General features: G+C 38.1%; 9 protein-coding genes and 1 non-coding gene across 12 annotated transcripts; 5 read left to right on the plus strand and 5 right to left on the minus strand.

Moving 5' to 3' along the window:
* Positions 1 to 1,380: 1,380 nt before the first annotated feature.
* LOC147853778 (putative 1-deoxy-D-xylulose-5-phosphate synthase, chloroplastic) lies at positions 1,381 to 6,825 on the minus strand. The gene is made up of 10 exons (XM_087331982.1): positions 6,587 to 6,825; positions 5,914 to 6,027; positions 5,596 to 5,760; positions 4,835 to 4,985; positions 4,100 to 4,371; positions 3,728 to 4,001; positions 3,337 to 3,644; positions 2,418 to 2,699; positions 2,021 to 2,305; positions 1,381 to 1,624 (listed from the first exon to the last, which is right to left on the minus strand). Exons 1-10 carry the CDS (start codon positions 6,752 to 6,754, stop codon positions 1,475 to 1,477), a joined length of 2,169 nt encoding a protein of 722 aa, XP_087188108.1. The 5' UTR covers positions 6,755 to 6,825; the 3' UTR covers positions 1,381 to 1,474.
* Positions 6,826 to 18,553: 11,728 nt separating this feature from the next.
* On the minus strand, positions 18,554 to 18,626 carry TRNAK-CUU (transfer RNA lysine (anticodon CUU)). Its single transcript has one exon. It is a non-coding gene; the product is annotated as a tRNA-Lys (tRNA).
* A 2,513-nt stretch (positions 18,627 to 21,139) lies between these two features.
* LOC147853780 (uncharacterized) lies at positions 21,140 to 24,584 on the plus strand. The gene is made up of 6 exons (XM_087332470.1): positions 21,140 to 21,245; positions 21,440 to 22,024; positions 22,149 to 22,373; positions 22,679 to 23,451; positions 23,663 to 23,996; positions 24,067 to 24,584. Exons 3-6 carry the CDS (start codon positions 22,270 to 22,272, stop codon positions 24,242 to 24,244), a joined length of 1,389 nt encoding a protein of 462 aa, XP_087188596.1. The 5' UTR covers positions 21,140 to 21,245; positions 21,440 to 22,024; positions 22,149 to 22,269; the 3' UTR covers positions 24,245 to 24,584.
* An 11,544-nt stretch (positions 24,585 to 36,128) lies between these two features.
* On the minus strand, positions 36,129 to 43,279 carry LOC147853781 (FH protein interacting protein FIP2-like). Its single transcript, XM_087332597.1, has 12 exons — positions 43,069 to 43,279; positions 41,046 to 41,152; positions 40,597 to 40,731; positions 40,337 to 40,489; positions 39,268 to 39,351; positions 39,126 to 39,172; positions 38,764 to 38,837; positions 38,002 to 38,060; positions 37,846 to 37,905; positions 37,450 to 37,530; positions 36,629 to 36,717; positions 36,129 to 36,536 (listed from the first exon to the last, which is right to left on the minus strand). Exons 1-11 carry the CDS (start codon positions 43,115 to 43,117, stop codon positions 36,664 to 36,666), a joined length of 903 nt encoding a protein of 300 aa, XP_087188723.1. The 5' UTR covers positions 43,118 to 43,279; the 3' UTR covers positions 36,129 to 36,536; positions 36,629 to 36,663.
* Positions 43,280 to 47,180: 3,901 nt separating this feature from the next.
* On the plus strand, positions 47,181 to 50,746 carry LOC147853782 (pentatricopeptide repeat-containing protein At2g39620-like). The gene has a single exon (XM_087332583.1). It carries the CDS (start codon positions 47,197 to 47,199, stop codon positions 49,720 to 49,722), a length of 2,526 nt encoding a protein of 841 aa, XP_087188709.1. The 5' UTR covers positions 47,181 to 47,196; the 3' UTR covers positions 49,723 to 50,746.
* Positions 50,747 to 52,532: 1,786 nt separating this feature from the next.
* LOC147853783 (uncharacterized) lies at positions 52,533 to 57,942 on the plus strand. 2 transcript variants are annotated; one of them, XM_087332603.1, is made up of 4 exons: positions 52,533 to 52,818; positions 55,511 to 56,052; positions 56,135 to 56,310; positions 57,299 to 57,438. In XM_087332603.1, exons 1-4 carry the CDS (start codon positions 52,605 to 52,607, stop codon positions 57,300 to 57,302), a joined length of 936 nt encoding a protein of 311 aa, XP_087188729.1. In that variant the 5' UTR covers positions 52,533 to 52,604; the 3' UTR covers positions 57,303 to 57,438. The 2 variants fall into 2 exon arrangements, with proteins under 2 accessions (XP_087188729.1, XP_087188728.1); XM_087332602.1 differs by having other exon boundaries at positions 52,535 to 52,818; positions 57,315 to 57,942.
* A 1,812-nt stretch (positions 57,943 to 59,754) lies between these two features.
* On the minus strand, positions 59,755 to 72,322 carry LOC147853784 (uncharacterized). The gene is made up of 22 exons (XM_087332473.1): positions 71,722 to 72,322; positions 70,705 to 71,058; positions 70,171 to 70,303; positions 69,910 to 70,085; positions 68,909 to 68,982; positions 68,786 to 68,821; positions 68,618 to 68,708; positions 65,806 to 65,865; positions 65,261 to 65,504; positions 64,119 to 64,309; positions 63,913 to 64,014; positions 63,687 to 63,797; positions 62,725 to 62,790; positions 62,538 to 62,636; positions 61,857 to 62,147; positions 61,464 to 61,778; positions 61,177 to 61,361; positions 60,801 to 60,903; positions 60,551 to 60,696; positions 60,378 to 60,457; positions 60,107 to 60,285; positions 59,755 to 60,018 (listed from the first exon to the last, which is right to left on the minus strand). The coding sequence occupies exons 1-22, from the start codon at positions 72,241 to 72,243 to the stop codon at positions 59,872 to 59,874; spliced, it is 3,705 nt and encodes a 1,234-aa protein (XP_087188599.1). The 5' UTR covers positions 72,244 to 72,322; the 3' UTR covers positions 59,755 to 59,871.
* Positions 72,323 to 76,535: 4,213 nt separating this feature from the next.
* Positions 76,536 to 81,777, plus strand: LOC147853785 (pentatricopeptide repeat-containing protein At1g74600, chloroplastic-like). Its single transcript, XM_087332067.1, has one exon. It carries the CDS (start codon positions 77,403 to 77,405, stop codon positions 81,747 to 81,749), a length of 4,347 nt encoding a protein of 1,448 aa, XP_087188193.1. The 5' UTR covers positions 76,536 to 77,402; the 3' UTR covers positions 81,750 to 81,777.
* A 2,085-nt stretch (positions 81,778 to 83,862) lies between these two features.
* Positions 83,863 to 85,797, minus strand: LOC147853786 (uncharacterized). 2 transcript variants are annotated; one of them, XM_087331879.1, is made up of 2 exons: positions 85,409 to 85,797; positions 83,863 to 85,024 (listed from the first exon to the last, which is right to left on the minus strand). In XM_087331879.1, exon 2 carries the CDS (start codon positions 84,917 to 84,919, stop codon positions 84,044 to 84,046), a length of 876 nt encoding a protein of 291 aa, XP_087188005.1. In that variant the 5' UTR covers positions 84,920 to 85,024; positions 85,409 to 85,797; the 3' UTR covers positions 83,863 to 84,043. The 2 variants fall into 2 exon arrangements, with proteins under 2 accessions (XP_087188005.1, XP_087188004.1); XM_087331878.1 differs by having other exon boundaries at positions 83,863 to 85,036.
* Positions 85,798 to 96,222: 10,425 nt separating this feature from the next.
* Positions 96,223 to 98,952, plus strand: LOC147853787 (uncharacterized; the record flags this gene model as incomplete). Its single annotated transcript, XM_087332435.1, has 2 exons — positions 96,223 to 96,498; positions 96,697 to 98,952. Coding segments are annotated over exons 1-2 (2,532 nt in total), but the record flags the coding sequence as incomplete, so codon positions are not given.
* Between the last annotated feature and the right edge of the window lie 28,270 nt (positions 98,953 to 127,222).

The raw sequence follows: 127,222 nt of genomic DNA on the forward strand, positions 1-127,222 counted from the left end.
AGATATATTCTAATGTAAAACAGGAAAATAAGGAAATTGATAAGAAAAGAAAGAGACTGAGAGAGAATTGTCGATCTACCTGACCACCCTCAAGCCCTAAATGGGGCCCCATACCACCTTTATGGTCTTCGAATCGTACCTAGTACTAGCATGTGCTCGCTGCAAGAGTCTGTTCACCATGAGATCACGATTTTGACATAGTTGAATGATCCCCCAATGAGGTTGGTTAGGCCTCATATTTATGCCAAACGTAGGGCCCCCAAGCAAGTTCACACTTGGCCTTCAAGGGTTGTCTCAATCCCTAGGATTAAAAGTAATCCTCCCTCTTTACATTCTCAAATAACCCTCGCACTCTTATCCTCATGTGTAGAAAACTACGATACAAACTTCCATATGTGAATGTCATTATTGGTAAATAGTATGTGTATCACCTAGGTTTCCTACTAACGTTGGCCTAGCCATTTCACACTTGTAAAACAACCAATGGACGTCACATTGACGAGTTTTCTATTTTAGATGCTTTAAATAATCATGTGAGGAATGTCATTATATTTGTATATGTGAATGTCATAAACAATGCAACAATATGTGCTTAAGCACAATATTAACACATTGCCTTCATACAATACGGTTTAACTTGGACACTAAAATTGCCATATTTTCCATAGAACAATGAGTGAAAACAAAACCGCATTACAACCCGTGACACTATGTTTGTTGTCACAAAAAACAACAATATATTGGTTTGGGTGAAATTGTTTTCGGATCTAGGAATTGTTCTATGGAAGCTTGAAACTTTAGCTATCCATTGAATCAACATTAATAGCGCCAACACTACTCCGTGTTTCCGAATATTGGGCCTGTTTTTAACACTCAAACCTTGGTTCATACACAACTTAAACAACTCAACATATTGATGAACACCATATTCAAATGGATTTAATGAGGTTAAATAAGGATTCAATATGACTGCATGAAAAAAAGCGAAGTAGTATTGTAAGAAAAGAGGATACAAAATGTGTCTTTGCTTAGAGATGCAGTGAGTCCTGTTAAGAGGCTACATGTGTGGAAATAAAGTAGAGCACTTGTCTTTATTAAGCAAGACCTCTAATAAGTACCATTTTCAACAAAACATTGCCTTGTATTGCAAAGTAGTTGTTGATCTTAATCTCTAAACCTACTCCATTCATTCTAACCATCATGGTGATTGAATATGTTGAACACCACAAAAACCCCTCGTGTCCACAGTTCAATTCCATGCACTCATTGTCAACTAACATCGGTGGTGTATATGGTATACCTCCATTTGATGCCACTTGTGCACATATGTATAGATGAACTGGGAAAATAAGTGCTCGCTCACATTCACGTGCCAACACATTGTGCCAAAACGTTTTATTTCATGGATATCGGTGGCAATAATAAGCTAATAAGCTATGGTACATTTGATACACGACTTGGCAAGACATCATCCTCATGACATGATCTCCAATGCTTCCCTTGATCTCCCAAGGATCTTCAAAACTGATGCGGCAATATGCGCAGATGTAAGACCGGCTTGTGCTAGTTGATCGGCCGGAGCTCCATGCTCAATATATGCATCCGGGAGAACAATTGGTCTCCACTGTCAAAAGATAGACCAAACATGAATTGTTAAAAAGACCCATCAATAATACATATGTGCGTATGTGCATGTATATAGGCATGAATACATACATACATGTGTATATATGTACGTCTACATATGTGCATATGTGTCTACACGTATGTGCATGCATGTCATGCATATCTACGCGCATATGTATGTATGTATGTATGTAAGTAGGTATACATACAGTATGTGGTATGTATGTACATGTATATTTGTATATATGCATGTATGTATGTGTCTGTATATATGTATGTATGCATGGTATGTATATATGGATGGATGGATGTGTGTGTGTGTGTGTATGTATGCATGTATGTAAGACTGTACGTATGTACAAGGCAGAGATGATGGGCGACGGAAGAGCTGTACCTTGACATTCCCGTCCAAGAGTCCATCCAAAGACATGAACTGAGCCACATGTGATCCAAAACCTCCCACTGATCCTTCCTCTGCAGTGAAGATGATCTCGTGATGCCGGGCTAGTTCCCGGATAAGCTCCCGATCGAGCGGCTTGCAGAACCGAGCATCGGCCACCGTCACGGAAAGCCCGTGATTCTCCAACTGACTCCGAGCCATGAGAAGGTTCTGGACGATGGTCCCATAGCCAAGGAGGGCAACTCTTGTTCCTTCAGCTAATATCCTTCCCTTGCCAATCTGGTTGGGAGCAACAACATCGCCACATATGGAATAAGGTCCATGAATCATCGATGACAAAACTGAGGTTTTTCTATCTCACAGTAGCTTTGCATTTATGGCATTTGCTTACCTCTAAAGGAATCCCCTTGTTTCCGAGAGGGAGTTCCGTGCCTATGCCATTGCCTCGAGGATATCGGAAGCAACTCGGGCGGTCATCGATGGCGGCTGCAGTGGCCACCATGTGGAAAAGCTCAGTTTCATCGGATGGTGCCATTACAATCATGTTCGGAAGGCACGCCATGTATGCGACATCAAAGGCTCCACAATGTGTCGGGCCATCCGCACCCACGAGCCCTGCCCTATCCATGGCAAACCGAACTGGCAACTTTTGAAGATCTACATCATGAACCACCTGAAGAAACCCAACAAAAGTACCCATTTTCAGCCCTCTACTTGAGCAATCATGGGCAACATAGATGGCAGTTTACTACATCATATGCATATAAAGTGTTTGTGAGAAAGTTTAGGATACGTGATCGAATCCTTTGCACGAGCAGCCAAGGGCTTGGGGAACTAGGGATTAAGTTAGGATTTAGATTTTGGGTTTTAGAATAAGTTAGAATGAGAGATGAATCCTTGACTAGACGACTTGAAATATGTATCTACATCTTGGACCAAGCACCAAAGTTAAGAATCCTTTGGCATACAAGTTAAGGCTTAGGATTCAGGGACAAGTAGACTAGGGTAGGAAGAGAGATGAAACCTTTGCAGGCACCTTAAATATATGTGACCAAATCATGGACCAGCTAGAGAAACAAACTAAGATACTTATTCAATCTTCTGGTTGAAAAATCATGTGCAATGCAACTATATGAGATTAATGTATCACAACCATGGAAAATGTGCTTCCAGGAAGCACCCCCTCCTGTTAAGCTCGATACAAGAATATTACGATCGAGAGGTGAATATTTTGCATATGAACTAAATGTGTTGCCCAAGACAGTAATCCAGAGAAAATCCTAAAGTGGAGAGCGGCCGAAAATTTAAACCTGATCATATGCTCTTTGGAGAAAGGAAGAATAGATAGCACAGAAAGGTTTCAATCCTTCACAAGCTAAACCAGCTGCGAAAGTGACACCGTGTTGCTCTGCAATGCCTACATCAAAGCATCGTTCAGGAAACCGTTTCTGAAACATGTTGAGGCCAGTGCCACCCCCCATTGCAGCATGAATAGCAATTACTTTAGAATCAGCTTCGGCTTCAGCAATCAATGCCTCAGCAAAGTAAGTCGTATATGGCTGGGTTAGGCTTTTTCCCTTGAATTGCTTCCCGGTAGGAGGATCAAATTTAACCACTCCTGCATCCAGAAAGGTAAAAAAAAACATCCATATGATTTATGTGTTCATGTTGACAGAAAGGAATTATTCAGGCAATACTAACCATGATACTTGTCGGAAGCTCTTTCAGCATACGGATATCCACGCCCTTTCTCGGTAACAACATGGATCAAGACTGGGCCAGATGTGTGTGTATCTTTCACTTCATTCAAAATCGTCACGAGGTCATCAATATTATGGCCATCGACCGGACCAATGTAATAGAGTCCAAGCTCTTCAAACAAAGTGGATCCAGAGCCACTTATCATTCCTCGAGCATATTCATCAACTTTGGCTGCTAGCGAGTGCATTGGGCCTCCAATTTGCTTGGTAACACCCTAACAAACATTCACATACATTGGTTAAACCTATCATTTTTTTTCTACCCTGAAAATGTAAGGGTTGGATCATGTGAAATAAAATCTGAAAACCCAACCTTTGCCACTTCTCGAAGTTCTCTTAGTGGTTTGCTTGATTGCAATCTACTCAGAGCACTGCTTAAAGCACCCACTGGCGGTGCTGGGCCATCCAATGTTGCCGTAGGCAAAGAAACTTGTTTGTTGTCATTCAATATGACAATCATATTTGAATCGAGATACCCAGCATTGTTCATTGCTTCATATGCTTGCCCAGCAGTCATTGCTCCATCGCCAATAATTGCGACAACATGGTTTCTCTTCCCTTTGAGATCTCTCCCAACAGCCATTCCTACAAAACCATGAAACCTCTTTCACTTTCCTATATAATGCATTTGAACCAAGAGAATACCACATGAAGAATCAATGATGGTTGTGGTCCAAGAAAGCATGGTTGAGTGATAGCACAAGAGTTTTATTTGGCACAAGACTATTGGGGCGGGGTTGGAATAGCTGTTTGAAGGTGTTGAAAAGATGCTATTGAACAAATTAAACTGTGAAATAGCTGTTTGACGGTATTGAAAAGATGAGATAAGAATTATATAATTTTTTGACTACCCCCAATTTTATTCTGCTTTGAAACTTGAGATTTGCAACATGTTGTTATTAGATGAGCTCAGTGAACAATTATTGAATAATCCAAATTAGTGTATCACCCAACCATGCTTCCACATATTAGAAGTTTTGGGTTTTGGGTTCCATCTATTACATATACAAATAGACATCATTGAAGATATGGTGTTGGAAGGACTTACCTAAGCCAGCAGATATACTGGTTGAACTATGGCCAGCACCAAAGGCATCATGATCACTTTCTGCCCGCTTTGTAAACCCTGATAGGCCATTCGTCTGTCGAAGTGTATTCATTCTTGATCTCCGCCCAGTCAAAATCTTGTGCGGATAGGCCTATGTGGAGGAAAAAGGCATTAATCACTAGATGCCGTGCCCTAGTGAGGAAAGGAACTCTATATGCAAAATAGTAAGAAAGAATGCACCATAGGTTGCAAGCCTTATAGGTGTATGTTTCCAGACCGTAGTTGCCAAATCATAGCCATCCGAATCATGGCCCTATCTACACAAAATAACCCACATATTTATCCAGACCACAGCTATCAGTACTGTGGCACTACCTATTTGTACCAAGGTCCTCTGTCCAGACCATATCTATCCAAACCATAGCCATCTGAAATGTGGTTATCCACAAGCTAAGGGTCATATCACTGGCCTCACTGACTCCTTAGTAGATGATTATGAGCATGCTTGTAACCTCAATTGAAAAATGGCCATCTTACTCTCATCCATATCCTCAAAATGCATCCCATGTGATAATGATATAGTGCATGTAAGTACAGGATCAAGAGTGTATATGGATGGATGTATGGACACAGTGTATGAACACACATGTTTGTATTAATTATGTACATATAAAAATGCATCTATGTATGTATATATATGTATGTATGTATATATATATATATGTGTGTGGATGGATAGATGCATGCATGCATGAATTTACCTGGTGTCCTACATCCCATAGGAATTTGTCTTCGGGGGTGTTGAACACATAATGGAGAGCTACAGTGAGCTCGACAACTCCCAAGCTTGAGCCAAGATGACCACCTGTTTTCGACACGGAGAAGATAATATCCGATCGCAACTCGTCGGAAAGCTGTTTCAATTCCTACACTCAAAATAAACCCACAAATCGAGCTAAAGAACATATGAATGATCCACTTCAATACTTGAAAATATCTCTTTCTCACAAGGACTTATACATAGTCCATTTTATTGTTGAAAGAGCCAAAAAATAAAAGTGCACTCTTCCATAACACACCTTAAGCTTCAAGTTCTTCATGTGTAAAGGATAATTTATTGTATCCAGAAGAGGTGTATCAGGCTTCTCTGCGTAATACTCTCCTTTCTCTGTCAAGGCTCCAACAATCAAGCCCTGATTTCATAAACAACAAAACAAATCCTCATTCCACATATACTGCACGGATAGATTAGGATTTCGAAAATATGGCGTTATTAAGGTTAAGGTTTAACTGAACAACATTAGATTTTTCTAATATTCATAGGGCTTCCACAATGAGGGTTTGAGAGGTTACATTTTGCATGATTAGAGTTTATAAATTAGGGCTTTTCTAATAGCAGGGTTTGTATGATTTATAGGGTTTCAAAAGTTAAAAGGTTTGCATGATTAGAAATTACAACATTAGGGTTTCTAAGGCTAGGATTTGTAACATTATGGCTCGCAACATTAGGGTTTTCAAGGTTAACCTAAAACTTGCAGATTCTAAACTTAGAAACCCTAACATTAATCTTGCAAATCCTGAAATTAAATCCCTAATTCTTAATCTTGCAAATTCTGACATTGTAAACCCCTAGAATTAATCGTGCAAACCCTAACAGTATAGATCCTAATCTTTGAATTTGCAGGACCTAATGGTGGAAGCCCGTAGCTTTTTTTCAAAAGACAAAAGGATTAGGGGGGTATATCCACAGACCTCCATATTCGACCGTCTGAAAGCCTTGGTGGGCGGTTGTTTCTTGAGCTGCAATGGCGATCCAAAGAGATGAGAGGAAGCCAGGGATACAGAAGAGGAGGCGCCCACAAGAGGATGAAGGCAGGGCTGGGGAGAGAGAGGAATGGCGGGGCAATGAGAGGCAGCCATGGAAGAGACAGAGACAGAGACAGAGAGACTCTAAAAGAAATCAAGGAATGGCTATGGAGTTACAAGTTAGGACAGTGAGAGAGGAGGAGGAGGAGGAGGCAAAGTAAGTGATCGATGGATTGAGCTCCAAAGGAGATAGATTAGATTAGATATATATATACATACATACATACATATATATATCTATCTATATGCAGAGTCTTTTCCCCTTTCAATTCTCCTCCAATCAGAGATCTCTGCTCTCTGTCAGGGAAGGATTGCCCCCCTTTACTTAGCCTTATCTATCTCTCTTGGTGAAAACCACACAATTATATTAATAACTGTGTGTTAAAAACACTGCATTCATACATACTTAAGAGTTAGAATGGGTATCATCGGACCAAAGTATGGTCCTACATCTATAACCCCAAAGGCATATTCCCCCCCCGATCGATCGAAACTCTCCGAATGAAGACCTCCTTCGTTCGCTACACGTGACAATTTAGAATGCGAAACTACATTTTTTAAAGATATAACGTCCTGCCACCATCCATGATCACATCTGTGTATTCTCTCCCATTCTTCATCGGCCTTAGATGATAGCCATCCCAACGACTCGATGGAGCAAATAATACAGAAGATTAGAGTAAGCACATGTAATAATAATAAGAAGAAGAATAAATGGTGCTTGACCCCGTAAACACCGATCAAACCCTAAACCTCCCTTTGTTTGTACATGTAAAGGACCTTGCATTGATGCAATATTTTGATGTTGTTGCCAGATAAACCCATAAATAAGTGGGATTCTGATATTGTTGCTAGATAAACCCATAAATAGGCGGGATGCGTAATAATTGTCGCGCTTCGACAAGCTCCAAAATTCTTTGAGATGAAGCCTCAACTATATCTCCCACCTCTTTGACCCCCAAACAAAACAAACAATTAAACTTAGAGCGCAATCTCTCCTTTCCTGGCCAACATAATAACCGAAAGACACGGGTAATTCTTTTTGCAAAGAATTACATTGCTCTCTACTAGGTGATGGTTTCCATACACATAACAAGAGGGCTTCTTGCCATGAGATAACCAAGTGTTGAACATATGAAGAGCCCGAAATCTTAAGTGAAATACATCCATTCAATAATTGCCACCATAAAGCCTTAATCGTTGTCCTCCCATGTGTTAAACCCTTGTTCTCAATTAAATATTGAACAATAGATATCCATGGTTGTGAGTTCGAACACATGTTTTGCAATAATGAAAATCTACGAGCCATCATATGCATAGATAAGTCCAATATTCTAGCCCCCCCCCCCGCAGGGTTTCTAGATGATTCCACACAACCCATGTGATTCCCACCTTATCCCTCTTCTTCCACAACAAATATCGAAGAGGTTACAAACCAGAATGCAAAGTCGTCTTTGTCTATAGCAACAATGGCAAGTAATATAATATCATAGGTTCCATAATACATTGTACAACATTCAAGCGTACATGAAATGGCCAAGATTGTGACTTCCAATACATGAATTTGCCCCTTAACCTACTAGACATTCATTCAATCAATTGACCATTTGTAACATTCATTCCTAATGGATTGCCGAAGTATCGAAAAATAGAGCCTTTCTTCACCATGGATCCTTGTCATCCTAAACATTCCAAATCCCTTTGAGTGCATGATATGAGACTAGACTTCCTCCAATTAATATGTAATCCAGTAGCCAATGCGAATTGGTTCCATACAAGCATCCCCTTCTTGAGATTCTCTCGTGAGGCTTGTAGAAACATGAAAGAATCATCTGCCAAAGCTTGTGCTACTAATTGCCCTCCAAACGGAAGGTGTAGACCCACAATGTCACCATTTGTTGCAAGCCTTGCTAGCATCACTAACAAGGGATGGGTAATAATAGCAAACAACAATGGGTTAAGAGGGCATCCTTGACGAATGGATATTGTGAGGGCAATATCTGATGTAACTCCCCCATTAAGCATTACTCGAGACACCACACCTTGTCCTAATAAAAATATGAGTCGAGACATACGGTCCAAAGCCCATTGTATGCATTAACCCAGAAACAAAGGACCAATTAACATGATCATAATGCTTTCTCCAAATCCAATTGCACCATAATCAATTCTTGATGAGTGTTTCTCGCATAATCCATGGTCATTTGAACATTCAACACATTATGCAATATATTCCTACTTGCAATAAAACCATATTAGGCAGGATGTATCAACTTTGGTGAATACTTTTGTAATCTATTTGGCAAGACCTTTGTAAATACCTTATACAACCCCCCTATCAAAGAAATAGGTCCCCATTGATGAAATGACTCCGAAGATGCTACCTTTGGAACTAATTTAATTAGACCAACTTTCCAAGCTTGAGGCATGCAACCAAAATCCCAACAATGTTGAAACATCAAAGTTAAGGGCCCCTTTGAAATGTTTGAATATCGCTTAAAAACTTCATTTGTCAAGCCATCCCAGTCAGGGCTCTTACCACTAGGAACATGCCTTAAATTCGTATCCACCTCATCCTTAGTGAAATCCGCATCCAATTCATGACTAATGAGGTCATGCACAATACATACATCCAACCACATCATAAAACTCATGACATGCCCTACTCACCTCGTTTTGTCATTAACAATTGTGGGCCAATCAACTCCTTAAAGTAATGAACACAATGTTAATTATTCTAGTTACAAGATCCACTATCAATTCATCCTCTTGCTTCACATGTATCACATTCGATCGAGCATAAGTAGGATGTAACGCTTGGAAAAACAAATGAGATTGACATTGATTATCTATTCGCATAACGATAACTTTGGCATTGCAACTAAGAAATAATAACCTGCAATTGACTTTGGATATCCAAAAATTCCTCATCTAATGGTACATGTATCAATAATGCATTAAACCTGGAAAGAACTTGTGAGAATTGTCAAAGAAGACCTCTTCTTCGTTGAGCATTAGTTGCTCCATATATACGATGAATGATCTTAATGTTTCGTAACGTGATATCCCATGCTTTAATTCCTTTAAGATTCACTTCTTGTGAAAAATTTACCAAAATTTGCTCCATGAGAGAATCAAAGTGAGGTTGAAGCAAAAGAGAAGAGTTAAAGCGTAATGGAGACTTTCCAAGTAAGGATTTATACATGTCAATTGCATGACAACAAACCTCCAAACAAATAGGAAAGTGATATGAAGTTCCTACATCTTATAGAACTGTCATATGAAGTGATATCGGTAAAAAAGAATCACAGTGCACCACATACATTCTATCTAGCTGACTCCATGTTTGTCTATGTTGAGCAGATTGGAAAGTAAAACCTAGATCATTCCCATGCAACCATGTCCAAACATCCAACTTCAAAATCTCCATAGCCAATGAATCCCAAGCAAGGTGCTTAGGATCATCCATGATTGAATGTTCCGTCGTAGATTGAGATGCATCAACACACATGTTTAGATCACCCATAAGTAATATTGGATGACCCACACATATGGTATGGAGTGAGCCCCATAATGCAATACGTTGAGTGGCTTGGTTAGGGGCATAAATCCCAATCCCCCACACAACCTCGCCCAAAAACGTGATTTTTAGAACCAAAAACCAACCATAAGGATCATTATGCACCACTTGAGGATAATATTTATCCCGCACGATTAATACCACGCCTTAATAATGATTATTAAGATGTCATGCATAGAATGATGAATATCCACGCAAATGAACTGTGGATCCTACTAGCTCATGACACTTATGTTCAACTGCACATAATACATCCCATACTTTACTTAACAAAGTTTCCCATAATATATACTTCTTATGAGGAGAACATGCCCCTCTCACATTCCATGTTACCACTTTCATTCAATCAACAGTGTTATGGGTGCACTTGCTCCTTTAAAGCAACCGATGTCATGAAACTAGTCAAAGCATGTTCCAATGTTGCATATGGATTCTCATGCACCACATCCTTAGGGGTGTCTATCGAAATCTTTTGTTTACCTCCCTCCACTTGACGAAAACCTCAAGAATTCAATGAATTTACAACCCGTCTCAATTAATCAAATTGAAGGTCAAGGGGTACCACTATTTTACCTTGCACAAAGGAATCATGTGAAGAACCAACCTCCAGCAGTACCTTATGTATATATATATACTTAAAGAAATTAAATATTTCTCATGTTGTCTTTGAATGATCATCCAAACACTACAATGGCACATTCATTAACTTGTACTCATATTGTTGATGAGAGTGAACGTGAAGACAAGTGGAGGAATTAACATTCATATGACCTCCTATAATGCCTTATACACTATATTTTTTAGGAATGGATGTGTGCTTGTGTTACCTTTGGTTTGTTGTTGGTTGGTATTGATATCAACTCATGATGCCACAACATTGAAAAAAATCGTTAACATGCATCGTCATTGCCAATGAGGTTGAAGGATGGTTTATTTCAATTAGTTCATGATACCACGTAGTTGGTAGTGACGAGAAACACAAACTTGTATTAATATTGCAAATGAAAAAAACCACAGTATCCATCGTGGAATCAAATGTCCCAATCAAATCGTAGAATGATAAATCGTCATTATTTGGAAAAGACACTACCACATGAACAGAATCACCCTAGCATATTTCTATGAAAATAGATGATTGTGACTTTCCCAATAGCTAAACATGTGGTGTTTTATTTGCAACTCATTATTACGTTGTTTCCATGAATAATAAATTTAGTTGATGATTGACATCTGGCAATGATGTCACAAACTTGGATAATTATTGTTACTGAGGTTGGATTAAAGGATCTATTGCGTGATCATATCTCTATTCTATGCATTTTCATGATCAATCAAGATCGACATCTAGCAATGATGTCACAAACTTGGATAATTATTGTTACTGAGGTTGGATTAAAGGATCAATTGCGTGATCATATCTCTATTCTATGCATTTTCGTGATCAATCAAGATCGATACATATACCACCGATTAAATAAAAAATGGTTAACTTAAATTAGTCTTTATAGATTAGGGTGAGCCAATACATAGACTATTAGAGGAAATAAAACTCCATTTTGTACAATATCACACTCACTAATCAATAGATGAAATAAATTATGGGCTTATATTGAATTTGTAGGCAAGGGTATAGACTATAGCCAAGAGAGTGATGAGAAATTACAACTTCATTATGTACCTTCAATAATTGATTACATTACCACATGTTATTACCAAGAGACCACACGAGGAGTGAAAGCAATGGATACTGTAGATATTTACCACATGCAGATACTACGTAAATCTCAATAGTGTTTCAAAGAAATATATTCCTATTTTGCAATTTCTTGCCCTCAAAATTTTAAAGTATGATTTCCCTCATGTCGATGACACACAAATGTAGGGATATTTTCAAAAATATCTCTCACAGTGGGTCGTGTACAAAAGGTACCCTAATGGGCATGTTGACAATCATCATCAATACTGAGGTGGCTTTTGTTCCTATCCAATCATTGGATTTGAATGTTTTGTCACAAACATGTTGCTTACTAATGGAGATTTGAGTTTTATGTATCAAAGAACATTGGTTGGTTCCGTCTTTTTTAAGATGGAAGAGTTAGAGGCTTACTTTTTACCAAATTCCCGTGTGAGTCATGGATGATGATCATGCTTTACAATCTCTCTCTCTCTCTCTCTCTCTCTCTCTCTCTCTCTCTCTCTCTCTCTCTCTCTCTCTCTCTCTCTCTCTATTGAGATGTTAGAAGAGTGTCAACATGTGAACCTTACAATCTCTTGCTCTCTCTCTCTCATGTGATAAGCTTGCACACATGCACAAATTTCCCATAACCATGTTATTAACCCAACAACAAAGCCATTCATGTGTTGTGACCGTATTGAAATTTGGAAACTAAATCATTCAAACTTCAACGCATTAAAATATTATTGACAATTATGTTTGAGGTCTTTAATACTTTAAATATTATAATCTAGATTGTAGGGCGTGCCGCGTAACAGACACATGTATACATATACTTTGTTCTATACGGAAATCAATGTTCAAATATTGGTGCAAATAAGAGTAAACACAATATTACATGTTGAAATTGATATGATACAAAATAATGTGTTCGAGAGATATTCATATAAACACAAAGGTTGAACTAGTCGATTATCTATTCTACCATTATTTCATCCATTGGGGATTAATACGTCAACACTAAACAATTGTTTAGTGTTATCACTGATATGAGTTCAAATGGACTTTAGGCATGGTCCATTGTTCAATAAATTGAAATGCTTAGTGAGCTTTGCATGTGTTCATTGAATATTATAAATCCACATCAACCTAGTGGATTCACAAACATGACAATATCTCTATGAATTCATTCATAAATAATCTAATCCCCGTTTTCCACCACCGACAGTATTCACTCAACTCCCATCAATGCCAAAGCTCAAGTTGTGATGGACTTGGTTAGCCCAATAACACACAAACTCTCTAGAAACAATGTTATAGGTGGGTCTTCTCCAATCAAACTGTGCACAAGCGTCGTTATTGCAGGAGATATGGAGTGAAGCTATAGCCATGTTAAAGAGCCAATATGATGGCATCATGAGCGGATTCGATGGAGCCGAAAGACAATGATTAGCCTTCATCCAACAATGGTCGCCCTCTCCCTTTCTTGAATTAGTGGGCCTCCACATAAAATGAAACTATCAAGTTCCTTCTAGGATTCGTATATAACATTCTCAATTCTAATATTTTATAACTAACGGAATAAGTTTTTGGGAAAAAAATCCTAATCCTTGAAGTATGCTCATTCCAAACTTACAATCAATAAATGGCCATTCTTAACATCATTTTGGCCTTTATTAATGGTACCATCATAGTATTTTAGTTTGATAAACTCCCGTATTGTCACATGTTGAAAGACCAAAGCATTATTTGTAATGTCCTTATCGGACTATGGGAACACGTTGTTGAGATTAATAATAATTCAAATAATGACTTGACTGGTTTCCTTTTCAAGAAAGTTTAACAAGCAAAGTCTCAGCTACAAGATTGTGTTTGTCCCCAAGAACAAGGCCTTGTATTGCACAATGAAACAATGCCTTCTTGACTTTTCTCAATGTATTTTAGCAAAAAAAAATCAGAAATATCCCCCAACGTTTCCTTATTGTTTCCTTGATGCCCTTGAAGTCTTATTATTTCTCCATACACCCTTTAGTCAGCCCTTGCCAGAGAATGCTATTTGAGATATTACATGGTCAATTCATCCCCACCTCCTAATTACATTGTTATTTGAGCAAATATTTGGTCACTTTATCCCAAATTTCTCTTTTTCTTCTTCTAGGGTATCATAGGAAACTTGTTTTATTTATACATAAATTTTAACAAATGCAATCAACTTAAATGCTTTGAAAGATGTATGCCCGAACTAAATGAGTTTACATTCGTGTTGACCCACAATAATAGAGAGAGAAATTTTTTATAGACATTAACTTTATGTGTGTTCATGAGGTCTTTCTTCTTCATATCATCTAGATTTGTTACAAACAAACCCCAAATTTATTGTTTGTTTTAGTAAAATTATGCATGCGAGGTTGGGATACTTGTGATCGATACTGTAACATGGACACGAAGGTGATTATACTTTTATAAAGACATAATATAATGTTTTAATTGTATGAGATTGCTTTAATAATCGCAAACATATTGATCTAACATCCACCTTGATAATGACCATATGTGGCATCTCTTAATATCACAAAATGGCAATGTGTTGTAAAAGGGAGCTACATGACATCAAATCATGTTACTGATGAGCACACAATTCCAACTCACAGTGACGTTTGTTACTCATCTTTTAATTTGCGTTACAATGAGTCAATGTCGTCCTGCCATTGAAATATCAATCATTGGATGCAAACGATTCAATGGGGACAGTGAAGTATCATCCTTGCAATGACACCATTTTATGATGAATTGAAACCATGTGACTTGAGCAATGTGTCCCAACATTATGTGCTAAATAAAAGAATGAATACAAACCACAAAAACATTACTTTTAGTACATGGAATAATTAGATTTCGAGTCTAGATTATGATCGATTGTGTTGTTGTCGACCTCCCTTCCATGCATTAATATTTATTTAGTGCAACAAATTTATATGGACCCAGTTTTAAAATAATAGTTTGGAAGATTTCAATAGTGTCGGAGGCTTTAGATCAAAATCAATTTTCCTATGGGTGCTTTATGGTACGACCACAACTTATAAAAATGTCCAACTTCCTTTTAACATGTTCTGATCATATAATTTACCCTAAATTTCATTAAATTAGCTCTATGACAAGTTTATCAAGTTCTTGGTGCATAAAAAACCTCTAAGTATGCTTAATTTAACCTTAAATAGAGATTTGAGGCATGACAACATTACACTTACCCTCATGTTTCCATCAATGAGGCATTTTCCCTACCATTGCCTTTTGCGAGAAAAATGTCATCTACTCACTTGAGAATAAAATTGTCCAAGGGCACAAGGCAACACCTAAGACAAAAACATGCCCTTCTACTTATTTAAAAATGATGAGTAGTCTAAAGGTTAAGTTGTTCAAGAGTAGATATGTATCGAGAGAGAGAGAGAGTACAATGGTAAGGCTATGGAATTGTTAACATGGAGGTACAAGGTTTGAATCTTGCCTTGTGCATGTTGCATGTAACATACATTTAATGCTTTTGTATCCAATGGTAGACATGGAGTGAAACATATGTACGAAAGTTGAAGGGAGTACTAATGTGGCAATTTTCTTTATTAGAGCAAGTGGAAATTCAACATGTTCCACTACCCATGTAGTGTAGTTAGTGGGTAACCATTAAGTCATGAATACATAAACATCATGGCTTCACCTGGGCTTGAACCCAAGACCTTGTAATACATGAACAAGAACCTAACCATTTAGATAGCCTACGATCATACGAGATGATAAAGTGAAACACGGGCAATTCACGACATTTGGTGTGAAGGCTAGAGGCACTACCAAAGCTACAAAGTGATAATAATAAAAATTGGCTTTTGGTGGACAAAAGTTGGATCCGAAGCTAAAAACTAAATAAATTCCTAAGTTATCCATTACATTTTTTTTAATGTTAGCGTGAATCAATGAAGTCATCAATCATGTTGCTGACTTGTAAAAAAAGAAAAAAGTGGCTCCCTTGGAGAGTGCGGTACAATGAAAGTTGTAGGCCGTGTTCGGAGGGGAGTCATTGTCTATCGTTGGCCTCCGTGGTAGAATAATTCGGGTAGGTCTAAGAGACAGTAGCTTACCCTGTGGTGGATGCCAACGGTTCAAGTCCTCTTATCTCCAGCTTGTGATTTGAGTCAATGGAGTCACACACACTACTTCTTGTAATACGCTGATTATTGTAAATACTCTAGAACATTCTAGAACATTCTAGAACATCTTAGAATATTCTAGGTCTAGAACATTCTAGAACAATATAGAATTCTCTTGGCTATTCTATATAATCTATAAATATAGACATACAATTCTTCTCAAACCAATTCGAATCAACACCAGTCTTAAGCTCTTATCGCCTATCTTGTATCCATTCTCATTCTATCTTAATACATTCATTCCTCTCTTATCACTTCATTCCTCTCTTCTTGTGATCTCGTTACATCTTTCTTCCACCACTCTATCTTTTCTCTTGGTTCTGACACCATACTCCATTGTCAGACCCATGAGAGAGAGAGAGAGAGAGAGAGAGAGAGAGAGAGAGAGAGAGAGAGATCGTATTGCCTATTGGTAATTCAACATGTTCCACTACCCATGTAGTGTAGCTACTGGGTGACCATACTCCATTGTGATACCCATTGTAAGTAGTATTTTTCATAACAATCGGCAATGGTTCGGTTTGAACCGAACCAAATTGCGGAACCGCAACTTAACAGTTTAAAGGTTCAGGTTTGGTTCGGTTTCAATCGTTAGAAACCGTGGTTTAAACGATTTAATGGTATTTTATTTTATTTTAAAATTTAAAAAAACAATTTTTAAACAACCTTTTCATTTTTAGACCGTATTCTCACATTTTAGGAACATCTTTAAAATTTTAAAAATTTTAAAAAATGATATATTTTAAATTTTAAAATTTCACTTAAGTTGAAAACCGAAACCAAAGTTTTAACGGCTTGAATTTTTTTTAACAGTTTCGTGGTGCAGTTCGGTTCAAGTTTCAAAAATTTTTAACGGTTCGGTTTTGACCCTCTCAAACCAAACCAAACCAAACCGTTGCTGATTGTTAGTTTTTCACACACTTTTATTAATATAATTGTGTGTTTTCACCAAGAGAGAAAGAGAATTAGAATTTTTATCATCCATAAAAAGACCAATTTTGACCTATGGGACCAATTTCATCGTCCATAGAGACAGAGAGAGGCCATATATTTACTCAAAGGAATATGAAATTGCGAAAAAGGTGATGAAATGACAATATAATATGTCAATATGATGTAGTGGGAGATTGGCTAAGGGGATGTCGGAAAATAACAAAATTTGTCGATGCATGCCTTAGTTCTTTATTTCCCCAAAATTCCTTACAAGTTTTGTTATTCCCAAATCTTGGCAGGTTTTACTATGTCATTACAACTTAATCAGAGAGTTAATTAGAGCCTAGAATAATCACCACTCATGATAATCAATAATGTCACGTTAATCTAGTTAAAAACTTGTGATATGATAGTTTTGGGGGGAAAAAAAACTTGTGATATTTTCATAAACTCTTAGCCACCTACTAGTACGGATTAAAGAAGGTAGAGATGCATCATTGTCACTTGTTATAAAGGTAGGGATGATTAAAGGTATGGTCCTTTACGATAAATGTTGAAGTATTTTGGTACTTTTAATTTATTTTTCCTTTGTTATCTAACCAAAGCACACATCCCACAAAGTTATTAGTAATCAAGTTGATAAAAAAGGGTTATGATGCCCAACCTTGTATCATTTGTCAACTTTCCAACTGTTCAGACGATAATCAAAATTGACTATCACCAGTCTAAATGTAAAATGTCCCTATGTTTTCCACTAAAAAAAACATCAAAATCACATGCTCTAAAGAAACCACGCGAAAGGTAACCATAAGGGTTGAGTGAAATTACAACACCACAAACAAGGTGGAAGAAAAAAAACTCCTAACACATAAAATACCTCAAAATAGTCAAACTCGATATAGGTGGCAGGAGATTAGGCAATATGAGAAATGGTCGCATGTCCTTGTATTATTGGCAAAATGAAAATAGTAGCTTTGTGTGGCCATTTGTGATGGTTGATCATTCACTTTCCGTGTTTCTAGGGTTGTACTTAGGACTACCTAGAGGGTAGAGCACATTCATAATCCATTCTCCATGAAAATGCACAAACATATCGAATGTGCGAGATGTTCGCCCCCTTCACTAACATGTCAATATTGTAGCCTATATGGATATTATTTATTAACCAAGGATGATTCGGCATGCAATAGCCTCTCTAGTTTCGTTATTAGGAATGCAATTACTTGTTTCTTTCTTATTTCATTTGTTCGATACTAAAAGGTGGGACAACAAGTAAAACAAAAGAAATTACATAGTAAAAGGTGTCGGGACTCGGGGTTAAAAACGTGGGCACTTTCTACGTATTAATGAAGAACTTACCTAGAAATGATAAAGAAGTGGGGTTTCATGATTTCGAAACGATTATGTATAATATACTCCTCGAAACATGTGTATGTGTAGGAATAATATGTGACACAAAAAACTTTCGCCGGCCATGGGGCTCGAACCCATGACCACAAGGTTAAGAGCCTTGCGCTCTACCAACTGAGCTAGGCCGGCTTATTTCTTTTTAAGAATAAATAAAAGAAATTTGAATGAAAATGTAGTTAGAATCACGCGTTTTAGGGCTTATATGTAGTGAGATGCACATAAGAGATATGTATATGAATATTAGACTTTTCCTAGTGGTTTGGCATAGATCACTGCACAATTTAGAGCCTCTTTAAATTGGTTAGCATCACCTTTGTGTGTGGAAAGTTGTAAGGTGTAATTAGTGTATTATCTCTCCTTCGTTGGTGTATGAACATGGTAAGAATTTGGAATTCGGCATGAACATCCTTGAGTTTGCGATAGCAACCATGGGAACTAGAGTATCATGTTTAGTATACCACTAGGTTTCGTAGACAAATTTCATTATAGAGGTGGCATGCCCCCACACGAAAATCGCATGAACAATGTGTGTGCATGAATAAGTTTGGTTGTATCACAAATCCATCTTCTTTGACACCTCTGAATAATAAAATGTAATTGAGTTGTGAAAATAACGAAGTTTCTTCGAGCCACATATATAAGCGTATAAGCTTGACTCTTTGAATTGTATGTGACTCACAAGCTCATAAATTATATTATTGAAATTACACAAGAGAGGAGGAGAGTCAAGGACAGACAAATGAATGATTCAAAATAGCTTGTAAAGGAAGTAAAGATCCATATTTCTAACTACAGGCTACACCATCTAGTGGCATGAGTGTTCACAATCCTAAATTGTGAGCAACCTTCGTTTCGTATGAAATGTGGAACTAGGAAACGATATTAATTTCTCCTGTAGAAGTCAACGATTCAATAAACCCCCACATATTGTGGAGAAATCATAACTCTAGTTAGACATCAAAATTTACGAATACTTCGTGCACATATGTGGAATGTCAAAAGCATTACATTTTATGCCATGTTATAAACTTTAAATCAAACATATCTCCTCTAGAACAAAAACATCCCCCACATGGTGTGCTTATAAGTAACTAGAATACACCGAGTAGGTCAAAATGGAAGAAATAAATTATTATTTTTTGTACTAAGTAGAATATACTCAATATGTAAATAAAGCATCATGAATCTAATATGCTAGATAATTGTGATATCGAGTAGTCGTGAACTTAACTAATTTAATCTAATAAATTTCACAATCTTATCTTTCTTAATTCATGTGCTCCTAAATGAGGCAAGGCAGAGACAAAGACAACTAATTAGTGAGTGAAATGAGAGTTGAACCTATAATACACACTAATATTCACTTTCTTTCAATAGTTGGCTAGTATTGATGCTCGACCCATTTACATATTCAATGTACCACCCTTGGCCACTTGTTCATGCCAACAATCCATGTTAAAATCCATGGCAATGTTGAGGAACCAAAATAACTTTCACATTTTGATGCCTTTGATAGTCTTGTTATCTCGTCCTATATGGAAGGGTGTTAAATGAAATGATCATTTCATCCCCAATGTTAGTGATCTAGAATCCCATGGAGAGGCAAAAAGACATGTTCTCTTTTAGTAATTCGACAACTTATTGTCACATTTAATTTGGAAGGCTCTCTGACTTTGTGTTTGCGTATAGATATACAAATTTAGATAATTAATTATGGAATTCATAGGCAAGTATGTACTCGTATAATGTCAAGTAGATGGAGGTGAGAGAGAGTGTTACGGTAGAGGCAAGGAATAACATTATTGCTATCAATATTGGCTCAAAGTTCTAGAATTGCTTGAGTATAGTTTTGAACCTTGCGAATGACCATTTCCATTGTTACCATGGGGAGTGTGACATCCCCCCTCCCACCTTTTTCTTTGAGTGTGTTGTTAATCCATGGTTTTGTGTTATATGTCACATTGAGTTCAATTACCAACCTTTCCTTGTTGTTTTACGAAACACTATTTAGGGTTGCTCAATCAAAACTATAAAGAAAGTTGAGGGACCCACAAACACATGTGCCTAGGGGGGATAAGCTCGAATCTTGTCTTCCACCCTTACACCCCTTGCGAGCCTCGAGCTTAGTTACAAGCACTCTCGAGACCATGTGGCATTAGGTGATTGAAATGACCTAGCTCCTCTCGAACAAGCGACATCAATCTCCAGAGTCCAAACAGAATGATATGAGAGAACCAAGCAATTGAAATGGATTGGCTCCTCTTGGACAAGTGGCATCAATGCCTGAACAAAACGATGAAGCCAAATCAAACTAGATGATTGAAATGACCCGACTCTTCCTGGACGAGAGACAAATTGAATGCCTGTGTGGCATCAGGCGATTGAAACGGATAAGCGACATTAATCTCTGGACAGAATGATGAACCCAAGTGAGACCCAAACAATTGTTGGACAAGCGGCATCAATGACCGGACGAAAATGACGAAGCCAAATCAAACGAGACGATTGAAATGGGCTGGCTCTTCCTGGACAAGAGACATTAATAATGTCCGGACAAAATGATGAAGCCAAGCAACACCCCCATAAATGAAAAACAGAAAACAAGATTGAGCCAAGTATTTACCGGCGGTAGCCGGTCACCCAAAGTGAGGCTACTGTAAAATATTTCCTTCTTATTCTTCCGTCTTCTTCTTCACGAGTTTTGATCGTCTCCTTCGAACGATTACGAGCTAACAATATTCGCAGCAGGTATCATCTGTTTCCTCTGTTTCTTAGGGTTAGGGTTGATGCTAGGGTCAGGTTTGCGTTTAGGTTTAGGTTTAGGTTTAGGGTTATGTGTCGGTTTTTCTAGTTCCCGTGTTTGATTCCGCTGTCGTGTTAGGGTTTCGATTTTAGCACTTCCGTGTTAAGTTGTTTCTTTTACCTCTGTTTCTTTCCGACAGCTCGAGAACTCGAGTTACGGCACAGAAGGATACACGCACGATCATCTTTCTTTTGTTTGTAACCACCTCAGAGAAGCTCGCAGAAGAGCATTGCAAGAACAGGTGTTGCGCGTGTCTATATTTATGCAAATACATGTCACGGTTTAATGCAATCAGATGATGTATGTGATGGCTATCACGAAATGGACGAAGATCCTTGTTGGATCAGAGAAAAGATAACTATGAGAGGCATCGATGCATGTTTGCAGGAAGATCTAAATCATCGTCATACATTAACAGAAAAGCAAGGAAAAGCAACTTTTGGCAAGAGTGCAAGAGTGGGAAAAGCTGAGAAAGTGGGGAAACTGACTTTTGTGAATGGCTGGGTTTATAAATGTGACAATGATGGAGATCAGGCTGGGGAATTTGTGCCTTCGGATTTTGAACAAAAAGTAGATATTGGTCAGAATTGGAGGAGGAGAAAGAGAAAGCAAGAAAGTGTGGAGATAAACAGAGTAAACCCTGGTGTGGGTTTTGACGAGGTTTATGCTCAAGTCAGGGAGATCAGCAAAGATTCAAGAGAAACACATGATAATACAGTGCAAGGTAAAGATATCATGACTCGAAATCGAATGTGGAAGAAAGAATCAGATCTAATGAATGGAGCTGGGCCTAATATGCATCAGAGAACGAATGTAAATAGTCTAGATATTTCTTCTGGTCTTTCCAGCAAGCATAAAAGATTTGGTATTCCTATAAACAAGAAGTCTAGACAAAATGGAGCAGAGAAAAACGACCTTTTGCATCGATCCAAGGTACTTGAAGAAGAAACATTAAATGTATCTGAGGAAATGTACATACAACTGAAAGCAGAGAATGAAAAGTTAAGAATGGAGGTCAATGATTTGCAAAACCATATGGAAGTTGTACATTCTCTGGCAAGACAAGGAAGCAGGTGAGTTTGTGTTATTTACTTGAGCTCACATCTTTACTGACTTGTCTCTAGTTGCACACTGTGGTCACATGATGTGATTTTTAGGCAGTTATTCAATCTTGATTTGATTTGCAGCTATGTTAAAGATAACATAGTTCTGGTAGGATTGTGAGTGTTTGCATCTAATGGTAAATATGACTTGGTTTGTTTGAAACCTTGTTAGTGAATCTGCTATTTTCTATCTGTATGGCAACATGAGTGCATATTGGCATACACCTTTGATTTGCAGCTGCAACATCAAATCTATGTTATTGATGTTATTTCAGGAATTGTCAGCACTGTAAGCTAATTAAGGAAAAGATGAAGGAAATGACCAGTGAAGATGATTCATATAAAACTCAGGCTGCTGAAAATATTCCTGTCTCACCAACTGTCCAACCTTTACTAGTTGATGATGCCCGACTGTTTGAATCACCAATGGACAGTTGCACAAGCGCGAAGAAGATTTTATGTAATGACAGACTGGAAAAGAGAATTGTATCTCATGAAGTGGAAGAAAAACTAAACCAGAATGAGTTGATTTCAGCTTTGATAAGTTTAACTAAGCCCGTGGAGGCAGATACTTTTGTTAGGAAGGATTCTGATGGATGTCATGAGGAAGCAAGTGATGCAGAGTGCCACTTGTGTATTGAATTGGCATCACAGACGGATGATCGATTGGAAGATGATGAAAAGGTTGCAGGGTTTCAAAGTGAAGAATGTGTATCAAAACAACATCTGGAGCTAGATCATTACCTGGAAAGTTTACATAAAACCTCGAGGGATAAAAAAGGAGGGAAAAGTATGTTTGAACGTGGTGGCCAAAATTCAATAAATCACATTGATGTTCATGGTTTTGAAGAAAGGATTGGAGATGTTGCTCAGAACAGCTGTGAAACCTTTGATGGTGGTACTGGCAAACAGGGTGAAGATGATGGCTACATTGATTTGAAGTGTGGATGTACAAGTCAGAAGTTCGGCGATACATGTGGGATTCTTCGTCTATATCAAAGTGGGATGCTTGAAATATATTGTCAGTGTTGCTCAGAATGTATCGAAGGTACGAAAACCTTTCTCCTTTTTACAATTCTGCTCATTTGGCTTTTTTTCACATAATCTACACTGATCTAACTCTCTTTACATAATGTATGATAGCGGAGTTTATCCGTTGTTTTATGTGATGTATAATGAATGCTGTGCCTGTGTGGCATTGCGTATTCTATAATGCAATGTGTTATTATATCATGCCCAGTGTATAATACATTTTTCAGGAAAACCAATGACACCTGCTAATTTTGAGAAGCATGGCGGTCGAGGTGCTTCGAAAAAATGGAAGGATACTATTTGGATAGTTCTGGGTGATCAGAAAGTTATGTTTTCAAAGGTAAAGGGTCTCGATGCATTTGTAAAGAGATATAAGGAATCTCGATCTCGGTCTAGACAAGTACATGTGGTGAAATCAGTATATCATCGAGATGAGTTTATGCAATGCAAAAAGTGCTCGAAGAAACGCCGTATGCGGTGTAAAACCCAAGAAGAATGCCGTCTATACCACAATGCATCGATGAACCCTGATTGGGAGTGTGCAAACTACCCATTTGATAGGTAGGTTGGATAAGTGCAGTAATTATGTATTTTTCCATTTCTTTTCTAATTGATGATTCTGCTATTCTAGGTTTATGTCATGTCAAGAGGAAGAAGAGAGAGAGGCACGGCAAGTCAATCGAGGATGTATGCGATCACGAACATGCCAGGGATGTGCTGTATGCATATGCACGGGATGCTCCATATGTAGATTTGAAGATTGCTCTTGTGAAACATGTGATGCCTTCAAGGCAATCAACAATCAATGAGAGCAAGCTTGATCATCATGTCTTTTCCTCTTCATGGGGGCATGCTTGTTAGATCATGTGAATATGGTAGAACATACTTCATTGAGCCAAAACCCATACTTGGTTATGGATTGACCTTTACATACGTGAAAATAGTGAAGAGGGACATATGTTATGCATTGATACTGGCTCTCCTCGTCGTGTTAATTAAGCACTGGACAAGGCAGAATGAGCCATTATATTGTCCTATTCTTTTTCTTTATATATAACAGAAAGAAACATCAGCCATGATGGAATTCCCATGCTGCGAGTTGTTGTATTTAAAAATTTGGCAAAGGAAGCAAAATCAGTGTTAACTTTTCTTTGTTTTGCAAAGATTCTGTTGTAAAAATCCATGATAATAATAATATTAACAATAATAATATATGTCCTTTTCTTCTCTTATAAACATTGCTCAAAAGTTGCACCTTTCTTCTCAAGTAAGTTTTTCTCAGAATGAACCCCCTATTCGCGTCCTTTGATTTCTTACAGCTAATGATGTATTGGGCCTTGGAATCCCATTGGTCTTGGAAGTGTTGTAATTTAAATGAGAATTAGCTATGTTTTCTATTTTATGTTTAGTGAATTCTTCCTTAAAATTAAGAGTATATTCCCTGCTTGAACCTCCTTTGATGAACCAATATGTGTTCTGTTTTGCTCTCTTAAGTGATCACTTCAGCCCTTCGATGAACTTATGTAGACATGCCTCTAATTAGTCTCTCAAACATCCAAATTTGGACATATCGATAACTCACATGATGCACAAAGAGTTGATGTAAGAGAAAGTACCACTCGTACGATGAATCCTTGATGAATAATTAGAAATGGATTCTAATATCAACTCAATTTTGCATTGACTACTTTCAACCCTTCCATTGGTGGTTTGAAAAATAGGCAAAAAATATCAGTAGAGCTTATGTTGGTCCTACCTTTATATTTCCCAGTTACAATATTGTATGCAGTTTTGACCACGGGCAAAAGGAAATATTTTCAGAAATACAAAACACAGTAGTTTATATTTTTCTAGTACAAAACTTAGAGCTAACAACTCTTTGATGTTGTATGTTTGGTAAGATGTAAAAGTTTTAAACATTAGTACTCAACTTTTATGTTGATAAATCCAACAATACAATAGTAGTAAGCAATGGTTCAATTCAGTTTAGGAGTCTCAAACTCAAATTGTTAATGTCTTTTGAAACTTACCCTGAATCAAACCATGAAACCTTTAAACTGAATATGTTGAAACCAAAGTTTTTGAAGGGTTTCTGTCTTGGAAGGACCCCAATTTGGTTTCAACATATTGTTTGCTATCGACCTCAGGAGTTGTTGCTCTCCTTATTTGTATAGGCACTAATAGAGAGCATTGTAATTATGCAAAAGAGTATTTACATATTCTTTGTTATTATGTTGGCCTAGAAATCTTAGTTTAATTGTTTCTTTTGTTTGGGGGTCAAAGAGGTGGGAAATGTAATTGAGACTCAAATCTCAAAGAATTTTGGAGTTTGTTGAAGCATAAAAGTTATTACACATCCTACGAAATTATGGGTTTATTTCACAACAACAACAAAATATAACATTGGTTAAGGTTCTTTACCTCTTCAAATTGAAGAGCAACCATGGGTTGATTGGTGTTTATGGAGTGATGTGTTTACAAGTGATTACTAATCCCTTGTACCATTGCTCCATAGAGTCTCTTTGATGGCTATCATCTAAGGTTGAACGAGAATGAAAGGTACAAAGATTTGGTTATGGATGGCCATAGATCGTGAAACATAGTTGGCATTTTAAGTTGCTAATTGTAGCAAATGTCTTCACTTGGAAAGTATTGATTGGGAGGTTTTCAAATTAGCCCTAAAGTGATGTGAACTTGAAATAAGCAATTGTGTCTTTTCCATTATTCAAGTGAAAGATAATACTCATTGTTTCATACAATGTCTAATTGCTTGTCAGATTTAGTATTCTATTCCTCAAATTTGGCATGTTTGTAGCATTGTTATTTGACACAAAGACAACTTGTTTGTATAATTCACACAGGTTGAGTTGAAAACAGAGATAGATATAGTTTTCCTATTTTTGCGATATTGGGGATTGCATCTTAATTGGATATGTGCAACACTTTTGTATTTGATGATAAGCATGGAGTCAAAGAATGTCTATCAAAGGTAAAGGGAGTACTAATATGACAATTTTCTTTATTGGAACAAGTGGAAATTTTGTCCTCAATGGAATGTTTGTTTTGCCAATTTGTTTCAACATATCCCAAACCCTTGCAATGATAATCAAACTCAATTGTGGTATGATTTTAGTGTTTTTTTACAGATTTGTTGTGGGTTTGAGAGAACACCCAAATGGATGTAGCTCAATTGGTAAGGCCACCTAATGGAGACGAAAAGGTTCAACCCCTAAATTCCACAAGGGCATCTAGTAATAGAGAGGTGAGAAATTTGAGTTTGAACCCAAGCCATAGTTAGCAGTGTAACAATTTATCGCTAGGGTAAGTTGTGTGTGTGTGTGTGTGTGTCAGAGAGAGAGAGAGAGAGAGAGAGAGAGAGAGAGAGAGAGAGAAAGACATATTAATGTCTTTTAAGTAAATATAAAAATAAATAATATTAAGTAATATTAAGTGTTAGACTTTGAGAATAACAAATCAAAATAAAATAAAAATTATTTAGTAAATATAAAAATAAAGAAGATAAAAAAGAGATGAAAGAATCTAGTTTCTGGCACATGTGAGATTCTCAAGTTAAGATATATTATAACTTTTGTCTTCGAAAGATCTCTAGCATAGGTCAATCCAAAATGGAGAGGTCTCCAAAGCGAGAGAAGCACCTAGGATGAGAGAGAGAGAGAGAGAGAGAGAGAGAGAGAGAGAGAGAGAGAGAGAGAGAGAGAGAGAGAGAGAGAGAGAGAGAGAGAGATTATATTATCGTCTTCGGAGGTCAATATGACCTATGAGACCAAAAACATTACATTTCACGTGATATGTGTGAAAATGAGTAGTGACTCTCGATGTTCAAGAACTTTACCAACGAATGTTGCAATCGAAAGTGCACATTGTGGTTGTGAGAGAAATTTGTGCAAGGATTGGGCTCGATTGAAGAGATGTGTAAAGCATGGTCGAATATGATCAAAAGCAGAGCATTATATCAAAGTCAGACTCACGAACTTGTTTAGGGCAAACTGTGCATAGCCGATCACTCTCATCACTTGTGCCCCAACGCCCTATCTCACATCGCAATGCATGTGAACTAAGTCGCATGGAAGCAATGGTTCAAATGGCAGATAACGGGATGGGCTCTAACATGTATCAATGTGTACAGTTTCCCCGTTTCGCAAAGAATATGTCAAGATTAGTACTAAGACAGATAAGGAATTAGTACTAAGAGAGGTATAGAACTCTTGAGATAAGGAAAGAGTGAGTGAGTGAGTGAGAGAGAGAGAGAGAGAGAGAGAGAGAGAGAGAGAGAGAGAGAGAGAGAGAGAGAGAGAGAGAGGGTGAGAGAGAGAGAGAGAGAGAAAGGGTGAGAGAATGATGATAAAAGATATATATTATGTGAAGAGAGCATACAATAGTAGTTAGGAGGCTTAAGACTAGCGTTGAACCGATTTGGTTCGAAATAATGCCTTGTGCCTCCTTTTATAGTGTTCTCAGGAGTACTCCTGAAGTTTCTAGAATGTTCCAGAGAAATCTGGAATATACATCAATTTTCTATAATAAAACATAAATGAAAATAATACTCTATGTATTACAATGTATGGTCTAATGGTCAAGAGCTCGATCCATGTAGCATAAGGTCATGGGTTTGAGTCTTGCCATATCATGACACTATCCCCCCTTTAAAATGATGAGTGTCACGAGTCGTTTTGGATTGAGGACCCGGTTTGTCTGGATATTGACGATGGAAGTCTTCAAGAAGAGCACGAGCATTTGTCACATTCTCTATCGGTTCCCAAGTACGCTCGTTGGGACTATATCCTAGCCAATTGACTAGATAGTAGAGCTTGTTGCGAACAATCTTAGAATCAAGGATGGCGGCAACCTCGTACTCAGGTCCATCTTCAAGCTTGATTGGGGGTGGAGGCTGTATAATACGTCCTGGGATGGTGCTCTCTTGATAGGGTTCGAGAAGAGAACTATGAAACACCGGATGTATCCGAAGTTGCAGAGGTAGATCGAGACGAAAAGCAACATCATTAATCTTTCCTATAATACGGAAATGACCTAATCGCCGATAATCCAACTTCTCGCATGGGTGAGTAGTCTTGATGTGTTGTCATAGTAGCCATACCCGATCTCCAATGTTAAAACTGGATGGAAGTCGATGACGATCCGCGTAAACCTTGTGTGTTTGTTGAGCTTGTTGGAGATGAGTAGATAAATCGGCTTGTATCTTGCGTAACCGCTCTAAACGATCCTTTGCGCAAGGATTTGTGGACAACTCTGGGGTTTCAAATACACACCACCGGGGGTGAGAACCCGTATAAGCATAAATGGCGTAACTTTAGTCGATGCGTGGACTGAATTATTGTAGGCAAATTCGGCGAAGTGGAGAATATTTACCCAGTCATCCTGATGATAGCTTAGAAAGCACCGAAGATATTGCTCCAGTGTTTGATTTGTTCGTTCTGCTTGGCCATTTGTTTGTGGGTGGTAGGGGGAGGAGAGGTTACAAGTGACCTTGAGCATTTTAAAAAGGTGCTTCCAGAATTTCGATACGAACTGGGGTCCACGGTCGCTAATGATACTATAGGGAAGGCCATGATGCCGACATACTTCACACATGATAATTTCAACGGTTTCTTCACTGGATATTTCCTTAGTACATGGCAAGAAATGAGCCATCTTCGTATATTGATCTACGACTATTAGAATTGCATTGACTTAGAGACTGGAAGATTTGTGATGAAGTCTAGAGCAATGGATTGCCACGACTTGCTTGGAATTGGTAATGGTTCTAATAAACCATATGGATGATGCCTTGGCATTTTCGCTCTGCAACATGTATCACAAGTCCGAACAAAATCTTCGACAAATTGTCGAATATAGGGCCACCAAAATGATCGTTGTACTAAATCTAATGTTTTGTACTACCAAAATGCCCAACTGTATATGTGTCATGATAGTTTTGGACTACTCGAAGGCGGCAAGAACCATTAGGAACATACAAGAGTTCATTAAAGAATAGTAATCTATCATGGTATTTGAATTGTCGATAGTCTGTACCTGGTGGTTGCGACTGTGAACAAGATGCACGAGAGGGATCAATTTGTGCTAGAATGGCTTGGGCGAAAGCATCGGTCTTCAAGTCCTCACCTATAGTATCGATAATGTGGGAATCCATGGGCATGCCAAAGACTTGTGTTGCTTGCAATTGTGTCGATCCCAAGATTACTTGCTTTTGGTTATCAAAAGCTGGCTCACCGGGACGCGGTGCTAGGTACGAACGTTGTGATAATGCATCTGCCTTCCCTTGGTGCTTCCCCGGACGATATGTAATTTTGAAGTCGAAACGCGTGAGGAAGTGGGCCCACCGAGCTTGACGTCGATTTAACACACGAGCGTCCTAAAAGTAGGCAAGGTTTTTGTGGTCACTAAATACGGTGACTTGATGAGAGGATCCCTCTAGAAAATGCCTCCATTGCGTAAAAGAGTCCACTATTGCCAATAGCTCCTTATCATGAATTTCGTAGTTGATTTTGGCGGCGTCAAACTTGCGTGAGTGAAAAGCCACAGGATGTAGCTTCTCATCATTACCCCGTTGTGACAGAATGCTCCCCAATGCGAAATCCGATGCGTCTGCTTCCATAATGAATGGTTGTTCCGGATCGACATGAGCTAGAATTGGAGCCAATATAAATGCCTTTTTAAGACTCTCGAAAGCCATGTCCGTTTCTTTAGACCAAACGAATGATTGTCCCTTCTTGGTAAGTTGTGTGAGAGGCAGAATGAGCTTTGAGTAATCTTGTATGAACTTTCGGTAAAAATTGGCAAAGCCTAAAAGCATTGCACATCTCGCATCGAATGCGGAGTTTGCCACTCTACCACAGTTTTGACCTTAGCTGGGTCCATGGAGATGCCTTCCGAGGAAATGACATAGCCCAAAAATTCCACTTGGTTGCACCCAAAACTACATTTTTCCAGCTTTGCATAAAGATCATGTTCTCGAAGTCGTTTTAGTACTGATAGTACATGAGACTCACGCTCTTCTTGGGTCTTCGAATAAACCAATAGATCATCCAAATAGATGATCAAATAAACATCCAAGATATCTCGGAATATATCATTTGCCATGTGCTGGAAGACTGATGGTGCATTAGTGAGGCTGAACGGCATGACTGTATACTCGAAGTGCCCATATCTGGTGCGAAACGCGGTCTTCCATTCATCTCCTGGTTGGATCCGTACGAGGTTATAGGTTCCCCATAAGTTGATCTTCGTGAAGAACCTGGCACCATTGATCCGTTCTAAAAGACTTGAGATAAGGGGAAGTGCATACCTATTTCTGATTGTAACCTTATTCAAGCCATGGTAATCTACAACGAGACGAAGTGATCCATCCTTTTTCTTGACGAAGAAAATGGGTGCGCTGGTTGGAGATTTCGAATGCCGAATGAAACCATTTTCCAAATTCTCCTCTATATAGGCTCGTAGGACTTCTAGCTTGGTTGGTGACAAATTGTAGATTGGTCCCCATGGTGGCTCTTTCCCTGGTTGTAAATCGATGGGGCAGTCATACGGTCAATGGTGAGGAAGCGTATTGGCTTGTACTTTATCGAACACATCAACATAATGATGATACTTCTTTAGAAGTTGAACGGTGGACTCCTCTTTAATGGTGTTTGAGGGCATTACTGATATTGCGAAGAGAAACATTTCTTCCTTGCGTCCTTCCCGCAACTGATGTAGCGAAATGGTTGCAATCTCATGAGTAGACCCTCAGGCTTTTCGATACTGGATTTCTCTTGTTCTCCAATCTATGTTTGGGTTATGTAATTCGAACCATGGTAATCCTAAAACAATGGGGTGTTCTGGGATGCTAATTATATTAAATGATACTACACATGTTAGATTATTTAGGACAATATTAGCGGGCTTTGACTCTTCTATGATATTTCCGGAAGCAATGGGACGACCATCAATGACTACTACAGAGGCTGGACGCGGGAGTTTTTTGAGTGATATCTGATGAGCTTGGGAAAATTTCCTATCCATGAAGCAAGAATTAGCTTCGAAATCTAGAAGTGCTAAGACATGTATTGGAGGGGTATTTTTAGTACTAACTGTTACTTGGGCTACGAACACATTGCTAACTTGCTTAGAGGGAATGGAACCACTAATGGGCTGCAAAGATCTAGGGCTGTCCAACCAAACGGCTCCTATTTTGGTTGAACTTAGTCGTTTAACTCTTCTTCTAACTGACTAAGGACATCAAATTTGTTCGCTAGATTTGGGCTATTAGTACTATTAGGACTATCAGATATCCCTACTGAAATAGACTCAGGTTCAGTACAATTAGAATTAGCAACTATTTGGTTTACCTGCCTTCTTGGCCTATAGGGACAGTTTACACTGATATGCCCTGGTCCACCGCAATAAAGACATAGTCGGTTTGCTCGGCGTCGTTGCTTTTCTTCTTCCGATAGCGGTCCGCGATGACGTGTGGTGTCAATTTCCATCGGAGTTGGAGTACTTACTGGAGGTGCATTATATGACTCCCTTGGAAAAGGTTTCACTACCACTGAGGCGTAAGTAGGCTCAAATCTTGCCCTTGGCATCTGGAACTGACGTTCTGAACGTCGTTCGAAGAGGCGATTGTCACATCTCACTGCGTGACTGATTGCTTTTGTTAATGACTTTGGTTCTTCGGGAAAGGTCAAGAGTAAATCTTTGACATCGTTACGTAGACCATAACGAAATTGCTCCATTAACGCTTGATCATCCCAGGGGATATCGGAGGCAAGTAGACGAAAATCTGCAGCGTATGTGGAGGTTGGACGATCGCCTTGACGTAGTCGTCGGATTTTGTTGATTGTTGTCCTTATGCTGTCTGTATCTCTATAACAGGCTTTAAACTCACTTATAAATTCTTCAAAATTGTTTAGTAATGGAGATTCTTTTTCTAACAGCGGAGCGAACCATGACAACGTTGAGCCACTTAACAATGTGCCTACTAAACCCACTTGTGATGCATCGGTGGGATATCGGGAAGGATGCATTTGAATAACTAGTTATACCTGATTAAGGAACCCTCTAAATTGCGATTGCGTTCCATCGAATTTCATGGGAAGGCCGATCTTGGGTTCTTTATGAATCCCTTGTGTTCTGGGTCCTTATTGTTGCATCGCTACGATGGTTGCTTCGAGTTGTTGCACACGTAACATCAGCTCCCCGTGTTGTTGTTGTTTTTCTAGCACTATTTGTTGAAGATCCCCCAACAAACGATGATTTTCTTGTTCTAGTGCTACAAATTTCTCCTTTAAGCACTGGAGCTCCGAGAAAACATATTGGTATTCTTGAGCACTAACAATTTCCATTTTACTAGGGAGGATAAGAGGATTAGTATGAAAGGAAGAAAGGGGTTAGAAGATGAGGGAAACAAAAAAGAAGACCGGAAAAAGGGGATATGTAAGAAGATAAAAGGAAGAGGAGGAAAGGAGGAAATGGAAGGAGGACAGAAGGCAAATAGATTCAAACTGTAAGGATCAGTACTAAGACATATAAGGAATTAGTACTAAAAGATAAGGATTAGTACTAAGAGAGGTGTAGAACGCTCGAGATAAGGAAAGAGTGAGAGCGAGAGAGAGATAGAGAGAGAAAGGGTGAGAGAATGATGATAAAAGATATATATTATGTGAAGAGAGTATACAATAATAGCTAGGAGGCTTAAGACTGGCGTTGAACCGATTTGGTTCGAAATAATGCCTTGTGCCTCCTTTTATAGTGTTCTCAAGAGTACTCCTGAAGTTTCTAGAATGTTCTAGACAAATATGGAATATACATCAATTTTCTATAATAAAATATAAATGAAAATAATATTTTATGTATTACAATGTATGGTCTAATGGTCAAGAGCTCGACCCATGTAGTATAAGGTCATGGGTTCAAGGCTTGCCATATCATATGACATAATATAGTTTTGTAGTTAGGTGCAACATGTGTAGTATAATGTGTGAAGCATGAGCCTCCACATTTGTCCCTGTCATGATTACATTGGCATTGCAAAAAGGCCTCATTTATAGAGGAATCTACTAATGCATCATGTAGCAAGTGTCTCGCATCCCATCTACCAAACCATTTTTCTATAGCTTGCATCCAACCAAAACACAAAATTTTGCTTTTATGCGTCTTTTGGATCTTTTTGCTTGCTTTCCATACAATTCTAGGAAGTCGATGTGAGGGACTTTTTTGATCCCTAAGCATGTATTCAACAACCCTTTCCATGGCCATGATCTCAATAGGAAGCGATCCCGTCTCAAGGAGGAGGGTGTAGGGTGTTTGTTTCTTAACTTGCAGAAACTTTGTAAGAAAATGTTTTTGGACATTTTCAAACTCTTTCCACATAGATTTAGGGATGCTACCGCCCCATACTTCCACCCCATAGAGAAGAATCGATGTTACCAAAGTGTCGAAAAGATATTTCTTAAGGACCCAACACTTAATATCTCCAAGATTGCATGTGTTCTCAAATGCATAGTATGCTTGCTTACCCGCCTCTAAGCAGCGTCTAGCACATTCATTCCATCTATGATTTGAAGGAACTTCAAGGCCAAGATATTTGAAGCTTTCCACACATCCAAGTGGCTCATTGTTGTACATAATGCATGGTTTATCTCTTTTTTGGCTCTTCACAAGCATAATCTTTGTTTTACAGCTATTGACACTTAATTTAGTATGCATGCAAATTTTTTCCAATGCCTTCATAAGCTTTTGTGCATCTCCTAAAGTATTTGCAAAAAGCACTACATCATTTGCATATAGCAAAAGCATAATCATTACATTCCCAATAGCAACTTCGTCAACACATGGGTGGGAATGGTAGGGGGTTCTAGATGGCCAAACCACCATCACCCATACGTGTTATAGTTCATCCTCAACCACACTCAATAACATTGTTTTGTTTGATTAAGCTCATGGTCTCTTTAATGTGAGACAAGGAATTCAGGCACAAGCTAAGATAATCATTAATATTAGTTTGCAAACCTTATTTTGGTATTGTTTGTTGTATAATTGCCTTGCTCGACGATGTAAGAATGATGAAATAACAACAATGTATTTGGTTTGATCTTGGTCTGCAATTTTAAGTGAAGTGAACATTTATTGGCTTTTATACTTATCCTCGTTACAAAAGGGTTTCGGGTTCATAAAATGTCTATTAGACCAAGTAACTCCTAAAATATTCATGTACATGGCAAAGCATGACAAAATAAAAATATGTTGCTATAACATTACCATAAAAATGTGGTAATTCACTATTAGTTTTTGGATGTGATCATATAACTTGGAAAAGAAGGCACATTGGTTACAACTTACTCTCATATTGGATACCAAGAAAGAAGTTTGAGCTAAATGTGCAATAAAAGCCGAAGGGCCACCAATAGTGGATCTAAAGAGGCAACTTCTATCTTTTGGTTAGGCTCTTAGACCTTAGAACCCCACCAACAAAAAATGTGTTGAATTCTAAAGCAAATAACCAATTAGTGATATCAATATGAAGCATTGAATGAATCAACAAAAATGACTATATAATGGATTTAATGTCACTTCAATACTTGAAAGCACAAGAAGAGAACACCACTAACACATATTCACTGCTCACAAACATGGAGGCATGAAGAGTTAGATCTACTATACAATGTGGGAAACAAGAAGCTGTGTTTTCATAGGGTTCCTTTGGTGCCACCATATCATTACTAGAGTGTGTAATAGGTAAACCAATAAGAAACATTAGGATGAAATTGTTTTATATAATATAATAGTTTTCTAATGCCCAAGACTTTATAACATGGTAAAATGGATGTGATACATCAAACCACGTCTTCTCCAATAAATGTCAACGCAAAGCATGGTAATTATGTTGACAATCTACCCTTGCCATTGTTCAATAGCTTACGCATTGAAGACTAGCATACTTGCATCATTGCCACACTTAAAAACAACCATGTTGGCAATTCCTCATTGTGCTTTCAAACTAATATTTTCATCTTCTTTGCAACTCATAATAGGAGCAAATATTGGAGGTGTCAGTCTATATATGTGGAGGGATGTAAATATAATAAAATAAAATAGAAAATTTATCATTCACAATGAGACCAATTTCAACATATCTTGTATATGACTTTTTTCCTTAAAATATGGGTTACTACTATGTAGTAAAAACTCTAGAAACTCTCAATATGAAAATAATGCATGCATATATGTGCGCACACGTCTCGGTGATAATTTGAGTATGACACTCACGTTATCATGCCCACTTAACAAATCATGTTTTTCACAAATTATGTTATAGGTTGAGCATTCAATAAGTGAGTTTCATACTCCACTAGGTTTTCATTACATACCTTGAATATTTTCATGTCTAAATGGTGATGATGCCTCAATACCTAACTTGTGTGAGTGAGTTTGAAGAAGAGTTAATGCTCTCTGAGAGCCAAGGCTCACGGGAGTAGTGAGATGCAATTGGATACATTTTGAAATTTGTTTTCCTTGCATTGGGGCCAATATTCTGGGTTAATATTTGCCCCGATACCTAATTGAAGAGTGACGCCCCACAACTAACAATCAATAGGTAACAAGAATATATAATTGATATTACATAAGTATTTGGATGCAGGTAGATCTCTTAATTCTTTTATAAACACCAAAACGCCTTGCAGAAATCAAACTATCTGAGTCCAAGGATATGATATACAAGCAAAGCAATAATTAAACACAAAATGTGCCACCGAGTTGAGCATCTCACGCTCCTACCTTGTGAGAATCACTACTATACAACACGCGAATTTGCTTTTGTTCTCTTCATGGACAACCTTCCGTTTATTTCCTCTTCAAGCTTTCGTTTATGCTTTATATATATATTGTTCAATCTATATGATATAAGCACATTTTACACCAGCCACTCTTGGGTGAGAACATAAAATATTTTGCAATGAATTGACAAACTGTACAGTGGAGCCAAAAATGGTTTCATTGAGAAAAAATCATCTTTTGTTTTGATGTGAACCCAAATTATCTGAAAGAATGCTTTATGAGTATCTGTTAATCCCTTGGAAGCACCTGACGAACTCCAACAGAGCCAATATCCACAACTTATTGAGAATCTTGATATATAGTATATATCTATATAAATGTGACAGATAAGGGGCTACCTATCATGACTTATTTTCAGTCTTCCTCTTGTCTTTCACCTGCTTGCATTCACTAGATTGGCACCTTCAAGATTTGCACCTTCCAGAATCTGCCATGAAACATCTTAGAACAAAACAATCAGAAAACAGATGAAAGATTTCATATGAGAAATGAAAGTACACAAATGTTGGAGTGCATGCCCCTCAGTGTTAGTAAGAGACAAAGCCATATTCATTAAAATTGAGATGGTTGAGTCCTATGTTTGGAGACCGTGAGGTTGTGAGGTTGTCAGTTCGATACACAGATGTAGCATGTAGTTTAGGAGAAGTGACCTAAAAATGTGTGGAAGGATTTGAGGTCATGAATTTGTTTGATATCCTAATAACTCACTAAGGAGAAAAAAAGGGAATGAGAAACGTTAAAAAGAATCATAAAATTTCAAAATCGGTTTATATAAAGAGAGATTTTTGAGAGATGATAAAAAGTTGGTAGATGTTAACTTAAATTTGTGCCAGAGCATTAAAGGTTCCTTCATTTATAAAATGACAGGAATGTTGATTTTAATATCATAAATGATAGGAAGTTGAACGAAATAAAGAAAAAAATGCCAGAGTTTAAAAGGTTCAGTCATTTATAAAATGACAGGAGTGTTGATTTAATTGGTTGTGTGTAATGGGACAAAGGAAGAGATTGCATTTTTAATCAAACAGTTAGATCATCATGGCACATAAACATGATAAAAATGCAATATAGAAGAAGAGCGAGCATACTGAATCAAAACAGTTACATATTTATGATATAAATATGAGAAAAATGTGGGATTGAGGAAGATAAAACATACCGAATCCCGTAGATTAGCATCTCGTAGATACACACGTTGAAGATTCGCTTCTCGGAGGTTTGTACCAATTAATATCGCTCCCTAATAATAGATTATTCACGTCAAATTTCAAATAAAATAAAAAAGTTACACCTAGAAAATATATTGACAATGACCATTACGTTTATAACCTCCAAAATATATTAACAATAAACATCACGATAACCTCCAAAATATATTGACAATGAACATTATGTTTATAACCTCCATCAGTGTTATACTAAAAGTTGTGTTTCAAAATCTCATCCATCACATATAAATCCAGGATGCATAAAAAACATAAAAGATAAATCGGTAAAATTTGAGAAATAGACATATAATATCATGTTCATTTCAATTAAGCAAAAAGAAAGACACCTTCAAATTAGCTCCTTCTAAATTTGCACGATAAAGGTTGGCATTTGTAAGGTCAGCTCCCTGTCAAAATAGAAAACGGTAAGTAGTATCCCATCGCTGTGGAAATACAAAATATATTTATGCAGAATAGATTTGAAAGAGAAATGGTTATATTACCTGAAGATGAGCTGACCTAAGATTAGCCTCACAAAAACTACATTCAACTAAGCAAGCATCTGAATTAGGTATAGAAAAATAGATTAGAAAATGCCTTCATAAAACACTGGTGATTATATTTATTTCATGAAGACCACTGAGGAGATGATGCACTCCTTGATATCATTGAAACTAAGGATCTGTCGCTCTTAGTGCAACCAAATATTAGCACAAGTCTATAATAGATAAACATATCTCACTTTGAATATTAACAACAGGAAAGACTATATACACACAATAATATCTCCCGAAAGGAATATATATATATATATATTTACACACATACATACTATAATATCTCCAGAAGGGATGTGTTCGGAAAGCACAGAGAAACCCTTCAAGATTATTTTCGTGAGTCAACTATGACGTACAGAATAAATCCTGACTTAGCTGATGAGAATTACATTCTTAAAAGCTGTATCTATTGATCGTTTCACGGCTCTACAGCCATATATTCAGCCCACTTTGTTTCTCTCAGTGTATATGATGTAAGCTTTTTCACATAATGGTTTTTTGTACATAATCAGCCACTTGTTCCTTTAGAGGAAAAAACAAATCCCAAGCTTCACAAACACATGTACAATGGGGTATATGAAAATGACTGTATTGACACCCTCTCTAAATGGTTGCGACTCAAAACCATGGTATGGTAGTACACTATCAGTAGTGAAGCCTAGAGCTTTCTGTAGTTCTTTAAAGAAGATGAAGGCATAAATAACAGACCTTGTAGGTTTGCACTCTGCAGGTTTGCACCTGCTAATAGCGCTCCACGAAGACTGGTTTTGTAAAATATACATCTGCAAAAACATTTAACCTCTTCATAATCTTAGACAACAAAAAGAAAATGTTTTTTGAGACATTAAACTATGACTCTTAAATCTATATCCAACTACGAAAATAGATCAGAGATAAATGCGTATCTAAATCCTGGATCTCAAATAATTTGGCATGTAAAGACTTTGTACCAGCCAAAAAGAAAGTATATATTATATATTTATGAATCAAGCTAAAATGAATGCACTTGATTAAAACAAACAATCTAGTTCCTATCAGTACATAGTTCAGCACAGATTATGATTTTTTACTCGCGAAGAGTTGCATTATGGAAGTTTGAGCCATCTGCCTCTGCTTCCTGCCATCATTACAAACAACTGAATGTAAACCTGCTGCTTTAGACAGTTTGCATCCATAAACTTTTCAATAGTGAAGATATTTTGCATGGCTTACTGTAAATTTAGCAGATTGAAGATTGGCTCTCGAAAAAAAAGTATTGACCAGTCGAGCAAAACTGAAATCTGCTTGAGATAAATCCTGCAAACAGTGGTATAATCAGGTTTTCTTCTAAGAGGCCTCACTGGCATGAAAAACAAAAACACTCAGCAACACTCTAAAAAACTTCTTTCATGAACCACCATGATCTCTTACCAAATATCCTTGAGAAAAATTTCCCACCATTTGTAGATCATTATTCTATTGATTACAAGTGTTTCAATTCATATAGTTGGACAATGCATAATTTTTTTATACAGATAATAATATTAAATCAATATAAATATTTCACATGGACACACATACATAAGTTACAATTGTACCCTTTACTTTTGTAATCCCAGCTCCAAAAACAATATATTTTAAAAGATAATGTATTCTAACTGCAGTAAAAATGGAATTTTCTTCTTTATGAGAGGTCCCTTGATTCCATTAAAGGAAACGCTTGGCATACTCCACAAGAAAGAATACTGCATTATTTTGATAGGTTTGGGATCCCAAACCACTAAAAGGAAATGTATGGATAAGAATCTTTCAATATCTCACTCAAATATATATGCATATGTCAATATTCAAACGGTTTCATGTATATCCAACATTTTTATTCGCAACTTCCATCACAAAAAAGTATAAGCATTTGCTGCTCTTACCTAGAACCTACACCGAAAGCCTCACTCATCAAGGGAAATAACTCAATTGGTGTCTCTTGTACCTGTTTTCTTGCTACCACCCTCAAAAAGAGGATGTCCAGACAATATCTGCTCTTTATCCAATCTTCAGTTTCACAGGCAGGTCACTTTAGCTCTTTGAAGTAAGTAGAGATTGACTCAATTTGGGAAATTTGATCACGTTAATTGCAAAATATGCCATGAAAATTATAATAACTTCTGGATAGTGAGTCGCTGCACAATGTTGGTGTGAATTCTTAAAATTTCATGCATACCCTTTTTCCAAACAATGAAGGTGAAGAACAAAGGATTACAGTATGTTGTTAAAACAGATATAGAAAGCCATACTTCCTACTTACCAATTTTGAAAGATCTTGGCCAGACAAGTTGACTCCACGAAATCGTGCATGCTCTGACTGTATGAACTTTAGTACTTCTTTCCTTGTTAGTTCAGGCTTATCTTCATCATCTTCTTTTTTTGTTACGGCAACATTGATACTTTCAATCAGACCCTGCTCAAAACAGGGATGAAAAACATGTGCAAGGCAACACGACAATATTTGAGAAATGTATATAATCAATTATATGCTTTCAGCAAACTAAACATTTTTAAACGTACTGCCAATTGATAGTATTCCGCTTCTAGTTGTAGTTCCTGGTAGGAAGGAAAATCTAACATGGGCAAAACACCATCCCGCAACCAGTTTAACACATGGCGAAAATGCTTCCCATCTCTATCAATAAAGACAATTCCCTGATGCAAAGAAACAAGCTTAAATATATCAGCTATTCAGGCAGTTCTTGAACCTCAAACTCCCAATTTCAAGACATATGTTCAAAACATGCAAATCACCATGTCGTACTATGATCATTATATAAAGTGAATTGAAGTAGTCAAAAACACTATAAATTATAACTATATTACAAATTTATCCCTCTGTATGGATTTCACAAGGAAAATGCAATCCACTTCTGCACTCAATCAGATGAATGCAATTATTGTAGTTACTTCAACGCTCTCTCAAAAATCAAGCATAGAACTTTCTAAGTTGCGAGAAAAATGAAAACCTTGGAATCCCTGTGAAGCCGATGACGACCACTAAACATGGCAGCAAGCATAGAGTCTGAATCTCGTTGAGTTAATGTATCAATTGTTGTTGCAAAAAGCTTTCCCCCTATAGATCACAAAGCATTCTATATTACTAAAAAATGGAGAGAAAAAGCCTTCATTTAGGCAGGAAATAGAGAACAGAAGTAATGGAGATGGAAAAGCCTTCCTTTAGGAAAGGATTGGAAGAACACAAGCACACAATGGATTCTTACAAGTTGCACAGAGTTTTTATTACTATATATTTATATGTGTGTATGTATGTATATATAATATATATTGATAGATAGATAGATAGATAGATATATCCATCCTTTTTCGCAAGATAAATATGGATGAGACTCCCTAACATGAGGTTTCAAGACTCTACATTAAAAAGCACAAGAAACATAATACTTTAATTTCACATAAAGTTGAATGCTCAGAGTACTGAATCAGAATCAGAGACTCACTTTAAACTAGAAACTTGATAGACCTATGTATATCCCATATGTCCAAGTACAAAACTGGAACTCCGGGCTGATATACATATTTAAAAATAAATGAAAGTAGAAAAAATAGTACACCATATGAACAACGGACACTACAATCTATTGCTCCAATTAAGAATCCATTAAATCTAACGATGAGCTCTTTGTTGGAGACAAGTACAATGTCATGGTGTCAGGGGATGCTAGATCACTTTTATAATTGGTCAATGTGGGGTGGACCCTAATCAGTTGAAACATTTGTCGGTGGATATAAATGTGAATGGGGATAATACAAAGTCATATTCTTAGAAGATTAAACATGAAAACTGTGGGAAGATAGTTGTGGCAAAAACACGTGGGTTCACCACACTTTCTGGAAACCATAGACAAGGAATAAAGGAAGGATTGTTCACACTAAGTAACACAAATAGACTTTCATGATTCATCGTAAATTACAGTTTCATGAGAATTCATTAGAGTGCTCTTATGAATCTAATCTCAAATTGAAATTTTTGTTGTGTATACAAATTCTGGTTAGCCTTATAACTTTGCGGCTTCAATGGAGTTTTCTAATTCATCATAAATTACGGTTTCATGATAATTCAATTGGGGTACTGTTGTGAGTCAGCTCTCATTTGTGATTCGTGTTGTGTGACAGATTAAAATCCTTCTTACAAAGTTTTCGCTGATGATAACAGAGAGAAAAAATGTAAAGACACAAAGCTTGTGGCACTGATCGTGTGATGTGTCTCCTTGTATCATATAAATTGTGCGGATGAAAACTGAGTTGATGTCCAACCTATATTCTAGTGTTTGATTTCTCCTTTCTGCTTTACAAAGGTTAATTTTATCAAACCATTACAAACTGTTGAAGTGGATGAACCTCTCAATATCAAAATGTCCAATCCTTACCTTACAGGGTAAAACAACATTCCCTATTACTCAACTCAGCTTTTTGGTTTGTGGGTAGAGTTTAAATATTCTGCATTGACTGATGATCATTGATTATGATGATGAGGCATTGGCCCTTTATGATGTGGTCTTCAAATTGTGTTCACACCACAAAATCTCATGACTGACAATTATCTGGTAGAGCTATCCCTAGTCATTGGACGTGAAATACCATTGTAGTAACTTTACACGACGCAAATCATCCCATCAGATCTTCTTTTCATGGATGCCTTATTTGAATAACAAGGTGCAATAGTGTCAACATAAGAATGTCATTCAGCAGTGGCTCTTAGAATTCAAGTATTAACAAAGGAATCGGGAATCAAGTAATTCTACAACTAAAATGAAGTTCGATTTACGACAAGAAAAACAGTTTTTTTGGAAGTGTACAGAGTTTCCTGTGTTGTCTCGGATCGAGATACACCCAAGAAATACCAGTGACACCTCCTGTTCACTTTCGTCCTCTTGATTTCGCACCATACTCTTATCGAAAATCCAAAAAGTAAAACCATAAAGACGGATCAACCTCAGAAGATGGAGACAAGAGAGACCAAAAACTCACCAACATTCAACTCAAGCACGGAGGGGAAACCATTCTGCTCGCTGTCCATGGAGCTCGGCCAATTCCTCTCTGCTGTGAAGGTCTCTCGTGGTGGTGTTTACGCCACAGAAGGTTTCTCCCACAGAGGGAGATCGGCCATTACAAACAGGGGAAAGCTTTGAAGCACTATATATATTTACATGCTTCTTCTTCTTTCTTTCTTTCTTTCTTCTTCTTCTTCTTCTTCTTCTTTCTTCTTTTTCTTCTTCTTCTTCCTTCTTCTTCTTCTTTCTTCTTTTTCTTCTTCTTACTTCTTTCTTTCTTTCTTTCTTCTTTCTTTCTTCTTCACATCAACCATTTTGAAGTACTTTTGAAAAATATGTGTCTGTAGGGAGCTCCTTGGGGGGTAGACTTATTTATTTATATCTGGGCTCGGGCCATGGATGGCTTGGCTCTTCGCTGTGTGATCAGGACCCTCGTCTTGACTAGAGAGTCGTGGAGCTCTTGGCATCGGTTCATTGGCGTGTCGCTTCTAGTCAATGGAATAACGGTTCACCTTGATTGTAAAGACTGACACAGTTAGTTTCTATCAAATGATTGTTGCGTGGCGCAATAGAAATAATTAGAAGATATATGTATGCACACACGAGAGATAGATAGATTATATTATCATCTTCGGAGGTCAAATATGACCTATGAGACCAAGAGAGAGAGAGAGAGAGATCCTATTATTGTCTTCAAAGGGTCAAATATGACCTATGAGACCAAAAATATTACATTTCATGTGATACATTATGTGAAAGTGAATAGCAACTCTCAATGTTCAAGAACTTTACCAATGAATTGTTGCAATCGAGAATGCACATTGTGGTTGTGAGAGAAATCCGAAGATATATGTATGTGCGCACAAGAGAGAGAGAGAGAGAAAGAGAGAGAGATTCTATTATTGTCTTCGGAAGGTCAAATATGACCTATGAGACCAAAAATATTACATTTCACATGATACATGATGTGAAAGTGAGTAGCGACTCTCGATGTTCAAGAACTTTACCAATGAAGGTTGCAATCGAGAGTGCACATTGTGGTTGTGAGAGAAATCCGTGTAAGGATTGGGTTTGGTCAAAGATGTGTGGAAAGCGTGGTCGATTATGATCAAAGGCATAACATTGTATCAAAGTGTGATACTCATACTATCGAACTTATGTAAGGCAAATTGGGGGATCCGATCCATCGGATTCGAACCAACGACCTAAGGATTTCTATTAACGCTACAGTCCTCCGCTCTACCAACTGAGCTAAGGTCAAATGAATGCTTTAAATTAAATTAGATTCGTCATCATCTAGGCCGATTTTAGCTTCCAGGAAGAACCATATCAACATATCATCTCGCATTTGACTCCTTCCTAAGAAGGGGTGTTATTGCCCTGTAGCAATAAAACTCTCGATGTGGAAGTAATGCACGCACACATGTGCTCGCCATTCTTGATGGAGAGTTTGAGTAAGACGCTTTTAAATAGTCTTGCTTGTCTAACAAGTTGTTGAACTTATCGCGGCTTACCTTATAGGTTGAGCATGTGAGAAGTACGTTGTGTTCATCCTCCACTGTGTTTTCATTGCATGCCTTTGCTTATCCTCGTACATGGGTGATGATGCTACCTCAACACTTGCGAGCGAGTTTGAAGAAGTGTTAAGGCTCTTTGATATCCAAGGCACATGGGGGTAGTAAGATGCAGTTGGATATCTTATGCAATGTAATATTCCAATGTTGACATTTTTGCATCTTGCCATTTCATCCTTAGAATTCTCGAATAATCTATAGTTAGAACATTGCATACTTCATAGCATCACCTGAGAGTTCTAGTAGAGCTTTTACTCCCCATACTTTTTACCATTTCATAATGCCAAGCACCCAACAAAGAAGAGATGGTTTTGCTTTTATTGTTTTTTTGTAGCCTGTTCCTATATTTAGAACCTATTTGGGCATAACCTTGACTTTTAATGATATACTCGCATTCTCTTTGCATGTGTAACATTGTTATGGTTTGAGCACGTGTTGAGGATTTAACTCCTACTTATCAATGTAAGAACAAAATTTGGATTAGATGCCCTAAGTGAGATAACACAGCCGCACTCTTTCATTCTATAAAGCAACACATGGACCACCATAGAATTGAATAACATCGATCTTTTTTTCTACCCTCAATTATCACATTGGTTGCATTAATTCTAAAAAACACATCTTAATAATTCTAGCTCGTAAGAAGTTTGGACTTATAACATAATTATTCCACCTATTTGTTGATGGAACATTTATACTGAGATATTTGAAACTTCGCACCACTTGTATAATCAGTTCTCCCTTGTATGTTAAAGTGGGGTAGTGCCTTGGCCCTATTGCATTTATTGCTCAATTGGTTTGTTATACTATCATATGATGTGGTGTAGTGAAGCGATGAAAGTTTCATTATAAGTTGGAATTCGGGTCAAAGTGATCAACGAAGGAAAATGTAGAAGAAGAACATCTACACATCATCAAAACATAGCTTGAATGATAAGAGTCGAGCATTGGAGCAATTGGGTCAAGGTTTCAATATTTTGGCAATCTCTATTAATATTTATCTTTCATTTGTAATTATATTTGAAAGCTTTATTAGTTTTGGTTTTCCTCACCCTCAAATCACCTCTAATTGAGGTCTATTATATAGTTGCCCATAGGTTAGGAAAGCATGTGTGCATGAGACCACTTGGCTTTGTTACGACGCAATTACTACTTGTAAGGAGTTAAAGTCTACCGCGAATTGACTAGTTGTTTATGTTGTTGGTAGTTGTTATATCATTTGACTTACTTGTAAGTTTCTCTAAATAGTGTCAACCGCCACAACCCGACTTTTAGTATTTTCCTAGATGCATACAATACATAATTATTATTGTTGTTGACTAATGAGGCCATAATTACTAATTACTAGAAAACTCGAGAATATTCCCCAAAAGAAAGAATTATGCTTGTCATTTGGGTAACATGCATGTTTCACCACTTGGCTAGTATATATAATACCACAATATTATCAAATGTACAATGTGTTGAAATCAAGGCCATGCACCAAGGCGATCATGGGTTTAATTCGTGTTATACACAACACCTCCTATGAGTACGATAGTGGAAACATTAGCTTCATGACATGGGCAATTATTAATCTCCATGAGTGTACTAAGACACCATTTCTGCGGGGCTGGTTTTATTTTGAAGGGGGTCACATAAATGCCAGAAAGCGTCACCCGATGCGTGTTAAAGATTAATGAGATTTCTATACATAAATCCAACGCCAAAATAGACACCCGTTAAGTCGAGAGGAAGGAGCAATTTGAACTCCCCAATCTCATTCTTGATTTTGTCTAGACTCTACACTCTTCTTCCTTGTCATTATCTTGTCCGCCACTGCCACTATGGTGTATATATATCTTCTAAGACCTCCTTTACAATTCAATACAAAGATATCTTAATCTATAATGTCTTCCTTTATAGTTTAATACAATGCTAAGTCCACTCTTCTTCCTTGTCATTATCTTGTTTGCCACTACCACTATGGTGTATATATATCTTCTAAGACCTCCTTTACAAGTAAATACAAAGATATCTTGATCTATAATGTCTTCCTTTATAGTTCAATACAATGCTAAGTCCGAATATAATGTCCGTTGTCCACCACTCTATTTATTCCTCCACTTAAATCTTATGGTCCAAGTAGGAATCAAACCCTTGACCTCTCACTCTTAGCACAAGCTCTTACCAATTACATATATCGTATATGTATATATGTACATTACATTGTACACATATATATACATGTCTTCTAAGACCTCCTTTACAATTCAATACAAAGATCTCTTAATCTATAATGTCCTCCTTTATTAGTTGAATACAATCATACTAAGACCAAATATAATGTCCATTGTCCATCATTCTATTTATTCCTTCACTTAATCTTATGGTCCAATTAGGATTCGAACCCTTGACCTCTCACTCTTAGCACAAGCTCTTACCAATTAGAAGAGACAGAGAAAAAAAAACAAAAGAAAGAGAAAGAGAGAAAGATGGATGTATAAAGAGATGGAAGAAAAAGACAGACTGAGAGGCTTCCCATCTCCTTGATGCCAAATTATAGCACTTTGGGCGACGAAGCCATAGCTATTCTGGAGAAGAAACATCACAATGGCTTCTCCCTGTGCAAAAACCTGCTTTACAATTCAATACAGAGATCTAATATCAACCTCTCGCAAGCTCAGAGACTTCATTCTCTCTTCATCTCTCATGAATCTTTGACTTCTTCTTCTTCTTCTTCTCTGGCTGATGTTTTTATTGGCTTGTTTGGGTCTTTTAATAGGCTTCTTGAAGCTAACCTTTTGTTCCATCAGGTGAAGAAGAAGACTTTATTCACATGGGAAGCTATGATTTCTTCTCATTCTGTGGAGGCAGAGCATTTGAGAGCTCTTTACCTGTATCAGGAGATGGAACAAAGTGACGATGGGTTTCTTTTCCCAGGTAAGAAAATATTGTCTTGTGTTTTGAAATCATGTAGTAATGGTAGATTTTCAAGTGAAGGGATGCTTATCCATGATAAGGTTATCAGAGAGAATCTTGAAAGTGAAATCTACATTGGAAGTAGCTTGATTGATATGTATGCTAAATGTGGTCATACATATGAAGCTCAGAAAGTGTTTGATAAATTGCCCGATCGGAATGAAGTTACGTGGAATACATTGATTTCAGGTTATGCCCAATTTGGTCATGATTTATCTGCTATGAATCTATTCGTAAAAATGCATCAGAATGGTGTAAAGGCTGGGAAAGTGACATTTCTGTGCCTGCTAAAGTTATGTTGTAGCAAATCACGATCCATTTATTCCGGTAGATTGTTACATAATCTTATTATTGAAGGTGGGTTCGAATCCGAGATTGCCATAGGAAGCGCATTGGTGGATATGTATTCTAAGTGTGGAAATATAGAAGAAGCTCACTCTACATTCGTCAAAATCTCTAACAAGAACAAAGTAACTTGGGGAGCTATGATTTCAGCTTATGCTCAACACGGGTATGGTCATCTCGCTATTGAAAGTTTTAATGAGATGCAACAAATGGGTATTAAGCCAGACGAGGTTCTGTTCTCATGTGTATTGAAAGGTTTGGCTGATATAGGATTGATTGAAAAGGGTATGCAAACACACAATCAAATCATAGTTTATGGGCTTGATGGAGATTTAGTTCTTGGAACTGCCCTCATTGACATGTATATTAATTGTAGAGATCCATCTTCAGCATATAGTGTGTTTAAAGCGTTGCCTTGTCAAAATGTGATTACTTGGAGTGCAATAATTTCAGGATATGTTGAGCATGGCCATATACCTGATGCTCTACAACTTTTTGAGGAAATGCATAAACATGGCATAAAACCAGATATGGTAGCATTTCTTTGTCTCTTGCAAGCGTGTACTACTACCCCCCCTAGGTACTTACCTGATGGTATGATTATACATTTCTATGTTATAGAAATGGGGCTGGAAACTGATTCAAAGCTTGAAAATGGCCTTGTTGACATGTATTCAAAATGTGGGATGCTCAAAGATACCCAGAAAATGTGTGACTTGTTGCCATTTCAAAGAGCCGATGTGTTGAATAAGAAGATTTCAGCATATGCTCAACTAGGACAGGATGATTTGGTTCTTAAACTGTTTGGAAGAATGCAATATGATGACTTGAACCAGGGAATAGATACAGTTTTACTCGTGTTGAAATCATGTGCTACTGAAGAAGACTTATGGATTGGTCGAAAAATCCATAAATGGATAGCAAAGAAAAAATTGGAGTTGGATCTGACTTTGGGTAATACTCTTCTCAATATGTATGTTAAATGTGGTGCTTTGGAAGAAGCCCATGAAGTATTCAATGAGATGAGAATTAAGGATGTAGTTTCATGGGGTATCATAATTGCAGGTTATGCTGAATGCGACCATGGAAACCATGCTCTCCGCCTCTTTAAGAGAATGCAAGACGAAGGCCTAGAACCTGATAATGTCGCGTTTTCATGTGTTTTGAGAGCATGTGGATCGATGGGGTCAATCGAACAAGGAAAGATCGTCCATGACCAGTTCCTTAGAAGTGGGCTTGTGTTAGATTCAGTTGCTGGAAACATCATTGTTGACATGTATGCAAAATGTGGTAGCCTACAAGATGCTTGGAAAATGTTTTATGCTTTACCTGAACGAACCAAGGTCTCTTGGAACTCTATAATCTCTGCTTGCGCTCATCATGGGATGTACCATTTAGTAGAACATTGCCTTGTTGAAATGGAACAAAAAGGTTTAAAACCAAGTGATGCGACATATAACTGTATATTCACTGCATGCAGTCATGCTGGGCAAGTTGAAGAAGGTAGAAAGTTCTTTAATTCTATGGTCGAAGATGATCATGTTACACCCTCAACAGAGCACTTTAATTGTGTATCAGATATTTTTGCCCGAGCAGGGTGTCTTCAAGAGGCTGAAGAGCTTCTTCAAATCCTTCCGGTTCTACCTAGTGCAACTAGTCAGACATCGTTGCTGACAGCATGCAAAATCCATAGTAATTTACGTGTCGGATTTGGATGCTATGGAGACCCCCTTGCGCAGTCAATAAGATGACATGAAAGAAACATGCTTTTTAGATGAATCTTGAAACAAGGACATCTCTGGAGATCTTGCCTAAAATCCGTTGCATTTCATCAAGTAATAATGCTTTTGCATCAAACTATGGATTACATGGTTGGAAAGCACCTGACTAGAAAAGCATAGTCACAATCATGTGCATTGGGTAGCAAAGTATGTGAGAAAATCAAGTCGATGAACTGCAAATCATATAACTCGTGGGCTCTCTTCTCTGACTAGAAGCATAGTCACAACCATGCACATCTAGTGTCAAAAATTTGACAAGATCAAGATCAAGGGAAATGATTCAATTTCGTATTAACGATTTTTGCCAGACATAAATTTAAGAGTCAGAATGACGAGTGGTTTGCTTGTGTCCACAAAAAAGAGCGCATCTCCACAAGTGAGAAAATCAAATTGATGAACTACAAACCATAGAGCTGGTGGGCTCTTTGACTTGAAGCATGGTCACAATCATGTGCATCTGGTAGCAAAACTGTGACAGTATCAAGATCAAGGGAAATAATTAAATTTCGTAACAACGATTTTCGCCAAACGTAAATCTAAGAGTTGAATGACAAGTGGTTTTGCTCAGACCCATAAAGGCCCACAAGGGAAGTGTCTCCACAGGTTCCACAAACACAAACTTGTTTTTGGTTGAGAGACTTATTGAGTTCTTCCATTGTGTAGAGCCCTTATTGGTGATGAGTGCGCTCGGCCTATGCACAAGGAAACAAACATTTCACTTGTGGAGAGCTCTGCCTATGCAAAGGGGCACAAAGGGGTGCCTTCATAGGTTCCATGAGGAAACAAACATTTCTCCTGGAGCTCCTTGCCAACAACACCTTCTTGTTGAGCCAAGTGGAAGATTAAACTCACCGTTGGCTTACTAATTTAACGTATGAGTATATGCTTACAAATAAGCTAAGGTTAAGTTTATTTTCAAGGAGTTTCATAGATTATGAGGAAGGTGGTTATAATTTCGGTAAGTTACAATAGGCTTTTCACAAATTTAACCAAATTATACAATGTATGAGCCACTTTACATAGGGTGAAATGAAATTTAAACTAAGAAATACTTGGGGGGATTTGATTCGAATTATTGATTCTATGATCGATGGCTTTGTTGCCTCGGTCATTGTAGGCCACCCTTGCCTCCCTTGTTGCAAAACCGCCAATCAATAATTAGAGATCAATCAATTAGTGGGTTTCAAACCCTTGACCTCTCCAAGGGCAATTATTAGAGATCACCGTTTGAGCTAAGCCTTTGTTGTTGTCTTAACCTAAACCCTAAACCTTTGTTCTTCTTCTTTCCTTTGGTAACCTATTCGACCAAATCTTGACACTTTCTAAAACTTGCCCTTTTAATGTTTTTCTCCCTTCACACTATTGCATCATGATAATGCATCAAGGAACATTAAGAGATCGTTCGTTTAATAAGTGATACATACATGATCAAACAGAATGTGGAGAATGGAACCCAAATATATGTTATTTATTAAATTCTATACATGTCTTTTAAAATGTAGGCTGCTCTCTTTGGAAGCATCTTATATGTTTTAAAGACAATTGCATCAAGAGCATCCTTAAAAGAGTTTGGTTTAAAACCACACCTTTGGCCTTAAAGAGAATCCTAATACAAGCATATTACATTAACAACTTAAAGCTTAGTGGGTTTTCAAACAAGAGGAAATCTCTTTAATAATCTCAAGATAAGATTAATCCAAACATCAAGACGGCACAATCCTTTATTCTAGAGTATTTTCACCATGGATGGTCATGGCACTACTTTCTTATGACTAAATACACATTATGCACATAATTTTATTGAGGTAATACTCGTTACCATTATCAATATATTAAGCTGATGATAATTAACACACAATGTGCTAATAATAATATGTTATTTATGTAAAACATGTGTTGCATTTATTCATAAACGATTGCTTTACACTCGTGATACATGATATCTTATATAGCTTGGGGCCATTGATTAGATGGATTTCATTGAAGAAAATATACGTGATTGAAATACCAAATTGGAAAGTTGATGAGCATCTAGGTTTAATGGAGAAAGAATTCCCTATTATATTTCTTTAATATTCAAGGGCATGTTTTGATTCAACTTGTTCGAGGAGATCGAAATTGCATGTGTAGTTAAAACACCCCATCGGGTGTTTAAGGCGGAAAGGTTTATATGTGTGTTTGGCGAGGTTTGTGCACCGAAGATCATGAGTGGAGGGACCGATGGCAATGCTATGAAGTCAATGAGTCATAATGAATTGTATGCACCACATCTCCGAGTATTCGCCAAACGTGTGCCAGAGATGCACTTGTCACTTGGGGCACATTAGTTGAGGAGGTAAGAAACGATGCTACAGAGGAAGTGTTTCCCGGTGGACCGGCGCATGTCCCGACCTTCACATGAAGAACAAGAGAATGTGTGGCGACGTTTTTAGTTTGAATGATTCTGAATGCGTGCTTGCATGCGCTCAAAAAGCAAGAAGCAAGAAGCAAAAGCAAAAGCAAGAAGCAAATGCAAAAGCAAGAAGCAAATGCAAAAGCAAGAAGCAAGAACAAGCACCAAGCAGGAAGCAAGAAGCAAAAAATGAAAAAGTAGGGAACCAAGAATATAAAAGAAGAAGAACCAAAAAGCAAAAAGCAAAAGGCAAGAAGAGGAAAGAAGAAAGAAGCAAAAAGCAAAAAGCAAAAAGCAAAAAGCAAAAAGCAAGAATGGAAAACAAGGAAAAAGCAAAGAATGGCAAAAATCAAAATGCGAACACAAAAAAGAGGAGATTTTTCTTGGCTTTTCTTGTGGAGAAGGAGGAAGCGATGGTGATTCACCTTCTTCTCCTCATGTGCCTACATGGCGACAGGGGATGCCTCTGATAGCCACGGAAGCTCGTCGCTTGCATCGCAGAGCTATTACTAAAAGAGCTCAGATGCTCACGCCAAACAGTGGAAGCAATGGTCACGCTCCTCCTGCGCAACAGCCATGGAAGGTTCAGATAGAGCATGCTGATTTTCCCATGTGTAGGTTAGGAGGTTTTTCTTACCCTGCTCCTGTTGCAATGCTTGATCAAACCCAGAAAGGTATTTGAGTTTCTTCTTCTTATTGTTTGTGCTCTTTGTTTCTTAATACTTGAAGCTTAGGGTTACAATGGTTAGTGTCAGGGATAGATTTTTGGTTTGGAATTAGGACCGAATGGTTAGGTTAGGGTTAAGGCCAGTATGATTAGATTTAGAGTGAAGGATAGGCTTATGGTTAATTTTAGAGCATTCAGAATTAGTTCCGGAATGGTTAGGGTTAAGATAGAATGGTTAAGTTTAGGTTTAGGGCTAAAATAACTAGAGATAGGGCTACAATGATCAGGGTTTAGGATGAGATTAAAATGGTTGGAGTTTGAGCTAGAATGACTAGGGTTAGGACTAAGGTCAGAATAGTGAGGGTGAGGGTTAGGGTTGCTAAAGTTATTTCCCTAAAAGTATAACCCTTATGGTTAAAGCACCGAGGCATGCTCCCTTTTGAGAAAGATATACTCTCCTGTTTTCTGCTGGATGTGTGCTTCATCAGTGACAGAATCCAACAATCTCTACTTTCAATTTCAAGATTTGTTTAAGTTAGTTTTAAAATAGTCTGCTTTTTGAACATCGATTGTCCATCTTAACTCTACACTTAAACCAAAACCAACCCTGACCATCTGTACTACCCTAACAGTAACCATTCTATGCCTAGGTCCTAGCCCTAAATGTAACCATTCTACCCCTAACCACAACCATTCTTATCCTATACCATAGTCATTCTAACCCTGACCATAACCACGTCCTAAGTTTGGTTCACACATTACTATCACCATTTATCAACAAATCCCCCACTCATATATAGGAAGTGCCAAGCTATGAGGAATGATATCAATCCTCAAAAAGTAGTACGCCAAAAGCTTTGCGAAAAGCTTTAAACTTCTTCCTAAGCAGAGCCTTTGTGCAAAGGTCTCGAACATTATCTTATGTTGTTTTGTATTTCTTGCTTGATATAATGTAATAATAGTATTGCAAGAATTTTTTGTCCTTTTGCATGAGCGAGTGTAAGGAATAATAGCATGTTTGGTAGTCAGTGCTGTCAATGCAAGTATGTGTACTGTCTGCCAGCAGGGCCCAGAAGTTGTATTTGCAAGTGTTGGAGGATGTATGCAACACCCTGCACAATGTTTCATAAGCCTTTTGCCACCAATACACGTCTCATCATATAATCCTACAATTGGTTGGATCCATCCGTTTATCCATAACAGGCAGCATCTGGAACACATCATTGTTCTCATTCATTGCAAGTGGCTAAGTGATCAAATAACCTTATGTGAAAAAGACTATATTTCAAGAGAGATTCAGACAGAAATAGCGAACAGAGTGCAAATACCTGTAGGTGATGACAAGATGCATAGCTCAGATGTTGACAACGACCTAAAAGCAATGGTGACCTGCTCTGAGCCAACTGTTGGATTCTGTCATTGGAGAAGCACATAGGGAGCAGAAAACATGAGAGTAAATCTTTCTCAAAAGGAAGCATGCCTCAGTTCCTTAACGATTAGAGTTATACTTTTGTAGTAAGGTAAACAACTCTGAAAGATGTAAAAATAGTTCTAGCTATCTTAAGCGTGTTCACACACATTATCTGAAATTGTGTTCCCACATCAGTATCACAATATGTCAACCGAGATGATATGTTTATCCTTGTTACAGTTTAGGGTTAGTTTTAAGCCTGCACAAAACCTGAATTTGGAGTAATTTGCTCCTACTTTATTCCAAATATTACCGTCAAATCTTGAAATTCAAGGTGTCAAATTTCCAAATTTGAGAATGTTTACACATTAGGGTTAGGGAAGGGCATGCCACTAAAATGTCCATTCCATGGTTTTATGAACCATTAGAGGGAATAGAGCAAGAAATGGTAGAAGGAAACATGATAGACAATAAACGGCTGAAAAGTTGCCTTTCCCTTGTGTCTGTGGATCTAGACAAGGGAATGGAACAAGAAATGGTAGAAGGAAACATGATAGAGAATAGACGGCTGAAAATGTCTTTCCCTAGTGTGGCTGCGCCATAAACCCTCTTCCAAGATATAAAATCAAAATAGTATTTGTCTTTCCATGTCTTAGTAATCGAAGAATTCAGGTTTGTAGATGGTATTTATCTTCTCAATGTATTAGTCTAGATCATGAGAGAATTTGTAAAAAGCTAGAGAATAAAGTTCTATGCAGCAGAATAGATTAAGTAAGGTATATGTGTGTGTGAGGGAAAAGAGAGATAAACAATACAACCAGGTTAACAAAGACTAAATATTTTAGCGAAATGGGGAATGATTATATAACAATAACAATTAAGCAACTATATAACTAAATTATAATCCAGTGTAAATAAACAATAATCAACATTTGATACAAGTGGAGAGGATTGGTTTATTTAGGATGTATGTGTAAGTACACATAGTTGTGGCAATCAATTTAATAATGATGGGAGAATGTGTGGAATATCGAAAATATCCACTTCATTAATGCAAATGCATTTCCCATTTGTTGGATCAGTGGCAGATTTTAGCTTATACAGGATTCAAGTAGTGGTTGTTATTGCAACACAAATTATCTCTCAGATATCTTTCATGGTATAAGTTGATGTCTGATAGCTAAATGATTTGTTAGAACTAGTTGGCTAACTCTCGTTAACATATTTATGGGTTGTATAATGCTCTAAAAAGGTTATTTAATACACTTGTTTGATTTCTATAACCCAGAAAGGATGGCTCGCAATCGGGAGCAAGCACTTTGTCGTTTACACAGTAGGCAGTTCAAGGGGCGAGCACACTCTGAGACCGCAATATCAACTACTCATTGCAGTGTGAGCCAAACCTCAAGCTTGCCTGATATTGCTAATGCATTGTATACTAAGAAAGATAGGTATATGCCCTTGGAGGACACAAACGGAATTCAACAAGATTGTAATTTGTTTGGTAATGTGGAGAGTGGACCCAAGGTTAGATCCACTCGAGTAAGTCCGACCTGCCAGATGGTGATTGAAACTTCTAATGTCAACCATGAAAGTCAGGATGCTCTGAAGGCACAAGACTTTGACTATGTAGTGGTAATTGATTTTGAAGCGACTTGTGATAAGGACATGAATGGTCTGAAACCGCAAGAAATAATTGAATTTCCAGCTGTGATTGTGGATTGCCGAAGACTGACATTAGGAGATAGCTTTCAGACTTATGTTAAGCCAGTTCATCATCCAATCCTGACAGATTTTTGCAGAAACCTTACGGGTATTAACCAAGATCAGGTGCTTGTGTCTTTTGAAGGGCTGTTTGAAGTCTTTTATTTATTTATTGTGTCTTGCCGTTATTCATTTCTTGTGATTATAGGTGGACAAGGGCATTTCTCTGGCAGAAGCTCTCAATTGGCATGACAAATGGCTGGAGGATAATGGAGTCAAGGACAAGAAATTTGCAATTTTAATATGGTCAGATTGGGATTGCAAGACTATGTTGGAATCCGAATGCAAGTTGAAAGGTCTCAATAAGCCACGATATTTCAACAGGTAACAATATAGATAATGTATGCTGACACGAAACCATGTATTTTAGAATGCTGGTATGTTTATGATTAGTCAAATGAGGATGTTAAGAAGCGCCAGATATCAGATTGTTTTTTGATTGTGTGTAAGTTGATAAAATCTTCTTCAAATTTTGATATATGCATTATTTCTAGAACAATATAGATAATGTATGCTGACACGAAACCATGTATTTTAGAATGCTGGTATGTTTATGATTAGTCAAATTAGGATGTTAAGAAGCACCAGATATCAGATTGTTTTTGGATTGTGTGTAAGTTGATAAAATCTTCTTCAAATTTTTATAATGCATTATTTCTAGATGGTGAACATTTAAAAAATAATCAAGATTCATATAACTAATATATGTATGAGATGGTGAAAAATTATGTACAAACCTGACGTTAAGTAGGCAACTCTTAAGATTTTCCTTTGAGTAGGTAGCAATACCTTCGTATGTATATATATGTAAATATATTCATTTCATGATTCTTTCTCAACACAATTCTGTGGACTGAAAGAATGTGCTGAAGGCATTTACCTTCAAGCTTACTTGTAGCACAAATGGAGATTTACATGATACAATATGTGATCAAGTGAATGTTCAGTCTTCCCAAACCTTTTAAGAGGTCATTGTTGTAGAATGCCCATGATGATGACTATAGCTATAGCTTTCGGTGGAGGAATGGGTTTAAGAATTTGGTGTATGTTTTTTTTAAATATAGCACAAGGCACTAACTAAATTTTATTTTTAGTGAGCGTAAAATCTATTGATATATTTGGTTGATGTTTTTTACAGTAGCTCAATGCACTACCTAAAATTTCATTTTAATGGATATAAAATTTATTGATATATTTGGTTGATGTTTTTTACAGTAGTTCAATGCATTACCCAAAATTTCATTTTAATGGATGTAAAATCTATTAGCATCATAGGCTAAATTTTTCTTATTAAGCACTTGCTTATATGTAGCTAATGATGTGTTAAGGTGGATCAACTTAAAAGTTCTATTCCAAAATGTTTTCAATGGGCGAAAATGCAATCTTCGAAAAGCAGTCGAAGCATCTGGTTTGAAATGGAATGGACGTGCACACTGTGGTCTTGATGATGCTTTGAATACAGCCCGGCTTGCATTGGAGCTCATTCGCCGAGGCACTAACTTAAGCATTACAGGTTCAATAGATCCCCAACCTATAGCCACAAAGATAAGGCGTCCTGAATGGCCAGGAGTAGTCAACATTCAAGCAAGTAGTGGAGGAATGTTTGACTGTACAGATGGTAACAATTCTTTAAGAAATGCTACAAGTAGAAATAAGGATCTAACCTCTATTGCTAGCACTAGTGATTTGAGCACAAATGGAACATCAAATACTGGAATAGATTCCATGGTGTGCTATTGTGGTGTTCAGTGCAAGCAGCGAATGGTGAAAAAACCGGGACCTACGTGTGGTAAATTTTTCTTTGCTTGTGGGAGATGGACAATTGCTGATGGTGACCATTGCAGTTTCTTTGAATGGGCTGTATCTTGACGTTTGTTTTTCCTTTATGTGATATTAATTTGAGGCATTGTTATGCCAATTCTGGAAATGTAACAAGAAGTAAAATCTGTCATGCTTCATTTGTCACCTACATGGGGAATGTGAGACCAAATCATATTGAAACAATTGAGTTTATGTGTGACTGCATGTGAGAATGTGTGATTGCGATGGAGACTATTGGGAATGTGAGAATGTGTGATTGCGATGGAGACTATTGAGAATGTGAGAATGTGTGACTGCTGTCTATGCAACACACAATTGAGCTACAGATACAATCATCGCACGGTTAATTCTAATGGGAATAACTCTTTAATTTTAAGGCAACTATCGTTACATGATATATCTCTTTGCAAATTATAGCTGCACAGGTGCATGATCATGCATTTTGAATATGTGCATATTGACTAGAAGGTTAAGGTATAACCGGTGCTCACACAGGGTAACAATCTTAATACAACTGAATGTCTTAATTGCTTGCTCACTATCAGAATTTTCATTCTCATAGTGGCTTACGGATATGTTTGGCATAGCCACATAATAGGGCCAAGCAAGGAAAATAAAGTGTTAAGCGCATATATGTTGCTACCATGTGAAATGCATTGCGAACATATTATGATGATTTGCCTCCTGATATGTTCATTCGAGCACTCATTATGTCTAGCACATAGGAGGCTATACTTAATAGGTTATTTAATGACGAGTGGATTCAAAAGGATGGTCAGGAACATATTTACAATGAAGGCACAAACACATCTACTCATAGAATGTAATTGTACTTGGTTGTCACTTATTTTTCTGTTTTGGACATTGGGTGGGTTTGCTTTTGCAACATGGTGTATGATGCATCTCTAACACAAATGTGTATGATAAAAAGCAGGTGTATGCTGCATCTCTAATACAAATGTGTACCATGTCCACCAGCAATATGATGCAATATTAATGCAGATAAAAGAATCGATGATACTAGAGACCAAAGAAATCAAACTGATTAGTTGTATTTGTTTGCGAAAGTATTATAAAGATTAATGATAATGACTGATGATATGTACGAGTTCATAAGAAAATCAATGAACGGACTTTTTTCAATAAAAAAGCTGCATCCCTAATACAAATCTGTACCATGTACACCAGTAATATAATGTACTAGTAATGCAGATAAAATAATCTCTACAAAGAATGACGATATGTACGAATCAGAGAAATTGATCTGAATCAATGTATCTGACTGGTAAAATAACCAAAAAACATTTGGAAGGTCATTTGTTTTTAGAGCATAGTCAACCATTGCTTCATCATTTGAATGGTCCTATTTTGTACATTACTTCAAGAGCTGTAGGCAAGTGTGGTTTTCTTAATGACAGAAAGTATTTCGCTTCCAGTCTCATTATTTGAATGGTCCTTGATTTGTACATTACTTCAAGAGCTGTAGGCAAGTGTGGTTTTCTTAATGACCGAAAGTGTTTAGCTGCCAATCAGTTGCGGATTCCATACAAGTGTTTAGCTCTCACAGTCCTCTGTCGGAGCACTTGGTTCTGTCTGCATATTTATAATGTCTCACATTCGCAGGAAGACCAGTCATAAGAATTTAGACCATTTTGGGCATCATAATGTGCTTTCAAGTCTTGATCAAGTGTGTGGTTTCAACCACATCTTTCAGCAGATCTGCTCATCATTTTTAGGGCATTATCATATGCTTGACTTGAACCAATATATTTAACCAACATTCCCAGGATGGTGATCCTCAACTATCTCACTTTCATCGACCTCATTGAAACCCACCAATGAAAATTTCATCTACAGAATTTAGGAAGGCTTGTTGTCCATTTTTAGCATTACGGACTTTGCACACCCAAATTCTTAGTATTTATTGCTCCTTTTTCATTGATGTGCTCGTGTCCAAACCCTTTCCTGCAGCTATTGATCACACCGGGTTCAAATTGGAAGTGTTCTGGACAAATAAGTAGCACAACAACAGGAGAACCTCTTCACCTTAATCAAGTTTCTCTCTTAGGAAATAACACTTTCTCCATTATTGTATTCTTTGCTTGTCCTGTCCTTTCTAGAGTATACGCTGCCAGTTATCTGAATATTAAGAATATCATCATCTGTCTCATCTTCACTCAATTGTGTTTCTATAGGAGGGAGACAACCATCCTGCAGAAATTTAAAGTCTTTAAGCTAGAGACATCAAAGAGAACAATTTGAAAGACTTTTTGATGCAAATTTGCAATGCTTGCCTGACCTTAGATGTGAATGTTTCCATCCGTTTTTCGCACCATTTTTCTATAAATTTCTCAATGGTTACTTGGAAACCTTGTTTGGCTCTTGCTAATGATTTGCGCCTTTTCTGAGATTGCTCTGCCGTAACTTTGGCATGGCAAATCACACAAAGTGTCCTCAGATTACGCAGATTGCATTCACCTGCATTGATTTCATCACCTTCTAAGAACCTCTTTTCTTGAGAGCGAAACATAAATTGTGAAATAATAAACATGCATAAAAACCGAAATTACCTCCTCCCTGGAAGACTGCAACGATATGATCAGCATGCCATGCATTTCCCTCCTTTGGATCAGACACCAACCTCTCCAGTCTGGAAATGGCAGTTGTATTAAAATATTTCCATTGAATCCTTTACATCTTCCTAAATATACACAATGACACTCAAAACATTACAAATGCTTACAAACGAGTATAAGTGTTGAACTCCGGAGCTTTTTGCAAGACGTATTCTCTCCGCTTTTCCCGAGGCAAAGGGCGAATCTTCTTTATCAAGGTGTGACAATCTAGCTTACAGATGGTGCAGACTCCTTTTTCCAACACAAACAATTCCTACATAGTGGATGCCATTAGTTTTTGCTTTAAAATGCATTTTGTAGAGATGAAAAGTATTGTTGCAGATTCTACTGAAATAAGTTACAGTGCAGATTCCACACCTGCCGGAGATATGCTTGGCTGGTTTTTAGACGGTAATTTTGATAGCATTCCTTATCACAAAAGAAATCTTCGAAATATTCTGGTGCCTTTGAACACGTTAACCTGGACAAAGATAATGCTGAGACTAGATAAGATAATTAATACACATTAAACATCATACATGCCATCAAATCAGTGCCTTATGGTATGGAGCCATCTATTGCTGGATATTTCTGGATATTGGTTTTTAGGATACATGATGTTGCAAGGCCCCTTGACGGAAGAACTTTATGTCTTCAGATGGTCAAGAACCTTACACATGATGTTATGTTTTCTTGACAAGTATTACATACATTCATCACAAGTTGATGGTATCCTAAGAGTTAGTTTACTTACAAACATGGATTAAAGCAGAGTTTACAAAGAGGTTCTTTGGTAGCACTCCAGGCTTGTTTTATTTGTCTTTCTTTTAAGGAATGCTGACGCAATGTCACCTCTTTCCAAGTTGCACCCTCAGGAAGATTAGCATCTATTTCACTGACAGGTACAACGCGGCGTTTTGAACCTCCCTTCACTAAGCCCTGTATATACGTTTAGTTAGGAATCAGGATATTGTTCCTATAGTACAGAATGGCAGGGATTTTTCCAAAGCACCATAATCTATGTACTTATTTATTACTTACTCCCTTAAGATAAGGACCTTCGGCCTTAATACACTCCAACTCTAGTGCCAGAGGTATTTGCAAAGGCCTTCCAAGCAAGCAATTCCTATCGACTGGCCGAAGAGCATTCCACTCTTGGGTGAACAATACTGATAAATTGAAGTTCTCCAAATTCTCCTTCAGACAGATCGGAAGGTTAATGCAGTGCTTTATGCTGGACAATCCTTTCGCAGTCTCTAGATGTTCAGGAAGGAAATTATCCTCCAATGGAGTAGGTCTGTATCCATCTGACATTGATCTTATATATAGATGGATTCTCCCTGTATTTGCACTAACCTGGAAACAAGAAACAATTACAATTTTGTTATGCACTTTAACTAAAGATAATTTCCAATCTATTAAATCAAGATTTACCTCAAACATAAGAGGATCAGGAGATATGCTAGATTTTGTGTCTTCTGGAACTAGTGTACTAGCCACTTTGTTTGCACAGGGTTCGAGTATTGCAGTATTATCACAGTGTTCATTGATACTCTGTTCGTTTTCACAGTTTATCACAACCCTTGGTTCTAGCAATTTAAATGTTCCTGGTGAAATCAAACTTTCTGAGATGCCCATTATCCTTCCGTTCTCTTGGTTCAGCTTGTTCAAACCTATCTCTTCTTTGTGATTATCTCTTGATGGGCCATCCAAAACAGCATCAACCTGCATAATTGGTAACCATTCTGAATCAAAGATACAAAAGACTAGCAAACTATTGATTTGTTTGGCGTCTCTCTCTGTTTCCGAATACACGCAGTTGCTGGAGAATACTAGGAACAAGAGTAAAAAAAGAATGTTTCTCAATCACAGATGTATAACTAGTCTACCTCAGACGAGATGGATACTTGGTTTCACCTTCTCTTTCTTTCACTTGAAAAATTGTAATAGAAACAACGGAAGTTTATGAATATATTTTATCAATGCAGGAAAGTTATTTTTGAGGGAGCTTGAGATTCGGAGAGAGTGAGAACCCACACTGGATATTTGTAACTGAATATACTAGTATTTAAAGCATAATGTAATAAACTAGAGTACTTAATAATGATCACGCACCTTGATTTCAGCGACGGCATTCTCTGAACCGTTGGTCATGGTAGAGATTCTCTCCATGCTTTTGCTTAAGCTTTGCCATTGCATCTCATCTGTTGTATCCTGGGTGATACTAACGGGATCTTTAAGGATTAAAGAACCACAATATACAATATATATTACTTTTACTAGTATGTAATGAAAGGATTACCTTGGCACAAAAGAAGTAGATATTGACTGCATTCCTCTGGCCATATCTATGAGCTCTGTCCTCTGCCTGAAATGATAGATGATTGAAGATTAAAATGAGAAAATTGTTCAAACAACAAAGTTCTGACATGGCATTCCAACATTTTAAGATTTTGTTCATCTATGTTTTAGAATACTACACCAAATCTAAATGTTCATTTATGCAGTCCAGACACCTAAAATGGTCGGATTGATCATATAAAGTTATAACCCTTTTCCAATGCCATAATAGGATTTCCTTCAATGCCTCATTTAATTGATAGTATCATGCCATTAGTTTGTCCTAGTATAATCTCATCTATATAAACGTACAAGCATCTCTTAGGCCTTTGAGTAGAGTATTTCTATTCCATTTGTAAGTATCCTACTACCTTTGGATATCTGGCAGTCAATTTCTTCAATACTCGTAGTATTTGTATTTGGTGTGTCTGCCCATTACGTTAATGACAGCTAACATAGGTAGTATCATGAACAAGTTTTGTGCAAAGGTTCAAAATTATAACCAGAATTTAGCATTGCGGGACAACAAATCCTGAGCCACTATTCACATGGAAACTGTCTTCATCTTACTCAGGCTTAACATATTCATGAGGAAACTGTCTTCATCATCCACAAATGAAGCCCTATTGTGGCCAACTGTCTACTTTACGTAAATCTGACATGTGCCATGAAGTCTAGGCCACAGATATTTAGAAACCTCAAAATTCTATTTAGTTTGTATCGTGGTACTATGATCTCCACCTGGACGAAGATAGAATACAGATACAATATAATATTACACCAATGCTTTGGCATGTGACTCAGCATTTGCGAAATAACAATGAGCAGATGCACAGAAGGATCGTAAATAGTTATGAAATTTCGTATAGCTCTTATCTCACAATATTACGAATTTGGATTGAAACAGCAATCACTCATTATCACCTGTAGTAGGTCAGATGTTGATTTTGGAAGCTCTGCAAAGACCACAGATTGGGCAGATGAGAAATTAAGTCCTACACCCCCAGCAGTTAATCCTATGATCGCAATCCTCACCTGCAAAATATATACTTAAGATGAGAACTCTGAAGCAATGAAATATAAATTGCACAGAAAACTTTACACATGTTAGATATGATAGTGAAATAATAAGTGCAACCAAAAGGAATACCTCGTCTTTGGCTTGAAAAGCATCCACAGCCTTTTGTCGATCACTTGCAATAGTAGATCCATCAATTCGCACATACTCTAGACCCTTACCATGCACCATTTCCTTTTCCCCAAACCAGGAAGACAATGATTAGGACATGGGTAACCATTTACGATGAATAAAAACATAAAGAAGGTAAGCAAAAAAAACTAAAGAAATTTGCTTACTTGAATGGAATCCAACACCTTGATATGATGAGCAAAAATGATCATTTTTGGCACGTCTTGTCCCAAAAGCCTATTGTCGGGGTTAGATAGCAGGGGATGATTTGATAGCCATTCTCGCACACCTCTTAACTTGGCAAGGCCAATCTCTTGATACGATAAGGTTAAAGGTGCACGATAACTTTTAGATTCCCCTGAATGAACACAAAGAGGGAATTACAAACATGTAAAATCCTGGTTAGTTTTTTACGCTAAAAGCTGGTTTTTCAAAACTAGGCTCCTAAATCTCAGGAAATTAGATTTGAACTATTCAATAGAGGGGCTATCTAGCTGATGTAAGCCACTTGATGAGCAACATTTTTTCACCAGTAGCAACGTTTTAGGTGAGTTTCTACATCATGATGTAAAAGTTGGAGTAGGTTTCTTGCTATGTTGCTAATCCATCTTAGTTATGTACATTATCTGCAAATTCTTACTCACACACAACTAGCAAAAAACGTTCAATTCTGTTTCTAAAGATCAATCCCTCGACGACATGAACTGGAGTCACTTTAAGCATGTCTATAATATGTTTGTTCCTTCTTAAACATCTTCTGAAGTTCTGCATTGCATTCAAATTTCATTAGGCTTCAAGGTAGCTGCAAAACCTTCTGATATTCTGTCTAATTCTTGGTGATCATAGATGTTATCGTTCAGATCACCATCACAATATCTAACTTCAAATTCTAATATAATCACACACTACAAATAGCCTAATGCATACAAGCATGCAACATACTTTTTATAGAGCAAGGAGAGGCCGTTACATCAGTCATAAAGCCATCCGCTTTTGGACAGAGATTTCCCCTCGAATCCCTCCATCAGTTATTATTATTATTCTCTATTCGTGTGGCCTTGAAGTCCCTATCGAATCACTCCTACCTAGTATTTGTCAACACTTAACTAACACTAACTTAATTACACGTGATTGTACAAATGACATATTTTGGGTGCATCAATGCACCTCCCCGTTCACGCACATCTGGCCCCCTTTTCTCCTTGTAGCCGGAATTTCCCATGACAACGTATCACTATGCTAATTTACAAAAATACTTAAGAGCCATTTAATCCTCGACTTTTCTTTTAAAAACATAAATGTACCATACCCTGATCATCCATGCTATTAGTTGTACTACCATTCACATCATCACCGATATCTTCGCCATCACAATCACAACATCCTTTGAAAGAAAAACCACAACCACATGGCTGTAGTTCACCTTCTTCTGAATCACGCTTTACAATGTGTGATTTTGCTTCCATTATATCAGCTGCCTCCAATGTCAATCTGATAACTTGTCTTCTCTTAGGAGGAAGTTGTGTGAGCACATCATCTTTCAATCTTCTTATCTGATATAAAAGAATGAAATCAATTAACTTTTAAAAAAGACCAGTCTACATGTTATTCATTAAAACAAATTCCTCAAAAGAGCTATCATAGTATGTGCTTGCCGACATACTTGCAACCTGATACCATTTCTGTGGGCCTCTTGTTAATTTGATATGAAGATTGACACAAAATTTTGATACATTTGCTATAAAACTTGGATGGTATTTACTGGTTACAGGCTCTAGATAGCAGTCTACAACCTAATTAAGACCAATTATCTATAGCTTGGGATTGGAAAAATAAATGTTGAGGACAAAGTACCATGACTGTCTCTTTAAGCAATATGTTCAATTCATGTAAACGCTTTCCTTTAGAAAAGTCCTGCAAACAATGAAAAAAAAAGTAGTTGTAATTTAGATTGCTCCTATAAAATAAAGTTCATGACATGGAGCTCATTCTGTAGAGATTAAGAAGTGCTATAAATCACAATACATAACCAACAACGAATAATTGGCACAAAATCCCAAAATTTAAAAGTTTCTTGGCCCAACTTCTAATAGTGAAACAAAGTAACAAAAAACTTCATGCGCTACCATCTTTCATTGTTCAAGAGTGTATTCATTAAGAAATATAATTCCTCTCCAACATCCATATTTAACATACCATTAACTTCTAAATCCGAACCGGCTTTGCCCCAGTTACTTTCCTTAACATTCACCATGACAAAGATCAAACAATCCTACATGGCATTGCCTTGTTTGTCATATTCCAGCAACAATTTCCTCAGCGATAAATCCTATCACCTTTCCACGGCGCACATTTATCTCCACCAAACATTTTCTACATCTAATACTTAACTAATTCTTCCGCCTACCCTTTGTTGTTATAAAAAGGTGCACTTGAGCCTTGTACACATGGACATTTCAGGATACCAAAGGGAAATTTGTCACAGTATGTGAGTTTATACGCTGCTTGAGTTTATGGCAATTGTAATATTTTGTACTTGAAGTGTGATCTTGAATATGATCTTCGTAAGACATATATGAATGAGAAAGAAAAAAGAAAGAAAGATATATTAACGTCTTTTAAGAGGCCAAAATGGCCTATAAGACCAAATAAGAGATTACATCTTAAGTGTTGTCTCATCTTTGAGAACAAATCAAAAGAAAATAAATATTACACAGTAAATATAAAAGTAAATAACATGAAAAGAAAAGAAATGAGGGAATCTGGTTTTTGGCACATGTGAGATCCTCAAGTTAGGTATATTGTAGCTTTTGTCTTCGAAAGATCTCTAGCATAGGTCGATCCAGAATGGAAATGTCTCCGAAGCGAGGGAAGCACCTACGATGGCGGGAGATAATGGCTTTTATCTGTCGATGACAAGGGTGTCAAGGTCGTGGTCCATGGGGCCGAGGCCTACGTGAACGGCAAATTGTCATTGCCTGATCAATTGTAACCCCTTTGTTATGTCCTGGTCTGAAGCCCATTTGTGTATCCCGGGGTTGACTTCTAGCATTAGGAGTGATGGGGCTAAAGAAAGTTGTGATTGTTCTTTGTGGATGAACTTGTATGGTTGTATTCTTCAATAACTTTTCCCGATGTCTCTTGAGCTCTAGCCAGAAAAGTCCTAGGCATCGTTGGTCCTCATATTCCATTACCTTGCGTAGTGGGCCAAAGCCTTGTTTAAAGAGGCAATGGTATCTCCCTCTGATTTCATAAAAGACACTACAATGACAAACATAGTGTTCTTCAGATTCCACTCCTTGATGACACAATTGGCAAATTCTCTCTTCTAGAGGTAGTCGTGTATATCTGCCTACCTCTATCTGAAGCCAATGTGATGAAGTTTGCAGCTGCCCTATCACACTACGCAGCGCATAGGATAGATGTATGTCCATATAAAGTGGTCTGATGACAAATCCATCCTCCGATGTATGTAAGAAGTGTGTCTTATAGTGGGCCATCTTTGTACCAAGTGGTATTTTGGGGCTGATCCATGTTATCTTGTTTTCCATGTTAATAATATCAGTTCGGATCACTCTATTCTTTTCCACTTTGGTCATATTTAGATGGGGACAGTCCAAGCTATATCGGAACGGTGGTAGGGCATTTATACTCATGTCATGTGACTCGAACCATTGCTGCATTTCAGCATACCAACAATGAGTGTCTCCATTTTCAGCCAAGTGTTTTGATGACATAAGTGCCAACCTTGGGTACCTTCATTTAGGGAGCGAGAGAAATGGTGAGTTAGTGTTTACTCATTTTGGTCTCAGCATTAGTGTTGAGTCTCTTCATTAGATTTAATCCTCTTGCACTGGTTCTTAATCCCTCTTATTTTTACCACAATGATATTTCCTCTTGCTTATACCATTCTTGTTCCTCTTGCTTGAGAAAATCAGTGAATTAGTGTTTACTCATTTTGGTCTCAGCATTATAGGTAAATCTCTCCATTAGATTTAATTCCTATTATTTTTAGCGACATGATTTTCCTCTTGTTTCTACCACTATGATCTTAATACAAAGTATATGAAGCAGAAAATTGGCGAGTAAATGAGCTAGTGTTTACTCTCTTAACTAAGATCTTCCTTCTTTTAGCCTCAGCATTAGTGTTGAAGTCTCTTCATTAGATATAATCCTCTTTAATTAGTGCTTAATCCCTTAATCATCCATATTTCCATGCATTAAACATTCACGCTTGGCATTTCTATTATTATACTTCCCACTTACTTATGTACACATTTCAATGTTCACCCACTACCACAAATCAAAGAAATAAACTTGCCAATATTAAAGATCATGTACTTCATCGTGAAACTACACCTTTCGTCTTTTCTCCCAACATAGTTTCAGACAGCAAGAATGAAATGTTTTGTGTGAATGTCAGATAGCATGTAAAACTAATTCATAGATAATTCAGATTCGTTGTCAAATCAAATATGATTCACAGTAATTTTCCTGATCAAAATAGTTTCAATCTAAAAGAAAAAAGAGGTTTAGCAACAAAAGATATGTGATCATCAGTTATTACTTAATATAGATGTTAAATAACAGATAAAATGACTGACTAGACCTTTGAGATGTATACGGTTGACATTATTTCTTCATAATTATCAATACACACATTTACCTTAGTCCAAATAGGCTGACTTTCTGGTGATGATTGTGTAAAACAATAATTTTGAGCAAAGTCATACTTGCTTCTTCCAAGTAAACAAGGACTACATGAAGCAACAACTTTTAGAATCAGTGTCTACATCCCCTCAAAAGGTACACACACAGTAATTCGAAATGTTACCTTAGCATATTGACTTGGTGGAAAATATCATAAGGCCTGCAAGTGTAAATAAATGTGTATCAGCTATGTTTTATCTTTCAATCATACTGAACCATTTCTTTCTAGTGAATTATAAACACATACCTAGACAACGATGGAGTGCCTGAGAGTAGCACAATGCGCCTTATGTTTTGAGCGATATCCAAAATTGTTGTCGTCTACATGTCAAATTTCCCAGGTTAAACTATAACTAGATAGTAAAGCTAAACTTGTTTTCCTTATCATCCACTATCAAATAGAATTTTCTTCACTATGATTGTATTCATGTACTGAGATTATTGTGTCTTTTTTACTATAGAATCCATTGTCTCTTATGATGCAACTATTTATCATAGTACTTTGGAGGGTAAATTTTTTAATGCCATTGATATTCCCTCTTTGTAAGTGATTGAATTAGTAAATTGTATACCATAAGAAACACGCCGAACATTCTATTAGTAAAGGAGGTGTTCTCTCTAGAAATGAAGTGTGTAAGGATATACATGCATGTACGGTATGTAAATACATTTATTATATCCATGTATACAAACTTCAAAGTGTATAGGAGAAACTCGAGCAGAGGATAAGTGGCAGCACTATTACTTGTAAAAAATGAGTGGCTCTTCTGTAAATAGGTCACAGAAATGGCTATTTTAAGCCTACAAATGCGAATGCTTGTCTTTTAGAAAATTACGAACCTCCACCTCAATCCAAGAAAATCTGTTTATGGCATCTCATTTCATCAAAAGTTTCCTATTATTGTTTCCAAGTTCCTCTTCCATCTAACAATTGATAAACTTCCAAGTTCTTACTCTGAAAATGACAATGTGAAATTTGATTTTGAGCTACATATGTTCCAATGATCCTAGGACAATCTAAAAATAAAGTAGTCTTGAAAAAGTGGCATCAGTATAATTGAGCAATTTAGGAAACCCATAGTACCATACTAGAACAGAATTTGAAACTCGATTCCTTCAAACTAATTGAAAGTAATTCTCAACATAAAGACTCTACACACGCCACATCTATACTTGAATTAAAAATAGAAATATTTTGTGTGAAATTGGAGAATATAAATGAATAAACTATTTAACACAGATAAATACCTCCTCACATTCAACTTTGTTTCTTGTACATCGTAAATTGTGTGACTCGTCTACTATCAGCATTGCCCACTTACGCTTCATCATGTTTTTTTTCAATCTTTTCAGCATTGTGTAGGATATAACCACAACTTTAGGAGTCTTCACATTATCAGCCAGATTGTTTTTGTGGCCAAACACTACAACGCCAAACATTTAAGAGATAAATTCCAATATGAATGTAGAAATATAACTGCTCAATTTATGTTTTGCTAAAATCATTACCAAGATGGATGTCAATAGGCAACCAAAATGGAAGCCACCTCTCAAGCTCCTCAGCCCACATCAATCGTAGGCTAGCTGGGCACGTGATAAGTATAGAGCCTTCTTTTGCATAGCATGCAGCTAATGCTATTGCCTAAAGTGGACAAGATAATATTAGCTACCAATTATCGAACCCATACAAGATGTAATTGCTTGCTTAATATTTCCCACAGGAAATGAATGGTTTATATTAGAAAGCAATTCTCTATAAGAAAGTATTCAGCAAGAAGAAATAGTTGGAATAATAAATGTGGCTCATTGCACCATTTTATTCCATAGCAGGGACAGGGTAAAAAGTTATTGCTTTCCTAGATAACAATCTGTGTTTCTAGTTGTACAGATATAATTTCTTCTTCTAATTATTTCTTATGAGGATGATACACCTTGTTGTACATGTGTACATTCGTCTCATTCACATGTGTGTGGAGACAATTAACTAGTAATGCAAATTAATGAAATCTTATAAAATGATATTCTGGAATGTAAACTTCAAACCTGAATTGTTTTTCCAACACCCATTTCATCAGCTATGAGGCATCGTCCACCCCTTCTCAACCCATATTTTACACCTTCCACCTGGAATGGCAGCAATATTGACCTCAATTTGGAAGGTATCTGTTGCATCAGCTCGTCCACAACTGTGTCTGATACATGGATTGGCATGAAAGGGATCCATTGTTGATGAGAGTAATTTACTCGTGTCATTTTTTGCATGATCGACAGGGTACTTTGTGGCAATTGATTCAAAACAACACCAGGTATGTCCTTTACAATGTTAAGTACAGAATTGTAATCTTTTATATGATATGTGGCACAGTTCTCCGTGCTCTCTTCAGCTATGGGACTTAGCTGTTGATACAAATGCCTTCTGTGAGTACAAAAACTTAGCTTGGAAAGTATGTCATATGGGAAAACAAGGTATGGACTAAATTCCTTCATATATTGTGAAAACATAACTTGGAATGTATGGTGTAAGAGAAGACAATGTATTCCATATTGAGAAAAAAAACAATATGAAAGGAAGGAAAAACTACCATTTGCAAAGTATGCAGTTTGCAAAAAACAAGAAATTGGTAGTTTTCCTGACTTCTTGAGAAAAATATAAATGTTCAAAGGAGTGATTTGGAAAGTATACAGTACTGGGAAACAAACAATTTGGGTAGATTTCCCTGCTTATTGAGAAAATTTTCAATGCCAAGAGTAACAATTTTCTAAAGAATGAGAAACCATAACTTAGAAAGTATGTTGTATGTGAAAACGAGAAATTTTCCAATGAATTGAGAAAATTAACAATGTCAAAAGGAATGAGCAAATTATCAATGCTAAAGTATCGGACAAACATATCTTGGAATGCATGTAGTACGAGACAACAAAATGACTAAAAAAATTATTCTCAAAATTATGTATATGAGAAAACTGGACATTAGTTAGGTGAAAAAGAGTAAGAAAATATGGCGTACTTTGGAAAGATCTGATCCAAGAAAACGTATTTTGTCAGATTTTCTCACTCACCAAGTTGAAAAGCCAACCGAAGAAATCTTTCGAAGCAACCAAGTCTTGAATCTGAACAATGACCCGATCCCAAGCTGAAAGCTCAATAGATATTTCGATCTTTTTCGGTGCAATTTTCACACATTTAGATATAATTGGACCTGAAACAATATTCCGAACAGCTTCTTGTTCGCCAACGAAGGAATCATTCAATCTTGTTTGAATCTTTTTATACGAAGGATATCTCTTCCCTGCTTCTGTTATGTAATCTTTATGCGATAAAGGCATATTAGCGGGAAATAAAGGATGGGAATTTTCTATATTACTCCGTTTCACATTACTTTCTTCAAGAAACCGTTTGTGGGCGATTTTTATATGAGGTTGTTGCCCCATATAGGAAGGTTTCTGTGGAATATCCGTTGACAGATGATTTTCAGAGATCTTATTTATGGCTGAATTCTGTAAATTCGTTTTAGTGTTGAGACGAGCAAGAGCTGCTGCTTTGTTTTCTTCCATTCTCTTGCGCTGAGCTTCAGAAATCATCGCGCTTTTTGAATGAAGAGTGAAAAACCCTAATTTCCCGAAATGGGTTGGATTTAACCTTAAGAGCTGAATTGGTTTGGATTAACCCTGATAGTTTTAATGGATTTGAGTAACCCTACTTTTCTAAAACTGGACTGGATTAGCCTTAAGCCCTGGGGTGGGTTTAGATTAACCATAAATTCTGACCCGTTAGAATGCACCCTAATTTTTGAGAGATGGATTGGATTAAGCAGGTTCTGCAATCCTCGGGGAGAACTTGGGATTGAGCGAGTCGATAGAGAAGAGATATATGACCGTTGAGGCGAAAGCGTCTCAGAAGAAAAGAAAGGAAAAAAGATAATAAAAAAAAGAGAAGAAATTGTTTCTTTCTTTTAATGGATCCCCGATTGGCAATCATATAAGCTCCAAAGTCCAAACCATAACTCTCCAAATCAAATGAATACCTTAGCTTTTAGCATCAATCCGGTTCCAGGTAATTGGGCTTCCGAATACCCCATATCTTTATAACTCTTTCTTTCCGAATCCGTTTTTGTCAATCAACGGGTGATAAGCATCGTTTGTTGAGATCATTGTCAATCTCTTATTTCCAACAGATGTCCAATCAAGCTCTTGAAATCTCCCATCTAAATCGAGAATTGGCTCATACGAAGTTAGTAATTCTTGTAGCTTGTTCCCAAAAAAATGGGTATAACCTTTTGGAATACGAAATGTTGATCTTGACATTCGCAAGGCCATTAATCTTCTTTGTGACACCAACATAGCATCCTTGACTGTTAGCAAACCCAATCTAGCCATCCGATTAAATTAAAGGTTAAGAATTTGTTTCCGAGGTTAATTCATGTCTTCTCTATGAAGTATGCCACCATTTCTGTCCAAGGTTGCATACCCTCAAACATAAATGGAATGAAAATGAATCAATGAGCCACTATATGCTCATATAAATTCAATATTAATGCCCCACCAAGATACTTCGAAGTGTAAACATGATCCCATGCTAACCACGACAAGACTCTTTACCCTTTTCTTTTCCATAACAACATTTGCATTGAGTGTGACACCGTGTCAAGAGCTTTCTTCGACCATGGTAGCAAAGGAAGATAATAAGACGCCTTAGAGACCATAATCAATTGGACCCCCTTAAGTCGTACATGAAAAGGCTAGAATTGAGACCTCCAATACATGAATTTATTCTCCAACCTTTTGGATACCCACTCAATAAGTTTCACATGAGAAACTTCCACCCCAATTAGATATCAAGGTGACAAAAAATCATACCACGATGTACTATCCTTCCTGACCACCCCAACCCTAACACATCTTGTTCTGTACATGAAATGAGGGCAAATTTATGCATATTAATTCTCAACCCTGAAGCATTTGAAAAACATTCCCACACATCTCTTGTCTTACTAATATTTTCCCGATTAGGTGCCAAAAACATGATATGGTCATTTGTGAGTGCTTGAACAATACATGGCTTCCTTGGATAGCAACCTATGTCCAAGAAATTCTTCCTCCATAGCCATATTGTGTAACATAACAAGAGTATGACGTGTCACAATAGTGAATAGTATAGGACTGATTGGGCATCCTTGTCTAATTGAACTTTGAATAGAAATAGGTTGTGTTACTCCTCCATTAAACATCACATGTGAAACCGAACGCTTCTGTAATGTGTATACCAACTCAGACATACAATCACCAAAACCCATATGAGACATTAACTGATTTATAAATGACCAATCCACATTGCCATAGGCTTTCGCGGTATACAATTGTAACAACACAAAATCTTGTTTAGACTCCTTTCCATAATCAATTGCCATATATTATATAAAATGTCTCTTTTTGCTAAGAACCCATATTGAGCATTATGAATAAGAGAACGTAAAACCTTATGTAATCTATTGGCCGTCACTTTTGCAAAAATCTTGTACATTCCCCCCCATCAATGAAATAGGCCTTCACAGAACAAAGGAAGACAGAGAAAGAACCTTTGACAAAAGCTTGATCAAACGGTAAACCAATCTTCAAAGAATGAGGCATTTCCCATGATGTTCACACCTTCTGAAATAAGACCGTAAAAGGCCCCTTTAACTTAATTATATATTTCTTAAAGAGTTCATTTGTTAATCCATCCCACCTATGACTTATCATTAACAATATGTGACATGATGTGTTTTTCCACCTCATCCTCTGAAATATCAACATCTAATGATTGTGCCACATCATGTAATACATGCTTTTCCACTACATTAAAAAATACATCTCTATCATTTTTAACATTATCATCGATACATACTTGTACATCCAACAATTGTGTATAATATTCTATGCATTTCTTCACAATTTTTTGAGGATTGAAACACATTATACCATTGTCCTCTAACCACACCACATTATGTCGTGCATGTGATTCATGAAGGTCATGCAAAAACTTATGTGATTGGCAATTAACATCCTCTAGTTCTCATCTTAAACGATGTAGTCTAGCATGTTGATAATTTTTCGCCATAAGATCATGATCCTGCATCACAAAAATTAATACCTCTTGATATCTCATCAACACTACATCTGTTGGCCAATAAATTAACAATGAGTTACATTTATCAAGCAAATTAACTAGGAGACTTAATCTTTCTCCCTCTAAAGGTATGGTGAATTCTATAATATCTAGTTATTTTCTGAACATTTGCAACAAATACTTCCCATGCTTCATACCCATCAAATTGAACACGATAGGCAAATACATCAATCATTGGCACATATAGGCATTAATCAATCAATATGTCTAGATGGTGTAGTTGGTTATCATGCTAGTCTCACACACTAGAAGTTTCCGGTTTGAGTTCGGCTTTGGACATTGCATTATTTTTTTATTTCAATGATTGGGTAAACACCCCATTTTGTTGTAAACCAATTGTCTCATGGGCCAATTTTGGTCTTAGAAGACGTTAATATATATTTCTTTATCTCTCTCTCTCTCTCTCTCTCTCTCTCTCTCTCTATGGGAATGTAGTCGTTATGTTTTTGTTATATGTGGATGATGTAGTGCTTTTTGCAAATACTTTAGGAGATGCACAAAAGCTTATGAAGGCATTGGAAATTTTTTGCATATATACTAAATCAAGTGTCAACAACTCTAAAACAAAGATTTTGCTTGTGAATAACTAAAAAAAAAGGTAAACCATACATTATGTATTGTAATGAACCACTTGATTGCGTGGAAAGCTTCATCTTGAAGTTCCTTCAAATCATAGATGGAATGAATGTGCTACACGTCACTTAAAGGCTGGAAAGGAAACATATTATGCATTTGAGAACACATGCAATCATGGAGATATTAAGTGTTGGGTCATCAAGAAATAACTTTTTGACACATTGGTGACATCGATGCTTCTCTATGGAGTGGACGTAATCTACTCCTTGAGATGGGATCACTTCCCATTGAGATCATGGCCATGGAAAGGGTTGTTGAATATCATGCGTAAGGTTCAAAAAAGTTCCTTATATCGACTTCATCGAATTGCATGGGAAGTTGGTTAAAAAGATCCAATAGACGCATAAAAGCAAAAAAAATTGTTCGCATTGGGTGCAATATATGGAAAAATGGTTTAGTAGATGAAACAAACTTGCTTCATGATGTAACACTAGATTCCTCTGTAAATGAGGCCTTTTTGCAACGTCAATGTATCTTGACATGGGATAAATGTGGAGGCTCACGCTTCACACATTATATTGCGCATGTTGCACCTAACTGCAAAACCATATTCTTCATAGAATAGGGAAACCATACACATCGATACATATTAGAGCCCATCATGCAACTTAGCTCTCATGCATTGCGATGTGAGCCGGGGAGTTGAGGCACAAGTGATGAGAGTGGTTGACTATGCACACTTTTGCCCTAAACAAGTTCGAGAGTTTGAGTATCACACTTTGATACAATGTTTTGCCTTTGATCATATTCGACCATGTTTTCCACACATCTTCAATCAAGCCCAATCGTTGCACGAATATCTCTCACAATACCATGATGTGCACCCCTGATTGGAACATTCATTGGTAAAGTTCTTGAACATCGCGAGTTACTACTCACTTTCACATGTATCATGTGAAATGTAATATTTTTGGTCTCATAAATCATATATTTGACCTCCGAAGACGATAATGGAATCTATCTATACAATATGTATACATAGATATTTTGATCTTTTAGCTCCTCCCATGGATTAGTTAGCTTTTATTGAGATCTGTGTCTCTATATGTATATTGTGTGTGTATTGTAGCTTTTCTGATCTTCTACATGGAGAATCAGTAGTTTAAGTGAACGAAACAAAGATTTCAAGAAGCAATTGCATGACAACATGAATTTGCACACAAAACTGTCAGGAGATGAGGTAATGGCTTCTCATTCTAAGACATCAAAACCATGAGTAGCCCAGCTTTTGATTAACATTACCATCGCCTAACCATTTGGAAGCTTCTTCCTTTGCAAGTCTTTTGTTGTTTCTGTTTCTGTGGGTTCTTGCTTTTCTACATGATTGTGTAGGGTTTGGTTTATGGGTTCTTGTTCGTCTACATGATTGTTCAACATCTTCTTTTCTATGTAAAGAACAGATGAGCTAAATTGAATCTCATCATAAGCATCCAAATGAAAGTCTTTTGAACACGTAGCTTCCTTTTGCTGGTTTTTGCAATGATGGATCTGTATATGGGTACTTGTTCTTCTCCATGAGAAGAACAGATGAACTAAATAGATTCTCATTCTAATCATACAAATGAAGGTCTTTTGAGCTGGTATCTTCCTTTTGCAGAGTTCGGTTGAGATGTATACATATTTGGCTAAACATTATTGTACATGAATTGAGAAAATAAAGCAATGGGATGCCCCCACTATGAACAAATCAAATGAACAAGACATGGTCAATGCATTGCTTTAGCCTGCATTTCTAACTCCACCAAAGCCCAACCTTGGAGTATGAATGGTTTTTATATGGGTACTTGTTCTTCTGCACGAAAATACAAGATATAGGGTGACAAGTCCAAGGTACAATGCATTCTTTGAGCACACTTTCCAAGCGCAAAGACTTCTTCATTTTGCATGGATTTCGTAGATGGGTGCTTCCTCTTCTCCATGAAAATAGGAACTGAATGTAATGGTTCTCATCCTTAAGAATCAAATGGATGTCAGTGCATTGTTTGATCATGTACATCCAACCCCATTCTATCTCAACATTGGGGATGAGCCTCCCCCAAGATATATGTATGCTCAAAACTGGAAAATCAGATCAAATCGTCGAGTTAATGTAAGTTTGTATAATAGTGGAACTGATCAGAGAACTGCAAGCCTTGAGGAAGCATTGTGGGCTTTTGATCAAGGATCTGGTCTCATATCAGTTAAAGACCTTACATGTATTTTTCAAAAGTGCAAAAACATGAAATGTTCAACATGCAGTGACCGTGCATTTATGCTTGTGTGTGGTAATGGTCTCGATGCATATGGTCTTTTAGGGAACTATATTGTCCCTATGTTTGTTGAATGTGATAATTTGCCTAAGGCTCGACAAGTTCTTTGGAGATTGATTGATCGGGATGAGTATTCATGGACTTCTCTGATAAAAGGATATATAGATTCTGGTGACTTCTACTATGGCCTTGATCTGTATAAATCGATGCAAGAAGACCTTGTTGATGCTAGCGGTTTTACATTCGTGGCTCTACTCAAAGCTTGTGCTCAGCTAAGATTGTTTGATGTGGGTCTAAAGTTTCATATAATGATAATTGAGGAAGAGTATGAAAAAGATCCTTTCATTGGAAATAGTCTAATCTATATGTATGCCAAGTGTGGCTTGTTTGCGGAAGCACAACACATGTTTTATCAAATAATTGATCGGGATGTAGTTTCTTGGAATGCACTGATTGCTGGATATCCTGATCCATTCCTTTTTAGTGTAGAAACTAGCTTCTTAGATCAAATGCTTCTTGAGGAAGTCTGTCCCAACGCCATCACTTATGCTTGCAGTTTAAAGGCTTGTGGGGATGTCAATGCAGTAGAAAGGGGACGAGAAATCCATATACATGCCGCAAAAACTGGATTTGAAGGAGATCCTTACGTTGGTAACACATTGGTTGATGTGTATTGCAAGTGCAATTTACTTGAAGAAGCCTGCAAAGTGTTTAATGACCTTCCAACTCAAAATACTGTCTCTTGGAATGCATTGATTGTTGGGTATGTTGAGAATGGGAACAACAAAGAAGCATTGCATTGCTTCCAAGAGATGCATCTCAATGGTGTGCTACGTGATACCATCACATTTGTTTTTGTTTTGAAAGCATGTAGTAACATAGGAATCATGACCATTAACCTAGAAATGCATTCTATAATTGTCAAAGAGGGACATGAGAAAGACTCATTTGTTGCAAATGGACTTGTTGATATGTATGCTAAACATGGGTTGTTTGAAGAATCATTGCTAATCATTGTGAAGCTTCCAACCAATGATGCAATTCCATGGAATGCCTTGATATCAGGATACATTGACCATGGCCTTGATCAAGAGGCACTCAAATGCATAGAAGAGATGCAGATAAGAGATATCCCACAAGATGTAGCAACCTTCATTTACGGACTAAAAGCTTGTGGAAACCTAGGATTCATAGACAGGGGTCTTGAACTACATACTTGGATAAGTAAACTCAAACTTGAAACTGATATTCTCATTGGTAATGCTTTGTTGGCCATGTATGTTAAATGGGGCTCAACCTCAGAAGCAGAACAACTGTTTGATGTACTGCCCATTCAAGATGTTGTCTCATGGAATACACTGATTGCAGGGTATTCTGAACATGGTCAGAGTGAGAAAGCGATAGCAATCTTTGAAAAGATGGAGCAGAGGGGTGTGGTATCTGATGCTTTCTCATATGTTAGCGTTCTGAAAGCTTGTGGCAACCTTTGTGCTAAAGGTAAGGGACAGGAAATTCACATTGAGATTATGAAAAAGGAAGCAGAGAATTATGTGATTGGAATCAGTTTGATAGAAATGTATGCAAAGTGTGGTTCACTTACAGAAGCACAAGAAACATTTAACCGCCTGGATACTCAAGACTGTGCTGCATGGACGGCATTGATTAATGGGTATATTGAAAATGGATTCTTTGAGGAAGTTACTGATTGTGTAGAAGAAATGCAATTAAGAGGAGTGTCTCCTAATGCAACAATAGTTGGTCTTAGCTTCAAAGCTTGTGGATTCTTAAGGAACATAAAGAGAATTCAACAACTATATGCAGATGCTGCTAAACAAGGACTTGAAAACGAATCGTTTGTTCTTAATATGCTTATAGGTTCCCTTGTGAAGTGTGGTTTGAGGTTTGAAGCAATAAAAATCTTTGAACATTTACCTGTCTACAATGTGCTTTCATGGAATATCATGCTTTCAGCATATGCTGATCATGGGTTTGATGAAGAGCTTCCAGTGCTTAATGATAGAATGAAACTGCAAGGCATATTACCAAATGCAATAACGTTTGTTTACTGTTTGAAAGGCTGCGCCCATACAGGAGACATTGATAAAGGACAGGAAGTGCATGACCAATTAGTTCAACTGGGTATTGAGAAAGATCCTTTCATCGGCACTAGTCTTATTTATATGTATGCAAAATGTGGATTCCTTTCTGAATCACAGGAAGTCTTTGATAAACTTCCTGTTCAAGATGTGGTAACATGGAATGCTCTTATTGCAGGTTACATAGACAATGGATTATCTGAAAAAGCACTGATTTGGCTGGATAAAATGCAAGAAAACTTTCTACCTTTTGATGCCATCACTTGTGTTTCTTGGTTGTGCATATGTGTTGACGAGAAAGACATACAAAATGGTCATGAAATCTATGGAGAGGTTATCAAGAAAGGGTTTGAAAATGAGATACTTGTCACGAATGCTCTATTGAATATGTATGTTAAATGTGGTTCATTTGTAGAAGCCAGGCATGTGTTTGATGGATTATCTATACGATGCAACTCATCATGGAATGCACTGATTTGTGGGTATGCAGAGTATGGACTTAACAATGAACTATTTGAATGTTTGGAATTGATGCAAGTTGAGGGTTTTCCCCTGAATGATACTACATATGTTTGTAGCTTGAAAGCTTGTTCAGAGCTAGGTGAAATAGAAATAGGGAAGAAATTACATGTAGGAATTGCCAAAAGTGGATTTGATGCATTTCTTCATGTGGGCAATACTCTGATCCACATGTATGCAAAATGCCACTCATTTGTTGAAGCATGGAGAGTATTGGAGAGTTTATCAAGTAGAGATGTAGTGTCATGGAATGCAATGCTTATAGGGTATGTTGAACAAGGTCTTTATAATGAAGCTTTGGGATGTTTGCAATACATGCAGCTAGATGATGTGTTACCAAATGTTGTCACATATATTTGCACCTTGAAGCTGTGTGTTGGGGTAGGATCTTTGATGAATGGCATAGATGTCCATCTTAATGTTTGTAAAACTGGCCTTGACAAAGATCTCATTGTTGGAACTGCTTTAGTGGACATGTATGCTAAGCTTGGCTTACTTAAGGAAGCACAAAGGGTTTTTGATCGTCTATATGTTCGAGATATAGTCTCATGGAATTCTCTCATTGCAGGATATTCTGAATATGGGTTCAAACTTCAAGCATTAAGTTGTTTGGAACATATGGAAATGGAAGGTGTGTCTCCAAATACATTATCATGGAATACTATTATTTTACGTCTCATCAACCATGGTGAATCTCAGAAGGGGCTCTTCTTGTATGCCCAAATGCAAGAGAGAGGGCTATTACCAGATTCTCCAATCTTTACCAGCCTTTTAAAAGCTTGTGGGAATGATGCAGCCTTGGAATCCGGAAGAAAATTTCACTCTCAAATCAACAAACTTGGTCTAGACTTAATTGAACCATGTGTGTCCACAGCTCTTGTTAACATGTATGCAAAATGTGGCTGCATGAACAATGCGAAACATATATTCGATATGATCCCATTGAAAGATCTCCACAAATGGACCACTTTGATAATGGGATATGCTCGTCACGGCGATTGTGGTATTGCAGTCCATTTATTTGAAAGAATGATTGATGAAGGAATACATCCAAATGAGGTTACATTCCTCAATATAATCTCTCTATGTACTCACGCAGGTCTTGTAGATAAAGGCCTGATTTATTTTGATGCTATGCAAAATGGCTATGGAATACTCCCAAGTACTAAGCATCTTAATTGTGTGGTTGATCTTCTAAGTCGAGCAGGGCATATTGAGGAAGCTTTTTTTATGGTCGAGAACATGCATTCTCTAGCAAATATTGTTACATGGACTATTCTTTTGGCTGCTTGTAAAAAATGGGCATGTCTGGAGTATTGGAGGCCTAGATTTGAACTCATTAAAGTACAGGATGAATGGCACATAACATCATGTGCATCAGTATCTGACATTACAATAACAGAAGGTTACATTGACATTTAGCGCTCTATCACATCTCTCTCTCTCTCTTTCTTTGAATACATTGTATTAATTTTCTTTATTAGTTATCAGGTCAAGGAGTAGTCATGGACCATGGTATACTTGTTCAATGTGGCACAAAAACCAGTAATGAACTAAAGATACCGCAATCAATAGTGATAAGTTAACAGAAAACACTTAGTTCCCCATGGAGATGTTCAATGTGTTATCGATATGGCAACCAACTACACAATTGGACCTTGACGTAAACCTTCTAAAGATGAGCTGCCAATAGTTAACAAAATATATAAGTAGGTGTCATCAAAGCTAAAGTCATTAGATATTGGGAAGCTCACAAATTTGATGTTTGTATGATACGTCTGCCACATAAGAGTTTACATATACAAAGATGGAAACCTTCTAAAGGCGAGCTGCTAATAGTTAATGAAATATATAAGTAGGTTTGATCAAAGTTAAACAAATTCGGTGTTTATATGAAGGATATTGACACCAACATTTGCCTCTCTCCATATATCCACAACAACAAATTTAATAAATGATGGAACCAATAAAAAAAGGTGGTGGTTTAGTATGAACAACATTGATGGATAAGCAAGTAAAAGTAATAACCACACTGGACTTCAAATCAAATATGTTGGATGCGCATAATTGGTACAAAAAATATATAACAGCTAGGTATGCGTTGGAAACCGTATCTAGATATTGGGATTGTTGGTTTGCATAAATTTGTCTATTATGGAAGGTTCTTCATACACATGGTTCTCCATCGAAAAGATAATTACAACCATGAAACTATGCCACAAGTTATGCAATGGATTTTGTATAGATCTCTCTTTGGAATGATGTTTCCTTCAAGTTAGTGATATGCTTTTAGTGATATGCTTCTTACACCCACAGAACTATGCCACGAGTTATGCAATGGAATTTGTATAAATGTTTGTTTGGAATGATGTTTCCTTCAAGTTAGTGATATGCTTCTTACACCCATGGAACTATGCCACTCGTTATGCAATGGATGTCTGTTTGGAATGATGTTTCCATCCTTCAAGTTAGTGATGCTACCTATGAAGAGCATAACCCTAACTATCTCGTGGTAGTTTGTACCATAGTTACTACACACGAGGAAAACGATGGTACAAACTACCACAGGATAAGTTATGGTTATGCCCTTAACTGGTAGCATACCCATAAAACCATGCCACAAGCAAGTGGTAGGTGTTCATAACCTTCTCCTTAAAATGACGGTCTCCATCACCTTAGTGACAACATTCAATAATAGTGTTACTTTGGATACAAGCACCGATGGTACTTGGGTCTGTTTTTGGCATGAACTCAAGAAACAAGAAGTTGTCGGACAGAAATACAACCGCACAACTCAAGCTCATTATCAACAAAGAAGAATCAGAACTTCCCTTTTATCCCAAGCCATGCCGACTCATGTTACAAGTCATGCTGCTATACAAAGTCAATGAAGGACACCTACTCATGCTACCAGTCATACTAAGTCAATCAAGGGTGACTGCCACAAGAGGGCTATTGGACCATGTTTCTTCCATGTTAGTGATGCAACATTCCATAATCATGTAACGTTACATACATTTCTGTGTCCAAATGTACCTACACTATCTACCACATTAAGGAACCTTATCACAATTGCATCAAGCAATATTTATTTGCAAATGTATAAGCAAAGTGCGATGTGAATAAACTGAATTAGCTCCTTGACAGCATCCAATCCATGTAGTTAACACCATTATATCTCTCTAAAAACACTATATGTACATATAATCACATATTGTATCATCACATGGCATAAAAAAACTAGCTATAAGTCAATTCTCTGTCATGAGTGTTTATTATCATAAACATCCAATAAAGAAACTCGGAGGCTGAATGCATCAACCCGAAAACTGCAGAAATACAGAAATCTATGAAACGAAGTTCATCCAGATGCGCAATGAGATGTCTTGCACATACTGCACTCATCTGCTTGGTGGAAAATAACAACAAGGTCATCTTTATAGTAGCTAACTATATGCATCACCTCCCACACATCCACTACTGTTAGAAATCTCTCTTGCCATGTTGAAAAAGAAAGAACGGTGAATACCTCAGCCTTCTATAATGTGTTTCCCTCATCATCTTGTCAGTACTTACAGCTCACATGATTTCTTTACTCTCGGTCATGTCAATGACCCACTCGCATAGTTAGATTATCTGGCATTTTTGCAAGACCAGATAGAGATAGTGACAGAGGAATTTGGCTCTCCTCTTCTCCATATTGTCTAGAGAACTTGTTAAGAACTTAACAGAAGTTCCCAAAACAGGCTGTCATCTACCTCAGTACTATCGACACAATGTTCACAGTTGGGCGATTGGACCGTGTCTGCTATCTCTAGCTTAATATCTCCACAATTATTTGCCTTCTCTACTTCACATACTTCTCGAATTGGTATTACTTCACTTATATCCCCTGATTCTTTAATATTTGGAGCTTTAGTACCATCATCTAGCAGTTTGATATTTGTTTCCTTAAGAGGTACTTCCACTTCTACATTCACGTAACTAGGAGTATCTGCTGATTTCACTATGTATAAAGCTTTTGTTCCGTAACTGAGCCATTTAAAAGTTCTTTCCTTCAAAAGAATTTCCATTTCCAAATTCAGACCAGCGGGACAAATATCGTCAATTGTTCCTTCCGAATCTGTTTCCACTGCATCAATATAAGAGGAAATCCCAAACTCATCATCACCAAATATTTCACTACTCAGAAGCCATTGTTCCTTCATGATGTATTCTAGCTCCTTTCTTGAGTAATTTTGCTCCATGACCTTGGCCACAAATGCTTCTGTATTCTGCGTATTATCTCCCAGAAAGCTCAAAATCTGACAGTCTCCAACCATTGGTTGAAACCTCTTTGAAAAGAGAACAATCTCTTTCCAAGTATATTGATCTTTCTGTATAAGCATGAACAACTCAGATATTAAGAGCGACTCGGCTCTCGTATGGCCACAGCTCTGACTCATTGTAAGGCATCTGCAACGGCCATAAAAACAAGAATGTGCTGGTGATATTTGCCTTCGAAAATTTCCTACAATGTGCTTCTGCCCATTCACGAATACCTCATTACAGAATTTGTAGTTATTAGGATCCTTATGTTCAAAATCCTGCATATTCAGAGGGATGTTTCCACAATTCTAATCAGCATAGGTGTCTTGAACCATGAGTTCAAAACACGAGTTGGGTACGATGCAGCAAATCCTCGGGTATTCTTTCACCTATGCAAAGAGCTTTATCATCGAAATAAGACATTATGTAAGAAACACAAGACATCAACAAAAGGCAAACACACTCACTGAGGTAGGTAAGCCTAAGTTCAACTGACAGAGATCATATGAAATCCATGCACATAGAAACGTAATGATAAGGAGACCATAATGTTGCATAGCTACTAGAGAGAGAGAGAGAGAGAGAGAGAGAGAGAGAGAGAGAGATCATCATAAAGATGAATGGAGAAATGTCACGAGAAAATATCACAAACTTCAGAGGAATTCTGGCAGAAAGATTGCCACGATGCAAAAGAGGTGTAAGAGAAAAGAAGACCACAAAATTAAGATGATTAAGATCATGCCGAAGTGAGAGAGTGTACGAAAAGAACTTACTTGTGTACTACTGAGCTGCTGGGCCATCAATCTGGAAGCGATTTCATGTTTGAAGAAGAACCGATGGAGGAGAAGAAGATTGAAAGGGAAAACATAGTGTGGAATTGTAGAAGAAAGATGGCTCACCATGTCAAACGTTGACTTACTAAGGAACCAAGAGCGAGAAGAAGAAGAAGAAGAAGAAGAAGAAGAAGGACTCAGCTCTATGATCTGATATGGTTCTTCAACACATCCTTCATCAGCTTCTGCAAAGATTCCATAACTAAATAGTACAGAGCGAAGGAGCGAATTCATACAGCGTCGATAAGCGGAGGCTGCAATGAAAGGATTATCCATGGATCCCTTTAAACTGACACTAACGACAGATTCGAGGAAGCAGAAGATGAAGATGAAGATGAAGAAGAAGAAGAAAAAGAGCAGAAGTTGGAGGAGAGGTTCAAATTTGGGCATGGAAATCTTCCAAGAATCGGTCTGCGTACTTCCGGAAGATTTCTCCTTCTCTTCTAGAAGCTTCTAGAAGAAGCTCTCCATCTTCCAATTTGACAGCTCTCAGAAGAAGAAGAAGAAGAACAGAAAGTTGGAGGAGGTTCAAATTTGGGCATGGAAATCTTCCAAGAATCTGTCTGCGTACTTCCGGAAGCTTTCTCCTTCTCTTCTAGAAGCTTCTAGAAGAAGCTCTCAATCTTCCAATTTGACAGCTTTTTCGAATTTACAAAAAAATGTCCCTTTGCTCTTTTGGCCAGGCACCTCCCGCATTCTTTTGTCCGGGCCAGGGCCGTGACATGCCCAGTTTCTTCGGCCTACACATTTTACGCAGATTTGTCCGGACATAAATCTAATATTGTCATCGAGACCAGGCCCAGGAAAAAGGCGTGCCCATGAGCGCGCACGAAAGAAGAATAGAAAAACGTAATAGGCCTCCCTGGCATGGACTCGAATGGACGGGACTTTGACTCACGTTTTCGATATTGGTTGTCCCAAGCTCTCATTCGCGGTTGACCTTCTTCGACCTCTAACTAGACAAGCATGACTAGGCCACCACGACACTTACGCATGGTTCATACTTAAGGCTTTTGTTTGTCTTGCAGTATCATGTTGATCTGCACGGTTCTCATTGGTCGCCTCTTGAGGCTAGTTCAAACAAGATGTGAATCGACAAGTGCCACCAAATAATTTGCAACCTAATTTGACTAAAGAAGCTCATCGTATGGACAAATAAATCAACCAATTAGGTAGGAAGTCACGCTCAATTGTTCCCTTCTCTCTTCTTAGTCTCTATTAATCTTCCCAACCTCGACTATGGTATGGAGGTTATCATGGTTCTCTTGTTGTCGTGCACACTCTCAATTTTCATGTTCCATTAGCAAGAATGTTGAATACAAAGAGTCACTTGCCAACTCCACAGACACTACAGAAAAATGCGTGAGTTCATTCTCATAAGTAATATGTTGAGAGTCAAACCCAACTTCCCTAATGTAGCTTCACACTAGCAATGGACACTTTAGGTTCATGCTAGTTTTGTAAATAGTAGAAAGGGTAGTTGCCCTAGGTTAGTTGGTATTTTAACCAACTCTTTTGTAACCAAGTTACTGTTGGATGTATATTTTATATTTTCTAATCTAGCTTCTTGTTCTCTGTCTCTTTAAGCTCTCTCTCTTTCTTTCTTTGTCTTGCACATACACACATAGGCACAGGTTTCTTCCGCTGCACACTATTTCTTTACATAATACTTAATTTTGAAGGTGTTGATGTTGTGATGTAGCATGTGCGAAGGGAGAATAACACAAACACACATACTCACTATTGAGAGTCAAATCCAACTTCCCTAATGTAGTGGCTTTCACACTAACAATGGACATACTAGGTCCAGACTAGTTTTGTAAACAATAGAAAGGGTTTAGTTGCTATTTAAACCAACTCTTTTGTAACCAAGTTACTATTAGATGTATATTTCATATTTTCTAATATAGCTTATTGTTCTCTATCTCTCTCTGTTTGTCTTGCACGCACGCACACACACACACACACAGTTTTCTTCCGTTGTGCAAGAATACCTACACTCTCCGTTTCTTTTCATGGTATCAGAGTGTGTGGTAGTCTAATTCGCGTAGCTGTGTTGTATTGCTCGCTGACAATCAAACGTGACAACCAACTCAACAATAGAGAAGAAAAACGACACCATGAACACTCATATGGGAAGCACTCTTCCTACCGAGTGCACTTTTCGCAGGGGGTAACATCGTGCACTCCTAATGTTGTCCAACGATTCATCAGATAGACGGGCATATCCGCTGCTTCAGCCCAGTATGATTTTGGTAGATGTTTCTTGATGTTCATAATTGCCCTTGCCACCTCGAGTATGTGCCGGTTCTTGCGTTCGGTTGTAACTCCGTTCTGTTGAGGTGTGTGTCGGCAGGTAAACTCTCACCGAATTCCTTCTTGTCGAAGGTATGCGGAAAAGGCGTCGGAGAAGTACTCTTTGTCGTCGTCTGATCGAAGGCATCGTACATGACGATTGGTTGCCTTTTCGACTTCGTTCTTGAATTTCTGGAAGTGCGAGAACACTTCATTTTTCTGGCACATTGGATAAATTTTGGTATGTCTGGAGAAGTCGTCAATGAACGTTGCTATTTGCCTAATTGACAAGCTTCGCACACGCCTACAATTTCCTTTTCGGTAGAAGTTGAGAGTCCGATGACGATTCCTTTCGACTACATTCCCTTGAGCTTTTGGAGGTTGATGTGGCCTATCCTCTTATGCCACAAATCTATGTCGGTGTTGGCTCTCGGGCCCTTGGCATACATTGCCGATTTCATCTCGTGAGAGTCGAGGATGAACATCTGACCTTCTCTCCGACCGCAAGTGATAAGTCGACCTTCTTTTTCAATGAAGGATCCTCCATCGTTGTAACGGACTTGCATGCCTTGTTCAACTATCTAGCCAACTGAGACCAAGTTCTTCATTATTGTAGGAACATGCAAAACATTTTTTATGTAGGTTTGGTTGCCTTTTTCCCCAAATGAGACATTGCCGACATGCTGAATGGGGTGAATTGTGGAAACTGGGAGTATAGATAAAAGATAGAGACAATGTATGATTTAAGAAGCAAGCATATATGATATGAACATGATTTATATTAAGAAAACAAGATTTTACCAACTTTACAATGCTTGATAGCAAAATGAAACCTTTCTCTACCAACTCTTGATTTGAATCCTCAACTTCAACACCGAGAGACAAGACACTTCCCCAAATGAGCTAGCTTCTTTGCTTGGGAAATCTCTCATGCATATGATGATATGGGGGGTGCATGTAATGCATGTGATGCATGATTGCCATTTGGCCACATGTGTTACATGTGATGCATGATAGCCATTGTGCTCATCTAAGCTCTAATGTATGAAGATACACATGTCACAAGTATGATGATAAAAATATAATTGTAGAAGATAACTTATCTTAACGGTATATACTTTGCCCTTGGTGTGTGAGGTTATGGGTTCAAGTCTCTCAAATGTTACTTAATACAATATTTGAAGTTTATTTTTATATCGTGAAGCAAATCCTTCACGACACCGGGTCGTTAAGGCTTTCGTAGCTCCTTGAACCAATCCTCATGGGATGTCATGTCGTTGGATGCACCCAAGTCGACAAACCATACATCTTTTGGTTTGGAGATGTTGGTCGGGTTGGAGGCTGTCATCGAGTTCAATCTGTGCCTCATCACAAACATTGAGTACAAGATACATCCAAGAGGCCAAAACACCGAAGGAGCCGTGGGGGAACCTCAAGAAGATTTTCGCGGCCAACATGACCGCAAGAAAGCTTCAACTCCGTCAAGAGTTGAATAGTATACAATAGAGGGACATGTCAATTGGCAACGACACCTTGAAGATCAAGGAGTTGTGTGATGTCCTCCTGTCGATCAATGTTAGCGGGTTGGAGGTTATCATCGAGTTCGGCGTTTTGGCCGACAAGGTATTGGTGCATCTTGTACTCCCAACATGCAAAGTTATTTCTGTCGAGCTTCTCAGTAGGAAGAGCACGTCCCATCGGAGAGTTCATTGTCGAACTTCTTCTCCTCCTCCTCTTTTATACGAATTGTGCATGTTGCTGCTACAACGATCAGCTGGTCCTTTCCGAACACAAGATTGAGTAGAACACACGTAAAGGCGATGGGCTTCGATCAAGCAACCACGCGCTTTGATACCATGTAGAGAATCAGTGATGATTTTGTGCAATGGAAGAACTATGTGTGTGGAGAGAGAGAGAGAGAGCTCAAGGTTATAGAAAAACAGAAAACTATATTACAAGGAAAAACAAGAATAACCAACATTACAAAAGAGAAGGGGTTCAAGGTGCTATGTAGTCACCTTCTCTCTAAGTTCTCTCACTAGTACCACCTCTTGGGAAAGAGCTCATGTCTTAACTACTTAAAGAATATATGGACTCATAGGACATTAACTTCTATAACACACTAGTTACTATACAAGGAGATGGGGTGGTCACACACTTGAGTATCTTAGAGTGTGTTCCCACACACATGAAGTTGAGTTTGATTCTCAACAAAGCGCGAAGAAACAGGCTACTCGAACAAGGAGCACAAAGTAGTCGAACAAAGGAGAACATATACCAATCGACCAGTCGAAGCCAACCATACGGACATAGAGTTGAGTAATTCAGAAAGCCAAAATGAACCAAACAACAAGACGACCTTCCAGTGACCGAAAGTTGTGTTTGAAGGGGCATGTTGAGAGTCAAATCCAACTTCCCTAATGTAGTGGATTTCACACTAGCAACGGACATACTAGGTCCATGCTAGTTTTGTAAATAATAGAAAGGGCAGTTGCCCTAAGTTAGTTGGTATTTAAACCAACTCTTTTGTAACCAAGTTATTGTTGGATGTATATTTCATATTTTCTAATATAGCTTCTTGTTCTCTATCTCTCTAAGCTCTCTCTCTCTCTCTCTCTCTCTCTCTCTCTCTCTTTGTCTTGCACATACACACATAGATAGTTTTCTTCCGATGCACAAGAATACCTACACTCTCTGTTTCTTTAGACTCACGATATTTCTAAAAGCACATTTGTACCAGCACATGTATACACAAGTTAAAAGCATATATATAACATTATGAAACCACAAACAAGTCGGATCACGTGCACATACCAAGAAGGAATATTAGCTAGAGCACACACACATGTCAACTTATACGCAGGTTCTGCAAACACTATGAAGACAACAATGTCAAATCCCATCTTTCTTATTTCAAGGGTCTAGACTCTAGTGGTCCCGCTCGTATCCTCCACATACTTCTCGTGGATTCTCATATCAACAATACTAAAGTATATTTGTATATCTATCTCTAAATACGTGTAGGTGGCTATCCATCTCTTTATCTTTCTCTCAATAGAATGCTCTTTCTTAGTATTGATGAAACTGAATTTCTAAATAGAATCATACCCACTCACAATTTTAATGATATCATTCACATATTATGTAATAACATGGTATACTTTAGGAATAGTTTGGTGTGAAAGAGGATTTTTTAACTAGGCTATCTTGGGCAAGTGGTTGATTTCCACTCTTTGCATATCATTAGATAAAGAAGAAAATCTATGTGTGTTTTTGTGGTGGGAATCTCCACACAATTAAGTTTTTCAAACATGTGTTGAGCAAAAGTATATTCAATTATTCAATTAACCTTGTTTCTTGTTATGCTTTTTGGTGGCTACATGGTCTCTTTGCATCACCATGTTGAACTAGGTTAATTTTTGTAACATTGTAAGCTAAATGATTCTTGAGATAGTTATATTGTAGCTTTATCAACTTTTGTGGAACCCTAAACTACTACTTAATGTGTTTATGCTTGACTGGACACTAAAAACTTTTTTTGTCTAGGTGCAAATGCTACCAATCATGACACTCCCATAACATCCGTCTTCAAACAACCGAAAGAGCATCCATGAACACTTTCCCTTAAAACTAGCTTGATGTATCTACTACGGAGTGTGCAACTTGCATTCATATTAGTTCAATGTGTGTATTTCAACGATGACAAGTTGCATTGCATATTTTGTAGAAAAACCTTTATAGGCAACACCCTAGCACAAATTCTTGTTTGACTCTAGCAATGACTTTTATCGTATACATAAGTTCTTGTTAGAGTAAGAAGCAAACATTACATGGAAATGTAAGCAGTATTTTATTTTTCTTTTACCATCATGGTACAAAGTGAAACTCGGTTGTTTACAAACTCTGCACATTGTACCCCAAAAGAAAGAGTAATATCATGATGTCTCGTGCCTAGATTATCTAGTACTTGATGAATGGTATATCAACTCCATATGGAACACCCTAGATTTTCAGATATGAAACATGAACAACAGAACATTGTTTTCATTTAAATATGTTATAAGCATGAAGTAGATTGAGTTAAGGTTGGAAAGCAAAGAACCATTGTTGAAGGAAGCATTTTGCTTCATGGAACTTATAGTCAATAATACGTTAAACGTAGTCGTTTAATATATGCTCTAACCTCTAAGCTTGAAGTAACCAACAAACAATTGTTGTGACTCCTAAAACATTTTGTTTGATGGTGTTCTAACCAACCCTCAACAAAATCCAATTCCATAGTCAAGACTCAAGACTTTTTGCTTCATCATGTTCTAACCAACCCTCTACGAAAACCAATCCCATAGTCAATACTTTCGTCAAATGTTGTTTTATGTTTAGATTTGAAGGAGTTATTTGTTGCTGCTAAGGGTGAATACATTATTTGAACTTTGGCACATGGCTTATAAGGATGACACAAGAACAATAGGGCGAATCTCTACTTCATTTGAATTCTTATATTTAACCTTAAACCTTTTGTTACGATCTTAAATCTTGCACACCACACCCTTTGATGCATTAACGCAATTTACGAATAGCTCTGCTATTTCCAACATTTGTCCTTACTTTTCTATGTAAGTACTAAGAAGATTATATATAGAGCCTACATTATGTTAGGATATAGGACATGCACAACCAACCCATCCTAGAGTTGATCTAGATGAAGCCCATGAGATATGGATTATTTGTCAACTTTGATGCCTCTCAAATTTTATTCTCCTAGGAAAGATTGTTAGCTTAATTGTTGAGTATAAACCCTGATCAATCAAAGGCACATTATGAATTTCCATAATTAGGCATTCTAGTTAGAATTGGTGTTGGGAAGGGAGAATCATGCATGGAAATCTACATCTACATCATCCTTAGCCAATTACTTGTTAGCAAAGTGAAGTGTTGTTGGAGATTGAAGTGATAATATAGGTATTCAAGTTCACTAGATACCCATGTGTCATGAGAAATACTAAACTATGAAATCATGGTGTCATGACAATTTATAATCAATTTAAACTGAAGACGCCTCTATCAATACACACACAATGGTGTAATGAGATCACCTCTTCCAAGGCGTTTCCTTTGGAACTTGAGTGCTCCTTGGAATATGGTCTCTAGATTCAAAGCAAAAAAATTATTCACTAAATGTGTGTATTGATAAGTTTAACATGGAGATAATAATTTATCAATAAAAAGAAGAAGAGTGATGCTTTTTATGTTTACTTACTAACGCGCTTTGATGTGGACCTTTGAGCAAAATGCATGTCAATTGAGAGTGACGCTCTACATACATACACACACACACACACACACACACATATATTAGTAATTGGTATCATACACATCATTGTAGACTTTTCTCAGTCTCGTGACTCGTCTTCTTGATCGAAATGTTTTTTGAGTTTTAAAAGTGTTTATATGTTTGTGTGTGTAGATACCAAGTGATTATGCAGCAATGATTAACTTTGGATATAAAATCTGAAGCTCAAATATTTAGAAGTTATCTTATATCTTTATTGCATTGAAGTTGAAGTTTCAATCAATTTATAAAAGAAAATTGTGACGGGCAAGCAACAAAGGAAACTATCAATCATACATTTTTTTAAGTATAGATTGGCAAGGAATCCGGTCTTGGGACGAGAAAACATGCGGGTACAAGGATATGTATAGACATAAATAACTCGACACTCAACGTCTCGCATTAAAGTTGTTACGACTTTAATGGTTAAACACTGGCACACGGTGCAAATACAACACAAGTTGCAATGAATAAACAACATGCGTGTGAGATTAAAAAGGAAACATGTTTGACTATCGAAACCATCATTCACTAGATAGCTCAGAGTGTCATTTGGTTGAAATAAGGAATTGATGGCAGCAACTTAATGTAAATAATATTTGTTTCTATCGATGCATTTAACTCTTGTTTTATCCCATCCATAAGAGTTGCTTAGTTAATGATGAACTTATATTAATGTTAAGCTAAGTATAGGCTAGTTTGTTATTTGACATGTGATAAACTACTCATGATGAAAAAATAGATCTATTTTAGGAGGTATTGTCTATTTGGGTACTTCAAGAAACATTTTATAACATTGTTGTTTGAGGTAACAACTTGTTGTACGAGTGTACGAGAAGGGATGCTAATGCACACATATGAAGGGTAATCGTGGGTTTTTATGTTGGATAAAGAAGTGTTTCTTCTTGGATCAAAAGTCCATGGTCACAATTGGATCTCTTTCTTACCTTTTCAATGTATGATTCCTAGGTGATACCTGTGATTTTAATCACTTTCACGAAAACAATCTTTACTCCATTCTTCTTGAGTACCAAACTTGTTAGCATATTTGTGTTATTTTGTTAAAACAAGACCCATCTGGTGAATCCACATCATTTTTTTAGGTGCTTGTTTGGTGGCCTTCAAGAAAACTACCTTTATCCTATCTTTCTTGTGCACGAAATGTGCTTGTGTATTTCCTATATCGTTGTTTAGTACAAGATCCTTCTAATGGACCCATGTCATCTTCAAAGATGCTTGTTTACAAAAACAATTGGAGGATAGGTAATCAATGAGGCCCTGCCACGTAATATGACCTTTTTGCCAACCGAATCAAAGTAGCCAATTTGTATAAAAAAATATTGAACAACCAACAACATGTTTTGTGATTGGTAATGGTATAACAGGAAGGCCTTTATGCTTAAAAATGAGAGTGGAATGAGATGGTGATGAAATGTGACCCTTGGTACGGGACATAAGGAAAATAAGAGAAGAAGGCTCGCAAGTGTATTAACATCTCTAAAGAGGGAAAAAGAACATAAATGGACTATGAATTGAGCTGGTTAAAATTCCAAGGTGGGTGTTTGTCACTTGTTAGGGATACCTACATGCTAGGCTATAAAAGAACGTAGTAAAGTTGTGCAATTAAGGCAAAGTCGCAAACATGGCATACACTTCGGGATTGCATGTATTGTAAGTGTAAATATAAATACGCATAACATGTGCTCTACATATCCTCGTGCTACATTGCACGCACTTAACATATTGATCAAGATACATAACTTTATTCACTGCAAAGGACATTGCAAGTATTTGGAACACTATACATAAAATGCGTGACGGTTGGTACATGCATTTATGTTTTGTTTCGTCCATATTTTACATGCTTTATATGTATATTTTCTAATTTGGGCTATTTAATGACCCAAGGAAGAATGGGTGTGATTTACTCCTTGATTCAATAGAGAGTGCCCATGTTATACTCATTCATAAACACATCCCAAGGTTTACTACATATAGTCTTCAATGGAACTCACATTTAAATAGAGTTGGTTGTCTACATACGGTTGAAACCTTACATTCTTAGTGTTGAAAAGGGTTCATCCCAACCTTATATGTATTGACACAAACATGTACGTTAAAACATGTACACATAACATCACATATAAGTCTCATCAATGGGAGGGGTAATTGTCGTAAACGATTGAGGTTGTTGATGGTGGGTTTGTCTACACTACTACATAAGGCTAAAACACACATGTATTTAGTTTATGGTTTTGGGGAGTGGCTTTTGGATTTCCATGTGAAAATCTCTTTCGTAAATGCACTTTTTTACCTGTGCACTTTTTGGAACCACTTGCAATCCACTCTCATCCCACTAAGATGAACTCACATTGCACAAGCTAAATATGAGGTAGTACACGCTAGACATAAATACACATCTCGATATATCATGAAATACGTACGACCACCCACATAAGTATACATACATACATACATACATATTTGCAACATTTGGATCAACAGAAGAGACGATATATCATGAAATATGTACGACCCCCGACATAAGTATACATACATACATACATATTTGCAACATTTGGATCAATAGAAGAGACGATAGGGCCGCGGCGGTATAACACGTGACGTGTAATTGTTGTTGAACTAAGGCATAATCCTAGGGTAAAATCCTGGGCTGGGAGGGAAATCAACCTTAGTAGTTAGTATGTACAACATGCCCTTAGAAGGAGCACTAAAACCTTGGGACAACTAACCTTAACATCATAACTAACCATGGTTAAATACTAACCTTTCGGGACTTGTTAACCTCCAGTTTAAACTTAACCATGGGTGGAAGGAGGCTACTTTTGGAATTTCTACTAAACTTGGAGCCTAGTTTAATAAGCTATATCTTTTCTCTTTTAAATAAGCTATGGCTATGGTCCCAGGCTGAAGTGGGCGGCTTGAAGGGTGGCTATGGCGACCTCTGTTTCTCTCTGCATGAATATCGACCCTCTTCTTCTTCTTCTTCTTCTTCTTCTTCTTCTTCTTCTTTATCTTCTGTGATTTCCTGTCTGATGCCCACCATCGCCACCATCTTCTCCTTCTCCCATTCGTTTCTTGCATAATAATCCTGTTCCTTCTATATATGATGGCAATCCTTTCTAGTTGGAGAAAAGCCTACCAAGCTCTCCATGTCTGCGTTTCCCCTCATTCTCCTTCCTCTGGAGGCGATGGAAGCTTCTTCCCTGAAGACGAGACTCATACAATTTCCCACGATCTGTCTAATTCTGGCGATGGGATTAATTCATCCACCATATCAATCCCTGCTTGTTCGATCAGTAATACCTCCATACCTGCGAATCTTCTCTCTCCACGATTTGCTCCCAAAGTGTTCAGCATACGCGCCTCCAAATCCTCACTGAGGGTAAGAAAAATCTTTGCTTTTTTTCTTTTCTTTTCTTTGTCTGCAATATGGAGATTCGCCGTGTTTTAATGGCGGATGCTTGACAATTATCATTTTTCGATTCTGCTCATGGAAATGCTATTAATATGAATCTCTCTGCTACTATTGATCTTCTTCTTCTTCTTCTTCTTCTTCATATTCGCTAATCATGACGAGTAGAGCGCCTGTGCGATCTGCTTGGAGACGATGCGACCTGGACATGGACACGCGCTTTTCACAGCAGAATGCTCCCATACCTTCCATTTCTCCTGCATTGCTTCGAACGTGAGCTATGGAAACTTGGTGTGCCCTGTGTGTCGGGCTACCTGGAAAGAAGTTCCATGCCAAGCTCTGTTGCTAAATCGCCATCGCCGTCACGGACATAGCCTTGGCAGCCGAAGCTCCTCCAGTACTTACAGAAACACCACTCCGCATCCGCAGCCTGTTGCTAGTCCAAATGGTCATGGCTATGGCGAGCTTCCCTCTTTCATTAGAGTGCATGATATACAGCGTCCTCGTCGATATTCACTTAAACCTGTCCTCAGAAGGTTAGATGAATCCATCGCTCGTTTTCAGGCTGCGCAGGAGACAGAAAAGCAGATAAAAGCAGAAGAAACAGAAGGAGGGAGATACGATGACGATGAAGAGCTTCTCGAAGGTTCTCTAGATCGCCATCTTGGCGTAGCGATGGCGGACCATCAAGCAAGTTCATCGTTGTTGCCGTCGATGAGAGCAGGAGATGGGAATGGTGGAGATGGACGTGGAAGGAAGCCAGCGATGAAAATCACGGCCTTGGCAGAGGAGAGCGAGGTCTGTAGCGATGAAGCCAGAGAAAGCATGGCGATCTTGATCCACCTCAGAGGCGCAGGGGCGAGAGATGAAGAGAAACAGCTCGCCAAGATACTGCAGGGACGAGGAGGATACGATTCTGGTCAGCCCAGGCGATGGCGAGCTTCAGCAGTGGACTTGGTGGCTGTGCTGGATGTGAGCAGAAGCATGGAAGGGACGAAGCTTGGACTGCTGAAGCGAGCTATGGCGATGGTGGTGAGGAGCTTGGGCTGTGCGGATCGTCTGAGCATCGTGAGCTTCTCTGCGAGAGCGAGGAGAGTGATGGCGCTGCGGAGAATGACAGAGGACGGGAAGCGAGTCGCCATGGAAGCTGTAAATGCGTTGGCCTGCACAGGGGGGACCGCCATAGCTGAAGGTCTGCGTAAAGGTTCAGAGATTTTGAAGCAGAGGCGGTTCAAGAACCCTGTGGCGACCGTTATGCTCCTGTCCGATGGCCAAGATGGATCCAACTCTCCTACGTCTCGTGCTGATGAAGCTCGAAGATTATCTCGCCATATATCCAAAGGAAGCTCCGCCATAGCCATGCCATCGCCTATCCACCCTTCTTCTTCTTCTTCTTCTTCTTCCTCCTCGTCTGTTTCTTCTTCTTCTTCCTCAGTTTCCTCTTCTACCTCTGCAGCTCGTGTCCCGTTTGAAATCCCTGTACACACCTTCAGTTTACAGTCGCAATCAGATCACAGTCCGCCATGCCAATATGGCCGCCATGGCACGCTGCTACAATCCATCTCTGAAGAATCTGGCGGTTCTTCCTTCACCTTCGACGTGGTCAACTCTCTGCACAGTACGGAAGCGAGCCATGGCGATGGCGATAGCGATGGCGAGCTTCTTGTTACCAATACCAGCAATAACAGTATGCATGAGCAATCTTTCGCACAAAGCTTGGGTAGCCTGTTGAGCGTGGTGGCAGTGCAAGTGCAGATCGATGTGAAGGTGAATCCTCACAGCAGCTCTCGTGCAGAGATTCTTGGCGTCGAGATAGGCGAGGAAGGAGCTAATCCTTCGAGTTTCCATAGCTCGGCAACATCACCATGCCACAGTATCACTGCAGGTCGTCATATCCGAGTAAGCTTAGGAGATCTGTGCGCACATGAAGAGAGGGAGCTTCTTCTTCATGTTCGCTTACCTGTTATAGCATCAGAACCTGGTAGCACTGATCTGATGATCAACCCTAGAAATGACAGTATGGCGGCGCGGAAAGTAGCTTCCTCTGGCACCAGCGAAGCTTTAATGGCGGTTTACTGTCGATACACAGATCCTAACACAGGAGCTTCCTTGCAGACGGCTCCCACGCAGGTGCTCCTCCATCGCAGGCCCTCCTCCCAACTGATGATCGCAGCTAGGAAGAACAACGATACCACGAAAAGCTCTGGTATCCATGCGTGGTCTGATCGGCTGCAGGATCCCGACACAAGCGGGAGTGATGAGATTCATATGTCTGTCAGCGAAGTGGATCGGCACAGGAACAGGCTGCAAGCGGCAAGGGCCATCTCGGAAGCTATGGCTATGGCGGGCGCCAGGAACATGGCCGGGGCTGTGCACCGCTTGGAGATGACGAGGGAGAAGATACAGAGGTCAGGGGCGATGCTGTCTGCGGCCATGGAAGCGGAGCTGGAGAGGGTACAGGAAAGCATTTGCAGGGGCAGCCGCAGGCGAATGCAGAGGAGCTCGGTGAACAGCCATATCCACCGCCGCAGAGCAGAAGAAGAAGAAGAAGAAGAAGAAGAAGAGAGAAGTCGGCCGGGTGCCCGCCTTTCGGGCGGCCACGACGCCTCGGCCCTGCCTGGCCCATCTCGGCTTGGCTAAAGCTTCTTCCCGTATGCCTGCCCCCGCCCGTTGCCGGACAAGCTTCCGCTCTGTCCGCCCGCCGCAGAGCAGAAGAAGAAGAAGAAGAAGAAGAAGAAGAAGAGAGAAGTCGGCCGGGTGCCCGCCTTTCGGGCGGCCACGATGCCTCGGCCCTGCCTGGCCCATCTCGGCTTGGCTAAAGCTTCTTCCCGTATGCCCGCCCCCGCCCGTTGCCGGACAAGTTTCCGCTCTGTCCGCCCGCCCGCCCGCCCGCCCGGTGGCAGCTTGCCACCACGCTTGTTCTTGCCACTCCGCCCCCGCCCACCCGCACAACCTCGCACCTTGTCCTTTTACTTACATTTCTGGTCGTGGACCCATTGTTCGTGAACCCATCGGGTCATGGACTATGCTGTTCGTTCCGACCTCATCTACACCACCTATAAAGAAAAAGAAGAAGAAGAAAGACGGGCGGGCCTTTGGATCACGTTTCCTTCCATCCTTCGATCTTCTCCCTCTCGGATTCGCAAATGAGCACTTGATGTTCCATACCCGCCCCGTCTGTCCGGTGATGAGTAACCGCGATCATGTGTGTCCGTCCGGTCTTGTTGGATACTAGGACAGAAACTAACTAATGGTGCCGGCCACGTGAGTGAACTCGAGGGCATGGGCCCAGTTCTCTGGTCGCCTCACAAATATAAGCCACCGTGTATAGTATAGCTAGCTAGCTCCATACATGTGTTACCACTTTTAGGACTTAATTCCGCGAACCCTAACAAATACTGCTGACTGCAAGAACCTTGACCGTTTTTCCGCATGCTCGAAAGGTTTACTGATCGATTATCCTTTCGGTGTTATGTTCAATTTTCTAGAGCCTTGGTCGTTGTGTTATGTCGAGCTCGGCAAACCTTGATAATCACCCGGGGGAGCTTGGACTCTGTGTTAAAAGTTATCCCTTGGCACTATTGTCCATGTGAAAGTTGACTATGCTCAATCAACAAGCCAAAACTTGTTGTCATGTTATGCCTCAATGCAACTATTGTAAGTATGCTAACCCAGCTAACATACCATGGCTCCTCTATCATACGACAAAGCCAACACTACCAAAAGCAATGGTCACCTTTCAGTAATTTGTTAATTTTATTTCTTAGACATATGTGTAAGAACATATTGTCTTAGTATATTGACCTACACCTCCTAGTGGTGTGATGGTTTGTACATGTATTTCCTACAATGTCTTTATTACTTCTAATGTGCAAGCTACATTGATTTTGTCATAGCCGCTTTCTTATCCTTTAATATCTTCATGTTTGGAGCACTTCAATTAGAATATGATGTTCGTGCAACATGAAGGTGCAATAAAGCACCACTTTAGGTCATGCAAAGGTACTACATGAGCCACAAGGTCTCTACTTGACTAGCCTACCAAGGATAAAGACAGCCTAGAATCAATGCATGCACACAAAATGTGATGCAATAAAGTAAGAGTTGGGATTCACATCAAGCTACACGATGGTTTGAGTTAAAAAGGCTCACAAGTTGAACCTTTGGATGCATAGCCTTTTGCTGTCAATTCTAGCTTGGTATCCCTCCTACCCTTACGGAAAAATAACCTCCCCATCATGAAGACCCTCTTTACATTCCTCGACTATGTCCTAGATGCCACATGACACTATCTTTGAGAAGTAAATCATGCCTTGACTTCAATTTAAATGCAAAGAACAAGAAGTGTCCACCCACTTGTTTTCACAGCCGTTCCACAATATTTAGGCTTTGTATGGCTTTGTTGGTTCACAACCTCAACGCAATAGGGTGGGGACTCAACCTTCCGCATTAAATAGTGCATACCTTGATTATAGTGGCGTCAATTTCCATGTGTCCATAGTTTGGAGTGTCATTTTGGGTTTATTTATCCTATGATTTATTGGTAAAGCTTTTCGACGTGGGATTTGTCTCGTCTTCCCATATAGTTTCAACAGAAGGATCAATAGGTGGGATCATTTAGTTCTCGGGGATGGGGATGCTTATGTTGGGGACCTCGATCATGGCCGAATTCTAAATTTCGCTCTCATGTTTTGGTACTTCATCAATCACAAGCAAGTCAAAATTCATGGCAATTTGAAATCCCTTTATTTGATTCTTTTATACTTTGAAAATATGAACTCATGTTTCCACAAGATTGATAAATGAAACACAAATCTTGAAACAAAATGCATGAGGTATTTTTATTGATTGAGAAAATGTTACATCATTGGAAAATTGAATGTAGACTTATGTCCAAAGTCTCAAACCATCAACTTTTAGGGGATGGCCACGCTGCACTATTGCATTCATTGCCTTTAGTCGGCTTTTAGATAGAGCGGTGTTCACAATAGTTTTGTTCACACCACAAACATTTCCATAAAGTCTTGGAGTTGCATTGGCAGTCCTGGTAATCAATCATATTTATCGACATCATAACAAAAGAAACTAGTTCTTTTCAAGCATTGAACATGCTGTATGATGAAGCACATTTTGTGCAATGATTGCTTTTATCACGGCATCATATCCCATGCCTAGGGAAAATCTATTCCTCCTAGGATTGTGAGTGTATCTACACTTACTAACGTCAAAGGCCGAGTAATATGGTAAGACATGAACTTTCTTTGTTCAAACACCCAACTTTTTGTGTTGCTCCAAACTTTTTGCCTTGGTATTTGTGTAAAAAAATCTTACCTCATTGTTCGAAATAAGGGGCACTTGCATAGAAAGTATAGTATCTCAAGGTATAGAAATCCTAAGGAGAGAAATAATTTTTGTCAAGGCTTAATTCTATATTGGCCATCAATTCATGTGTGCAATACACTAAAATACTACTTCTTGCATATCTTGTCTAGATCTTAAGAAAAAGGAACTTAGTACAAGCTCATGAACTGCATGCAATCATGCAGATGCAATTATTGTATAGCAATGCATAGTTAGTAGTACAATGAAAATGTTTATTGATATTTAAGAATAATAAGGATAAGAACACTAACAATAATGTGGAATTGCATTCAAGAACTCAACTAGTGTGCTACAAGTGGAATACCCCTTATACGACAAATTTCTTTGTAAGATATTGAATCTCTTTTCTCACAATCTTGTTTCTCGGTACTCAGACTTATCATGAAAAGCATCCAAGGACTCACAAATGAGAACAATCAGTGTCATCAAAGAGCATACAAATGAACATGGAACATGAAACCAAAATTCTAATCTTGTCAACATAATTAAGGAGCTAGAGAACTCCTTACATAACGAGCAATAGCTTAAGAGAAAATTTAGGATCAGACAACATCAATATATCACGTCAACTATCCACACCACTTGAACTTCATTCCAAGTTGAAGTTAGATAGGTGACTTGTTATTATTATTTTTGCCTTCATGACTACTTGTCCAAGTTCGTATGGTTTCCAAAAGCCTTTATCGAGAAAATCATCCAAGGACTCACAAATGAGAACAATCAGTGCAATCAAAGAGCATACAAATGAACATGGAACATGAAACCAATTTTCTAAGCTGCTCAACATAATTAAGGAGCTAGAGAACTCCTTACATAACGAGCAATAGCTTAAGAGAAAATTTAGGATTAGACAACATCAATACATCAAGTCAACTGGCCACACCACTTGAACTTCATTCCAAGTCCAAGTTAGATAGGTGAATTGGTATTATTATTTTTGCCTTCATGACTACTTGTCCAAGTTTGTATGGTCTACTTACACTCAGACAGTCTCATACTTTTCCTTACTACAAAACAACAACAATAATGTATCACTAAAATGTAATGGTATTTATGACTTTTGAACCAATGATGTAAAGAGGTGATACAACAGATACAATAGTGAAATTCGAGCAACATTTATGAAATCAAAACCTTTTTCGACATTCAAAAATAGTAAATGAGCTAATATAACAGTGAAATCCTCGTAGCATTTATGAATATCAAACACAATTTGACATTATAGACACTTTAGGGGGTATAAATCAAAGTCGAACCCTTTTTGCATAGTTACATCTATTATCAGGTTGAGACCTTTGAATGCCACACAATATCGATAGACTTAGCTTGCATGAACTCACTCATCAACCTCTTGAGCTTCAAGCACATGCAACCTAACATTTGGACCTCAATTATAGTTCCCAAAAACATACAATTAAGTCTTAATAGTTTATGACTATTGGAAAATGTATGCATCCTCACCTCTATGGTGTAAAACATATTCAAACTTCTTGTAATCAGAACCTAGAAACCAATAAAATGGTAAAGCATGCATGGAGACATTCTTGTCATGTTATTGTGCTAGTTGACATGGCGTAAGATCACATGAACAAGAAATTGTAGATGCATCACCTAACCATGGATGTATATAGCATGCTAGTTGCTATAAATAGGGGAATTATGAGAACTGAAGCTGTTATGGGTCTATTAACTATTGTGGTGTATTCGGAAATAGGTCATGACCACTTCTAGCCTATACTAGTCATCTATTGTAAATATGAGTGTCGTCACCTTTGTAAAAAATAATTGCTTTTACATATTTGAGATTGACATAAAGTCATACATTGACAAACGAAATAGCATACTATGATATTTTTATGCTTTAAATGTTGTTTGGAGAGCGAAATTAGTAGTCAAGCTTGAAGAAAAGTGACTACTGCTTCCTCCTACAATAATATTAATTATGTCTTTGTTTCTCTTTGTGAATGTGTATAGATCATGATGATGATAATACAATGCAGAGGAAGAATCCATATCCACCATCGAATTTTGGAGTAAACAATGAAATAATGGTATCCTCTAGTATTGTAACTTGGTTGTACATACTATTCGTGCAACAATCATGTGAGATCTTTAGATAACTAGGCAAATTTTTTGTTATTGTTATTCAATTGTTGGAAATAGATTGGGTCTTTAGGCCAAAATTGATTAAATGCGTTTTTTCCGCATCCCCTTATATGGAGGCATTGGTTTGGATGTGAGTAAATTGTGCCATAAACTTTAGTAGAGATTTACCTATCTAAGTGATGTGGACACTAGATGATTACATGTCATCTTTAATTGGATTGGAAATCAGGCAACAACTTTTTTTAATACAAGAAAGGGCCTATTGAAATGCCTGCACAAAATTGCTTCATCTAGGAATTTTGAGTTTTAAGACTAAAATATGATGCTTTGAACATTATGGATATCTAAATATTGTGCCTATCTTTATAAAGTCGTGATGCTTTGTATATTACAATTATATATATGATGCCTCCTAAACAAATCCTCATTGTCTTTACATAAAAAACGTATGTACAACTATTGGCAATCACTCTTTCAAGTTTGTGAGCTTCTTGAAACGTCAATGTCACATAGGGAACACTTATGAGCCCCTACCCTTCGATGGTTCATGTCAATCAATCTATTTCTCCTATTAAAAGAGTATGATCGACGTAAAGTGACAGGTTGGGATTGGATGGGATATCAAAATGAATGGTATCCATTTAAGATCCTCCCAATTTGAAAAATATTGCATGAAATCATTGTCAAAAAGCACAATGTGAAAGCATTGTCTTTATAAATCATATAAGAAATGATAGAAAGTCCCCATCTAGACGATCTAACAAATAATTGCATGTAGATTCATAATAAGTGTACCGAATTTGTTGATCAAACAAATAAATGCGTTCCGTTTCATGAAACATGTGTCACATTTACTTAAACAACCCTTAAATGGATGATAACATATGTATTTGATGCCTAAGAAACTCTATACTAATCAATAAAAGAATCGAAGAGAAACAAAGATTGGGCTCGATGATTGGTTAATCAAAGGGTGATGAAAGATCTTATGAAATACCATGAAAAGAGCATATGTTGTTGGGAGACAGGTCCCTCCGGATGGGAAGGGAGAAGAATAGTGCCGATGAACAAACTTGGCCGAGGCCGAAACCGGATGACGAGTACCCGGCTACGGAGAGCCGGATGGTGCAGACCCAGTGAAGACCGGATGACGAGTACCCGGCTACGGAGAGTCGGATGGTGCAGACCCGGTGAGAACCGGATGAGGAGTACCCGGCTACGGAGAGCCGGATGGTGCAGACCCGGTGAGGAATGCTCACCGGATGAAGAGACATATTCGTAAATATGTTTCTAAGAGTCCATCGAGGCTATATTTGTAAATAGCCGAAAAGTCATATTAGTATAAATATGACTTAGGGCAAACTTTTAGTAACTGTTGTTATTTTCTTGTCTGCGTGAGATCGGAGTGCGTAACTGGGTACAGAGAGAGTGAGAGAGAGGAATAGGTCGTTGCCTCACTTGTAACCGCCGCTTGTGGCGAAGATTGTGAGCACGAGGTCGTTGCCTTCGTGAACTCACTGTTGTACATTCTAATATAGTGATAGTTTGCAGCCTGTGGGCTGCCGTGGTTTTTCCCTTAGTTTGGGTTTTCCACGTAAACATCCTGTGTACTCTTCTCTTCTTCGCATCGTGCTTTCTTTCCTGTTTTTTTTCTGTGTATGATTCTAAGCTCAGTTGTGGCCGAGCGTTGCGTATAAGGAGCCTTGAGTTCCCGACATATGTATACGTACAGTCCTTTGAAAGATGGACATTGTTCATTGACCTGGACTTATTCTAGAGTTGATTTTGTTCATGAAATGCAACTTTTAGACATTAAGTTTGTACTGATTGCTCCATTCCTAAATTTTATGTGTTTGGTAGCATGATGATGATGAGAGGATGGACAATAAACACAAAAACAACTACGCAATGTGGAACAAAGGTTGACCAATAGAGTTTCTCCTATGCACGAGAGTGATGGAAATCAAGCTCATCACCAATTCTTTGAAGTAACGTAGATTAAAGAATCGAGACATATGTACAAACGTTTAAAACAAGCAGAAAATAGTTGTCACACCATAATCTCTTGCTAAAGGAAAATAGATATCCCAGTTTTTGCACTAAGAACATAGTTGTACTAATAATTGCATTACCCTATGGATATGCCACAAAATTACAATTAATGATTAGAAAGGAACTAGACATTGGTTTTGTAATTGATTAACTTATCCCCAAAATAACAATTCAACATATGTACAATTCCATGAATTTCCTCGAGATAGTCATATTTTATGTGATTAAATTTAAAAAGTTCATATTAAGGAGGTGCGGAGGAGATGGATGGTGCATGCTAAATTGATGGTCGTTGGTTTTTATGTTGTGAGTATTTTATGATTGTTTACATTTTGTGCTCAATGACGAACTTTCTGTTTAGTTGAAATAAGATGAAGAACTTCACTTCAATGCAAATATGAGTATGCATAATCCTTTGTTCCATGGTAGCAACTTTTATAGCCCTACATATTAAAATATGTGGTATGTGTGTGTAAATATTTAAGATGTAGCCAATACGCAATTGTTCTTTCACATGAACCTATTGAACCGATGGTTTGGACTTAATCTTCAACCACCTTAGGCTTATGTGGACCCAAGAGAGCCACGATGTTTAAGATTGATATGGTCATTGTAATTTGTCAAGAGGCAAAATGTAGTCTAGAAATGAGAAAAATGTGTGCAAGAAATATATTCTATAGAGCCTTCTGATAATGGGTATCATTCAAGCTCAGAATTTGTTTTGTTATTTAAAGTTAGAATATGGCACATATGTTAGAGGCATGAACGATTTGCTCTTGTAGAATCAATATAGCCCCTACTATAACCATATACTAGTCTTGTGTGACTTGTCATATGTATAGTGAGCTTGTGAAAGAGTTATTATACTTTGTTTGTGGGACATCCTCAAGGAGAACTCCATCTTTGTGGGTGAGAAAGAGAGAGAGTGGACCATGGTAAGTGATGTAGAGAGAGAGATAGAGGGAGAGAGGCGTAAGAGGGGATTTGGGCTAGATCTCATCTATTATGCTACGAAGATGGTAACCACACTATAGGCATTAAATCATGGTTATGGATCACATATCATCTAATGAAATGAATGCAAAGCTCCAAAGGAAAACAACAATTTTGATCCCCACATTCAACATGAAGGCAATGCCCATGGTTCGAACTAGAAAGAAACAAGTTGGCTTCATCTTCCCCATTCAAGTACTCACAAATTCAAAAGAGGTAGAGAAGTAATCAAACAAATTTAACAAGCTCAAAAATTTGTGGTGATATAGTAGGTTCAAACCTTGTGAATATAGAAGCGTTTATACATATTGGGGAGCCAAATGCATGCATGCAATTTATCACCATTGATCTCAATTAGACACTCTCTTCATATGTGTATTCCTTATTGGATTCTAAACTTGGTAGTAGCAACTAAACACAATGGTCACAATATTTGCCAGATTTAATCTAGAACCATATGGCACAAGTTGACAATAGCCATGTAGAAATTATTGGATTTAATCAAAGGCCGTCTTCCCTCTCAAGAGGATTCATGTATTCTCAAGCCCTAGAAAGCACAATGGAAACAACAAAACCCACTCCAATTTTCATCTTTTGGGAGAGAGTTACTCTGAACCCTACTCCAACATAAGGAAGTAATCTCATGGGCTTGGTCGTGCCTCACTATTTGGAAAAGAATACCATAAGTTATATTATGCAATTTTGTTGTGTCTAGGCTTAGAACAATAAATTTAAGATCACAATACCGAAAAAGCATTAACGCTCCCTAAAAAGGACTAGTGGGGTATCTAATTTCATTTCATCTCCCAACCTTCACATCTAAGTGTTGGCATTGGCCAAAACAAAGTGCCTTTGTTGTTCTTTTCGATCTCTTCGCTTTCCACCTCCAACAAAATTTCCCTCTACCCCTGCCATAATCTAGCTTGATATTCTTGTCTAGCCTAGTGTTTTTTTGTTCTTTTCTAAGCTTGAGCCCTATGATATGACGACTGACAAGAGACTTAATGAGTCACGTATAGACTCTTTTCCCCAATCATCTTGAATAACTCTAGGATCGCCTACCTTACCATGACTGTTTGACATTATTAGATAGTATAACAAGGAGGTCTTTGGTTAAAATCGAGGCCACTCTCTTTTAATTGACAACCCATCAAATGTGTGCTCCTAAGTTTTATGCCAACACTAAAGAAATAGGTCTTTCAAGGAGAATCCATGCCTAATATGTTACGTTTATGAAGATATATATTTCTAGGTTGAAAAGATTATATATGACATTTGATGGGACTAACTAATACACTTTTTTGTTTTGTTTTTTTTCCATTACAACATGTTCCTAGCTTGAAAGAGATTATACTATGACATTTGATGTGACTAAGTATTAAAGTTTTTCTTTGGCTTCCTTTATTATGAGTAAAAATGACCTTCAACCTAAACAAAAACCAATAAAACCATAAACTTAATGTATAAGGCTCAAGTAAGCACACACCTAATACTATATCTTAGAAAACGAAACAAGATGCATATTATTATGATAGGCATTCGAGTTAAAATGACACAGTGTTTTAAGATTAATGATGATGAGCCAAATGAAAAAATAATGCGAGTGTGACGAGTCAAATAATGTAAGCAACACAAATTTCAAGATGAATAACGTAAGCTTAGATCCGAGAAACTAAAAAACAATTATGCATAACACAAACAAAATGTTTATATTTATGTAATCAATTTTGTAAGGTGTTTATAACTTTAGGAAGAATGAAAAAAGGAATTTGCTTGAGCACACTGATCTCTAACAAATTAGGTTAGTACCCATGAAGATGAGAAAATGCGTATCCATAATGATTGTTATATTCCCAAGGTCAACCTCTCATATTTATCACAGTTACACAAATTCTCCTATCACCCATGTTTATATAACATATTCAAGTTTGAGTTCAGGTAGTTTGAATAATTGTTATCTCCATAGCTACTTATTGACCTTTGTGAATGTTAACGTGCGGAAACGTTAGACAGAACCGGCTCAGTCGGATAGCAACAGAGAATAAGATAAGTTTAATGGAGAAGCTTAATACACAGAGAGTATACGTGGGAGAGACAGAGAGAGAGCAAAACGTGAACGTAGATTCAAAATAATCACAAAACACTTTGTAACTCTTTACATCCAACGTGCTAAACAACACTATTTATACAAGTCCTCAAAAGGACTGACAGAAGTACTATGTACTTCAATGCTCATACGAGCGACTGACAGAAGTACTGTGTACTTCAATGCTCATACGAGCGACTGACACTAACTACGAGACAATGGTTACCTAGTAGTCTAGGCTTCCGGTCGCACTCGAATCCGACTCTCCGATACGTCTCCCCGATCCGGCCTGTTATTTTCGGATACCATCCGGATACCGATCCGGCTCATCCTTTCGGATGCCGATCCGGATCCGGTTGAGCTTGCTTGCTCAACACTCCCCCTCAAGCTCAACTTGAGGTCGGATCGTGGTGTTCGTGTCCGTGGCAGACGGTTCTGCTACCTGGCTCCTTCTAGCATCGCTCCGCCTTGCTCGCGCTCCTCGTTCGGTCATGTCCTATTTGCCGCGACTCTTCTGGTTCTACGCACCTCGACCTCCTCAGTCGGCTTGTGTGCTCAACAGGACCATTTCAGCTCCCTCGTTGTTGCGACTCCGGCACTTGTCGACTTGTCGGTTCCATTGTGTTGGCGTCGACTTCCGCTGCGTCTGTGTCCGCTTGGCCTATAGTTGATCCGGCTCCGCCGAATCCAACTGTTGAAGCAAATCGGTGGTCTCCGATTCCTTCCCACTCTTGTCCGAATTGGTGTTCTCCAACTTGTCTTCCGGTTTTAGGCCCTTCACCACATCAGACCATGTCTAGGTCTTGGCCTTCTCCTTCCGGTCGACTCTATCCTTCTTGACTCAGCCGTCGCTTCCGCTCGTTCTGACTTGTTCGGATGTGCCGACTTCCTTCGTCAACCCGGCTTCCTTTTTCCTCTTGTCTCCCCCTTTGTTGGTTCTTCCCTTTTCGGTTCCTTGTCCAGTGCTGTCAACAGTTTCTTTGCCTTTGCTCGTTCTCCCCCTCAAGTGCGGCACGTCGAGATGTTGAACACCAAGCATTTCCATGAAGTGCTGCAACTTGTCTGATCCGAGCGGTTTGGTGAAGATGTCGGCAACCTGCCGATTCGTCTGAACATACCGGTGTTCGACTTCACCGCTCAGGACCCGCTCAAGTGCGGCATGTCGCAATAGATTAGGATTGGGGTCGGCACCTCGATCCGGAGATCTCACAGTAGTCGCCGAAGCCAGATGGCCTCACAGGTGGCATTGGTAGCGCCCCGGTACTCAGCCTCAATGCTTGACAGAGCCACTATTGGCTGCTTTTTGCTGCTCCTTGCAACAGTCGCGCTACCTAGAGAAAACATGTAACCTGAGGTGGATCAACGATCCGATGCATCACCAGCCTAGTCAACATCTGTGTATCCGACTAACTCTTTAGTTATACCATGCCGGTATAACAATCCCCGGTCCTTCGTGCCGCTCACATACCGCAATATTCGATGCGCCCACTAAAGGTGCTCCATGTTGGTTCTACATGAATTGGTTGATCACACCGACCGGATAACTGATGTCGGATCGGGTGATTGTCAAGTATATCAGGCTTCCGACTATTTGTCGGAGTTGTTTCTCATCGCAGGCTGGTCCGGAGTTGGGACGAAACTTTTGGTTCCGGTCCAGGGGTGTGGAGATAGGTCGACATTTCGTCATGCCGAACTTGTACAACATATTCAACACATAGTGTCATTGTGAGAGAAATATGTCGTTGGGGGTTCGGATCACCTCGATCCCAAGGAAATAATGAAGGTCCCCCATATCCTTCATCTCAAATGCGTCCGACAGTTGGGCCTTGACACGGTTGATTTCATTGAGTCTGGGTCCGGTGATGACTAAATCATCTACATAAAGTAAGATGCAAACCGGACCGTTCGGACCTTGCCGGATGAACAACGATGCGTCGTATTTAGAGGTCACAAACCCCATCTTACGCAACTAGTTCGTGATCTTCACATTCCAAGCTCGGGGGGCTTGTTTCAGACCGTAAAGCGACTTCTTCAACCGGCACACCCCCGACTTGTTCATCTCCGACTGAAACCGGGAGGTTGGATCATATAGACCTGTTTTTCAAGGTCACCTTGAAGAAATGCATTCTTCACGTCCATCTGGTGAAGATGCCACCCCCTTGCCGTAGCAACCACCAGTACCACATGAACCGTCGTCATCTTCACTACCGAAGCAAAGGTCTCGTCGTAGTCGATTCCGTGGGTCTGTGCATATGCCTTCGCCATTAACCGGGCCTTGTACTGGTTAACCGAACCGTTAGCATTGTACTTTACCTTATACACCCATTTGCAACCGATCGGTTTATAGTGTCGGGGAGGGTCAACGAGGTCCCATGTGTCGTTGGCATCGAGTGCCCTCATTTCTTCCTCCATAGCAGCACGCCAATTTGCGTCCTTTGCCGCTTCTGCATAGCTCTCCGGTTCACACACTTTAGCCACTTTGGTCATTTACGCATAGTGATGCGCCATGTACTCATTGTACTCGTACCGCGTAACGGGGTTCTTCTGGCGAGAAGACCGGGATAACTTGTCATCACCCGGTTTGGGGCCCTTCTTGGCTGGTTCGGACTTCGTTCCCAAAGAAACGCCTTCATCCTTTCTGGAGTCAGATTCGCTATGATCCGACTCAACGTTGCCGTCTTCGTATTCCGACATTTTCTGCTTCCCTTTCTCTGTGCACGTGAACCATTTGCTCGGTTCCTTGCGCGGGGAGAGCACGGCAGAGTGTCCACTACTCACTGGTTCTTCATCTGACTGTTCATCCCGACTCAGCTGCTAATTTGGTCCACATAGCCAGAATGAGATCAGACTCTTGTCTAGAGTGCCGAGTTCTTCATCTTCTTCTTGGACCTCCTCGAGCTCACTAGCCTCATCTTCCGGAATCGGGTCTTCGTTTGGAGTTGGAGTCGGTAGGGAGTACCATGATGTCGTCTCATCAAACTTGACATCTCGGCTTACTCGGACCTGCTTAGTCCGGGGGTTATAACACGTATACCCCTTTTGCTCATGCGAGTAGTTGACTAGGATGCACTTCTTGGACTTTGGATCCAGCTTCCTCCGCTTCTCATCCGGTACATGCACATATGTTATGTTACCGAATATCCGAAGGTGTCTCAAATTCGACTTCTGCCCGAAATATAATTCATGTGCTGACACCTTGTCTCCGATTCGGTTTTGGATGTAAATGGTCGTCCGGACTGCCTCAACCTAGTAGAATTGAGGCATGTTGTTCTCCTCTAGCATTGACCTTGCCACGTCGACAATCGACCGATTCTTCCTTTCGGCCACACCGTTTTGCTCCGGTGTGTATCTTAAGATGAATTCTCTCCGAATTCTGTTCTGCTCCAGATAACTGTTGAATTGGCCGGAAAAGTATTCTTTGCCGCCATTCGACCGCAAGCACTTGACTTTCCTCGCCGTTTCCTGTTCAACCAAGCTTTGCAAGTTCCGGAAACATTTGAAGACGTCGCTCTTCCGTTTGATGAGGTAGATCCACGTGTGTTGGTTGTAGTCGTCGATGAAGGAGACAAAGTATCGACGGGCGCCAAAACTAACATTTTGTGCCGGTTCCCATACATCCAAATGTATTAGATCGAGCTTGTTACGGCTCCGGTTTCGTTCGATGGGGAATGGAAGCCCGTGTTGCTTCCCGATTTGGCAGGCTTCACAAATTTTGGCCTTCCGGCCGCTAAATTTCGGCAAACCGAAAACGACTTGTTTCGATTGCAGGTCTTGAAGGCTCAGATAATTGACGTGGCTGATCTGCTTGTGCCAAAGATCTATGTCTGATTCAATCTTTTGTCGTTTGGCAAACAAGGCGGTGCCAATGTCATTTGTGTTAAGGATGAACATCCTCTCTTCCCTCCGCCCTTACACAATTATCCAGCCTTCTTCCTCGATGAAGCACCTGAGGTGCATAAACCACACCTGCATCCCCTGGTCGACGATTTGTCCCACCGACACCATGTTCTTTGTGATAGTCGGAACGTGTAGTACATTCATCAGCTTCCCCTTTTGTCCGACATGGCTTAAAGGAACTTCTCCGACATGCACAATTGGGTGAGGGGTGTCGTCTCCGGTTTCGACAATCCACAGTTGTTCCAGTTTTTCCAAAAAAGAGAACGACTCTTCATGGCTTGTCATGTGGTTGGACGCTCTGGAATCAACGTACCATACTTCCTCCGATTTTGAAGTAGTCTTCTTCACCGAGTTAGCCTTGTGCTTCATCACGAAGGTTGGCGCTTTTCCGGTTTTCCCGGTTCTGAATCCCTCTGATCCTCTTGCATAGTGCGAGCTTTGCCGGTTTTCCCGATCGGTTTTGCCATATCCGGATTTGTCCGAATCGGCGCACTTCTTCCAGCACTCGCTTTCCCAGTGGCCCTTCTTGCCACAGTACCCGCATTCCGTGTTGCCTTTTTCTTGCCGGCTTCTGGCGCTGCTTTCACTCCCCCTACTTGTGGAGGGTCCGGAACTGCTGTTGGCACTACCTCTATGCCTCTGGTCCTGCTCTTGTCGGGCGCCTCCATTGCGTGCCGACCCACCTCGTCCACCATGTCCATGGGCCGATCTGTCTCCATGTACAGCATCCGGCCATCTGATTGAGTGGTCCTCAACCCACTCGCGTGGTTTTCTTCAATTATCAGCATCGATTGCAAATCGAAGAAAGTCGGTAGCTTCTCCCGGGTGCAAATCGTTATCCGGATTGGCCCGTACCTTTGTGCTAGACTACCGAGGCAGATTTGTACCATCTCATCTTCATCCACCGTCACGTTGATGGACCTGAGTACGTCACAAATCTCCTTTGTCTTGGTGGTGTAGTCCATAACCGACATGTCTCTTTGACGGATGTTGTTCAGTTCTTGGTGGAGTTGCACCTTACGGGTTGTGGTACTCGCGGCGAAAAACTTCGTCAGATTTCCCCAGGCCTCCTTCGGTGTTTTGCATCCTTTATGTAGCCGAGCATCTGGTGGTGCACACAGACGCGAGGCAGTACAATACTCAGCTCGCTCCTTTCTCCCATATCAGGAAGTCCTCGTGTGCTAGCTCCGGCACTACCTTGTTTGTTCCTTCCACGAAGCTCCAATATCCATGCCCCAGCAGGTATTGGTGCATCTTGTATGACCAGGACGCGTAGTTGCTCCGGTTGAGCTTCTCTGTTGGAAGTGAACTCACCACTCCTCTATCCATATCTTCTCTTTGTTTGTTGTTACCGGGTTCTAGGGTTCGTCTACGAAAACAAGTGTCGGTTGCAGAGGTTCTCAACCCTAGCGCTCTGATACCATGTGAATGTTAACGTGAGGAAGCGTTAGACAGAACCGGCTCAGCCGAATAGCAACAGAGAATAAGATAAAGGTTTAATGGAGAAGCTTAATACACAGAGAGTATACGCGAGAGAGACACAGAGAGAGAGAGAGAGAGAGAGCAGAACGTGAACGTAGATTCAAAATAATAACAAAACACTCTGTAACTTTGTACATCCAACGTGCTAAACAACATTATTTATACAAGTCCTCAAAAGGATTGACAGAAGTACTATGTACTTCAATATTCCTACGAGCGACTGACACTAACTACGAGATAATGATTACCTAGTAGTCTAGGCTACTACTAGGCTTCCGGTTCACACTTGAATCCAGCTCTCCGATCCATCTCCCTACTCCGGCCGGTTGTTTCCGGATACCGATCCGGATCCGGTTGAGCTTGCTCGCTCAACAACCTTCATATTTGTCTAATTTCTCGCAAGTATTAAACCTCCTTGGTGCACCCATATAAAAACTTGTATGAACACATGCATCCATAATGTCCAAATTATTGTGTAAAATCTCGTGATAGAATTGTCATGTTGTACCTGTTAGATAGAGAGCACTTACAAAATTACTTGACTTAGGTGTTAGCAACATTCCATAGATACAAACATAGTTGTGTATTGATATCAAATAATGACGTAGAAGCAAGTTGTTGTCCATAGGCCAGAAATATAAATACATCATATGTAAACTCCCTGGTAGCTAGAAAAGTAGGTGAGGAAATAGGTAGAACTAAGTCGAGTTTTTTTTGCCCTGACAATCAGCCGATGGCTTGGCTCTATCTAAGGAAGAAAACTATATAAACCGAGATCTGCATACCTCGAAAAGGGAGAATACCTAGATTATTTAGCATGATTAACATCATAGCACTGAGCTCTACACAAACTGTTTCTGGCCGAGAGCCGTGTACGGTAATCATTGTGAGCTTCTCATTTAATATAAATCTCGCTCTTACTATTCCTTCATCTGTGTATTTTTCCCGGTACTCGCACCCGAGCTATGTTCCTCGTTCTCATATCGTCTTCTCAGTGTAGAAGAGGCTTCCACGTAACACAACCCTTGATACTGATAGCCTGTGGGCTCATCAAAGGTGCTTTCCCCAAAAACGGTTAACACAAGTATCGAGAATTTCCTTTGCCTTGAGAACAAAAACTTTATGTGAACAAGTTGTTGGGGTTATTTAAAAACTTCATCTTTGCAAAGCAACTCCTAGAGAAAATCCACCCAACATCACCCTCCAAATAAATAACTTTGCTTTGAAAGGAAGACGAAATTGTTATTCCCCATTGTTTACTAACTTGTTCTAACATCCCCGCATACCTCTAAATTCGTTAATGATATACATCATTTGTTTTACTTTGGCAAGTCTTTTATGACCTACAAATGTCCAATCTATCTTAGGTATACCCAATCAAATTTGGAATTGGATATTGCAAAGCTGGCATTTCTTGCAGTTGAGACATTATAGCTTGACTTATAAGAACACAAAACCTTGTCCTAGTTGTTTGAAAAGCAAATTATTTTTCTTTGCTTCCCAACATGGCATTCTATACATTAACCAAGCCCAAACATGCCATATGATTAAACTGGGGTAGAAGGGAGTGTTTATCCTCCTTTCTTTCTGGTCTCTTGTCTCTTGTCTCTTGTTCTTTCTTTTTCTTCACTCTAATTTTCTCAATTTTAATGTTGTAGCACAATTTGTCATTTCTCTACGCTTGTGTAATTGGCATGGGTTGAGAGTGTCTGGAAAGAAGGGCCACATGTCACCAAGCACACGTTCCACTACATCATTGCTACATCACCAAAATACAAATATATCAAGATTGTCAAGTTCTAAGAACTTCAACAAAAGCTTTTATAGCAACTTGTGTACATGAAATGTAGGATTTCCACACATAATACTTTTATCCAAAGAAATTCACTTCTTGTGTAGTTTATGAAGAATAGAAAAGCACTATCACTAGATGGCTGCAAGTCATAACAAATGAAATTGATAAATTTAAGCAATGAAAACATTAGAATACAATGTGGTCAAGGGCCTATACTATCACATTACTTGTATCATTCATAAATGATTTGTTATGAAAATAACATAGCTCCATGCTCTACAAATATTTTATTGGCCTACTACCCTATGTGTAATTGTTGAACACTTTCATACGTAATTTTTTCTTTGTATACTTCATAATTCCCATTAGTAAGGAGTTTGTTAAGATATTTGAAAATTTTATAGAGTTGTTCTAACTAAAATATTCAATGATGACTACAAAATATTACATTCAATGGCAAAATAATGCATTCATGGTGTGGTACAACCTATCATGTTGAACAATCTACAAGGAAAGTATACGTCATATTCAAATATTGGTACGCAACTACATTTGGTATGGTAAGGAAGATCATGCAGCTTGGGCCAAGGTAGTTCAATGATCACTGCAAAATATTAAATTGAATGGCAAAACAATGCATTCATGGCGTGGTACAACCTATCATGTTGGACAATCTACAAGGAAAGTATACATCAAATTCAAAGACTGGTACACAACTACATTTGGTCTAGTAAGGAAGATCATGCAGCTTGGGCCAAGGTAGCATGGCCTATGCTCACATCACCCAAGTTGAGAGGAGGATTGGGTCTAATTGATCCCCTCTCACAATCCAAAGTATTACTCACCAAATTTGTGGTATGAGAACTCCAACCAAGGGATGACTACTAAAAAATGCTACTACGAACAAGCTTTGCTTACTTTACACCACGGAAAGGGGCCAATTGGGCCCCTCGGTTGAGATGGATTCTAAACATAGATCTTAAACCAAGTTATTCACGCCGATTTGAGGATAGATTCAGTGCATCCATGTGAAAAGCGTGTGACATAAGACGAGGACTCAAGTGTGATAAACCTAACTCTAAAGTTGCTAATCAAAGAATGGTCATAAAGAAGTGGATGGGCTATGAGGAGGAGGGCTCCTTGGTCCCAAGAGGTAAGGAAACACCGGACAAGATCCAAGGCCATGAACTACGAGACAATGAGGACCAACATCAAACATGGCAATTCGAGTACTCACCTATATAGGTCATGAATAAGTTATAAACCCCGATCCAATCAAAGTACAACCAGAATGGCACATATGTATTCCTGAAAACGCATGGCTACGTAAGGTAAGTTGGGACCCTTTGCAATGGACGTGGTGTGATCCTTATGCGGGTCCAAGAAGCAAAGCCATCCCTTTCTTCCAATTCACGACTAGATTGGGATGCCACATTCCAGCCACTCAAACCACCCGTGAGTTAGCTGTTGCAAATATTTAGCACACATGTCATGTTCCCCATGTAATTATTACCAAGTTTTGGCGGAAAATACAGAAACAACACCACGTTAAGCAAATTACCATGTTCCAATCGCTAGTAATACATAGGTCACTACCAGTTGGAGTGTGGCAGTGTGGGATCCTTAGCTCTCCTAATTGTATAGCTTGCCCAAATGTAACAAAGTCAATCTGACATGCTTTGTGGACTGCGGGGTAGACGAGGTTAAATACTAAGAGAGAGTGAGAGCGTAAGAAAGAGAACAAGAAAGGGATAGAGACTGTCATGGACGAGTAGACGAGGCTCGATACTAAGAGAGAGAGAGAGAGAGAGAGAGAGAGAGAGAGAGAGAGAGAGCATAGACAAGAGAACAAGAACTGCATTATGCTTCCGTAATTGGCGTTGTTCACCTTGACTAGGGCCAAGGTGAACCCCTGTACTTATACATGTTTGTGGGCTCTAAATGTAGTTCCATGCAGAGACTCCTTTCCATGCACAACCTTCTAGAATGTTCCAGGAGCTTTCTAAAAGCTTCTAAAATCTCCTACATGTATAGATCATCTATGGTAATTTACTAAAATAATATGACCATGTATTGGATGTGTTGGTTAAGACATATCATTTGATTACAATACAATAGGTTAAGAGTTCGAGTCATGACATGATTGTTGTCATATCTATGACAGAAGTTGCATTACTTTGTAAACATAATGTGTAAAAGTTAATACTATAAGTACTCGCCATATTGTAATTCGACTATGTCCATGTTTATTGGTTTCAACTTGCTTTACAACATTGTCCAAATACAAATGAAAATAGCATTGCCCTTTAAAGAGTTAATAATATCATAAAATTCCATCTAAATAATGTGGGTGCCTTTATACATTATATGATACACTTGTAATCAAACAACTATTGCTTATAGTTTCAAGGCATTGCCTACTTTTATTTTTTATTTTTTATGAAGATTCACCTTAGTATTAATGGAAAGATGCCCAAAGGCTACAACGAATTCATACAATATATTATAACCCTCATATCCACATCAACCAGCATGTCAAGTATCAAAAGCCCTCATGTAGGGTTGTTCCAAGACAGGGGGCGGAAAAAGGCATCTTGGTGGAGCGTATCTCCACTTTATTCTCTCTCCAAAAGACAAGATTTGAAACATAACTGTAAAAGTTAATATGCGAAAGCTTATGACAAACCGGTTCAACCAGATAGCAACAGAGAGAGTACAGGTTTAATGGAAACCTTACAAGACATAGATAAAGAGTGGGAGAGATAGAGAGAGGAGAATAGCAAAAACTATATTAAAAAATAATACTCTGTTCATGGAATGTGCTTAGAGAGCACTTTTATACAAGTCCTTATATGGACTGACAAAAGTACTGACAAGTACTTCAATGCTCATACGAGCGGTTGACACTAACTACGAGGACCATGACTACCTAGTAGTCTAAAAGAGTAGACTTCTAAACGGCACACATGTGGGTCGGCTCCCCGATCCCGATCTAGCTTTGGCTTATCCAGTCGATCTGGTGTCACGATATGGCAAGACTCGAACCCATGACCTTATGTTATATGGGTCGAGCTCTTGACCATTATACCATCTATTGTAATACGTTGAATATTATTTTCATTTAAGTTTTATTATAGGAAATTAATGTATATTCCATATTTCTCTGGAACATTCTAGAAGCTTCAGGATTACTCCTGAGAACACTATAAAAGAAGGCACTATGCATTATTTTGAACCAAATTGGTTCAACGCCAATCTTAAGCCTCATAGCCTTTTTGTACTTACTCTTCACATAGTATATCCTCTGTTATCATCATCTCTCTCTCTCTCTCTCTCTCTCTCTCTCTCTCTCTCTCTCTCTCTCTCTCTCTCTCTCTCGTCCTCACTATTTCTCTCTCTCCTCTTCTCTCTTTCTCTCTCGGCAGTCTTACGCAATCTCGTCCTCTTAGTACTAATAGTACTTCCCTTTTCCAGTACTATTTCTCTCTTTGTTTTAGTACTATTCCTGACATCCGGATCCGGTTGAGCTTGCTCGCTCAACAATAACTTAGTCCAATCTCGACCATCATGTACGGAGGAATGGTTGCACCAACCCCTCATATTGAACCCATTATTTACATCAGAAGAGGGGGTAATGTTAGGGAAGAGAACTAGGTTGAATTGGGCTGACTTTGATAAAGGTGAAGTTGAGTCGATGGTAATTGGCTAACTTTTTCTTCTTCAGCGATGGAAAACAAAATCCATGTTTGTAGTACAATTTGGGGAGGGAACATTATGTATGTAGAAATGGATAGAATCTTTACGATATCTTCCTTTCAGCCTTCTCAAACGATTATATTTTGGTATGGTATGTTTTCATCCCTACATGTCTTGTTGGGGGTCAGGGTTATAAAAACTCTCATGAATGCCTTTACTTCGATATTTTGCCTTCTGGACGACTTCATTCTCTCTTTGTGGAAGACAGAATTGTAACTCAAGGGAATATGTTGCCTATTCGTATATTGTGGAAGAAAGATAAAAAAATGGATGTTGAATCCACATCCAAATTATATAGGCATTGCCTACTTCTAACTAGTTAAAATCAATAACCGTAACAATATGAATGTGATAGTATAGTGATGCAAAGTTTGATTTGTAAATTCATGTCTTGAGAAATGGGTTCGATATACAATAATCTATTTAAAAGTCTTCATATTTCTAGTTTGCAATCATTCTCACAAATAGTTTCTCCTAAAACCATGGTTTAACATATTGCTCTCCGCAATCCAACGGTTAAAAATAAAAGCATTCTCGTAAGGCAATTCTATTCATTAAGGGGATGGGAAACAATGCACATCGACAATATTTAGGATTCTTGAAAGTAAACTAGATCTCCAATATGATCTTGCATTGTGATTGATTTGAAGTAAGGAATTTTTGGTAGATTTTGTTGTCTTTGTTTCCTTTAATGATTTTAACACAAGACATTAATGCAAGTAATATGATAAAAATTGAAACTATTGTAAGATTACAATGACTTGCATGCTTCAATGCTAAAGTAAAGTGTTTTGTTTTTTTGAGCAAATATCGAATGAAAATTTGGCAATTTTCTTTTCAAACAAAAGGATTGGCATCTTGTATTTCCTTTTAACATGCGATTGTGCCAATAACTTTAGACACTTAGAACTTTGTACCTACAGGTTATCATTGCAAGTTGTACTACTACTATTGGCCCAAGATATGTGCTTCTTCTAGAATGTGCTATTTTATCAGTATCCCTTGGTCCAATACGATTCTTAAAGGGCTTCTTTCTGTTACAAGTGACATGGCAAACTTGCTTTTTTATACTATACATCATTTCATGATTCTTTCCACATTGGTATCACAATCGTTTGGGTATTGGTTAGGCTTTTGTATGCTAACAAATATTGTTGTATAAAAGGAAAGCTCGTAAAAGTGTTGTCACCAGCGTATCCTTTCTTGGCACTCATAGTAGCTTGCCAAATTTTTAGATTTCCTAATATTGCTTTACATATGTACAAGTCTACATTGTATGGTTGCAATTAAGCAAACGTGTCATAAAGACATCTATTATTACAATTGGATACTTTACGTTTCACCAACCACCACATGCAAACTATGTCCTTCAAAATATGTAAGATCATAATACAATATTTCCATTCTACAAGTCAATCAACGTGGTTTTATATTCATTCTAGATCAACTATTAATTGTAAAATCTTCGAGTTGAATAGTTCTATTGTGAGCACCCAACTTCAACCAAATAATAATTGTCTCTTTTGTCCGTTTTTCTCATATTTACCTTTTGCCACGATGTTCAACCTAAAGTTACCTTTAAAAACATTGACAATAAACGAAATGTCATTAATGAGCAAATCCTTTCATTATGCTATGATAGAGCATAGTTATCTTATACATCCAAATTCGATTGTTATTCTTGTCGTTATTGCAAAAGGTTTTGTGTGGAAAAAATATGTATAAAGATGTGTAGGGCTTTGAACTAAAATGCCACTTAGAGTAGTTACAACCAAATAGTTTTGTTGTCTAGAGCTATACATAAATCGGTGGTTGTCAAAGCAATGTGGAAATACCATGTGCAAAAACCAAAGGATCCTAATGCATTCATCTTTATTTTTCCTTGAAAGATTTTCTTAATGTATGTATTCATCTTTCACGAGGGTAGCTTATAATATGGGTAAACAAAGATGTGAACTTTAGAAAAAAATAACATGCACCATCAAGACCTTGAGAAAGAGGTGCATTACAAAAAAAGAACTAAATGTCGACATTAATGCGATATAAAATAAGTGGTAGCTGACAAAAGAGTCATGGGACAGGAGAAGTTTGAAAAATACGTGACAAAAATAAAATAATAAACGATCAAGAGACGACGTAAAACATGAAGAGCTTTAGACAAAAGATGAGTTGCTAAACATAACCTTTTTCCCTTTCAATGAACATACATTTACAAAGCTCTCGCTTGCAAGTCTAACATCATTCAAGGATAAACAATTGAGAAATTGATGTGGTGTCGACAAGACATGAAAGGCACATTAGTTATGTTTGAAAAAAGGCTTTACTTTAATAGTATTCTAATGTGTGTGCCTCAAAGTGCTTTTTAGTACAACATTGTACCTTGGCACTTGAGAAGACACTTGGTAGCATTGAAATGTTCATGTACATTATTGTACCCTCAAAGATCTAATCTACCGCCCCCTATATTTTGGCAACCATTTAATCGTCACCACCATTCATGATTTTGGTTGTAGGCTAGCATAGGTTCGGTAGCTTAGATAAACAAGAGGATAGTTCAAAGAATAAATGTCATTTGTCAATCTTGAACACAATATAGTTGTGTTGAGATATCAAGCTCAACTAAGTTTAGCCATTTCGTTAACCACGTAACTTAGTAGTTACATAAATAGAATCTAGTTAATGTGTTGACCTTTTAAACCCTTAAATAGGATCTTGTACTTGTACGTAAGTGGGTATACATTCAAGATCCTCCACTACCAAGTATATTTAATATAGGACTTACATCCTTGTAAGTTGTACCTATATTCTACTCACACATGTGCACCCTTACCCTTGCACATGAGTTGTATATATTCCTCATTGTGGGTATTTTTGTAAGTTGATGATGCTTATTAATATAGAGGAACTCTTGTTAATCATCCCCCATTTATCTCATTGTTCATATAAGTGTATCTTCCTCTCTCTCTTCCTCTCACACACAAATCACATAATTTCCCGTCTGCTTTATCAATACTCACATAATTAGACCCTAATTAACCCAAGTTAATTACCTAATTATTAACAAGTTGATATCTTGAATTGTGCATATCCCCTTTGCAAAAATCAAACATTACTCAAGACTTTTGAAGCATGGTCAAACTACAATTTGGTATAGAATTATCATATTGATTGAGCATTGAATAGGTATTGGATATGACAAATTGTGTAAGTTTTGTGTGATATAATTAACATTAATCATATATATGATCTAAGTAGTCATTCTCCGAGTTCCAACAAATTTTCATTTCTCAATTGTGACCAGATATGAGCCACCCTAAAGAATTATCATCAATAGAATAGGCATTGTTAAAATCTCTAAAAAGACATCATGCAAGTTGCAACCATGGATATGCCAACAACAAAAACCACATATGTGATTCCTTTGTGGAAGTTGCATACATTGCACAAGCATCCAACTCTCATATAGATCATTATGGACTAATATAAATGGCAATTCTTCTCATACCAATCACTGGTGCGTTTGACATCTTCCAAATTCCTCCAAAATAACAAAGCCTATGTTGATTACAGTCTTGCAAGCAATATTTGGGCGTCAATTTAGCTACACACTCTCCATGGAATAAGGACTCAATGCCCATGTTGTTTGTCCCTACTCCCACCCTTCACTGGAAAACTAATCACACCTTTAGTGTATGCATGCTTCTATCCTATATTCATAGGTACGCACTCTCCATGGAATAAGGACTCACCAATGCCCATATTGCTTGTCCCCGCTCTCACCCTTTACTCGTTGTTGAGATATCAAGCTCAACTAGGTTTAGTTATTTTGTCAAATGTGTAACTTAGCAGTTACATACATAGCATCTAGTTAGTGTGTTGACTTCACCTCCACCACCAAGTTCATTTAATATAGGACTTACATCCTTGTACCTATATTCTCCTCACAAATGTGCACCCTTGCACATGATATGTATATATACCTCATTGTGGGTATTTTTGTAACTTGATGCTTGTTAATATAGAAAAGGTCTTTAAGCTAGACTTGTGTTAATCATCCCCCATTTTTGCCTTATTGTTCACAAGTATATTTTCTTCTCTATCTCTCATTCAACTTCCTTACTCTCTCACACATACACACAAATATATATCATATAGTCTTTTGTTGCTTAATCACATACGTGATTAACTACTCACATAATTAGATACTAATTAACTCTTAGTTAGTTACCTAATTATTAACACTCGTAAACTAATCACACCTTTTAGTGTATGGATGCTTCTATCCTATATTTGTAGGATACATCACTTCCCAAAAAATGGCCATTCAATCATAAAAGACAAGTTGGTGGCCTCATTAATCCTCCCAAACACAAATCTCTAAAGCATAGAATATTAAAATGCAAACCAATAAAAATAGATTTTTCATTGTATGAAACGAAAAATGTATTGGTTGTGAATGATATTTGCATGATTTGTCCCATTTGGGTGCATTATATACGAAAACTATGCTTGTGCACAGTGATTCTATAAACTACATGATGTTGCAATTCGAAATACAATCCTCGAGAGACCCAATTGAGAAATTCTCACAAGCACACTTTCAAAGTGAAGAATTTTCATACAACATGAATCAAACTGTACAAGCTCGACTTTGATGTGTTTCAACGTGGGAAAGCTTGTCAACATTCATTAATCAATTCTCAATGTAGATATGCGAACACAAATCAATCCTCGATGTAGATATACGAACCGAAATCCTATCAACCAATTATTGAAAAACAAAATGTTTGTAGGTTTGTGTATTGAAAGGTTAAAGCAGAACTTTCTATCCCTCTTCTTGTGGTGCTTTGGACTTCTACCTAAGAACAGTGGAATTGTGAATCTTTCTTTTACCTCTAGCTACGAGCCATCCCCATGTTTTGTCCTCACAATTGATGTTATGTGAGGACAACATTGCATGTCATTGTTTGAGTACACGCCTTCACTGCTTTGGTTTCCATCCCACCTTAGTTCATCCGTAACTAACCTACTATTCTTGCTTTTCATGAAGGTCTTGCGATGTAGCTAGTTATCACATCAACCTAACAATATAAAAGTTGTTAGATCCTAAATGTGCAACATTATTATTTGCATCAAATTGTATCATTGTAAGGCTTTCTCACATGTTCTTAAGGATATATAAAGGGAGATAGTAAGATTTTGGGAGAACATAAAACCAAAAACAAATTGAACTTTGATACATTGGTGTTTAGGAGCATGAAAGATTCATGTGAATGCATGTCTCATCAAATGTGATGCATCCAAGAATAAAATAATAACGAAATTGTTTTCATGTCATCATCCAATAGCATTGCCTTTGGAACAAAATTATTGGTGGTGGATTTTAATGGAAGGCCTTCTAGGGCCTAATCAAGTAAATAATAAATCCAATATCCCAAAACTAGAACAGTGGCCTTCACCACTACTACGAAAATGTAGTAAGTACTTCAATGCAATTGTTCTTACCTTTCTGAAGGTCTCGTGTTTGTTGTGCGGTGGTTTACCAATTTAATGCAAAGGTCTTCCGCTTGACCTCAAGTGATGCCATTATTCTTGCATGTTATCAATGCTTTCCATACCTTGTGTGTTTTCTTCTGTTATAACTTTGAGTTGTCTCAGAGTCAAGGTCTCCTAGGTATGACTTCAATTCAACACAAGTTCTTCAATTTAACCCTCGTCATCTCATGTTATTCTTGTTTTCAAAAGAACTTCTACGCATCACATCAACTCAACAAAAAAGTTCAAATAACTTGACCCCAAGTGATGCCATTGTTTTTACATATTTTACAAGATTGTTTTTTTTTTCCAAAATGAAGCTACTTTCCCATTAGTTAAGTAAGATTATTACAAAGAGACTGTATAAGGAGGCTTAAACATAGATCAGGGAATCTCCCTCCGATCAAGTTCAAGAAAATGAGACTAGTTACATCGCCTTTCAGACTGACTACTTAATGTAAGAACCTACAGCTAAAACGGTGCCCTACAGTGATGGCTAGTACGAGACAACTCTTGGGGTCGACTGTACAAGGAGGCTTAAACATAGATCAAGGAATCTCCCTCCGATCAAGATTGTATTCTAAATCCTTGGCTCTTCGTACTATTTACATTGCTAATTTTGGTTATAAAATGGTGAGATCATTATTCTCACATATTCTCCAACATTTCCACATTTAAAGTTTTCTAACTCCTTCCTAAACGACCGTGGTGTTCATGCCATCAATTTTTGTACTTTCATATTGCTTTGTCAATACCTCATGGCATAATCATGTTACACATTAACTCAATGCAAAATGTTTCTACATCATACCCAAGTGTTCCTTAACATCCCTGAGGCTTTTGGTCCATGCCATCGAAAGTTTTTCAACCTTTAAAAAACATTTCTAACAATGCCATCAAGAAGTTCGATTCAATTCATACAACCATGTATTAACGAAGAATATCTACAACAACATATAACAAGAGGTAAAGAGTGCATGTCATGGGAAAAAATGAAAATGGAAAAGCATTTATAGGACTGATTTCTCAATCCAATATCATGACTCAAACAAATCATAGGTGTCCATTGTGTATTTATGTTACTTGCATGCTCTTTGAAGTGTGAAATCATAGGTGTCCATTGTGTTAAAAATGAAGCTACTTTCCCATTAGTTAAGTAAGATTATTACAAAGAGACTGTACAAGGAGGCTTAAACATAGATCATGGAATCTCCCTCCGATCAAGTTCAAGAAAATGAGACTAGTTACATCGCCTTTCAGACTGACTACTTAATGTAAGAACCTACAGCTAAAACGGTGCCCTACAATGATAGCTAGTACGAGACAACTCTTGGGGTCGACTGTACAAGGAGGCTTAAACATAGATCAAGGAATCTCCCTTTGATCAAGATTGTATTCTAAATCCTTGGCTCTTCGTACTATTTACATTGCTAATTTTGGTTGTAAAATGGTGAGATCATTATTCTCACATATTCTCCAACAAGAAATCATAGGTGTCCATTGTGTTAAAAATGCTCTTTGAAGCAAGATTGCTTTGGTTTAACCTAGTCAGTTCATGTGCTGCAAGAGGCTTCTATTGTCCTATCAAGTTTCAATCCAAAATATCACCA

Source organism: Azolla caroliniana, unplaced genomic scaffold (genome assembly GCF_043228905.1).
Source record: "Azolla caroliniana isolate FFs.n. ecotype wild unplaced genomic scaffold, voAzoCaro1.0.p SCAF_16, whole genome shotgun sequence".
Lineage (NCBI taxonomy): Eukaryota > Viridiplantae > Streptophyta > Polypodiopsida > Salviniales > Salviniaceae > Azolla > Azolla caroliniana.

Bases quoted from the DNA above. Each gene is read 5' to 3' on its own strand.
- LOC147853782 (XM_087332583.1), top strand. From the start codon at position 47,197: ATGCCAAATTATAGCACTTTGGGCGACGAAGCCATAGCTATTCTGGAG.
- LOC147853784 (XM_087332473.1), bottom strand. From the start codon at position 72,243: ATGATTTCTGAAGCTCAGCGCAAGAGAATGGAAGAAAACAAAGCAGCA. The intron at 68,822-68,908 runs GTATGTGTTTAT...TTACACTTGCAG, and splicing joins GGCACTCCATCGTTGTCTAG to GCCTTATGATATTTTCCACC. The intron at 60,904-61,176 runs GTAAGTAAACTA...ATCTTTGTCCAG, and splicing joins CTCTGCTTTAATCCATGTTT to GTTAACGTGTTCAAAGGCAC.
- LOC147853785 (XM_087332067.1), top strand. From the start codon at position 77,403: ATGGTTCTCATCCTTAAGAATCAAATGGATGTCAGTGCATTGTTTGAT.
- LOC147853781 (XM_087332597.1), bottom strand. From the start codon at position 43,117: ATGGACAGCGAGCAGAATGGTTTCCCCTCCGTGCTTGAGTTGAATGTT. The intron at 40,732-41,045 runs GTTTTCATTTTT...TCTTTGCATCAG, and splicing joins GGCTTCACAGGGATTCCAAG to GGAATTGTCTTTATTGATAG. The intron at 37,906-38,001 runs GTAATATAACCA...CTATTTTGACAG, and splicing joins TTAGGTCAGCTCATCTTCAG to GGAGCTGACCTTACAAATGC.
- LOC147853780 (XM_087332470.1), top strand. From the start codon at position 22,270: ATGTACATACAACTGAAAGCAGAGAATGAAAAGTTAAGAATGGAGGTC. The intron at 22,374-22,678 runs GTGAGTTTGTGT...ATGTTATTTCAG, and splicing joins CTGGCAAGACAAGGAAGCAG to GAATTGTCAGCACTGTAAGC. The intron at 23,452-23,662 runs GTACGAAAACCT...TACATTTTTCAG, and splicing joins TTGCTCAGAATGTATCGAAG to GAAAACCAATGACACCTGCT.
- LOC147853786 (XM_087331879.1), bottom strand. From the start codon at position 84,919: ATGCAGGATTTTGAACATAAGGATCCTAATAACTACAAATTCTGTAAT.
- LOC147853783 (XM_087332602.1), top strand. From the start codon at position 52,605: ATGCCTCTGATAGCCACGGAAGCTCGTCGCTTGCATCGCAGAGCTATT. The intron at 52,819-55,510 runs GTATTTGAGTTT...TCTATAACCCAG, and splicing joins GCTTGATCAAACCCAGAAAG to AAAGGATGGCTCGCAATCGG. The intron at 56,053-56,134 runs GTGCTTGTGTCT...TTGTGATTATAG, and splicing joins CGGGTATTAACCAAGATCAG to GTGGACAAGGGCATTTCTCT.
- LOC147853778 (XM_087331982.1), bottom strand. From the start codon at position 6,754: ATGGCTGCCTCTCATTGCCCCGCCATTCCTCTCTCTCCCCAGCCCTGC. The intron at 3,645-3,727 runs GTTAGTATTGCC...TTCTGGATGCAG, and splicing joins AGCTTCCGACAAGTATCATG to GAGTGGTTAAATTTGATCCT. The intron at 2,700-3,336 runs GTTTAAATTTTC...GGGTTTCTTCAG, and splicing joins TCCAAAGAGCATATGATCAG to GTGGTTCATGATGTAGATCT.